Genomic DNA, 144,179 nt, shown 5'->3' on the forward strand with positions numbered 1-144,179 from the left:
CAACGATAGCTGGTTAGTCGATCAACAGGGGTTCATGAACGTACGAAGCTGAGTGATTGTCAATTTTTTATTGTCTTTAACAGGCTGTCCAGCTGAAATGTTCTGCAGAAGAAGAAATTGCATGCAGCAAGGACATTCATTAGGGCGGGGATATTGTAACGAAGTTACCACAATGCCATCACCTTTCGTTTTCGTCGGCGTTCATAGCAATCTTCCACCGACATTATCGACGCGATAAGCTGGTCATGAGCGGTGGACGATAAAAAGAAAAAGGAATAAAATAGCCCGAAAGGACAGATATTTTATACCGGCCCATATACAGCACATTTTCAATCCTTTTAATTGTATTGCGGTGCTTTTCTAGTAAACTAAACGAAATGGTTTTGTATGAGATTCAACATAGGAAGCGTTATTTTTTGTCAAAGGGTTCGCTGAAAGAACCGGGACTTGAAGTGGACGACCAGTAGGCGAACAAAAAAGTCTCAGCTTCGAGGCAACGTTTCAAGAAGGGAAATTGTCATCGTGATAACTTGATAAGGACGAGCGTAAACAAATCATGTTCTTTCTTACGGATCTTTCCAGTATTCACTGCGGCTCATTTTACAAGGCGTACCAAGGCAAGCAACCCCGAAATTTCATCTCGAGGTACGTGAACGGAATTGGGCACTACTGTCACTGCTGTAACAAGTGGGTGCTATAAAATAATAAATTATTTTGTCCTGGGCGCCTGTTGGCACTCAAGTACGTTGGCAAACATGAAAGTCACAAGTTTTAATATATTGTTGCTTTGTTCTATACAGACAACGCATCGAACAGCCTCATTTAGGTGAAAACTGGTGAGGCGAAAGTCGAACACATATCGTCTGGAGAATGGTTTCTCACCTCCATGAAGATCAATCGTTCCCAACTCCGCCTGCTAAAGCATATACGTACGCTTCCATTCTTTTTTTTGTCTGACAGAACCAAATAGATGTTTAGCCAGTTTCATGGTCGCTGTCTGGTGGTGCCACTTGGCCCCCAGTTACGTGCACCAGAGGATGTGCCGAAGCATTCAAGAGAATTTCGTAGCGGGAGTTCTGGAGGATCGCTCAGAAGGGCCGTGAAATATGAGCACCATGTAGCGACTGCAGCTAGGATTGGATAACGTGAGCGCAAGTGGGACAGCGCAGATAGCGGTACATCGTCGAAGAAGTGAGATGAAAGGCAATTGCGTGGCACAAGCTTTAACAAGGAATGAGGACGTCTTTCCGGAAGACATTACTAATGGGCCATGAAGCACCCATTTGTGTTTCGTGGGACATGAAACATCCGTGCGTGTGTTTCATACACATGTGTGAAACACACACACACACGCACACGCACACGCACACACACACACACACACACACACACACACACACACACACACACACACACACACACACACACACACACACACACACACATATACTTCCACAGGAATGCTCAAGAAATGCAGGCGGTATGCCACGCGTTTCGACATCAGAGAGGCATCACCATGCCTACTTCGTGGCGTTGTGGTGCAATGAAGCCGCGTTAAACGCAGTCACGATCTGGCGTTAATCTGCGCCCGCTCGGCTGCCGCGTTTCCCCGCCTGCTCTGTTCAGACTTGGGCAATTTCTAGCATCAAATCGCTGTTCTGCCCATTTCGCCTACTCGCGATGGTTAAGTGCCTGGCCTTCGGCTTCCGCCTCCAATTAGGGCTTACTCTCTTGGCTGCTTGTTGATCTGTGGTTAAGTCCCACTGGCATGTTAATCGAGCTTCCAGACAGCCCAAGAGCCTCCTTAATTTGCCTGCTACGTTAATTCTCCGGCAACGAGCAATGGAGGCTGGTTCTTTTTGTTCTTGTTTTTGTTGTTGCGCTGCAGTCAGCTGTGACGGCAGTGCGCTCAAGCTATAGTTCTAGTTAATTGTTAGCTCAATCGGCACTTCTGTGACCCTCAATCAGCTAACATTTTATATCAGTCCTGGAGCATATTTATGGGTAAAGTAGAGTAGTGAGCAATCAGAAAACATTATGTTCTCTCTCTGTATATATTTTCTTTCTTTTTATGGATAAGTGATGATATATGAGCCTTAAATACATATATAATGATCGCACGCACCGCCGTTGATGGATTGAGTGGCTTTCACTGTATCTTCTTCTCTTGACCGCTATAGGAGCGAATTTAGGAATTAGTTATGTGAACTTGTACATACATTCAACAACATTGTACGGTGAGGACTAATTCAGTCTTTCTTTATTTCCGAATCCATTCCGCATCTTGACGAAGCTCGTCGCATGAGCGCTGCTGTAGCTCGTTGCCTCACAGTGCGTGCAAGATAAAATTGTGATAGTCTTTACTCAAACTCACGCACAGAGAGCTAAGAAAGGAGTGTGAAGAATAAGACGAACGCGAACGGTCCTCTGCTGCACGCACACGAGCGATCTCTGCTCCTCTTCTCGGACGACGCGTACACCCGCGTGGAAGAGATGAAGAGGAGGAGCGTGATAAATCAATCTCACTGCGCTGCCGTTGCTGTTGCTTCTTTTTCTTCCTCGTGATTTTTTATCGGCCAGCGAGGAAGAGCCGCGAGGTGCGTGAAAAGTTTTTGCTCGATTCGGTGAACTGTTGCTCCTTCGCCGCCCGTCTCACTCTAGGATGCTCGTCACGCTCTTGGTCCATTGAGTGCGACGAGCCTGGTAAGTGAGCGCATGTGCATATTTTATGTCGTCGTACACGTGATTCATGGTCCCAGCTTTATGCATGGATAATTCCTTTTCGCCGGTGGCTGCCCTGCGGCGCGGGCTGACCGGGTTTTGCGCTGCCGACGTCTGAGCGAGCGGCTCTTTCAGTTTGATGGACAAGGTGCTCGCATCATGTTTTTTTTTTCTGTTAAACCCATCCATGCTTGGTGTGCATGGGTCTTTGGTAAGTACTAGTAAATAATGATAACGGGAGGCGCTTAAAATCTCATAGTCAGGCTTTCTTACCGCAGCCTCCTCTCCAGGTTAATGCCCCCCGATACGTGAGCCGAGGGTCATGCATTGAGGCGTACAAAAGAGCGATTTGCTCGGATTTTGTAATGTAAACTTAAGGCCACCGACGGTGATGTCATTGTGGGCACAATTTAAAACGCAACAGCTGGATATTACTTCTGCTGTAAGCCGACAGGTGTCACCATGGTTCTTCCTTTCGGAGGTGTATACGGTAGCGCCAATGAAAAGGCGACGTGGTTCTTAATGTTGTCAACTAATGACATCAACTTTTGGGTTGCTCAAGGAAAAAAACGAACGAACGAAGGCATGAATGCAATGTTTGTGCTCCGGCCGTTTAGTCTTTTCCTTCTTCCGCGTGTTTCTTGCGTATACCCCAAAGCATGAATACAAATAGGTACCGATTCACTCAGCTTTCAGTTATCTGCTGCAAATTGAGTAATATGTATACAGATATAGATAGGTGAATATTTAGTGTAAGGATTCCTTTTGCTCGATGATATATCTTCCTGTAATGCACCGCTGATGATCAGCAGCCGCGGTACTCACGTAAGCTGAGGTCGGATTGACCACTTCTGCAGCATGACGCCTCAACAATACGGATTTGTTCCTGCAAAATTTTTATCATAAACTGCCCTATCAGGTGTAGAAGGAAATGACATACACAGAAAGCAATATCCATGATGAACTTAAATAGCAACATAATATATTCAACAGAAATTAAACTACAGCAGTGGTGTTGTGCGTAACTGCGTACGTTAAGCTTCTCATCTTTTGTTGTACCCTGTATGGCTTTATCATGTCTTACCGGCCATCCGAAGTACATGGCTTATCGTACGACAGCTACCTTTCGAATGACCAGAGCAAAACTGCGCAAATGTAGTCAAGAAAAAGCTGCTAACTGCAAGGACTAGTAACACATGCTTCAGTTTTCATCCAAAGTTGCGCATTCCCTTCCCCTCAAGGCAGCTTCACGCGCGGCGCTTCGAGACAACGAGGCGGCTTGAAACAAAGGTGACCCCCTAGAAATGCCCATTTCTGACGTGCCACAGAACTTCTTCGACCAGCGAGTGTCGGGATTGTACAGTCCTGGAGATGCGCCGCAACGAACAAAGCTGAAAGAAACAAATGAAGTCGCGGAGCAGCGGAAGAGAGAATAATCTAGCGCGCGTGTATACGCGTGTGCAGGCGACCTGCAGGGCTTCCACGGCTCAGTCTATGAGCTCGGTGCCATAGCAGACACAGGCAAAACGGAACTCGCCGAGGCTTGCGTCGTGAGTGGCGCGCCAGTGGGTATCTCGAAAACTTTCCACAAATGACCCGCGGGGTGTGTAGGATTGAGGCTCGACTCGCATTGGCCTATGCTCCGTATACTCGGCTGAGCAGATAGTCGCTGCAGGAGGCTTCCATTTAAGACTGCCGTGGAATGAAGCGACTGGGGGCAACAGAACCTTGAATTCTTTTTGGTGAGGATAAAACCTCGGCTCGGTCGGTGCGTTTCTAGTTGGAGTGCGCTGCCAGGTTTCAGCCCCTGGTGCGAGCGAAGCGCTCTGTAGTGCATGGCAGAGTGCTGGTCGAGTGTGTGTATTTTTTTACCAAAATGGGCACGGCGGTGGCTGAGTGCGACGGTTGCCTTCTTTCTTTTTTTTTTTTTTTGCGGTCGCTTTCCGCGCAATCACGCGCGCACGCTCTGTTGTAAAAGCTGGAAGGTTGCCAAAGGAGGTGAGCTTTGCTTCCTGCTTTCCAAAGAAGGCGGATACAAGGCTAACGACAGATAGAACAGCTACAGCAACGCCTATAAACCGCTTGCTGCCAGTGTTACTGATTTGAGGATTCTTTTCGGGTCTACGAGTAATCAGTTCAGGTATGGCCTATTATGATCACGTTGCATATAACTTAAGGTTGCGGGGGGTGGGGGTGGAGGTGAAGGATATTTGATCAGTCTCCTCTACTGTTGCCACTACGGTCTCTTTCTTTGACGATAGGGAAACTAACAAGTAAATTGTTCAATGTACAGATTTGATTTCAATATGAAGTGCATCGCTCGAGTAGAAGGAATGAACCATGTTGGTTTATAAATAATGGCGGCAAAATATGGCTGAGCGCAACGCCGGGAACCTGGGAATGAGTGGACGAGTAATTGTAGTGCTAAGTGGAGAGAGGTTATCGCTACATGGAAGGACCGCCGACACAAGCATGATATTTCGCGTCTATTGGAATACATCTGCATAATAAGGATTGACTTCGCGTGGTCATTTAAATAGACATGAAAATGTATTTGGCAACATGTACACCAGCGAATAAAAGATTTAGAGGAAGTCTCTAAAATTGCCAACCAGTGAAACTGTGCGTTTGTACGAGGTCAGGCGATATACACGTCCGCAGTTAAAAAGAACAAGATTGCCAACGAATGAAAATTTGTGCGTTTGAAGGAGGTCAGACGATGTACACCTCCGAGGTTAAAAAGAACAGTTTCACTGAGGTACGTGATGTTATTTTTTAAGCGATGGGACATTATATGTGTATTGTATTCAAATTCCATTGATAAGTCCATTTTTCCGTTCAGGTTTTCCAGCGCTTATAAACATCCTCTGCTAGCGTTCCTCTTCTTTCCTAATTTTTCTCTTTCTCTCTCTTGATATATCTTTGTTGTTTTACGTCAGTGCTCAGCCCGCTATGCATACGTCATTTTTGTTCGCCGTGTGGTCGTCTCAGCTCACAAGTGCACGCATGTGAGTGCCGCTAGAGTGTACTAGAATCTAGTGCCGCTAAGGGCAACTGAGCGAATCTGGCTGCTCTAGCAGTCGGTCCGCTCGAATGCACCAGGCCTGACTGGTGTGTACGCCTCCGGAAGAACACACTGTTCGCGCCAATGAGCACGTGCGAACAGAATAAGAGAAACTAAAGGCGGTCATCACACGCATTTATTTCGGCAGTATGTAGAAACTCAGCGGTTGAAGGAAAAGCAACATTTGTCGTGTTGCTGTAAGAAAGGCAGGAAGGAAAACAAGAGGTCGTGTTGCTGCAGACTTCTGTAGAATGCTGTAGAATTATTGCCTTGCACTTTCCTTTTGTATTCTGCTGTCTCTAAAAAAAAAAAATCAGCTTTATGATGTCCCGTGAAAATGTTCAAGCACATCGACAAGGAGCTTGTGAATGCATTTTAATTTACACGAACTCTCCATCATTTTCCAATCAAACTTTCGAATGACTCTAAGAGTAGCCGACATCATTGATGACATAGGTGTGGGCTCTGCAAGGCAATGATGAAGGGCAAAACGAATGGAGAATAACAAATGGTCGTTGTCTTATATAGCTACGGAGATCGAAATTACACTCTCCCCCTCTTTACCGCTCCGCTGGTTACGTCACTATTTGCAGCATGTAACAGAGAAAAAGCCACATAAAACCTTCTTCTCTATCTCTCCCTCCATTACTTTCTACTTGTACTCAGAATAAGTCGGCAGGCATCTGCATACTGTAACTATGAAGGAACAAGGCATCCTTGTGTTTCTGTGCTTCTGACAAAATGGTCTCCCTTGCACGACAAAACACCGAATGCAAATGGTTGCGATCTCTCTGGTTGAGCCGGTCACAAAACCCGTCTCAGAGGCGCCACGCGAAGAGTGAAAAGCCATCGTACCGCCATTTGCATATGATTCTAGCTGAATCTACATGTTTAAGCTCCCGGACCTTGTCGCTGTCGCTTGAATATCGCGTGCGTGTGGCTGTTGCTTTAAGGAAGGTATGCGGAGATTCGCCTGTTACATCGTAACCGGGACCGATCGGCACAGTGCAAGCAATGAAAGGCTTGACGTTTGCACTTTCTCTGCTATAATATAGAAATAAGCGTACGGTTACGTACGAAAAGTCTCGAAGGGAGCTATGCAGAAATACCATGGCGGTAACGGATGTGCTATCAAGCCAAATTTATAATATGAGTCAGGAAAAATTTCGCATTCCTCGAACTTCCCCCAAATACGACCGCTGTATTAAGATATTTGCTCCCTCGGCTCTTGTTGCTGGGCTACCTTTGTTGCCCTCACGTTGAGGCAGCTGTGCGCGGTAGGCTGTTTAGTGTGGTTGCAACCGGTATGGGAATTGTATACCTGATTGCGACTGTTAGGTAATAAGTAATAGATTAATCAAAACATAGCACACATGTGGATGGTGATGGGAGAGCTGCGAAATTCTATTTTCTTCACATGCCTACTGTGGTTTTCTGATACATATACTCTCGACGGCAAGCCCTTATGATCTGACGTGCGACCCTTGCAGTGCTAAGCAATTAGATTACTATTAGAAGTTACGTGTCATTTCCCTTTGCTGCAGTTTGTCAGCGCTTGATATGCGCATCGCTTTGTCCGTCGCAACACAAGTTAGACACGATAAACAATGAAAGGAAAGTGAGGAGGGCTTTGATATTGACGGCACCATACGGAGCGTGGAGGCTATTCCCAAACCGTCTTTTCGCAAACGAGCGCCAGCTGTAGTTTCTGCAGCCCTAAAGGATTTTAGACTGATAGAGTATAGCAGACTAGGGATCCCTAGGAAAGCGTTCGTGCAGTGGGAACGGAATGCGCTCCGCAAATCAAAGCAAGCCATCTTGTGCGCAACTCTGTAGCAAAATTTGACTGGTAACTTCAGGGCTTCTTAAAAGACAAGTGTGTGTGCAGAGTCTTTAGGTGCGTTGACGATTTCTTTATACCTTTAGAGCTTTCACCCAATGAATCCTTGTCCATGGTTGCAGATGATGTTTTGAGTACCTTCAAAGCTTTATCACACACTCTCAACTTCACTCACGAACTTACTAGCCACCGTTCCATCATGTTCCTAGAATTCGAACTAACATTCTTTGATGATAGCCATCTAAGCGCTATGTTTTCAATTAGAAGCAAGAAGGCATTGTTGCCTTTAGGCTCCGCATACTCAGAGATAGCAAAAAGAAAAATCACAAAGAACAGATTTCGCAAAGGCACTAGCAAGAATCTGTCACCACGCTAGGAATAGTAGTTGTGACAACCGATTCCAAGGTTTGCGAGCCCCAGGGTTACCTAGAGCCTTTGTGAAAGTGGTGGCTGAATCGCTGCTTTAGAAGCAAAAGAAAAAGGCTGAAAATCCGTTTGATGTGAAAGCAGCAGAAGGAAGAATTATTGAAGTTATACCTTATGTGCACAAGGTGGTCCAGGACATTAAGAAGGTAAAGGTCAAGCAGTGCATAGCCGTTGTTTTCTGCTCCCCGGAAGCTCTCGAGCTTTTGCTTACGTATCTCACGAGGCAGGGTAAGGCAGCCGGGTTGTACGACGCAGTATGAGAACTTTTTCACGCCATTTGCAACAAGCGTGGTATATCAGTTTCCTCTCACATGCGAAATAGTTCACATAGGTCAAAGAGGCCGGTATAGTAATGACCGGCCGCACGAACACCTCACTTCCCTGAGTCCTGGTGATGGAGCATATCTGCCTCGCCATTGCCGTGGATGTAGTTGCTACCCGCTGTTCAACAATGTTGTTATTCTTGACAAAGACAGGGGCAATCAAGAGAGTGACATTTTAGAATCCTAGTACATAGGTTTACGTGGTGATGATTGCATTAGCACAACTTCGGTGCCCTCGATCGAAAAGAATTTTTTTTATTTACATCGGTGCCGATAGATTTGGTGTACCTATATCTCACTTTTATCATCGTCTTGTGATTTGCGCTGGTTTCCCTGCGCAAAGTCTGTTAGCCTTGCTGCGAATTTGCTTTTTTTTTAATGAAACACAGGTGTTAGTACAGTCACTGTGGTGTGAATCCCTTTTGGAAAGCGCGGGGGGCAGGGGCCTCATCGCGAGAGGCCCACTGGTGGACGAAACACACTCACCTTCGTCCGCATTCGTCGAGGTCCTCAGGAAGCGGAGTCGCCGATCTTGTCGTACGTTGCCCTTCCGACGGCGACTTCATCAGCGGCAGCGAACGGAAGAGAAGAACCCGCTTTAGCAATAATGCCGCGGTTTGTTGACAAAGGGCTGAGCACGGGTGCCAAGCTCGTCCCTTGGTCTGCCAACGCCGGTGATGTGGACTGCCGAAGATGGGTCACCGTGAGAGGTCTGATAAAGAGTGGCGCAGTAAAAGGCTAGCAAACATGGAGCCTGTCGCGACCAGCGCAGTGTCTCCCTCTGTACCGTAGAACACGTTTACAGACACCTACCTATCTCTGATAGAGGGGATGTCCCATGTATAACGCGGCGTAGTGAACGGGATGGGAATATTAGCAAGGTGCGCCTCCACGTCGATTGCATGGGGGCTCTGTCCTACGCCCGCACTTATTCCCACATCAAAAACGAAAATAACCTAAGGATGATGTTCTATTGTGGAAATAAATTGAGTGACGCGAAGGCTTTGGTATATTAACACATGGATGTGCGCACCAAGACGGGCCACAACGCCTGTGAACCTCCGCGTGAAGAGATAATGTGCGAAGAAGTATGCTACAAAGTGTTTGTTTTCGTACAGATAAGCTCACAATCAAACATACGCGCCACTTTCGCTCCTCATTCTGGACATAGAAGACAGCAAACATGCAAAGACGAGAAATGTGTCGCGCGCTTTAGACGGGTGGCGGCTGCATAAATCGCCAATGTCTTTGGCGAGTTGGCGAGTTTCAGACAAACGCCTAGCCCACAGCGCGCTCCTGCCGTACCTACTTCCAAATCACGGGGTGGTGGAGTGAACGCGAGTCGCGAATGCAGGAAAAAATATGCGAGGCAGTTGAACTACTTCATGTAAGCGCCCATTTCAACTGAGAAGAGCTCGGTGCTGGCTGCGGGCGAACACCTGTCGCTGGCTGAGGGCCGAAATAGCGAGGGTGTGCGTTAGAGGGAAAACGCTTCAGTCGGTAGCTGACCAGCAAAAGAAAGACGCCCGAGGGACCGAGGTTTAGGGGTTGAAAATGAATTTGTGCTTCGCGCGCACACACACAAGTACGGAAAATAAAGAAGAAGCCTTGGGTTCAAGTAAAAGGTGCCCCTCTTGGCAAGTGGGGAAGAAAAGGTTTCCGTGGACACAGCACTCGCTTGAGGGATGTTGTGGCCGATCCTGCCAATTGTTCTTCATTATCCTTCTTTTTTCCCTTGTCATTTCTCTTTTATTTTCTTTATTGGCTCCTGGCATTCTGCATTTTGCCTAAAGCGCTGAGCGTGCCGGGCCTCCACTACGTGCATTGCTAATCTTTCGAGGTCCGCAGATCTTTTTAAAGTGAAGGCAAAAAGATGGAGTGAAAAAAAGGAGCTCAACATATAAGAGCAGAAAGCCAACGGTCGCCGAAAGGGAAGCTTCGGGCTGGCACCATCTCGGTTTTCTTCCTTGCCGGTTGCCTCTGGCATTTTTCATTGCTTTCGGGACCAGGGGCAACACGGCGGATATCAAAAGGAGTTGTCTGCAGCTGGACTCGCGGGAAGGGTGGGGGGGTGGGGGGTGGGGAGGGGGTGCGGACCCGCAAGCATTCGAGCGTCACTTCTGACAAAGTGAATCGCAAGGCGGTGGCCTCGTGTGTAAGTTTGCTTGGCCTGGCGTCCTCTGAAACGCGGGGTCCAGCGCAAGAGGAAAATTCAACATGTTAGGAGGAATGGTGGCTGCGATGGAAAGAGCAAGGAATCACGAGCTCTCCGAAACGCTGCTTCCTCTTTGTAGACGTGCTGTCTGTTTTTATTCCAGCTTGTATGCCTGCTGATTTTCTCCTATTCTCTAGTCGCATCAATTATCGTGCTATCCAATGCCTGTTTCTTGCCCGTTGTGCGTTTGTTTGTTTCCTCAACTTATTTGTATACACTTTTCTAAGAGAGACCACGTTACAGAATTAAGAGGACCTTTCCGGCCCGGTTCATTTCGAGGATCTCTGTAATCACTCTGTTAGGCGAAGCGCGATTCTTACTTTCCTTCCTCATAAAGCTTTAAACCATAAACACCTCTTTGCGGGACCAATAGAGCATTCCGCATTTCTCCGCAGTAATCGCGACGAATACGTAACAGATATGTAAATGTGGGTGGTGTTATGGGCATTCGATACATTTAGGCTTCCCGGTTCACTGTCATGGCTGAAAACTGGCATGCTACCAAGTTTCGGATAAATTGCTGGTGAAATCATACGAGCACGTATATGCAATTCGGTATTTCTTTTTCGATAATTCCTTCACTGGGTGAGCTATTCATCTACATTGACAATCATTGTCGATGGTTTCTGAAAGCATTTTCGTTTTAAATGTAGAATGCCTGAAAGGAAAATGGGAGTGTACGAATGACAACTTCTGTAATGTGAGGTTGTTGTTGAATTCCAATGGCGGAGTCGGAGCAAGTTTTTCTGCTCGTTTCGGAGCAAGTTTGTTCCAATGACAGAGTAAGGGCGGGAGTAAGGTGTTCCAATGAGAGAGTCGGAGGGGATTCAGAGCGGGAGTCACTCCGTGGAGCAGAAAAAGATGCTCCGCCAAAATCGGCGGAGTGGACCGGAACTCTGCGTGACGTATTTTATTTACCACGTTTGTCTGCTGGGAGGCGCCACCGGTCACGACTCGCGAGGAAGCAAAAGCTGCTGCATGCTTGGCGAGATATCCATTCCGCACTTTTAAAAGAAACAACAGGTGAACGGCGCTGAAGAGACAAGTGACCGGTGCGGCGGTGCTGGGAGCAAACAGCGGAAGGAAATGACAACACGCAAGGTATCCTGGGTAACTCTGTGATAGAACTTCCGTTTCCGCCTTGCTCCGGCGGCGCAGGTTGTGTTCCACTCGCGGATCCGGAGGCGTTGCTCTGCGCCAGAGTCGAGTGCTCGCTCGCGGAGTCCGTCGGCTGCTCCGACTCCGCCATTGGAATTCAACATGTGTGTTCAGCTCTGATAGGCCGCATTTTGTTTTTCTTCCACTTTCATATTTCATTGCCTTTTATTTCCCCGTATATAACACCAGCGTCCCTGTATATAGGTGCTTTCGCGAGCATCTATAAGCGCGAGCTCGCCCTAGTCAGAGTCGTCATGGATAATATGCAAGAACATGCAGTTCGGTGCAAGCGACCTCCAATTGCAGCAGTTTGTGCAGGAGTTTTGTGGAGGACAACTGGTCCCTATGGCATCGGCATTAGGGTTCCCACGTTGCATACTTCCGGGGTCCCCGAACAAAGTTAGACTACACCAGTTAGTATGTCGATGTTTTAGCTTTTCCGTACACCCATCAAAAGATTTGCAGTTTTTTTTAAATAGTCGCGGTGTACCGTATACAGTCTGCTGTAGAAAGACGGCCAGCTTTTCCCCGCTTTCTTCCCTTCCGTACGCAAGATTGAGCCGCAACCGTCGGCTCACCGTCGAACAGTTTCCCTCGCACGCGCAGCTTACGACGCGCGAGGACGATGTCAGAGTGTTTTAGTTGAGCGTGTTTACGCTCCGATAAGCAGCTAAGTGGAGCGGAAGCGCGAACGCGCATGCGCCGTCCGCATAGTCGTAAGCGGGCTAGCGGGGCGATGAACGCGGTCCGCTTAGAAGCTGCCTGAGCGGAGCGTGCCGCGCAGTGCTTTGGCTAGCGTTGGCGTCAGAAGGGATTGGATTGGATGCAGAAAGCAAGCGCGCTGGCTATCACGTGGCGTTGCCCAAGACGGCACTTTATTTTCCATTGGATAAAATGGACCGGTAACGCATTACATTACAATACTTCATGGAGAAATAAGTTATGTATATACATATATATGTTTTACTGTATAAGAGTGATCAATCTGTGTATTTATTTTCTTTAATTTCCCTGAATTTGGCCAGACTGCGCTGCAGCTAGGAAAGGTCCGCTCCGCTACGCTAAACGTATAACTAAAACGTGAAAATCGCCCGCCGCTCTGCTGTGGCTTAGCGGGGCAGCTCGGAGCGGAGCGTACCGTAAAGGCGCTCAACTAAAACACTCGGTTATCCGGAGACGAACCCGCTACCTCTGTATCGTAAACTAAGCGTGTAGCAGCTGCCAGAAGTCAAACCAGCACGCTTCCGCCTACCTTCCTCCTCCACGACGCTTCACCTCGTTTATCCTTCCCCACTTCGCTCAACGTCACCTAGACTTTCCTCTAGGTGGCGTTGCTTTGCCGCGCGCTCAGCTTAGTGGCGCAACCCAACGCCCCGTTCCAAAGGGGACGCTCATAACATCCATCCATCCATCCTCAGCGCTCTCCTTCGTACCTTCACCGGCGCTCGATTCTCTTCACCTCCAGGCGGCTTCCTCTTCCGCGTCCTTCGAGGCTTCGAACGAACATTCGACGATTGCGCTAGCTGGCCAGTTACGCTTGCGCGCAAAACGTAACGCATTTATTTTGTGTTACCTAGGTACGTGTGCTTGAGGAAGAGTTGCGGTGGTTACGCGTGGGATTCCGGCTTCGCGCGAAGTGACGGACGGGCTGCGTAATCGACGCTGGCTGGGGTGGAGTAGGCCAGGAGGACGAGATCAACGGTGTTGTTCCTTTAGCGGCCCACGTGCCTTTGAAGGCACAATGTTTCTGCGAAAGATGCAATATGAGATGCAGATGCACCCCCTGGTTTGTCGGAACTAAACCAGAGTAGGCATTCTGGGAGCCTACCTGAACCGGTTTATTAAACGCACTTTCCGGGTTTGTACAACAATTACGAGCAGCAAACAACTCTAAACAACATGACAAAGAGAGGGACATAGGGAGGGAGAGAGCAGTTTGCACAACAATGTGAGAAATCGAGCAAGCGAGCTTAGATCAATGTCGGCGATGGATAGACGCCGACAAAAACCTCTGGACGAACGTAATACTTGAAGCCTAAATCAATCGTCTTTGTAGTTATTATGAATTACGATAGAGGAGGAAGGTTCGACCCAGTCACGAGCCATGATGATTTAACCTTTGTTAATTTTCCTCCGGAACGAATAAATTTGGAAAGACCCCCGTTTGAGTGCTAATTTCTTCGTTCCGGAGAACAATTAACAAAGGTCCAATCATCTTTGCCTCGTGAATGAAGCGGCATTAAACAAAAACATTTCAACGCTGTATGGACACGCCTGTCCGCTATAGTACATTTCGTGAGGTTGCCAAAATAAACCTGCAAATTTAAATACCCCTTTAGGTAAATTTAAACTATCCTGCAATTTGGAGCGATGGGACGCACAACTCGCCAGCTATGACCCGGAGGTGCAGTTAGCCCTTCTGGGTCGCGTCAGGCCGGCAACAGAAGCCAGCGGAACCCTGGACATGGGGCCCCACCCATCGAGCTCGTAACCCCTTACCCCAAACCCTTTTCAATAAATGTATTCATCCTCCTCATCCTCCTCCTTCTCCTACGGAAAGAAAACTGTCGGATATATTTTCTCGTGTTTACTTTCAATTCTTTATCATTATATGAACGGAGGCTATATCTGCTCACATTATAGTTTGTACGGTTGCACTAACTCTCATACATATACCTGAGACCTAATCAACCGATTCCATTGCTTGCCTTTAATGATATATACTATATCGTCATGCAAATTTAGAAAAAAGGTAAATTAATGTAAAATAAAAAGAGACAGAAGAAGTCCGCAGGAAATGCTGGGTGGTCATAAAAATGATCAATAGCGACGAACCTAACAAACGGAAATTTAATCAGGCGACTTATTATAATTAACCTCTACATATGCTTCTAAATCATTTCGAATAAGAAGGAAAACATGCACTAACATAACTTTACGGAGTGCAGGTGGTAGGGCCACCACTACTCCGGTTCTAAAATATTCCTGGCTTTGCATGCGCTAGAAGTTTCATGTTTTAGTCTTTGTGGGCGCGCATGTGACCGATACAGAAAGGAAGCAATAACAATGATGAACAACAACAAAGTGCTCCATTGAAACACCCCACAGTCGTTAAGTAGGCACACCAGGTTCATGGCAATTGCTGGAAAACGACACATACATTACCTGCTTGCTAAATCACTGATCCGTTAATTCCTCAACCACTGCAGAAGCTTTCCCGTGTTCGGTCGATCCAAAAGCGGCTTTCCCTTTATCCTTACAGCTCGTGCTAGGGAAGGCCTCAAGCTTGCCTACTATATATATTCCAGAAGCGCTGTTAATTCCACACACCTATATATGGCATATTCAACGAGGCCATCAGCAACACACATAAATGCTACTACATCAGGACCCCGACAAACTCGGTCGTCGGCGCTGGATATTGAACGCGGGCTTTACGGACACATACGTACGCGACGATATGTTCGAGCACTCAACGACTTCTCTCCTGTCGACCTTGGGTAGAACTGAAAACATTTATCCATCGGGGCACGAGTGTCCGACTGGAATTATGGCGCGCCGCAGTGGAATGAATCGCCATCCACCATCTCGAAACGAAGTGCATGTCCGAACCTTCCTCTCAAACTTCACTGGCGCACCTTTTTGCTTTCGGGGCCCCTTGTGGCAGCTGCTATTGCTGGGATTATAATACACCATCAGTGTACGAAGGTGCTGCGAGTAGCTATAGTTTATCGAGGAGGCAATAGCGGTTGCGCATGTGCCTTCGCAAGGGCTTGTACCCTGCGGTAGCTGTCGCCTTAGGCGCGGGGCTAATTAATTAATTAATTAATTAATTAGCTAATTAATTAACCGTCGGCTCACCGTCGAACAGTTTCCCTCGCACGCGCAGCTTACGACGCGCGAGGACGATGTCAGAGTGTTTTAGTTGAGCGTGTTTACGCTCCGATAAGCAGCTAAGTGGAGCGGAAGCGCGAACGCGCATGCGCCGTCCGCATAGTCGTAAGCGGGCTAGCGGGGCGATGAACGCGGTCCGCTTAGAAGCTGCCTGAGCGGAGCGTGCCGCGCAGTGCTTTGGCTAGCGTTGGCGTCAGAAGGGATTGGATTGGATGCAGAAAGCAAGCGCGCTGGCTATCACGTGGCGTTGCCCAAGACGGCACTTTATTTTCCATTGGATAAAATGGACCGGTAACGCATTACATTACAATACTTCATGGAGAAATAAGTTATGTATATACATATATATGTTTTACTGTATAAGAGTGATCAATCTGTGTATTTATTTTCTTTAATTTCCCTGAATTTGGCCAGACTGCGCTGCAGCTAGGAAAGGTCCGCTCCGCTACGCTAAACGTATAACTAAAACGTGAAAATCGCCCGCCGCTCTGCTGTGGCTTAGCGGGGCAGCTCGGAGCGGAGCGTACCGTAAAGGCGCTCAACTAAAACACTCGGTTATCCGGAGACGAACCCGCTACCTCTGTATCGTAAACTAAGCGTGTAGCAGCTGCCAGAAGTCAAACCAGCACGCTTCCGCCTACCTTCCTCCTCCACGACGCTTCACCTCGTTTATCCTTCCCCACTTCGCTCAACGTCACCTAGACTTTCCTCTAGGTGGCGTTGCTTTGCCGCGCGCTCAGCTTAGTGGCGCAACCCAACGCCCCGTTCCAAAGGGGACGCTCATAACATCCATCCATCCATCCTCAGCGCTCTCCTTCGTACCTTCACCGGCGCTCGATTCTCTTCACCTCCAGGCGGCTTCCTCTTCCGCGTCCTTCGAGGCTTCGAACGAACATTCGACGATTGCGCTAGCTGGCCAGTTACGCTTGCGCGCAAAACGTAACGCATTTATTTTGTGTTACCTAGGTACGTGTGCTTGAGGAAGAGTTGCGGTGGTTACGCGTGGGATTCCGGCTTCGCGCGAAGTGACGGACGGGCTGCGTAATCGACGCTGGCTGGGGTGGAGTAGGCCAGGAGGACGAGATCAACGGTGTTGTTCCTTTAGCGGCCCACGTGCCTTTGAAGGCACAATGTTTCTGCGAAAGATGCAATATGAGATGCAGATGCACCCCCTGGTTTGTCGGAACTAAACCAGAGTAGGCATTCTGGGAGCCTACCTGAACCGGTTTATTAAACGCACTTTCCGGGTTTGTACAACAATTACGAGCAGCAAACAACTCTAAACAACATGACAAAGAGAGGGACATAGGGAGGGAGAGAGCAGTTTGCACAACAATGTGAGAAATCGAGCAAGCGAGCTTAGATCAATGTCGGCGATGGATAGACGCCGACAAAAACCTCTGGACGAACGTAATACTTGAAGCCTAAATCAATCGTCTTTGTAGTTATTATGAATTACGATAGAGGAGGAAGGTTCGACCCAGTCACGAGCCATGATGATTTAACCTTTGTTAATTTTCCTCCGGAACAAATAAATTTGGAAAGACCCCCGTTTGAGTGCTAATTTCTTCGTTCCGGAGAACAATTAACAAAGGTCCAATCATCTTTGCCTCGTGAATGAAGCGGCATTAAACAAAAACATTTCAACGCTGTATGGACACGCCTGTCCGCTATAGTACATTTCGTGAGGTTGCCAAAATAAACCTGCAAATTTAAATACCCCTTTAGGTAAATTTAAACTATCCCGCAATTTGGAGCGATGGGACGCACAACTCGCCAGCTATGACCCGGAGGTGCAGTTAGCGCTTCTGGGTCGCGTCAGGCCGGCAACAGAAGCCAGGGGAACCCTGGACATGGGGCCCCACCCATCGAGCTCGTAACCCCTTACCCCAAACCCTTTTCAATAAATGTATTCATCATCCTCCTCCTCCTTCTCCTACGGAAAGAAAACTGTCGGATATATTTTCTCGTGTTTACTTTCAATTCTTTGTCATTATATGAACGGAGGCTATATCTGCTAACATTATAGTTTGTACGGTTGCACTAACTCTCATACATATACCTGAGACCTAATCAACCGATTCCATTGCTTGCCTTTAATGATATATAATATATCGTCATGCAAATTTAGAAAGAAGGTAAATTAATGTAAAACAAAAAGAGACAGAAGTCCGGAGGAGATGCTGGGTGGTCAAAAAATGATCGATAGCGACGAACCTAACAAACGGAAATTTAATCAGGCGACTTATTATAATTAAGCTCTACATATTCGTCTAAATCATTTCGAATAACAAGGAAAACATGCACTAACATAACTTTATGGAGTGCAGTTGGCAGGGCACCACTGCTCTGGTTCTAAAATATTCCTGGCTTTGCATGCGCGAGAAGTTTCAAGCTTTAGTCTTTGTGGGCGCGCATGTGACCGATACAGAAAGGAAGCAATAAAAATGACAAACAACAACAAAGTTCTCTATTGAAACACCCCACAGCAGCTAAATAGGCACACCAGATTCATAGCAATTGCTGGAAAATGACACGTACATTACCTGCTTGACAAATCACTGCTCCGTTAATTCTTCAACCACTGCAGAAGTGTTCCCGTTGTTACGTTTCGCCTACGACGCGCGGTTTAGCCGGCGCGACTGCAACAAAGCGGCAGACATTTTGGCCCGTTCGGCGTCGCCGCTACGCCTCCCCGCCAAGCGCGTCCAGGCATGTTCCGATGCCACGTGTCTTCATGTGCGTGTGTGAGTGTATGTGCATATTTGTGCCCGACCGGCGGCGACACGACAGTGTGAGCCACCTGCTCCTCCCCATTGTGCCCGACCGGCGGCGACACGACAGTAGGAGTCACCTTCTCCTCCCCATTGTGCCCGACCGGCGGCGACACGACAGTGTGAGCCACCTGCTCCTCCCCATTGTGCCCGACCGGCGGCGTCACGACAGTATGCGTCACCTTATCCCATTGTACAGTCACGTGCTCGTCTATAGAGGGGTTCCTTCTTGCCCTCAACTGCGAGAGTATAAAAACAGCTGCCCCCGGACGCCAAAAGGAGGGCTCCGATTTCTTCTGTTGAGTAAAGTGCTCTCCCGTCTCTCTACCTCGGTCAACCTGACCGCCAACTCTTTGCGATGTTAGAATAAACAAGTTGTTTTGTTGTTACCAGTCGACTCATGCTTTGCCGGGACCTTCGGATGCTTCCAGTTGTACCCCAGGCCGCCAGGCCAACGCTACCCTTGGGGCTTGCGACCCAGGTGCAACAACGGGCGTCAGCGCTGAGTTCCCAACAAATCGTACCAGCGGTACGACCACAACAACTGCCTGCCAGCGGTGAGATCGCGACAACGGAGGCCAGCAGCGAAGAGATGCAGTTGACTGTATGCTGAGCAGCTCAACAACGATCCGGGAGCAGTGCATCGAGCCCTGTGTGATGACTGGTTGCCTGCAGCGGAACGACTGCGCTGAATTCTTGGCTGCGAGGTTTGGTGAGTGCGGGAATTTCTTCTTCTGAGCTTTGCCAGGCTTTTGTTAGTGTCAGAAACAGAGCTGGTAATTGTGGTTGTCGTTGCTGCCGGGTTAGATTGCGGCAAGACAATAATAGGCAGTAGAGAAAGCAGCATTCAGAGCAGCCATGGATTTGAAGTCGTTGCGCAAACCGAAATTGTTGGAGCTTGCAAGAGAGTTGGGTCTGGATGTCTCGGACAAACTCAGAAAACCAGAACTGCTAAAGGCTATTCTTGAGTTAGAGGCTGAGGATGACGAGCTGTCGGAATGCCTTGAGACTATTGAGGAGAGGTCAAAAAGACAGGAGCGCGAACTTAAAGAGCAAAAAGAGAAACAGGAGCGCGAACTTAAAGAACAGAAAGAGAAAGAAGAGCGTGAACGTAAAGAAGAGAAAGAAAAAGAAGAGCGTCAACACGCTTTGGAAATGAAGCGTCTCGAGATAGAGATGGAACGCGCTCGTAATGGAAGTCAGGCACACGGTGCAGGAGAACGCGTATTGTTCAAAATGACTGACCTGATGCGGCCGTTTAAGCTTGGAGAGGACATTGGTTTGTTCCTGGTTAACTTTGAGCGAACGTGCGAGAAGCAGGGGTTCTCTCGGGAAACGTGGCCACAGCGCTTGCTCACTTTGTTACCCGGCGAGGCGGCCGACGTAGTCGCTCGCTTGGATAGAGAGGAGGCAGAGGATTTCGACAAAGTGAAATCGAGTCTGCTAAAAAAGTACAGGCTGTCAGCAGAGGCGTTCCGTCGGAAGTTTCGGGAAGATGAGAAAGGCAGAAGTGAGTCATACACAGAGTTTGCGTACAGGCTTATGTCAAACATGCAGGAGTGGCTCAAAGAAGAGAAAGCGTTTGGTGACCACGATAAAGTTCTGCAGTGTTTCGGGCTAGAACAGTTTTATAGTCGGTTACCTGACAACGTGCGGTACTGGGTCTTGGATAGGCCAGACGTTTGTACGGTGGCTAAAGCCGCTGAGCTAGCCGAGGAGTTTGTGACGCGTCGGGCTCGCGGAGCTAAGGACGGTCAAAAGGGTGAATTTGGCTCGAAGTTTGAGAGGCCGAAGTTCACACCCATGAGAGCAAAGGGGAACACACGTAGTGAGGATGCGAGTGAAAGCAGTCCGACCAAACGTAAAGAGACGGCGGCAGCCGAAGCCAAACGCAGAAAGCGGTTCAAGAAGAGGCAAGCGCACATTTGTTATACGTGCCAGAAGCCGGGTCACTTTTCGGCGCAGTGTCCGGAAACAAAACCAAAAGTTGTGTTTTTGTCATTATGCAGCACTGACGAGAACATGAAGCTTCTCGAGCCTTACATGCGAGACCTCCTCGTGAACGGGAAAGAGTGCCGAGTGCTTCGCGATTCCGCAGCTACGATGGATGTAGTTCACCCGTCCTACGTAGAACCCGATATGTTCACGGGCGAGTGCGCATGGATCAAGCCAGCCGTGGAAGCTCATAGCGTGTGTCTGCCAGTAGCAAAAGTGCTTATTGAAGGACCTTTCGGAGCGCTTGAGACGGAGGCGGCAGTGTCATCTATGCTGCCCCCCCAGTACCCGTACCTATTTTCAAACAGGTCCGATCACCTCCTGCGCGAGAAGGGGCTTTTGTTTGGTGAGGCTAGCGTTCAGGCCTTAACCAGATCGAAGGTTCGGGAGCTCGCTGCAAAGGCGGTAGTTGCGGGGCCGACGTTATCAAACAATGAGAAAGGGTCAGAGGCGCAGCAAGCCGATATTCAGAGCACGCCCGAACTGAATAAACTTGAGTCTGTAACGTTAAAGGCACCAGATACCGGAGAGGAAAATCCCGATGCGGGAAAGTTAGAAAAGCTATCTGCAGATTTGCTCATCGCGCCTACGTCAGACGGACTTGATAGGTTGCTAAAAGTCAGCCGGTCGGCTTTGATAGCCGAGCAAAAGAAGGATGGCAGCCTAGAAAACATACGCTGCAATGTCAAGGAAGGTGTCGCCAAGAAAAATGCTCGTTTTGTGGAAAGAGGTGGAGTCCTGTACCGGAAGTATCTAGACCGCAGAGGAGTGGAGTTCGATCAGCTGATCGTGCCTCAATGCTATCGTCAGGATCTGTTGCGCTTGTCGCACGGGGGTTCGTGGTCCGGACACCTAGGAGTTAAGAAAACTAAGGACCGTCTCTTGCAAGAGTACTATTGGCCAGGGTGTTTTCGGGACGCAGACCATTTCGTGAGGACATGTGACACCTGTCAGCGGGTGGGCAAACCAGGGGACAAATCGAGGGCGCCGTTGAAGTTGGTACCTATCATTACGGAGCCTTTTAGACGGCTCGTTATTGATACAGTGGGACCTCTGCCGGTAACAGCCACGGGGTACAGACACATTTTGACTGTGATCTGCCCAGCGACAAAGTTCCTGAAGCAGTGCCGCTTAAAGAACTCAGCTCAGTTGAGATAGTCAATGCACTACTGTCCATATTTGCGCGAGTTGGTTTTCCTGCGGAAATCCAATCAGATCAGGGCACAGTGTTTACTAGCGCTTTGACGACAACTTTTCTCGAAAGGTGTGGGGTAAAGCTGCTACACAGCTCAGTGTACCACCCACAGTCGAATTCCGTTGAGAAGCTCCACTCCGTCATGAAGCGCGTGTTGAGAGCATTGTGTTTTGAACATCGAACTGACTGGGAGCTGTGTCTGCCTGGGGTGATGTTTGCATTAAGGACCGCGCCGCATGCAGCTACGGGGTTTTCGCCAGCTGAGCTGGTGTACGGTCGCTCGCTTCGGTCTCCGCTTCGCATGCTTCGAGAATCGTGGGAAGGTAGGGGCGACGACCCAGTCGTGGTGGAGTACGTGCTTAACCTCCTCGAACGCTTAAGAAGGGCACAGGAGTTGTCAGGTGAAGCAATGGCAAAGGCCCAGCAGAGGGCCAAGGTTTATTATGATCGGACACCCAGGGCCCGTCGTTTTGAGGTGCGCGATGAGGTCATGATATTGCGCACATCGCTAAACAACAAACTAGACGTGCAGTGGGAGGGCCCAGCACGAATTGTTCAGAAACTGTCGGACGTTAACTACGTGGTGAGTCTGCCAGGAAAGCGGAAAGCACAGCAAGTTTACCACTGTAATCTGCTCAAACCTTATAAACAAAGGGAAGCAGTGGTGTGCATGATGGTAAACGTTCCTGAAGAGCTTCCGGTCGAGCTTCCGGGACTAGGCTCAGTGACGAACAGGGAAGACACCGGTCAAGTCATTAGTGACTTAGTCAGTGGAGCATCGCTGTCGCGTGAGCAGAAAACCGAACTACACCAGCTCTTACAAGAGTTTCAAGGTCTGTTCTCTGAGAGGCCTGGTAGAACTTCTGTACTTACTCATGATATAGAACTTACCTCCCCAGAGCCACTACGATCCAAGGCGTATCGGGTGTCACCCCCCAGAACGATATTATGGAGGCTGAGGTAAAGAAAATGCTACAGCTCGGTGTTATTGAGGCAGGGGAGAGTGATTATACCTCCCCTTTGATTTTAGTTGAGGTACCGGGCAAGGAACCTCGTCCTTGCGTCGACTACCGCAGGCTTAATTCCATCACTAAGGATCAAATTTATCCGATCCCTAACATCGAGGAGCGCCTTGAGAAAGTTATTAGCGCTCAGTTTATTTCCACCCTAGATCTTGTCAGGGGTTATTGGCAGGTTCCACTTACAGAAGAGGCTAGTAGGTATGCGGCGTTCATTTCACCAATGGGAACATTCCGTCCTAAAGTGTTGAGTTTTGGTTTGAAGAACGCGCGATACTGTTTTTCAAGCCTCATGGATAAAGTGTTGCGGGGACAGCAAGAATTCGCTTTACCGTATCTAGACGACGTAGCGATATTCTCCGCATCCTGGTCTGAGCATATGGCACACTTGCGGGCAGTGCTAACCCGCCTGCGCGAAGCGGGCTTGACAGTAAAGGCTCCTAAGTGCCAGTTAGCACAGGCCGAGGTTGTCTACCTCGGTCACGTGATTGGTCAGGGTCGTCGCCGCCCCTCTGAAATAAAGGTGGCCGCTGTGCGAGACTTCCCGCAACCGCGCACGAAGACCGATATTCGGTCGTTCTTAGGTGTCGCCGGCTACTATCAGAGGTACATCCCCAGGTACTCTGATATCGCGGCTCCCCTGACGGATGCTCTAAGAAAAACAGAGCCTCAAACAGTCGTCTGGGACGAGACAAAGGAAAGAGCTTTTAGCGCCCTAAAGAGTGCCCTAACAAGCCAGCCTGTGCTACGATCGCCAGACTATACAAAAGGGTTCGTTGTTCAGTGCGATGCTAGTGAGCGAGGCATGGGCGTTGTACTGTGCCAACGGGAAAATGGAGAAGTAGAACACCCCGTCCTGTATGCTAGTCGTAAGCTGACCAGTCGTGAGCAGGCGTATAGCGCCACCGAGAAAGAGTGTGCATGTCTCGTGTGGGCCGTTCAGAAATTGTCATGCTATCTAGCCGGCTCGAGGTTTATCATTGAGACGGATCACTGCCCTCTCCAATGGCTGCAGACCATCTCTCCCAAAAATGGCCGCCTCCTGCGCTGGAGCCTCGCTTTGCAACAATATTCCTTTGAGGTGCGTTACAAAAAGGGGAGTCTCAACGGTAACGCCGATGGCTTAAGTCGAAGCCCCTAACGTAGGAATCAGCCTCAAAATTGTTTGTTACTGATGTTTTTCTTCCTGAGGCAGGATTTTTAACATATTGCTTTTGTTTAGTGTTTCAAAGTGATGACATGCTTTCTAGTGCAATTTTCCAATTTGTGGACGCGTTCTAAGTGCTGCTAGACTACTGTAAGGAACTAGGCAGTGGTATAAAAGGGGAAAGAGCCTGGCAGGGCTTAGTGAGGGTTGTGCCGTGCTTGCTGACTGAGCGGTTGAGTTTCAGCGTAGTTCTAACGCTTGCCGGGAACGAGAACAAAAATGTGAACTCTCCCGAAGTCACTTTGCAGTGTCCTGTGCGAACCTGAACGAGAGAACGAGGCCTTCTCTGTGCGCTGCGCTCAAGAAACGTCGAGGGACGCCCGACTTCGGTTATGAGCATCATCGAGCGACATCCCTCCGGACAGCGGATGCAGTCCCCTGTCCATAGGGATCTCCTTCCCCCGGCGGGGCGGTCTGTTACGTTTCGCCTACGACGCGCGGTTTAGCCGGCGCGACTGCAACAAAGCGGCAGACATTTTGGCCCGTTCGGCGTCGCCGCTACGCCTCCCCGCCAAGCGCGTCCAGGCATGTTCCGATGCCACGTGTCTTCATGTGCGTGTGTGAGTGTATGTGCATATTTGTGCCCGACCGGCGGCGACACGACAGTGTGAGCCACCTGCTCCTCCCCATTGTGCCCGACCGGCGGCGACACGACAGTAGGAGTCACCTTCTCCTCCCCATTGTGCCCGACCGGCGGCGACACGACAGTAGGAGTCACCTTCTCCTCCCCATTGTGCCCGACCGGCGGCGACACGACAGTGTGAGCCACCTGCTCCTCCCCATTGTGCCCGACCGGCGGCGTCACGACAGTATGCGTCACCTTATCCCATTGTACAGTCACGTGCTCGTCTACAGAGGGGTTCCTTCTTGCCCTCAACTGCGAGAGTATAAAAACAGCTGCCCCCGGACGCCAAAAGGAGGGCTCCGATTTCTTCTGTTGAGTAAAGTGCTCTCCCGTCTCTCTACCTCGGTCAACCTGACCGCCAACTCTTTGCGATGTTAGAATAAACAAGTTGTTTTGTTGTTACCAGTCGACTCATGCTTTGCCGGGACCTTCGGATGCTTCCAGTTGTACCCCAGGCCGCCAGGCCAACGCTACCCTTGGGGCTTGCGACCCAGGTGCAACAACGGGCGTCAGCGCCGAGTTCCCAACAAATCGTACCAGCGGTACGACCACAACACCGTGCTCGGTCGATCCAAAAGCGGCTTTCCCTTTATCCTTATAGCTCGTGCTAGGAAAGGCCTCAAGCTTGCCTACTATATATATTCCAGAAGCGCTGCTAATTCCACACACCTATATACGGCATATTCAACGAGGCCATCAGCAACACACATAAATGCTACTGCATCGGGACCCCGACAAACTCGGTCTTGGGCGCAGGATATTGAACGCGGGCTTTACGGATACATACGTACGCGACGATATGTTCGAGCACTCAACGACTTCTCTCCTTTCGACCTTGGGTAGACCTGAAAACATTTATCCATCGGGGCACGAGTGTCCGACTGGAATTATGGCGCGCCGCAGTGGAATGAATCGCCATCCACCATCTCGAAACGAAGTGCATGTCCGAACCTTCCTCTCAAACTTGACTGGCGCACCTTTTTGCTTTCGGGGCCCCTTGTGGCAGCTGCTATTGCTGGGATTATAATACACCATCAGTGTACGAAGGTGCTGCGAGTAGCTATAGTTTATCGAGGAGGCAACAGTGGTTGCGCATGTGCCTTCGCAAGGGCTTGTACCCTGCGGTAGCTGTCGCCTTAGGCGCGGGGCTAATTAATTGGGACGTTCAATTAAAGGGTTCGCCACCGCCGATATACTGCGGGATTAATGCGCGGAGAAAGGTCCGCAACAATCTCAATCGTACGATTGTGCTCGTGCGTACCTATGTTTGGGCGTACCTATGTTTGTGCGTACGTATGTGTGTGTGTGTGTGTGTGTGTGTCTGCGTGCGTGCGTGCGTTAATTAAATTATGGGGTTTTGCGTGCCAAAACCACTTTCGTGTTTTCGCATTTCGCCCCCATCGAAATGCGGCCGCCGTGGCCGAGATTTGATCCCGCGACCTCGTGCTCAGCAGCCTAACACCACAGCCACTGAACAAACACGGCGGGGAGCGTGCGTGCGTGTGTCCACCGAAAGAGACACGAATTGAAATTTTCACCTGCGGTGGTTGCTTAGTGGCTAAAGTTCACGAGATAAATTCCTAATTTACGGCCACGGCGGCGGCATTTCTATGGGGCCTAAGTACAGAAATGCTCGTGTACCGTGCTTTGGGTGTAGGTTAAAGAACCCCAGCTGGTCAAAATCAATCTGAAGGCTCCACTACATATCACATTATATCGTAGTTTTGGCACCTAAAACCCCAGAATTAAAGAAAAGAGATCTTTACGCCTTATTACTCCGGGAGATGAATTCAGAAAACGGAAGCCCAGGTGCAAGCTCAAGCTGCAAGATTTTGATGTCTTATTTCTTTTCTGGGTTCATAATATTTTTATTTATGATATGAATACTATCATTATAGATTTTATTATACACGATGACATCTACATAGCAGCAGACCCTGGTTACCAATTTTCTTAAAATTTAGTCCCTTGTTACACAACTACACGAACCATCTATATAACTAATTTTCTGTAAGGCGTCAGTCAGCCTCGATTTACGCAGCACGACGACTGAGGAATCGACTCAGCCGATAGGCATTCTAGCCACCCGACATCCCGTGATAGACATTCAAGACACAACAGCAGCGTCGCTATTGATGCACGCAATCCAGACGCCAAGACGATGGAAACGCCTTCTATGGTGTTAACGCCTAACATTTAACTGCAACATTATTCCACCATAGTTTCTGCGGGGACATCAGATATATGATGTATTCGATGACGATCCAGTGATATTAGACGCAATTTCTAAATGTTGTTAATAAGGTGAACTATAGAAGGTTGCAGTTCGCCTCTCTTTAAATGTAGTACACCTTCACTTGGAATTAAAGTGTTGCTGATGTTCCAGGATGCATATACCTAAGTTAAAGAAATAGAACATGAAGATGAAGATGAGTACGGCATGCTTTCAGTGAGCTCCTTTAGACTGAGAGAGGAAAAGTACTTGAAAACAAGAATAGGGATGTTGTGTGTAAGAACGTGCCAAACCCGCAGTGATTACTGCGCGCTTGGCTCCAGGAACGCGAACGCCTGAAGAAAACAAAATAAACTTTACGGTCCACGCACAGATTGCAACCCCTTGTGTCTCATCGCTGCAGCCAACGACGTGACGTCGTTTGCGAGCGAGACCGTGCAAGCAAAATTGTTTCCAAACGACCCGTATCGAATTAAGCTTCCGGGGTCTCTTACGACTTCCAAGCATAATAAATGGAACAACGGAACAACTTGATATGCGGCTTTCTTTTCTGTTTGTTTATTTTTTTTTCTAAATTCACTGTGGTGGGTTAATATAAGCGGCTTTCCTTGTACGTGCCTGATCTTTACGGCCGGCACATCGGAGGCGCTGACAGATGCAGAAATACGGTTATGCGCGCGTAATCGCCAGTACTGATATAGGGTGGGGCTGGTTGGCCGTATTTTGACCAACAGGATCAGAACAGCGCCGGTTTTCTGGCGGCGAAGTCTATGAGAGTTCACGTATGATGTCGAGTATGGAAGTCCTTCGTTCGCACTGCTGAATAGAGGAGACACGTGGATAAAAATAACAATATCGTCAAGATAGCCGTGCAAATGAACGCTACTAGGTCAGATTTTAGTAGCCTAATGAATCTCGGCAGGCTAAACAAAGGTCGAGGATTGGCTAAGTTTACCGAACTTAATATAAATAACGCAGTAAACGGTTTTAGCACGAATGGGGAGCTAAAAAAGTATTCAGAGCGCTAAAGGAATATTTCACAGCTCTGTTTTGAATTTTTCCGGAGAATCGTTATGAATAAAGAAAATGAAAGCCAGTGACTCATTGGCTAAAGTGCAAACCGACGCATCCCCTGCGCTGATTGTGTTAACGTGACGCCACCGGTCTTGTGAAGTTTCTGCAGATTCAAGTTGGTTTTCATGGTTGAAGTGTTCCCAAAAATGGATGTTCAACATTTGATTCCGACAATCAAGAGCTGAAGGTCAATGATATTTGAAAGGTTATTAGTAACGGCGCTCTAACGACGATATTCCCACAAATCGTTAAGCCACTCTCAGCAGAAGATGACAAGGAAGATAGAAAGATTCCCAATGTTGTAGTAACGTAGAAAGGGATCCAGAGTCTTGATGGTAGTCGTTTCAGGGGACGGCTGAATGCAGTTGCTGAATACATCGTTGTTTACAAGACATCCATAGCTTTTAGAGCAAAATTATTTACGCACCATCGTCTTTCAACCTTTATCTGTCATAATGAGCTATTCTCAGGATATTAGGCGATAAATTATACGAACCTAACAAGTTATGTGAACAAGGCGCGCTTAACAGCAAGGCCAGTCGCCATGACCCATGAACATCCAGCTGCTCTAAAAGGAGAAGGTCACACCGCGAAAGAAAAAATTCGCTGATGGTCGCCCCACTGATAGTGGCCACATTTCCGAGAGTTTTTCAGCGCATTATAAACGCACAAGGCAGGAGACGACAACGTCTAGAGTATAGACGGATTGAAGAGAACCGGCACACCTCGACGCCAGCATGAATGGATGGCTCACCTGCCTTTGACTCCATTATCGCGCAGCACACAGCAGGAAGGTAAAGATGGATTGCCTGATATTTTGCTCACCTCGCCTTGCCGAGCTTTAGTCTACTGCTTTTTGCATTGCCTACTGGGCGACCTTCTCCACGGTATGCGTTTCATCGTACTTCTTTTTTTCCTGTCATGGAAAACTTTTTGTTTGCCCAACTTGAACCTAGTCCTCCAATCGTGCGTGAGGCTGGTTTGGTTAGTTGTTGAGATGACTTGTTGCGGGTGGTTCACATTCAAAGTGCACTGAAAAAAAAAACGAGCTAGCTGTCTGATAAGAGGATAGCGTTTTGGCAGTTCACCTACGATTTTCGCGGTTAAGGCGCATACTTTGCTTCGGCAAATGCTGATCAGAATAAGCACACAATGGTGATGGCAATAGCGGTCCTGTTCATGCTTTCTGGGCAACTTTCACGGTGGATGACACTGAAGAGAGAAATGTTTTCTCCAAAATATAAACTAGGGGAAAGACGGGATGAAACACGGTGGTTTGACTAGGGGAATGACGGTGGGCTGACAGCGTTTCGTTGACACTACGTATGGTTTCATTCAGTTGTGCATACATTGCTCCATACTGTTCTGACCTACAGTTTGGGCACTGCAGCGTCTTGATGCCATTTGCATTATACATTGGCCTCTGTGCAAGATCTTGACACATTTAGCTTTCCATGGTAGACTGCTAGCGTGTGCAGCAAAACGTGTTCCTCAGTATTGTTTTCAGTACCAGTGATCACACTTGCAAAGACGGGACTTGTAGTATCGCTTTTCAGGCGATGCTATCTCGCATGATGCCTTCCGAAAACGCAATCCAGGAAGTCATTGATGCTCAGCTTGCCTCGACCACAGCCTGACGTAACTTTTTTCTGTATTATAGCCTGTGAGAATGACACTTCGGTGATGGAAACCCCGAGGACGTTGCTACCTGACGTGATTGCAGTTTCTGTTGGCTATTACGGTTACTATGTCAGGCGAAGCTGCTTCCTTTAATAATTTTCATCTTCGTGCATGCAACCTATTGTCTTGTCAGCCTTAGTACCCCTGCAGTCGCAATGTTGGGAACAGCTACATTTTTCAACCGGACTTTATCATTTTCTTGTGCGCATGCTTTGACGCAGCCTTGCATACGTGAAGTATAATGGGCCCTGCCATTTGCATGTGCGGCTCGGCTTGGTATACGTACGTACTAAAGAAAACCTGATGGGTGGCCAGAGGCGCAACTGGTAAGAGCAGAGCGGTAACAGTACGCTAAAGGACTCTGCTATTCTACATCACACGTGCCCACTCCTTTTGTGTACACGAAAGGTGCGCCAGGAAGGTGCGCCGACGAGCTTGCTTCCCGTGAACTCCGGCAACACCGCATTCCTCCGCTGCATTGAAACGACTCCGTCAAGAGACTAAGTAGAAAGCGAGCGCATGCACCCCGCTACTGCCTCGCACATATTTCCCTTAAGGGCACTTAATTGCAGACACCTACGTACCTGTCGAGTTGGGAGCAGAATTGACACCGTGGGCGACTATACGTAACGAGGTAACGTCAAGGAAACGTGGAAAGTTACGCTAACGGCGAAGGGCCCGGTTTTAGTGCAGCAGAGATGTATGTATAGGCCACAATACACGCCCAGGAAACGCTAGCGCACGCCTCGTAGAGCAGGGTACATACACCTGTATGCGGGCAGCTTGTCAAAGGCGAGGCAGTGCGGGACAGTAGATAGGCTAGCGACTGGCGCCGAGATCCATCATCTCAATTCTCGTACGGTGATTAGAGCCATCAGAGCACCCGTCACAAGTGGAGCGCGTGTAGACCAGCACTTATCAAAGCCGCCTAGCAAGGTCCTGCAGGAAACCACAATTTGCCGTCGCCCGCTGCGCATGTCTTGCTTCTCTTCGTTCTGGCGCGTGAAAAACACGATAAACAAGAAACACGTGTGCTCGCCTCGACAACCGCGCTTTGAAATGTGGCAGATACTCATTTCTACTTCTGTATACGAAACCAATATATGCGGACCATCTGATCCGATACATGCACAGACCTACGGCAAGGGACGTTCGGACACGATACATCAAATTTCCGTGGACATATGCAGATTATATAGCCTGGGCTGTCTTCTAGGTTGCGTATGCCGCTTCATCATTGGTTTCCCGCTTAGTCCCTCTCCGGAAGCACGGCTATTCTTCATTCTAATTCACCTCATACAGCCCAGCAGCCCTGGCAAGCTGAGCGGGAAAGGTAATGGAAAAGATGGATCCTTGCCTGCTTGGAGTGGTACCTGGAACACTACGTCATGGATCTAAGTTGAACGGCTGGTTTTCGACGAGACCTCCAATAACAGGCAGTGTTGTTGATCTTGGTAGGCATGTCCAGCATCAAAAGTCAAGTAAAGGTTTATATGCAGTTCTGTTCTTAGATATCAAGGGAGCACACAGTAATGCATCTCACGAGGCTATTCTCGATGCTCTTGAGATGGCTGGCCTAGGGGGTCGAGTATTTCAATGGATTTCTAATTACCTATTTATGAGATCGTTCTCTTTATCCGCCGGCGATGGCCAAACCGCACGACGCTACACCTACCGAGGCGTTCCTCAAGAAGGATTGCTAAGCCCCACCCTATTCAGCCTCACAGTCATTGGTCTCGGTGAACATCTGCCAGTAACGAGCAAGATGTTAATGTACGCAAACGACATATGTGTATGGACTTCACGTGTGACACGTCGTGAGATACGTGGAAGACTTCAAAATTCTGCTACTTTGACAACTGTATACCTCCGCAACAAAGGTCTTGAAATCTCGTGAGACAAATGTGTACTGGTGGCATTCACTCGTAAGCCAATGACACCCTACCCCGTCTCAATGAATCGTCAGATCATTTCTTGTCAGAAGACTCACGGATTTCTTGCCATAACCATTCATAGAGATATGTCACAGATCCCCCACTTGACCTACTTGAAAAAGCGCCAGGCCGAATCTCTCGACTTTTGAAGTTTCTGGGCAGAAAGACTTCGAGAATGTCAGTGCATCCAATGTTGGAACTGTGCGAATTCTACGGGGCATATTTTGCGGGCTTTTCGAGATACAGTTTAGCCAGTACTGATGAACATATGCGGGGCAAATCTTTGTTCTCTACAGGCTCCGTATGTTCCATGTGCGAGTGCGCCGGAGAACGCGCTTCAATCTCGCGTGCGCGAGTGAGGTAGGTACGCAGGCCGGAAGCATCCCCTCTCCAGTCGCGCGCGAGGTTGAGGGCTCAGGCGAGAGAGGAGAAAGTTCTTCGGTGGCTTCTAGGGTGCGGCGATGTCCTCCTCGCCCACCACTCCGTCGAGAGTAGAGACATCCGCAGCGTCTGCTACGGCATTGGGCACGCGAATGGCAGACGCCGCAGTAGACGCCCTTGGCGGACGCCGTAGGGATGCGTAGCCGGCGCTCGTGTGTCTTGAGTAGTAGTAGTAGTTGTAGTAGTAGAAAACGTTTAATCATTTGAAAGCGACCTGCGGCGTGTCTTATGTGCGCGCCCACGCGGGCCTCATCTTCAAAGCGATCTGCGATGTTTGCAGAGTGCGCGTTGTGGCAGTAGCTTCGTATGCGCTATGCTTTCGACGTTTCGTTCGCGCTGATGTGAGAGATGCATGAAGGTCAATTCGCTTGCTGAGGCCGCGATTCCTCCCTCCAGCGTTTTGACAGCGAGTTTCCGCGCTCATCGAGCGATATGGGTTCATGTTTACCTGTGCGCGCGTGACACTGTGCTTGCTTATTTAGTCAAAAAACGTTGACGGCCTAGTTGGTTTGAAAGCATGGCAGAATGTGTGAGCGCGACTGAACAAGGACGTGGAAAGAAGCAGACATACAAAGACAGCGCTGTCTCTTTGTGTTTGTTTCTTTCTACGTCCTTGTTCAATCACGCTTACACATTCTATCATTGTTAATTTATTTGCAAAGTGAATATTTACAAGTAGACACGGCCGATGAAGTTACTGTCATTCGGTGGTGGTGTTAGTGTTGCAGCAGGCGGGTTTACCCTGGAATACATAGCTATCTACTAATTTGCTGTCGCAATTGGTGCTTCGCCTTTCGGGCGGAACTGCGACTTTTTAAAATAATTATTATCATCATCATCATTTGCATTATCGGCGTCGTGATGATGATGATCGTGATGATAAATAATGACAATAGTTCAAAGGCTATTCAAAATCTAGTTGACGACGGCAAAACGTTTTCCCTCCAGCGCAGGTCTCACAATAACTGATATGGTTTATACATCCCATCCTGACCTCCAACTCACCGAGGAGGACAACGGTTTTCATCGACTTTTATTGTAGCCCTTGAATCACCTTCCTACTTTTTTAATCGCGCAGAATGACCAGACGCCTTAGTGAGGACAGAGAAGAAGGGAACGGACACATCAAGACTAATTAATAGAGGAAAAATGAGCCATCCACCCCCAAGCGTGTTATTAATAATTACTTCCCTCCAACTTGCGGGTTTTCGCAGAACTATTACATCAAGACTAATTATGCTGACCGCAGAGGCCAGCTTTAAGAACAACGTTCCACACTACAATTAGAGTGTCGCGTGCGTCTCCTGCGTGGTACAGCAAGTACAGAAAGACACGTGTTATTTTAGGCTTGTGCTGATCCCGGACGCTAGTGATGCATGAACACACCTATATTAAGGAAGTCTTCAAATCAGAGTAGCTGTGGGAAGAACAGGGTGTACGTGGCTCGTTCGCTGCCGGAGGGCGTTAAAGACCTTCCTGTGTCCCTGGTTATTTCTGCCCCCAAAGTCCCAAATTCTGCTTTCTCAAACTGAGCGAGAGCGTCCCATCGCCGGCGCGCAAATTGTCTGTGTAGCCTATCTTATGAGTGCCGTAACAGAAATCGATATCATGTAAAGCCGCCATCGTATACATGTCTCTTTTGGCAGCTATTTAGCGCATCCGCAAATTCAACTATGTATTCTGCGCTGTATGAGCTTTTCTACTTGACACAAAGTATTGGCCTCTCCATTTCCTGCAGGGTGCTCCGGTATTGCGTCTGTAGTCCGTTACACCAAATCAATGCAGTGCTGTCAGAGCAGTAATTTGGCTAAGCGACGCACTGGAATCACTACTCTCAAGTGTGAGAATCACAAGAAAGCTCTTTACGGCATCATTATGCACTCTGTGCTCAACGTACTCATCCGTCGGTCTTCCACCCAAGATTGCCTCATACCTTAGGGGATTAGTAGCGGACTTTGGCCGAGCCCTTCCTTCTCGATCCCGATTGGTTGCTGAGATCTCTAGCTTGGACTCCACTGCAGGAATTTCGCGAGACAGAGCAGAGACTTAGTAGATGGTCATGTCTGTGCGCTTCACAAGAAGATTTTCGTGTCGCGTTTCGTCTGCACTTCATGGGACGAGAACGGGACTCTGTTTCCGTTTCCTCGAATTTGCGCAGTTGCCGAGTCTCACTGAAGCGAGGGAGAAACGTGGACAACGTGGCAGCGGTCGCCCCGAAGATCGAGTGACTCGCTCCACGAGCTATGGTCACCCCGCCTTGAGGCAGGTTGCTCGGCTTGTACTACGCACCACGCGTGCCCGTTTACAACCAAGGCTACGTGCGCGTCATTCCGCAGCGCGAGATGGTGGAACGACGCGGGGTTGGGGACCGCCGAGCGGGTGCGGCAGCAGCCCTTTCGCTCCAATAACGCCGGGCTCCATAACTCAGGGTTCTCTCGCTGCGGAAGGGGGCCATCAAGACAGTGCGTACCACGGCTGCCGCGTTTACAACGGAATACCACCAAACCTGCGCTTCTCTCCTGGCGTGTGTATATTAAAGGAGTCTACCACCTACTACTGATTCGACAGAGGAAGGGGAGTCGAGGGCGCTTTCGTGTAGCAAAGGGTTTATGCTCAGGCTGTGTCTGGAACGAACGCAGCCCGTATCTTTGCCAACTGCCGTTTGGGGCTCGTCTGCCTCGGGATCTCCTCTGCCGCGGTGTAATCGGCGTTACGACGTTCACAAAAAAGGCATCAACTCCTGGGGAGTGGGCAACTGATCTCCAACTGCACTCGAGACTTGCCGTGTATGCTACCAGCGAGAGCTCTCATGGCCGTCGCGATAATAGGCATATTTAGGGACGCAAGAGGTTTCGGTGCCATTTGCTTAGGTAAGGCGCGTCCGTCCCAGCAAGACCCAAGCCGGCTTTGGGTCCTTTGGTATGCGAACCAATTGCGTTGCCTGATCAAAAGCTCTTAATGCCCTCCGGAACTTTGTGAGCATGAGTGAGACTCCCTCAGGGGCACTGCAAAAGTTGCAGCACCAGCTTTCACACTCACGTGCAATCGCACAGAATGGAGGATCTCTCTGTCACCAATAAAAAGGTCTAGATAGGTGCGTGGTCATTTGGGCTGATTGATTCACCTTGTCACGCAGCAGATTGTTTTGTCCTGTGCCTCTTTTGTTCATCCTTTGCCGCACGGTTAAAGAGATCTCCTGTGTGTCTACATATTTGCATGCTCGCTCGTATTCGCCCACCGAAATGCCGGATGGTGCCGTTAGCCTTGGCAGCGATGTTGATTCAGTGCCGTTTCCAACGCTATTCCTTTTCCAGATTTGTCAGTGGTCGCAGTGACGAAACACCCGCGTTATCAATGAATAGCACGGGCGTGATCAGCTCGTGAAAGGTTCATGATAATAATGACGTAGAATCTATGCGGAAGGCATCTCTACAAAATCGCGGCCATGTATTCTGGACATTACAGCAACCACTATAGCTTGCCATAACTCAGGGCGGAGGCAAAGGAAGAAAATAATTCGAAAAAACAGTATCGGTGCCGCCATACTTTGTAGTTTCAATAACATGGTGGCTATAAAGTTTAAAAAGCAGGCTATGTTTGACGCAGTGGTAACTTGTCGTGGAAGCCATTTTTGAGAATGAAGCAATATCGAAAAGGCGCTCGATGGCACTCTCGCCGGAAAAAGCAAGGGGTCTCCATGCGAGAAGGAAGTTATTTACTTCTTTTCCGCGCATCTTCGCCGTCTTGAGTAAGGTGCTTAGTTATGAAGCATAATGCTATAATAAACACATCGTACTACTGGTCTTCATCTAAACTTTCAAATGACGCAGCGTGTTCATAGATTTCGTGTATATATATATATATATATATATATATATATATATATTATATATATATATATATATATACAGCCACCCTAGTCCTCCATACAGAAAGGAACACAGTCCCAATAAAGAAAAGCGTCAGGCAGGGAGATACGATCTCTCCAATGCTATTCACAGCGTGTTTACAGAAGGTATTCAGAGACCTGGATTGGGGAGAATTGGGGATAGGAGTTAATGGAGAATACCTTAGTAACTTGCGATTCACTGATGATATTGCCTTGCTTAGTAACTCAGGGGACCAACTGCAAAGCATGCTCACTGACCTGGAGAGGCAAAGCAGAAGGGTGGGTCTAAAAATTAATCTGCAGAAAACTAAACTAATGTTTAACCGTCTCGGAAGTGAACAGCAGTTTACGATAGGTAGCGAGGCACTGGAAGTGGTAAGGGAATACATCTACTTAAGGCAGGTAGGGACGGCGGATCCGGATCATGAGACGGAAATAATCAGAAGAATAAGAATTGGCTGGGGTGCGTTTGGCAGGCATTCTCGGATCATGAACAGCAGATTGCCGTTATCCCTCAAGAGAAAAGAGTATAATAGCTGTGTCTTACCAGTACTCATGTACGGGGCAGAAACCGGGAGGCTTAGAAAAAGGGTTCTACTTAAATTGAGGACGGCGCAACGAGCTATGGAAAGAAAAACGATAGGTGTAACGTTAAGGGATAAGAAAAGAGCAGATTGGGTGAGGGAACAAACGCGAGTTAATGACATCTTAGTTGAAATCGAGAAAAATAAATGGGGCATGGGCAGGACATGTAATGAGGAGGGAAGATAACCGATGGTCATTAAGGGTTACGGACTAGATTCCAAGGGAAGTGAAGCGTAGCAGGGGGCGGCAGGAAGTTAGGTGAGCTGATGAGATTAAGAAGTTTGCAGGGACGAGATGGCTACAATTATTACATGACCGGAGTAGTTGGAGAAGTATGGGAGAGAGATAAAACTTTGTTATGTCCTTGATGGGGCTCAGGGGTGGCGGGGGTCGAGAGACTAACCCCCAATCCCCCCTTCCTCAGACGGCGGCCAGTCCTTGCTTTCTGGCGGCGTCTTCGGCCATCCGGACTGCCCAGAGCTGCTCCTCTGGGTCCAAGCTGAGCATCAATGTCTCCCACTGCTCGGCCGTAGTTATGCGTGTGTTAGTGTGGGAGGTGTTGGTGGGTGAGGCTTTGGGGCATTGCCAGATAATATGATCGAGGTCAGCGCGGGCCTCGCACGCTTTGCAGAGTGGAGAGTATGCATCGGGGTACATGCGGTTGTAAACCACGGGGTTCGGAAAGGTTCGTGTCTGAAGGAGTCGCCAAGTGGTAGATTGAGACTTATTCGGTGTTTTGTGTGCTGGGGGGTAGCGTAACCGCTCCCTGCGGTAGTGCAGGAGAATTTCTCTCAACGTGACCATTCGGTCCCGCGCGTGACCGCGATGCAGAACAGAGGGCTGATCGGGATCGGAAGATGCAGGAGAAGGATGATGCGCCCTGTGTACGAGAGCTGAGGCCTTTGCCCTGCAGTGGGCGTAAGAAAGGCTGATGATGATGATGGTGATGCTGATGTCCCTCGCACAAGTGACACCATCGCTCGTATCATGCGCAGGTTCGACGCCGAAATCGCGCATGTGCCAACTCGCAAGCTAAGACACGCTTGCGCACGTTCGACAATCCGACACGTTCGCGTTGCAAGTTCGCGATGTGTGGTCCCCTTTGCGGGTGGTTCACACGAAAGCTCCCGCTCGCCGCTTAGCGCAGCGGAGAGCACGTCTATTCCATGTTACCTTGGCACACACGTTGCTGCTTCTTTGTACTCTGTATTATCCCCACCTGAAGCGTTGCCAGAAGACGTGAATCGTCATCAGGTCAGAAGATGTGCAGGCGATACCGCACTTTCTGCGATCGACAGGGCTACAGTGTGAATGCTGCTAGCACATCCTTTCACCTTTTTTTGTGTGTTTTTTTTTCTCCCACTCTCCCGTATTACTAACCCTGTTGTCCTCCCATATCGCAACGTCGCAAACCGGAAATGTACATCTGGTTAACGTTCCTGCCAGCCCTATCTCTCCATTACGTTGCTGCTTCGCGTAAGACTCTTTAACTATACAGAATCCAAGGAATCTTGTCATACGAAATAGAGCCATAATCGCGTATCGATCGCAGTATGCCGTATAGCATTCACCCCGTTTCATAGACTTTAGAGTGTTTTAGATTATGCGTACCCAGAATTAACTGGTGCTAGCCACTGGGCGCAGAAAGACATAAAACTGTATTCAAGTGAACGCTAAAGGAGTGATAAAGACAGCAAGAACAGCCATGGGTCCTTCGGTACGCGAAGACAATTGAATGATACATTTATAAAGCTCCTTGCTGTGCATCTGTCCTCCGCCACTACGTTAAGCCATCTCTCTTTCCCCCTCCAAGCCTACACACATACAGTTTTTCTTTATTTAGTGTATATTGGTAGGTTGCCGCTTCCTTTTATTTCACGAAACACTCACGTTCTAGTAATGTCTCAGTGGTTCTGCTGGATGTTAGGGTGAACTCACATTTCCACAAAACACCTTCAGCGAAGCTCGTAATCCATAAGTGGTATAATTTGTGCCTCAATTGTCCGAATGGCTTAGTTCAGGCGAATACGGAAAGCATATGTAGGAGGGTCGGCTCGCAAACACCGCGCAACTTTCAACAAAAGTCGTGCACGTAAGTTCCCGACGCTTATGCCACTGCATGGTATGCACATGTTTCCGACAGCGAATAGCATGATTAGGCGCCATCTCTTACTCATGTTGGAGACCGCACGCCGAGAATGCCCTCTTGCTTGGGTACAATTACATTGTACCGTGTTCAGATCTTTACCTATACGGGCGGTGGACAGCCCGTCATCCAGCCAGTGACATAGGTGGGACCTCGACGTCCTCTTTAACGTTTTCGAGGAAGGCACGGCAGGACAGGAATACAAATCGTTTCCGCGCATCGGCATGGCTTCACGCCCACAGAAATAATTTCGTAGAAGCGAGAAAATTAGCGGGTATGTATAAGGTGATCTGAAGTGAAGGCGCTCAAACGACGGTGGACGAAGAAGGAGCACACACATACACGCAGGGCACGCTTTGTGTGTGTGTGCGTTCCTTCTTCGTCCACCATCGTTTTTGCGCCTTCACTTCAGATCATGCTTAACCAACACGCCCAACTATCAATCCTAAAGGTGCATAAGGTGTTCACCGTGTGCTATTTTTATTTTGATTGCGCGCCATCTGCGTGATCATGCATACTGCTTATCTTTATTACCGCGCATTTACGTAGGACAACGTTATCCAACGAAGGAAGGTGGGGGAGGAGTGGAGTTTACAAAGATGGCTTGGAATGAGAAGGGATCGGGATCCGTTGTGTGTAACTAAGGCACTGACCTGAAAAGGTTGCGCCGTTTCAAGCAGCCTTACAAAGGTTAGTCGTGCTTAGTTGAGTGCTAGTTAAGGTAAACGCTTCAGATTTTAGAGTGCCGCACACCGTGGCAGTGCATGCCCCCTGCAACCACCCTCAAAGACGGAAACTATACTAGCGCCCGTCCCATTCCAGACGGAGCACGCGCAATTTCTTAGCACTTTTCCTGACGTGGCTACAGCCCTTCTTCGCCGGATTCCACGACGACTCTTATCGGCATTATCGTCTTAATAATAAGCCATAATTGCTTATGAGGCGTAAATTGACGTGCGCTGAGCCAAGCAGCTTTATTTTGCCCTAAAGGGACAGCAAGGAGTGGTGCTGTGGCGCAGCTTTATGTATCATTTCGTTTGCTCTTTTTCTCACATTTCATTCATCCTTCATTTCAATGAACAGAAACCCGCTATATGAAAAGCCAGTTCTACATCTCCGGACGGCTTCTCCTTGAGAGCATGGCGTAGTGAACTCCCCACATTCTTGAACTTAGCGCACACGAGAGAGAGAGAGAGAGAGAGACGAAGAAAAGGGAAAAGGCAAAGAGGTTAATTAATCACAACGGGAAACACGGCTTGTAACGTTATGCTCGGAAGTGGGTGAGTGCGAAATAAAACATGAGAAGGAAGTACAGGCAGAGAGTACGGGCAAACAATTAAAGCCGCTCACGATCACCGCGCATTATAAAGCCCAGCGCATGCAGTATCGTTTGCAGTAGAATGAAATACCGAGTCAGGCTAAATTCATTTGTACTACTTGTTGCCCCTAAAGACAGTCGCGGTGCCCTCTTCGCCCTCTGCAGCGTTCGCTTATGAGATCGGAATTCCAAAATGATTTGCTCTTATTATGGTATACGATTAAAAACTATAGGCAGCGCAGGTTTCCGTAAAATAAAGAAGCTCCACGCATGCACACACACAACCACACAAAACGGCACATGTATCGTAGCACCAGCTTACCCGATAAAAGCGCAGGAAAGTAAATGATCACGGGGTGAGGGTTTGAAAATTTGAAACTGAAAGCATAAGAGGTTCACGGCCTCTGAGCAGACGAACGCAAGGCTAGCATACTTCGAACGAGGAAGACTGCGCAACATGGCCTCCGACATCTGGTGGCATGTGGTCGCGCCTCGCGTTCTCGGCCTCGACGTCGCGTGGCACGATGTTCTATGCAAACGATCAGAAGTAGAGAAAAAACTAGAGAACTCGAACGTTATTGTCTGCGGGAGCGGCTAGTACGGCGGTTCAGTCAGCGTGCAAATGATCGGCTCGGCTTTGCCTAAACTTCGTCCTTTTGTCTGCGAACGACTTCGGGACTTCCTGAATTTATTATTACCAACGTATTATGGCACTAATATAAGCAATAATTTCCAGTTATTACACTTATACGCAGAAGCTTATTGCGTTTGAGCATTTAGAAAAAGCTCATTACTCTGATGTTTACAAAAATAAAGAGCATGAAAATTGTGCAGAAACCATAATGGTGGCCAATGTAAGTGAATAGCCCGAACGAACAAACGAGCAAATGAACGAGCTTGGGGCGAGAGAGACACTGAGAGATAGTTCGAGAGAGATGAGAAGCGAATGAACTTTCTTTCTTCTTTTTATTATTAATAATATTATTTTTTCCAGAGTCCGACCATCAACCACGAACCAGGAAAACGGCCGAAAGAGCCAAAGAAGGCTGTCAGGTTTATTAATAACGGCAGAAGAATGTCTCAAGCCACAAGCCCGTATATTAGACAAATCTATCCAATGCTCAACGTTAGCATTATAGCTTAATTATCGCAGTGCCAGATGTTTCTAATGTTTGTAGAAAACTCTGTGGCCGCGTATAGATGTAGTCGGACGGAGGGGAGCGCCCTTTTTTTCTGCTTTCTTGTTTTACGCCTAACGCTGCTCCTCGTGTAGCAACGAAATGCCTTATTGCACGCTGCAATGATTGATTACACCTCAGGTCATCCTCTCAATTATGCAACCATTTCACGTTTTTCTTTTCTTTTGTGGCCGGCGACATGTTCGTTGCCAAAATTGCTAATATACGAGTAAAATAAATTACGAATAAAATGGTTGCAAGAAAACGTAGAGTGCTTGAGGTGAGGGGCAGCGCGGCAAAGCCGATTTCGCCATGGTTCTCCGGCAACCGTCATCCTCCGGGGTCGCCATCCCGACGCTAAACGGCGACGCAGCCGAAGGCACCGCGGTCGAGGTCCCCTCTTCGATGTGGATTCAGCGCGCCCATTCGTCAGCCACTCCGATTCGACGGGCCTCGCAATGATTGTAATCAGCCCGTTTGTGCCCCTGTCTCATTTTCATTTCTCTAATTACACTTGCCGTTCATGCCTGTTTCCCACGCTGCACTATTCATTCCCTGGAACCTTTTTATCGTTCCTCACATACACAATACACTTTAGGCTCCTTTCTTCGAGGATCTCTTTAAGTAGCTCCTCTCTGTTTTTTCTATCCCACGCCCACCCGTTACATGATCTCTCCCAGTGCCCTTCCGCACACGTGGTGGAGCGCTCTCTTTGAAGCCGAAAGGGCAAAAAAGAACTATGCAAAACTGATTTCAGCGTACAAGTAAGGATTTTACAGCGCAATGTTCGAGCACGGGCGCTACAAATATCGCGTTCGTGACTGAGTGTCCCGTACCAAAATGAAAGAGCCGGCATTAGTAAGAGATGTCAAGGACTTTTTCGTACCCAGAAAAAAAAACAAGAGGAAGTAAATCAGTGTAAATATTGTGGTAATGGAAGCCGAAGGTATACGTGGCGCTGAGGCGCTATTTTGGTTTCTGAGAAAGTGATGTTGCGAGCATTCGAAACATACATAACACCGCGCCTTAGAATATTGCACGATGTATGCCACAACACCTCGCAGTCGCTTGATTGCTCTTGGTAGGCTGCTCAAATGCTGCATAAAGTTCACCTGTCAGTAGGGGAAGTTGTGAGAGGAGGTGAAGGCGTGAGTGGTCATTTCATTTCCATTAGTTGCCACGCACCACAATTTTTGTGTCTAAATTGCTCTATTTTATTTAGCGACATTCTTTCGCTAGCAGTGCTGCCAGCTATTCTGAAGATCTCATGCACTGTTCGCTTCACTCCAGATACTGAAACATGCTCGTTACACGGATTTGAAATGTGGCAGGGCATTGGGCTTGATTGCGAACTTTACGCAGGCGATGTTGTGGTGGGGATTGGTGGAATATTAGGATTGTTCGTCCCCTTAAGAGCTTAATTGCTTGAAGCCTCTGCCTTACAGGAGTACGAGCCACTGCTCCTGGCGCTGCCCTGCCGATGGGATCGGCCCACATTCTTGCTAATGGACGCGGACAAGAAAAATGCCGGCCAACTAGAGACTAACGGCTTCGCCTTAAAAGAATGTGCAAAAATTATAGTATGGTCGCTGTTGCTGCTATTACAAATTGCCTTTGGTGGCGGTGAGGGCCCAAAATAAAGGTATCCCCAAGAAGAGGCTGGGCTTTAGGTTTGACACAGAACAGTATAGAGACCGTTCATTTTGCGTGTACGCTACGCGGAAGTAAAATACGTGCAGCGTTAGCAAACTGTCACTTTCCGAGCTATCAATATCAGCGCACGCTCCCTGGCTGGTCACACAAAGCGTCGTGTACTACGTCGCGCGAAAGTGATATAATCGCTGGAAGTGATCGCCTGAGAATACGGTGCCCTCACGGCAGTCACAATGCTGTCGAAATATCTCTGTGAAAGCCGTGCTGATGAGACTTTCAGTGCTTGCAAAGATGCTGCAGCTCATATTTTTTGCACTTATAGCGAACTGTGCGCACCAAATTTCTGGGTCACACCTGCATCCGCACGAGGTTATTCCCGTGCTTTGCCTGTAACTTAGTGTTTCACTAGACGTTTTTCAGCCTGGTCTTTATGCGCAGACTCCCTCCTCTGATTGACCGATGCAGTATCTGAGGCTTCTACAGCACTGCACATTTCTAACGAGGCAACATGTGCGCTCCTGAGAACGACGGGGCGCCGAGCGCCCGCTACATGCTGCCCCGCACACGTTGCGAGGCTACGCGGTGACCGGAAGTTGGCCCTTACTGTCCCTCGTTTTCCGGCGCCATTTTGTTGACTCAGGTCTGAAGAGTCCAAATGGCTTTAAAGAGCACTCTGGCATCGTCACCTATCTCGGCGTTCTCTTTTACTCCTCATAGCTTTACATTTGTCGTAGCGAGGTGCGAGAATAGCTTAAGAAACAGCGAGATAAAATCTTCGTTTTTCTGTAGTTATCCTCTGTGTGAGAGCCAACGTTGCCCCGTCAGAACAATCATATACCCCTGCTGCTGCCGTTGCTTCTATTCCAGGTACAGAGTTCCCTGCTTTAGCTTCAGAAGTCATGAAGCATGGGGCGCTGTTCACCAAGTAACTTTCCGCAGCGAAGACTAAGCGGCGTCCATCGAACCCATCAGCAAGTGACAAAACAAAAGGAGAGTTCGTTGTGAATCACTGCGTTAACGTGGGAGGTATTGTATGCTTTGAAAAGGTGACGCATAAAAACAAAGTCACGCATAAAAAAAAAAGAGAAAGTGGGTCGTGCCATGCGCGCAGTAGCCGAAGTGCACAAGTTCTCAATAAAATACCGTACAGCACTGGATATAATAGAGCTGGCGTTGACCAAAGGGGCCGGACTTGCAATGTCGTTGAGCTCGTAAGACCTGAATGACCGTTGGTAGCCCTTTAAATCGCATGTCTCAATGCTGCTATTGATCAGCGGATTGACTGTGGGAAACGAAACAGCCGCGTGCGGCACCGATTGCAAAACGTCAAGTAGCAGTCGGTAAGCAAAATATGTGAAGCCCTTTTCATTAACGATCATGTCCTCGACGAATCCAAAAGCCAATAATTCTCTGAATAGTGACGTAGCTCTCAAGGACTTAAGGTCTTTGCATTGTAAAGGTGGTCGTCGGAACTACACACGTAGCGCGATCACAGTTATTGTGATGCTGGGTCACAGTCAAGGTACGAAGGTCTTCTTAATATCAAGGTCTTTCTTATTCTCACATAAGCTTAATCATGGTACCCATGCGCTTGAAAAAACCCTTTAGCTTGGGAATTTCAAAGTTATAAAAACAAAAGTTCCACTGAAACGAAACATATGACCTTGAATGACAGGGGTTTATGTAAGCATTCTTCTCCATCACTTCTGTTCATTTTATTATCACCTGTCGCAGCAAGTGGCCGATACTTGAAATAACGAAGGCATGGTATCGTGTTATCCAGGGAGTAATGCCAAAAATAATAAAAATGAAATTAATCTTTGGATGAAACGGTCCCAGGTTTATTTCTTGCGTTACACCCACTTGGGTGAACCGCATTGGCAGCGAAACTACAGGTATACATACTGACCACGCAAGTCTTGCAATCGAGCCAGTGTAATTCGTTTAGAAACTGCCAATTATTGAAACAATTCACAAAGGCACGCACACGCGCACGGACAAGAAAAGACGCATATAAAACGGGGAAGGATAAGCGGTATGGATGAATGCTTTCCGTTTCTTCGCTTCATGCGCGCCTTCATCCGCTGGAGTCCACTATAATTACGCTAAGGCTCTGATCCATTATGGCACACGGCAGCCCACACTGAGAGACTATATGGCAGCTAAAATTGTAACATACCCCGCCATTTATATGGCCAAAATTACCACGTTCCACAGCCAATAAAGACGAGTAAAAAGAAGAAGTAGAAGAATAACCCTAATGTTGAACTTCCGCTTCATGGTTTCGCCAAACGAGTATTTGCTTCGTCAAATGAATTCCACGAAGCTGCTGCTTTTCTGCAAACTTTTCGCTAAGCGGAAATATTTGTCCACTTTCGCGCATGGTTAGTTGACGCCGGCTCATAGCCTCCACGACGCTGTACCGTTTTCACCTGGACTATGCTTGCTGCCCGACGGCGTGTTCGTTAGAGCGGAACGCGATCGTCATACACGCCCAGCTGATGACGGTTCGCAGCGAACGGCCTGACCTTTGTACAGCGGGGAGACAGCTCCGCGCAGCCGGCTTCCTCTCCTCCCGAGCAAGAGTGGGCGGCGGCAGATGGGGAGGGCGTCCTAAGTCTGCTGCCCGAAAACAAAACGCTTCCGTTGTTGTCCATGCCTAGCACTAGCCCAGCCCCTTGGCAAAGGCCCCCTACCAGTCGGGTAGTAACTGTCGCCTGCTGGCCGCTCCCGCAAGGGGGCAAGGTGGCATTACAGGGGGGGAGGGGGGAGTTGGAGGCAGCGCCGCTTCTTTCACTGCCTTCTTGCCGTCCTACGCTGCGAAACCGCTGGTGCTAGCCCAACTCGACCCCGTTGTGCAGGGCACAGTCAGCATACCCGCCGTTTTTACCAGCGCCATAATGATTGGACATTTGTATAAACTGCGCCCGCGGACTGACACTTATGCACCCTTGAGCCCAGCGGCTGTATGGGCGATCAATCGTCGGTCCAGAGTTTTCTTTGCTTTGTTAGGGCCCTCGACACATTCTTCCTACTTCTAAGGGCTTGCGGGTGGGAGGGGGTGCGAGGGATTGTTCTGTAAGTGTCCTGTGGACATGCTCATTTCGTCTGCTGCTAAATTGCTGATCAGCTGCCGGCGCCTGTCTCTTTCTCACGCGTACCGCAGCCAGACCAGTCAGAACATCAGCAGCAGACGAAATAGACATGTCCACTAAGGGGACGCTTACACAATAAACCCCGTGAGGCGTCATTCGTCAGGTAGTCACCTTTATACGTGGGTATTAATTATACACAGCGAATCCACTCTAACCTTAGCTTGAATTTAAAATATGCCAATGCCACGTAGCTGGACAGAACAAACATAAGGCTGTTAGCCGTCGCTTAGAGATGAACTACTCTTTCATTCTACCTAAGCAGATTATTAGCCTTAATTAATTATTCACCTTCTCAACTTTCACAATTAAATGAAAAGTGTCAATGAGAAAATTTTATAGCGACATGAAAAACTCCCGACACAGCTCTCTGTTCCTGAATACGTGCTTCATAAAAGTGTTTTTCCGAGCGTGAAAGAAGCCCGCAAATGCACGCGAAATTGTCGCGTGACTGGCCGCCTGGGGCCCTTTGCGTGTATTTGCTTGTAACACAGCGAAATGACCCTGTTGATATTTTCAGTGCATGTGGTGTAAGCTGTGGTTCTCCAAAAGAAAAATAAGAATGAGGATGATGCCGCATAGTTCAGCGATGAAAGCTAATCGCCTCGTTTTCAGGCTTTGATTGAGGCATCAAAAAGGTCGTGAAAATTGTACGGCACCACCCCAATGACGCCATACGCGTAAACCAATTTCGCCGAAGTGTAGCACGGGAGGTTAATTGACGTAGGCCGTATCTAATATATAGCGCACGTTGGTGTCGTCCCTCGCTACACGAGTTCTTGGTAGAGTCCGCGTAATGATCTGTCCACTAGACACGTGTTTATTTATGATTGTTACGAGCCCGGCCTCCTGCAGCACGTTTCATCGCCGAAGCGACCGTAAAAGTGTTGTGGGGCGAAGTAATCACGTCCAAATGGCTTTCGCGAACGACTACTACGCGCAGAATATGTCATTACAGAACGTGACTGCAACCATGGCTGACTTGTAGCGAGTGCTTTCTTCCGTGTCTATCGCAGCCATTCTCTTTCTTTTAACATGATGTATAGGTATATGCGTATGATCACTCAACTGAATATCACTTGTTTTTTCGGAAAGACACAAATGTCAATTACCAGGGCTTTAAGTGACATTATCTTTCATTTGTTGTCGTTGCATAAATAAACAATTTGGCAGAAAGACACCGTAGATACTCAACAACGCTTTGTTGTAAAGAAGTGTGTAGCTTTAGTTTCCGACATTACCTCAAAATCTCGATTCCTGGCAAAATTACGCCGTCGCGCTTTGTCTCGTAGCAGTTCACTTATGCAATCAAGCAAGTGACTCATTGTGGAATAACGAGAGAGAGAGAGAGAGAGAGAGAGAGAGAGAGAGAGAGAGAGAGAGAGAGCGTAACCTTTATTTTCTAATGAGCAAGATTTGAGTCCGCCGTCTTTTCAGTGGGCCTGCGCACCCGCCGCGGACGCGGTTCCGAGACTTTGTCTCGAAGCGGCTTCGTCGGCTCGCTGGAGGGCCCAGAGTTGTGCTGTCAGGTTCGAGCTGAGCAGTGTGGTCTTCCTGCGCGAGCGGAGGCTGGCGGTGGAAGAGACGTAGGGGTCGGCACTGCCCGACTTGTTAAGTGCCGACATTCCCATAACATGTGATCAAGTGTGGCAACCTCGCCACACGATTTGCATCTGTCTGTAGTGTACATGCCTCGATACGTGGCGTGTATGAGTCTGGGGTTTCTGTAAGAATCCGTTTGTAATCGTCTGAACTGTACTGCTTGCGTCCTGTCTAGCCTAGCGTGAGGACATGGATATGCGCGTCTTTTTAACTGGTAGTATGTCGTGACGTCGTGGAACCTGGTCATACGATCCTCCAACGGTCAGCCACTTCGTTGGAGGTGCTCAATCCAGTGTGTGCCGGGATCCATAGCAAATGCCTTCGGTTATCGAAGTCGGCCTCTCCCTGATGCATGGGATTTCGCTGGAGTATGTGATACGCCTCTTGAGAGATGCGCCCATTTGAAAAATTGCGAATTGCCGTTTGCGAATCGCAGATCACGCATGTCGCTTTGGTTTTGGTGAGTGCCAGTGACATGGCCGCTTCCTCTGCCACTTCGGCATGTGCCGTGTTCACGGTGACACTCGTGAGGTGGTTGCCTCGGTGGCTACTAAATGCCGTCACGAAACTCTTCCTGCCTCGATAACGGGCTGCGTCGGTGAAGACCGCCGCCTTGTTGTTGGAGTAACCTTGGTTCATGTGTTGTGCTCTGGCTTTACGTCTCCCCGTGTGCTGTTGGGGGTGCATGTTGCGAGGCATTGGGGGTACGTATATTTGCTCGCGTATGGTTCTTGTAATTTCCATTTTGATGCCGAGCTTTTCGAGCACGTCTCTGCGCAGGTGGGTCTTGGATAGGCGCTCGATTTGGGACACTTGTTGCGCCTCCACGAGTTCCTCGAGCGTATTGTGCAAGCCTATATGAGTCGTATGACGCTGTTTTCGCGCATGCCTGCGTGTTTGTTGTTGATGCGTCGGATGAGCTGCATCGTGCTGGTGGCCTTTGCCGTTATCTTGCGAAGTGCTTCGCCATGGCCGCCCTTGTGTTCGATCATCATTCCTAATACGCGGATCTTATCTACCATCGGGACGGGTAGGCCGTTTGATGCCGTTATGTGGATCTCTTCCTTTTCCGTGGGTTTGTAGCGTTTAGGTCTGACCGGTCTATATAGCGGCAGTTCGGATTTCTCGGCCGAACGGGCAAGTCCCGTGCCCACGAGCTAGTTTTCCACGCATTGGATGGCCTGCTGTAAACGTTGCTCGATCGCTCCGTCACTGCCCGTTGTCGTCCAGATCGTAATATCACGCAGAATAAACAAAAAAGTTTTATTTTATGGATCATGCTAGACATATGTTTCCGGTAGATTGCTGCCGTTCGCTGTAACACGGACGTGTCGCAAGACACAGCATCCCACGAATGCAGTAGAAGGCCTCGTATAGAAAACAAAAAAAGGAAGAATGATAGATAAAGTGACAAAGCAAAGGCTGCCAGTGCCGGTGAAAGGATAAGGGACGACGTTTTTCAGACGCGTGCCGTGTCCCATTAAGCCTCCAGGGCATGGGGTTCGTTCGATTCACTGTCATCGCCTTCAACTCATGCCTAGCACAAGTAGCGGGGAAGCCGAGGCATCGCCCAACTGCGGCTTCGCTTTGTTCGGCCTCTCGCTCGTTAAAAAAAGTGCCTTTGGCTTTCGGCGGCATTCATTCGGACTATATATGCCAGAGTCGCGCACAGGGTCCCCTTCAGTCCCCTTTGGTACTTCAGAGTTCGTATTGACAAGTACTCGCGCGACTCCACTGCAACGGTGGGAGTCCCTAATTGGGAGTGTCCGTCTGGCGTCTTTGCCTCAATTCAGTGTGCGAGCACCTTGCTGTTGTCGCTGTCTTGTTGTTTGATCTGTGCTTTGCGCACTGAATGCAGCGGTGCAATTCACTTGACGACAGTGCACAGCTTGATGGCACGAAATCCGATCTCTTCTTTCGTTCTTCTGTATTGCGCGCGCCACTCCAACAAAAGGAGAGCCTTCACAAACTGTCCCGAATGTCAATCCCAAAGTACCTCGAGACAGTTTCCTCTCCAAGTGGCAGGGAAGCCGTGAAAGACGTGGGATCCGTGAGTGCGGATTGCTCGCTGCAGCTAACCTCTCTGTTTGCTTGAAAGTCGCTAGCTGAACGAAGGACATTAGCCCTATTTATGATTATAAGTGGAGCAGACATGAAGATTGCTTCGTTGCCGCTGTGCCAGCTTGCATCTCCGCGTTCGCTGCGTGAAAGGGTGGCTTGGTACTTCTAAATTTGCTGGTGCGAAAAGGGTTGCAGCGCCTGGAAGAATAATTAAATGTAGCTCATGCGACGCCAATGCTGCCCGCCCTTTCATCTTCTGTACTCTTTTTGCGCCAAGCTCAGCCTCACTATTCAACAGCCGCGGCATCGGGAAGAAAATGGAGCGTGGCCTGTAGCCATATAAGTACATTTGTACCTTGCCGTGTAATATAATCACGCAATTGGATCTAATAGGTACAGAACTTCTCATTGCCAGCTACAAATGTTACAATTATGAATACCATCTCAAAGCTGCGCTTACGAATCTCTAGTGTGCTCAATGTGCAACAAAGTGAGGGGCTTTTGTTATTTTCTTGATAGAGAGCTGCTCGTTACCAAATTTCCAGTTTCCAAACACGTAGTCTGCCACCGCAAATATATTACCGTTCAAAGCGAAATCATGCCGGTTCCTAACTGAGCGGTGAACGTGGAAGCGCAAACACCCATTGTTATGCACTTTGACTCTAACGCGTTTCAGCTGACGTCCAGAGGGCCATTTGCTGTCCTACTCGTTCGTAACATTATACCGCTACTGCAGGTGTTATCGAAAACGTCAGCAAGCGATGCGTTTCATGAACTTATTCAGGCCACATTTTTCTAGAATGGTAGCAAGCTCTTGTAGATAAACAACCATGATGAAGCTGCACTCAGATAGTCATCATTGCTGTCTTCATTTGCAATTTCAAGGGCTTAGAGATGTTATTCTGTAATAGGGTTCAAAAACCTGTAACAAGTAACATCCATCGTAACTAAATGAAACATTCCGGGTTCACTGAAACGTTACACACAGACCGAGCAAATACGAGACAGAACACTGGCCACGCGAGTCAGCCACCAGTGCGCACTTGAGACAATAATGCGTGATGTCATTAACTTCTCGGCTCCGCTACGGCGTTGCCACTTACTTTGGCATTGTGTGTGCTTCTCTCCTTTCTCAGTCGTCATCTATCATCCTACCTCTCCTCATAGGAAGCGTAGTCAAGCACAACAACCCTTGTTTAATTTCGTGGCTTTTTTTATACAACACTTGTTTAATTTCAGCAGTTAAGCTACCTCTGACTTCCTTTCACTTCGCCGCTATATTAAAACGTGAGGTCTTCTAGAAATCTCTCCTTCTTTTCCTGTCCTTTTCTCTCCCTCTCTCTCTCTTCTAGAAATCTCATATCGCCGCTACCGACGCCTACGAGTAGATCCTCTTCCTAGGCTGCGGGAGAACCTGTTTTCCCAACCGTCAAGTGCGCCTTCACGACTCCCGGTTTTCCGGCTTCCTCCTTGCTGTACATCTGTAAATCACTATGAACTAAACTGAACAGAGAGAAGGAGTAATAAAGATACAACAAAATACGACAGCACTTAAATGTCTCGCACTAACGAATGGAAATACCGTTACATCGAAATAGGCAAATGAAAAGAAGCTTATAATGTCGCGTTTTGGAAGCAGACAGCTTGATCAAAATCCCGTGCTGCTTTCGATATTGCTGGTGAAGGCACATATGGAACCCCAGAAAACTCAAGGGTGCCCTCAGCCATTAGATTATTGCACACCGGCACAGCACAACGTCCCCGCCGTCTTCCGTAGGTCGCCCGAGCTCCTCCTTGGTGCCTAGATATGAAGGGTCAAAAAGGCAGCTCCTGTCACTATAGGAGAGGCGACTTCAATAAAAGCAGAAGTTTCCTCCAGGTCTGCAAAATTCGCCGCAGTAGCACCAATTGCAGATCCCTAACCCCTCCCTCCAAAAAAAGAAAGACAGAAAAAGTTCGAAGGTAAACGCAATAAAAGTACTTGATTTTTCATAGAAGCGTTGTAGGATGTTGGGGTATTCTGCATATATGGCACAACGTCCAAGCTCTCAAGTCAGAAAACCATTCGGAGTTATTACTTTCACTGCCTAAGCCCCTTAAAGTATTTTGCACTACTCCGTCTAGACGTCAGCCGTGTCTTTTCTTCTTTTCAGTACTCGTCCGAAGCAATAGGTGTTGAATAAAGTGCAAGAAGTGTCAAAAGTATCCCAGCCGCCACCATGCGTAAAAAAATTTTAAACTGTGGCATTATTGTCAATAAAGTGGAGAGGAAGCCGCCAGCGGGCGCAAAATTCACCACTTTAAATTACAAAATGCACTCGCTATAGGGCCGACTGCCCCTGGTGCTGAGGCAGACCAACACTGTTCAATACATTACACGAGAATGTTAATTAGCCCTTTGACAAAACACGCCGCAAAGTGAAGCAATGAGATCACAGCTAATCAGCTCATGCCTGGCGGCAAAACAGTTCTTCATAAACCAGGCCAAGCGGGATGCCGAGGGCAGTGGGTCCCTGGACTAGAAGGGCTACGACCATTCCACCAAACTCAGTTGGCCTGTAAAATTTTTATTTCTCTGCCTTCTTCGTAGAGAAGATTTTAATTTTACCTGAAATGGTGATACAGCGGCGAGCGGTGGAGTGCCATGATTTGAAGCTATCCGCAGAAATAGCAGTAAACTGACTTGTTTATATTTTTATTGCCAGCAATGAAATAACAAGTAACAAGTTGAACTGAACAAATGTTTATTCACTTTCCATTCAGACACGGATTGTTCATTCATAGAGGCAACCTTCAACGTAACAAATCACAATGTGTCAACTCATTGCCAGAGCATTGGCTAATATTGGGGAAGTATAGTGGTGGTGCTCGTTAGACTGCATCGACATAGAGGCTGAGTTGGCCTGGTCAGCAAATGATTTCCTTTGTGCAAAATTTGTGATTTTAGTTTGACTGTAGTCTTCTACAGTGTTCATCAAGTGCGACATCAATAAACCCAACTAAGTTATCACCGAGCGTTGGCGTTAATTAAACCCGACCTCATTGTCAGTAGTCGCAGCGACTTCGAATCCAATTACACGTCGTTTCATTAAGTAGCCAAGAGGGTGGCGCAGGATTTCTCCCCTCACCCCTTTGTTTCATGCTGTCCACATTTGAACCCTTATTGCAAATGCAACATCGTTCATCCTTGGAAAGAACGCACAGTTAGTATTTAGCCTTCCATGATATTATTATGAGATATGCCGAAAACTGTGCATACTATACGTTCTGCTTTATCACGTTGTCTTTTTTGGCAGTGCCTATTGTAAAACAAATGGCCGGGCGAGTTGATATGGATGCATAATGCCAAACAGCGATAAACGCAGAAGACGAAGAATAAGATGCACGCACAAATGTCCATTCTTGTGCACTGTCTTATTGTTGGTCCTTTTTTGTTTTGTGTAACTTACAATAAGTGCTATTAAGCGTGCGCCGTATTGTACGTGTTTTATTTCTCGAGTTCGCTTACTCATACCTCTCTTCTGTATTTCTGCAGCGTTCAGTCATCGAGTCGGTGGCGGCTACGCGCGGCGCATCACGGAGCGTGCAGCCGGTGGATCTGGTGGCTCGAAAGCAGGATTTGGTGACGCTCCGGTGCGGCGTCGATGGTTGCCCTCCTCCGATACTCGCGTTGTTCCACGACGGCCGACCAATACGCAACTCAGGCACGCGCGTGTTCTGCCCATCGGACTGCTGTTCTTCCTGCAAGTGCAACACGAAGCCGCAGGGAACAGGACACTGGACTCTGCTCGTGCACGGCCCCCAACGCGTTGAGCACGGTCCGCTCCCAAAATGCTAGCGTCGAGCTCACCGGTGGGTGGCCGTACTATTCTTTCTCGTGGCCAAAAAAAAAAAAAAAGAATAGCGATCTTCGTGTGTGTAAGCCAAGGGTAGATTTCAGGCGTCTGCACTCGAACATGTGGCTGGTCTGCAGTCCTTGAGACTGTGTTTCGTTGCGATTGCGAACAGGGATGACGTGCGGCTTTCGAGACGTCGCTAACTTTTAGTTTCGCCAGTGACTGCAATCTGTTTGACCAGCCTCGCCCACGCGCGTGATATCCCAAATATTTTTGTGGTTGAAGTCATGTGGATAGACACGACTGACTTTTGAATGAAGCACGCAGGCGTGTGCTGTATTTGGGCTCCTAGTCGATAAGTGCGTTGAAAGCGTTGGCGAACGAAGAGTGTAAATTAGATGAAGTGTAAAAAAAAACATTTTATACGTTTTTCAAGCTATATGGCATTCGCTAAACGCGATGCATTCTGTGTTGTTCAAGGTCACTTTCTATATTCTCCACATCCACCACTGTAGTGCCTTCGCCTTATTTATTTATAAGTATTCGAGGAACGGGAGCACAAAGATGGTGGTCTCATGCGGGTACTTTTCGACCACCTTCGCTGTAAAAGCGCTTGCAAGTTACGGTACTAACCTACCCATACTGGTTATTACTAAGGTCAAGGAGTGCGGCCTGTCCCGATTTGCCCTTAAGTCCGATTATTACTGCCCATGCCCATGTAACTTTGACATCGAAGAATCGGCACATGCACATTGGAAACACTCCTTCTGGGACGTCGATCGGGTGCTTGTACATTTTTATTACCTGTTCATGGCAGGAAATGTGAATAACATCTACATCACAAGCTCTTGAACGGAATGTTGCGAATACAAAACACCTTTTCTATAATATTATGCGTACAGAATCCCCCCTGTTTCCTCCCTGCAATGCACGAAAACACATAGCCCGCTTCTTCTGCTATTGTAACCTCTTCACACTAGAAAGAAGTGTCTTATTGTCCTCACTAAACGTACCTCAGGCATCGCACCTTGAACTACGACATGCACTTGGACTGCGGACTAGGGCTATCTGTGCGACCCACCCTACGAAGGCCCCTTTAGCTTTTCTATGACACACTTCTCTTAAGCGCCAGATGCGTTAAGGTTGTGTGCCTTACGTTTTGTGCGTGTAATTTCAATTATAATCGCATTCACTTGGACTCGAATACTAACCAGGCAGTTCATAAGATCTCATCTATGCATTTCTCTATGTCTTTCCTGACGACGGGAAGCCATATACAGGTATTGCTATTTTACTATAGCATCTGCGGCGCACAAATTATGTATAGTTTCAATGCAGTTTCAACGTATTTATTGTTTGCGCTCTTTTTCATTAGATAGTAACTGGTTGAGGGTGTCGGCAGTTTGTGACATCTACGTTTCGAGTATTGGTATATTTTTTTACCATTGCACTTCCTAGCTGCATTGTTTTTTACATCTTACACAACTAGATATTGCTGCCATATGATGCGATGCTGGGATGAATGCGGCGGCCTGAATGAAGACGAGAACAATCTTAGGCTTTTAGGCTGCGCTAGCTGTTGGTCAGCTATTTTGCGTTTGCACCCTTATAAGCCTCTGAATGCGTCGATGATACACTTCCTGCAAGCGTCTTTATTACAATATTTCTTGTCTCAGGGTAGTTGGCAGATTTGACCGAAGTGCATGCGAAGCATTGACACCAGTATTAGGATTTAGCATTGCGCTTGTTCTCCTCGGGCGGTGTTCTACCCATACGCGGGTGAGACATGTTGGCTTGACGCTTGCACGCGAGGCAACTGCTGCTGGACAGAAGAAACAGCGCCCTGGTCACTACCATGCGTCTCAGAACGCTGGCGTGGTGAAGGACGTCGCCAGAGGCGTTAAGGCGTCGATCCTCTATGGAGCTCGAGACGAGACCGACGGGAAACTGTCGACCTTAGTCAGCACCCATTGCAATAATCGATAATGTTAGGATGACATTTATTGGCCGTTCCGCGCAGACCACTGCATACTCAAAACCGCCTAGCAGGAACGCATGCCAGCAGCGCAAGGCAGAATTCTACAATATAACACCAGGCAGTACGTTCACAATCAAAATTTTATTCAGTGTAATATAGAATATGCCACTAGTGTGATCTAATGTTATGCACCGGACCGCTCAAGGAAGAAGCCTCGCTTCGATGGCCTTGCATACATTATATAGCAAGCGCCTGCGCAGTGACGTTTTTGGTGTGTAGAGACCACAAAGAACATGCGATAGTAGCCGCACTTGTTATTGTCGTCAAGAGGATAGAATAAGCGCCACGTGATTCGTGCGTCAAATGAAGGCGTTCATGCGGAAGAACCTTTGTGACGCGAAACTCGAAACTTCTCGCTTCGAAACAGAATATACTTTTCGCTTACGGAAGTGCGAAACCAGTGCAAGTTTACGACAAACGAAAAGAAGAACCAGTTCAAGTCACTTTATTTCTGAACCATGCAGAAAACTAGAGAAAAATATTGGCAAGTATTAGGGCGCCGGCATGGGTGGCGAAAGCGAAAAGCCACACCGCTGGTTAGCCGAACGTAATTACATTTCGATCGTGTAGGCGGTGCAGCAGTAGCATTGCACAAAACACGAAAGATTAAAGACCTTATCAATGACTACGGCGGTAGACAGTGCTGAGAAAAGTAAGCACATTATCTCTGAATGGTTCAAGTAAATATTAAAGCGTGAACCCACCCACCAACGCAAGCAGGTATAGCACGCATGCAAGCATATAAACATATGTGGTGGCAAACAAACGGAGCTAAAGCGTGCGTAGGTTCGCATTTTACTACGTTGTCGTACACGTCGCCACCACAGGGCAACGCCGCGCGTATAATCGACATTCAAAATGCTCGTGTTTTTATTGCGAACAGGGATTGCTGCATAGTCACATTTTTTTGGTATGATACAGCAGAAACGATGAAAAAGAAGAGAACATAGCGTCCCCCAAAGCGGATGGCCGGTCATCGTGCCATTAATGCGCGCCGACTGCTTCGATAAGCGAGCGGTCGTAAAAACAGCTTTGAACTCGGACGCCCTTCTCGTGTTTTTACGCCCTCGTTTCGATTGCTTTTTACGACGCCACCGAAGACGACCTGGCTGACGGCTTGTACCTGCCTACCGCTGCTGTTTTTGCACGCGGTCATCGGTACCACCCAGACGCCCACTCATGGACACACCGCTGTGACAATCTCGTTCGGCATCCTTACCGCGAGATAGTGGCATGCACGTGGCTGGGGATTGCATAAACAGGCCTGGAGTGTGGCCTGATCCCGGTGACCAGAACCGGTAACGAACTCCCTCACCAGAGTAGGATTGGCCACCCTGGTGCAGTACTTGGCCACAACCTCCTAATTAATACATGACCGGGGTAGTTGGAGAAGTATAGGAGATGCCTTTGCCTTGAAGTGGGCGTAACCAGGCTGCCGCCGCCGCTGCTGCTGCTGCTGCTGCTGCTGCTGCTGCTGCTGCTGCTGCTGATGATGATGATGATGATGACGACGACGCAGCTGGGAACATGAATACGCGAGTGTACCGGAACAGCTGGTTCTGGAAAAAAGGTGATTCACACACTGCAGTGCGAACGTCGCGAATGCCGCCAGATTCCTTGCGTATCTTTTATGCGCCAGCAACACGAGGCATCTGCTCCAGAGAGTCGCCGCGCGGGACGACCCGATGAGAAACTAGCCAGCTCGACAGCTTCAGGTAAGTGTCTCAAGAAACGTCGCGATTGTCGATCCTTCTTCCCCTTCTTTTGGAATGGAATGGAAAAACTTTATTTCTCTATATCTCAGAGAGATTGGCGGTGGGCCGGTGTCTTCATGTTTTGAGTCCTGGCCGCTTCACAAGGTCGGCGCCCCTATTCCAGGGCACCGCTGAGTCTTGCTGCCTCGCAGGCGTGCTGCACAATTGCCCGTTGGGCCGCGAGCTCACAGCTGGTGAGCAGACCCTCCCATTGTTCCGCACTTGGGTTATTTACTTTATGGAATGCGAAATTACGCTTGCATTCCCACGTGATGTGGTATAACGTGGGGGTTGTTCCGCACCACGGACATGTATCCCTGTACTGGGTAGGGAACATTTTGTGTAATGTGTGCAGGTTGAAGAACGAACCTGCTTGCAGTCTTCGCCAGCTTGCTGCCTCATGTTGTGTGAGCGATGTGTGGGGTGGGGGGTATTTAAGTCTCCTTCCTCTGTAGTGGCTAAGTATTTCTGCATACGTCGGCTCCACCGTTCAGTCTTCGCCAGCTTGCTGCCTCATGTTGTGTGAGCGATGTGTGGGGTGGGGGGTATTTAAGTCTCCTTCCTCTGTAGTGGCTAAGTATTTCTGCATACGTCGGCTCCACCGTTAAGGGGGCCCCTAGGGTTTCCGACTGCCCTGCTCGGTGCGTGAGTTCGCGAACTAGGTGGTCCACCCTTGAGTTGCCCTCTATCCCGGTGTGTGCCGGTATCCAGAAGATCCTATGTTTTATCTTTTTGTTAGGAGGCTCTGTTTTTAGGAGGATTCTCAGTGCTTCCTTACTAACTCTGCCTTGTGTGTAGTTCCTGCATGTTGCTTTGGAGTCCGTTAGAATTATCAGAGATTTGTTCCCGCGGTAATCTTCAGCCGCCGCTAGAGCTACGGCGACTTCCTCCCCCTCCTTTACCGTGCAGTTTCTCAGGGTCGCGCAGCTAATTGGTTCTCCCGTGTGGTTTACCACTGCTGCCGCGACTCTAAACATTCTAGTGTTGCGGTCCCATGGGTATACGGCCGCGTCTGTGTATACTGTGTTTTCTAGTGCGGCTAGGTTTCGTTCCACGAAATCTGCTCGTGCCTGCCTTCTGGCGGCGTGGAGATTCGGGTCCATGTTTCTTGGTAGGGGGCTAACGTCCAGTGTCTGGCGAACGCTGTCTGGGATGCTAGCAGCCCGATCCTCTATTCCGTCTGTGTTATGCCCTATTCTTTTTAGGAGCTTGCGGCCGGTGGCAGTCTGCTGGAGTCTGGTGATCTGTGCAACGAGCTGCGCTTCCGCGAGTTCTTAGAAAGTGTTGCTTAGGCCCATCTGTAACAGTTTATCGTTGGGCGTGTTTCTACGCAGATGTAGCGCCGTCTTATACGCTTTCCTTAGTAGCGTTTCCGTCTGTTCTTTTTCGTGCTTGGTCATGTTGTGGTACGGGAGCGAGTACGTGACTCTGCTGACCACTAGGCTTCTGACCAGCTTGATTGTGTCTTCTTCTCTCATTCCGCTTCTTCTTTGAGACACCCTCGTTATCATTCGGCTTACTTGTTCTGTCGATTTTTTAGTAATCTGATTGTGTGGCTGCATTTCTTGCTTCCTTGAATCCACATGCCTAGGACGCGTATCATGCTCCTTTCAGGTATGTTTTGTCCCTCTAATTTTACTATTAGTTCTTCCTTGGTGGGGTTTCTTCCCACTCTCAGGATTTCTGATTTTTCGGTGGAGCACGCCAGGCCCCTTTTTCTGACGTATTCTTCCACGCACTCGGCCACTTCCTGCAATTTTTCTTGCTTCTGTCCCAGAGAGCCTCGATTGACCCAGACCGTGATGTCGTCAGCATATATTGCATGCTGGATGCCATCAATCTTGCTGAGTCTTCGAGCCAGTCCGATCATTGCGATGTTGAAGAGTATTGGTGAGATCACGGAGCCCTGCGGCGTGCCTTTGCGTGGGGTGGTAAAGACGTCACTTCACAGATCCCCCAATGCCACCGTTGCCGTGCGTTTGGTCAGAAAGGCCCTCACGTAGTCGTGGATTCTCTTGCCGCAGTTGGCGTTGTTCAGTCCTTCAATGATGGCTTCGTGGCTAACGTTGTCGAAGGCCCCTTTGATATCTAGGGCCATGTTAACGTTTTCGCCTGGTCTGGGTCACGTGTTTATGATTTCTTCTTTTATCTGTAGCAGGACGTCCTGTGTTGACAGGTTCGCCCGGAAGCCAAACATGCTTTGCGGGTATAGCTCCTTGTCCTCCAGGTGGTGTTGGATTCTTCTGGTGACTATCCTTTCGTAGAGTTTACCGAGGCACGAGGTGAGGGAGATGGGCCTCAGGTTTTCAATCTGAAACTTTTTGCCGGGTTTAGGTATCACCACCACGACGGCGTGCTTCCATTCCTTCGGTATCGTGCCCTCTGCCCACAGTGTGTTGAGGTATGCTGTGAGCTGATCTATCGCCTCGTCGCTGAGGTTGCGTATTAGGGAGTTTCTGATCTTGCCGGCGCCCGCGGCTGTGTTTTTGGTTGTCGCTCTAATTGCCGCGTAAGCTTCCTCTCTTGTAATCGGTCGGTCCATGTGGGAGCTCTCTGTCCCCAGATACTCCCTGTCGTAGCCTTTGGGATTGTCTTTGCCGTAACATTTTACACGCACTGCCTCCAATAGTTCCTCGTCAGAGCTTTCGTGCTGGTGGACCAGTTTCTGGATTGCTTTGCCGCTTTCTGTTTTCGTTTTGGTTGGGTTCATGAGGGCTTTTAGTATGCACCACGTCTTGGCTGTGCTGAGCGTGCCGTTCAGTGAGCTGCAGAACTGCTGCCACCCTTGCCTGGCCAGCTGTGTTGCGTACTCTTCTGCCTTCTTTGTGATCTCTGCTATCTTCTTCTTGAGTTTCCTGTTTAGCTTTTGTCTTTTCCAGCGAAAAGATTTAAATCCTGGATGATAGTGCAGAGATGGCGATCCAGTTGATATATGTCATGGGCAGCATCCTCGAGTGGAAAGCTGTTTAAGTAACAAGGCAAAGGTGTATGCTGGATGAAGTGTTCCAAAGTGTATCATACTGGAAGATTACCGAGGGGCAAGCTTGCGCTAGTGTCTAGTTTCATTCTTGGCCAGCATGAGGGCTATAATATTGCGGAATGGGAATCATGCCTAATGCGCACAACTCCATAGCGATAGATAATTCATGAAAAAAACCAGGTGATCCCACCTTGTAATTGAGCAAAGAACAGGCACAATAAGAAGAAAAAAATAGGTTTTGAGAAAACACCAAACTGTATTGCTTTACTGGAGCAGTTGTTTGCGTCTGTTGCTATAACAAATAAACAAACAGACAAACAAACAAAAAAAGACGTGGCGAACACATGCGACACCATGATCAACGCCCGTGCCTCGAGCCGACCGACGTCTTTTGCGCAGTCAGCGCCAGCTGTCAGGAGAGAGCCAGCGTGCGCACTTTTGCCTAATTTATGCGGCGTCCGAGCTCATAGTGCTGCTCCCAGCTCAGAGGTTTTTGCGTTCCTTCGTTTTCATTTGACTGGTTCTTTCTGTCTTTCTTTCTTTCTTTCTTTCTTTTTTCCTTGCGCCTGTGCGTGAAATATGAAGCCAATCAGTGAGCAGCTGCTAGGAAATTTAGCGTGTCCGCTTTCCGCGTGCATAAAGGATGGGGCAAGCACCCAGCAAATAGAAACGGGCCCGCATCTTGTCGCTCGTTTACTCCTGCTGGAATTTAGTTGACTGCTTCACGCGTCGCATATGATACGGCAGTCAGACCGTGCATGCGTTTATGTATACATTGAAGTCTTCTATTTTGCTTGCGCTGCTGATTTAGTTTATTTGGATAATTTTTTTTGTGATGGTCACTGGCAGTATAGCTACCACCATCACGTGTATTTGCTGGATTGCATCAGGAGTGGGCATTAACTGCTCGGCAAAATCCACCAATCTTTCTCGCCCATGGCGCAAATGCGCTTTCGAGGGGCTCCGGGCTCTTGGGACCCACACACAGCTCCTGCGCCTAAGTCAAATACTCATATCCCGCGGCGGCTGTACCATCATACTGTAATGTCAGGCACAAAACGTTTAGTGAGTCCGAACTCCAGTTTAATATCCAGAAGCTTATGCCTCTTGATTAACAGACAACTAATCCCCAATCGTTCTCGCAGTACCTGCAGTGCGCAGCGCTTCGTGTACATATATATATATACTACGTATGACTTGCGGCAAATATTTCCATTAAAAAGCAACAACATTCGTTATAATTTCCATACGCGTATTAACGCGACAGCGTTAAATGCCCCATGTCACAGAAAATCCGCCGTCGGGCGCCGTTTCGGCAATGATAATTTCGAACGAAATTCCGAACCACGGATACCAAACCGCCGTTCTAACACCAAAGTTGCTCATACCTTGTCTTTTATTCTTTACGAAGTCATTCCTCGGAATTTTCAAAAGAAGCGCCCACGAACAAGTGTAATAAAAAAACACCGACAGCTTATATCTTTTATCTCAGCTCTTCTCATACTGAAATATGAAAAGTGGGCAACAATAACAGAAGATCGACCCAAGCAAGAGACCGCTTTCCTACCAAGAAGCTCGCTTTCGTGGATAGCGTTCGCTGCCAGCGTTTGCCGGTTACGGTTACATGAGCCGCAGTTGCAGGGAAGCATGAAAAGCAGTCAGGGATCTTTGAATGCTATCGCATTCCACTCTTAAAGGCGAAGCTTAAGCGTCCTCCAAATTTTGCAATTATAACTGCATAGAAGCCAGGCACAGCTATATTCCTTGACATATTTCGGGAGCACAGACAGACAGACAGACAGACAGACGGACGGACGGACGGACGGACAGACAGACAGACAGACAGACATTCAGACAGACAGACAGACAGACAGACAGACAGACAGACAGACAGACAGATAGACGGACGGACGGACGGACGGACGGACGGACGGACGGACGGACGGACGGACGGACGGACGGACGGACGGACAACTTTACTAATGGTCCTGAGGAACAGCGTTAGGGTACCTCCCTTTTCAGGGAGTCCCCGTAGCCGTCGCGGGCCGCACCCACGTCGGGGTAGGAAGATCGTGGTCCTCCGCCCTGTCGCAGGCCCTCTGGACAGCCGGTAGTTCCTCTGAGAGGTCGCCACTTTTAAGGGCTGCCTTCCAGGCGGTTATAGTGGTTAGCGATGAGCTGCGTAACGCAGGGCATTGCCAGAGCATATGGGATAAGGAACAGTACGCCTCCCCACAGTCTGGACAGTGGGGTTCTACATTAGGCGCAAAGTGACTGAATCGGCCCCAGGAGGGGAACGACACCGTTTAAAAAAAATCGTCGGTATTTCGCGAGCACAAGATATGTTGTGAAGCTGTGTTCACTCGCTTCGGAATGCTGAATAGCGAACGACGATGACGGATCGCCTCTTGACATGCACGGATGAAGGAAGTGCATAAAGAGGATATTGGCCTTCCTTAATTAAATGGGCGATGGCTCAAATGCGAAAAAATATAACTTAGCGAGACACACCAGGAGGAAAGTATGGCGCTTGGAAAGGTGTCGTAAGACTCTCAGAAAGAGAGCGAGAGAGGTGTTGTAGGGAAGAGCACAGTTTAGGATGTCTCTGGCACAGTGAAATATTTCGTTCATTTAATAAGCGGCGGTGCCCTTCGGCCGGTTAAGAAGGATCCAGGGTCCCAGCCTGCAACGGTGTGCTGAATCGCGCGCATACGGCACCAAGGGCGCCGAGGCGACAGCCTGAGATTTACGGCATTAGAGGAGCGGTGGGGGCGAGGAAGGGGACAACGAGCCAAGGGAAAGTAAATCGCGCTCACTGCGGGACACCTAAATGCGAGAGAAAATATAAGAGACAGCTTTGTACCTATCCTTTTGTTCCTGGCTTCCTCCTCTTCTTTCGTCCGTGCTTATGCACTTACATGGTTGTCCAACGGACTGGCGCCCTCAAGCGACCCTAACAGGCTTAGGCGAAGAGACACGCGAGCTAAGGGTGGATAACCTAGCCGAGCTCTTGAACGAAACTGTCCGGATTTCGACGGTGTAATAGAAAATAAAGCAGTTTTTCAACAATATCTTAAACGGGCTTCTGCCGTTTTTTAGCTTTGTGTGTGTGGGGCGGGGGGGGACATGGAGTTGGAGGGTGAGTTTGACTTCACTCTTCCTGAGATTTACTACGAGAACGGCGACATTTCTCGTATGCACGTGCAATTGTACCCGGGTGACCTGTGTCGGGGCCTGGTTAGTGTTTAAATTGAGTTGCATTGAATACTGAAGTTTTACGTGCCAGAACCACGATTTGATTCAGGCACGCCTTAGTGGGGGACTCCTTTATCATTCTGACCACCAGAATACGCACGGGATACGGGCGTTTTTGCAGTTCGACCCAATCGTAATGTAGCCGCCGGGACCGGGATTCGATCATATCACCCCGTGCTTAGCAGCGCAAGACCATAGCCGCTAAGCCATCGCGACGGGTCCAGTACTAGAGCAAACCAACGCACTGGTGCGGACACACTGGTGTAGACGTAGCCGGTGCTATAGAACTGAGTCTAGCATGCATTTCTGAGTGGCCTCATAGTTACAGAACTGTTCGTGATATTTCGCATGCGGTGTAAAGCCCAGCTCTGAAATCAACGAATATTAGCACTTTTGCTGAGAAGAGACCAGAACGTGAATAGAGGTTCCAAGATGAGCTCATGGCCTTCGTGTCAATAAGATATATTTGCTTTCGCCAGGGCCTTTAACAAAGAACCTGGCATTCATCGCTTCGAAAGATACAAAATGTCCTGTCTTCACAGGTTAGGTACCACAGTGACGTTCAATCTAGGTTCGCCCCTCTAGTCTTTACAACTCCAATGATATCCCACTTTTCCTTTGCTCGCCTAGGATGTCATCCTTGTTATTGTACGTAGATGTAACCATGCGTTGTAAGAACTCAAGCTCGTGGAGGCGTTGGCTGATGCCCTTCGGAATTAATAAAGCGCAGCGCGCAGTGGGAGATGCCATGACCCCATGTGAGTGGAATAACCAATGACCTCGTGACACGAGGGCGCGCTTTATCGATTAGCCGCTCGCTGGTGGTGCTTTGTATGTCTACCGTTTTCTATACTGCCCCCGTTACGGATCCACCTATAACCTTTATTACGCCACCAAAAGCAGTTTCGGAGACGCTGAGGTTGTTAGTCTGGCAGAAAAAATGCATGCCTACTGGCCCCCTTATCTGCGCCTGGATAGAAAGCATTTTCGCAAGCTCTTTAGTAAGGTGATTGAAGCCACTGGCAGCGGCGTTTATTGTTTCGTCCATTAAGCAACCCCTATCGCCCTCTCTGTTCAACGTATGCTCAAGTTACTGCAGCCGACTCGTTAGCTGCTTACTAATAGCTTGGCGGTGGTTATGCCCTAACTAGCACAATGTCACTGCATAGAGCACACGGCTCCGTGGTAAACCATTGTTGCGCAGCTTTCGTCAAAACACCAGTGCGAAAAGGAATGTAAGAGGACAAACCTGCGTTTCTATATTTTTTTTTTCGTATTGCGCAGAGCGTTTTCCGAGCATCCAGTAAAAAGCTCGAACACACACAGAGGCCATAGGAAAATGGTGGAATGTGTGAACCCTCTTGAAAGGGCCGATGTATATGAGATGGCCGTCGGTGGCTGGCAATTATTTGCGTCTAACTGGCGCTCGCAAAAAACGTCTGCCCACCCTATTCAGGCGCAGACCAGCCCATATCAGGGCGCAAAGTGGACGAATGATAATCCCTCTTTCTTTCTCTACTTTCTTTTTTTGTTTCATTATTAACCCAGGGAAAAGAAGGACCATGTGTACTGGTATCTGCTTAATCGCAGAGTTAGCTGCATCCACAGCTGCCGCTATGCTTTCCACGCACGTAGAGCACGATGTCCAGGCAAACAAACCGCACGAACAGACTCGAAGCTCCACCCGTGTGTAATTGGCGGGATCACTTCTTGAGCGGAAGAAGGGTGGAGCTGCGGGCCTCGGCACTAGAACACGCAGTCGGCGGCAGCCCCCATTCGGGCCCGCGCGAGAGGCTCACTCACCAAATTTGGACTTCCCAAACGCGAGTGCACAGGAAATTGTGATCGTGTACAAAAGTAGCGGCCGCACCTATCGGCTACAGAAGAGGCTGGGAACTTGATCCGCTCATCTGGTTTCTTCTTTATTTCATTTTTTTTATTGCTATAGCAATTATATGGACACTCCAAGCGAATTTTTTCCGTCGTCGTCACCGGTGTCGCCGTGAGGTTCGGCATATATTTAGGTATATGTACACTGTATGCTATATGGCATGCGATATATGCGTCTTATACTGCCTCACTGATCTTTCACTAAAGTTTCTCATACCAGGTTTCAGATTCTTGACAAAATTATTCCTCCGAATTTCGAGTATGGCAGTCCACAAACTAATGTCGTGAAACGCAACACCGCCAACGTATGACTTTTATGTTATCTCTTCTCAGACCTAAATACTAAATATGCGAAACAATAAGAGAACTTGAACCCGAAATTGATGTCATTTTATTGGCTCGGCTGTGTCCTACCTGCGGGATCGGCCCAGGAAAGAGGTTTTAAACGTACCCTATACGCAAAAGTAGTGGTAAAGTGGCTAAGAAAGACGTTGCCTTAAATTAATATACAAAAATGAAAATGTCCGATGGCAGGATTCATACAGAGTGTCCCTATAGCGTAGCAGGCTATTTTTATTTGGTCAGCTTACACTTACTTCAATTCATGCTGCCACTTTAGAGATACGAGTCTAACACCTTGCGTAATGTTCTAACCTGCTGCTCTCGCATTCATTGCTTCGCCCTTATGGCGATACTGTAAGATATTTTTCCATCTAACAGTTAGTGGCAATATAGGAAAAAGAGGAAGAGGTGCGAAAATTCGAGGCAGTGTTGTAATGGCCGCACGATGTCAGCTGTACGAGGAAGGCGACACTCAGTCTAGGTACCGACTGACTAGCGACGTAGCTTGCGGGCGTGAACACAAGCCTCACTCAATGGACTATCACGCTCATAAGAAAAGACGTGTTCCCGCCCGCGCGAGGCCGACCCCGGGAGTCCATGCTAAGTGCGTAATATGCGCATCGAATCTCCCGTGTGTGTTTTTTTACAGTTAATTTTTTTTCCTTTATACCATGTGCCACAGCTTCTATCTAGTGCGGTAGGTGCAAAAGTCTCGCGCATTCGTAGACGCCATGTCCTGACGTGTACGTAAACAAATACTGCGTTAGTACGAGCGAGGTTAAATCATATACGTGGGTGGCCAAGTGAAAGCTGCACCCGCGTGCTTGGAATGCGAGCCGCGTTTCACGTACGGCAAGCATGCGCGTGTACACCGACGCACACCGCCGCCAAGCACTGATATTCTTCCACCCTTGGTTTTGAGCACCTCCGCTATCCTGTATATCTCTTGAGGCAGAGGGCGCTTCGAGTCTCCTTTAATTAGCGTTCACGTCTTTGCCGATGACTACAAACCTCGGGCGACTGATGAGGCTAAGTATACATCCAAGCTGCGTGGAGCTCAGCGAGAGGCCATTTCCAGTTGAGAATTACAGCGTCGTCGAAAGCTCCAGTTTGTGCAATGCATCGCGTTCCGCATGCCTTGCCTAAAACGCGTTTATAAGAATGCAGATTGCTCTTGCTTTTTTAGCGGGACATTTCTAGCAGCTGGGAGAAATTTAAGGCCTTGTTCTTTATGCGCCAGCTGGAGAGTACCAGCCACTGCAATGTATCAATGGCGCTTGCTGTGTTATGCTTATAAGCGATGTTTTCGGCATATGATTTCAAATAGCTTTACGTGGAGCTGTCCGAGGGTGCTTAGAAGCTGCGGAAACATTTAGCAGTGAGTCGGTCAATGAGCGAAAGTTGTCGCATGTCGTTGCACATTCGTGATCTGGTATGCAGGCATACAGGTACTTTGGAAGTCACCGCATAAGGCAACATTTTCCCGTGTTTACGTCCGGCAGCGTTCAATTCCACTATGCGACGTCTATATGACATTGAATTGTTTATTTCTTACCCTCTACTCGGTTCTTTCTTCAAAACAGTACTTCGGACTTCTACCTCTATAATCTGTGTGTGTGAAGTGATTTGAGAAAAGGAAACGGAAGAGATAAGTGCAGCGCCGTAACTGTCTCTCACAGGAGGACACCTCAACAGCACTGCACGGGGAAGGGGGGAATTGGAAGAAAAAGATGAAGGAGAGAAAGACGGGACGAACGTGGCAAGGGGAAAAAAAAAGTGAGTGCGGGGCTCAGAGCCGCGCTCTCAAGTGCGTCGCATTGCAGTAGTCTAGCAGTGCCGAAAAAGCGTGCTTCACGATGGACGAGTGGGCTGCAGGGAATAGCAGCGCGGTCGCCGTATCGCAAGTCAGTCCCAGTCGCCGATAGACTGTACACAAGTCCGTGCGCTCCACATCGAAGGCAGGGCAGCGAAGTAGCAAGTGGTCGAGCGTCTCCAAATTGGCGCAGTTGCTGCACGCGGGGTCGCCAATTCCCTGCAGCCTGTGTGTTCTAGCAGCCGTCTTGTAGCAACCGACGCGCAGGCGAAGCAGGAAAGAGCGGTCCGCTCGGGCGAAGCCCACGCGGGGGAGGAGTCGAAGTGACGTACCTGCGGCGACGCGCTGGTCCGGGTGTTGCGCACGGAGCGTTCGCAGAATGGTTGTTTTGGCCACGTCGAAGCCGGTGACCGAGGTGGCGAGGGGGAAGCGCAGGGAGTGAGCCTGCTTTGCGAGAGCGTCGGCGGCTTCCTTCCCTTGCAGGCCGATGTGCGCTGGAACCCATTGCAACGCCAAATCGCAGCCCTGGCTGACGAGATGGCGGAGCTTTGAGCCGACGCGCTGCATCAACGGAGGTCCAAGGTAATCCTTCGCCAGCATACACAGTGCCGCGCGCGAGTCCGAAAGGATCGCGGCAGAAACAACACTGCGCTGTTGAAGCAGGAGATCAGCTGCTAGGTCGATCGCAGCAAGCTCGGCCACCGTCGACGACCACACAACACGAAGGCGGCACTGCCGTGCAGCGCAAATATCCGGCGCCGTGCACGCTGCAGCACCGGAATCATCACTCGCCACGGAGCCGTCGGTGTAAACGAGCAGCCGGCCCCCTAGGCGCTCGTGTAGCAGTGCGGCCGTTTCCTGCTGCATAGCACAAACAGCTGTTTGATGCTTCGACTTGACGCCTGGCACTGTGGTGTTTACATCGAGTAGCGCGGAGGCGTGCGGCGATACCGGCAGAGGTAGGAGTTGCGGCGTCGACGCGACGAGTGCGCTGAACTCGGTGGCACGCTGGCCCATGCCCGAGCCCTCGAGGGTGTGGAGGCGACAAACGAGGCGTTGTCCCTGTGGCGAACGTTGAAGGCGCTCGATGTGGTTCATCGCTTGCTTCCGTGCGCGAAGTGAGGGCGGCCAGTCTCCCGCTTCGGCGAGAGTTGCTCCTACTTGCGAGTTGCGAGGAAGCCCGTAAAGTTGGCGAATTACAGTGCGGTGCTCTATAATCTCAGCACCACAGGACAGCTGTTCGCGTATTTGGTATACAGCGACGTTAACCAATCATCCGATATTGCTGCCAAACTAATGCTTTGAAATTGAATACAAAACAAAGCGGTGGCACCTGGTCGCATATCTACACTAGAAAACAAGTGTTTAACCTTGTTTGCCTACTCGCCAAGACGAACACCTGCTAACTGTGATCGCAATAAGTGCCCAAGCGTCCTATGTCCGCCACTGCTACTGCCGAACTCGATGAAATGAGACTTGGTAAGCCATTGCTAAGCCAGGAGAAAATAGGCAGCGGGTAGCCGGCCAGCCACGCCTAACACCAGTTCCTCTTCTTCTCATTCTTCAGCCTCTCGGAACCGTGATCCCTCGGCGAGCTGTCTACTTCCTACCACGCTATACAGGGCATAGAAGGTAGGGCGCCGAATCAAGGAGCGCGTCCAAGGAGCCGCCTGATCTTAGCCGTAATCTGCGTGTACTGATCGCTGAGATCACTCGCGCGAACGTGTGGTTTTCACGTTGCCTGTCAAGCACACTCTCCCAAATCGATATCCAAGAGCTGCATGCCGATTCTGCCTGCCTGCTGCGCATGGCCGCAAGAACTGAAGCCCTCGCCGCATCGTACGCACCGGTAGTCGGGGCCTGCCATCAGCCTCGCCAATATACGCGGGAGATCAATTCCTCCCTGGCACGCGAGGAGCCGGAGAGACACCGCGGCTTCAGCCACTCCCCTTCTGGGGATTTATATCGGCGCCGAATCTTGGGGGTGCTGAGCGACCGGGCTATAAGCAACTTCCTCGGCCTTTCGAGTGTCGCTATTGCCTGAGATATATACCCTGTATCGGCGGCAGATGGTCAGGGTGAACAGGTATAAGGCAGGGCCAGTAGTGGCTCAGCGAGTTGAGCCGTCTCAAAAGTTCTGTCTTCACGGTGCCTGCAGTTAATGGGACTTTCATACCGTAACTTTTGCTTCCTCTTACACAGAGCCCACACAATGATTGCTATAGAAACTGAGAATATGTGCCCACAGATATAGCTGCATCGCCGAAAGTGCTTTTGGAAATGAGGTGAGGTGATAAGAATAAGCCCGCACAGTTTTTGAAGTTAACATAATTTCCAAGGGAGCAGCACCGCATTCATAAGCATAGACGTATGCTGGCGACTTGTGAACATTTGCTGCAGGCAATAACCGTTGATGGTAGTATAGGATGTCGGTCTTGTAAAAGCTTGCAGACATCTGCCGGAATGCCCTTGCAACTCTCGGTTTTTCTTTTTTAGGTGCACTTTTTGTTGCATCTGATTTCTAATAAGGAAGACAAGTCCGCATTTGCATGGAGAGGGATACGTTTCATTGAGCTTGCACGTGGCTATCAATGTGGACACCTTTGAGATGCGCCAACAGTATTGCGGTGTCTTTCGTTTTATCTCATTTATCCGTTGTTCAGTGATGTCAGTTTAGTAAAAATTCACCGACGATTACGATACTTCCTAATGCGCAAGTTGAGTGCCGCTTTATACGTGTTTTCATTTCGCGATATATTGACTGGCATAGATAGTATGTCTCGTGCTGCACGTTGTAAGCGAAGCGATGTGGGGGGTGACTGCCTCGCTAATAGGCCGACCGCGAGATTCAGCGCGCGGGTGACGCTTGGGCGCGATTCACAGCAGCCGCCGCCGATGGAATTCCCAGACGACGCGCGCTACTCTGGTGCCATCTCTTAGCCATCGTCGCCGCACTACGCTTTTCTTCTCACCCTCTCCCCATACCCTCTTCCTACGCCTCAGGGTTCCGCTGCACTCTTCTCCTCCGCTTTTCTCCTCGCGTCTTTCATCCCCCACGGCGCTCCGTGTTCGCTTTCATCTTTCGCTGTGCTCGTTCGCTCGGCTACGTCGACGCCTAATTGTTCAATACGTTTAAACCCGTTTGTTCACGAGAGTAATCAGTGTTATTTCATTTTTAAGGTTGTGAATGGATAAATAGAAATGCTAGTGGCAGTCGCAGCATCTGAGGCTGACGTCACTGGCACCTGGATGACATCGGAACGCGAGCTTATCTCACTGGGACTACTTTTCGTTTGTTGTCGCTCTTTCCAATTTTATTTTTCAAATATTGATATGACGAGGGAATTTGCAGTTTAATTACAGCTTGTTACAAACGTTTCGGAGATTTCTTGATTCTACGAAGATATGTATTACAGGTAAGTTTGGATCATGCGTGAAACAACGAGATGTGGAATGAAAAAAAAAATCAATTTTAATGAATTAAGAAAGCAGGTATCTTACATAGCCGCATGTGTTTTTTCTGAGCTTAGTACAACTCATCTTCGAGAAAACTTGTTTTCGTTTGCAGGTCAATTTTCGCATTGTGTTCTTTAAAACACCGTGGCCGCTATAGTGAAGAAAGCGGATTAAGTGCTGCTTTCGAAGTAAGCAAGCGATAGTACGGCGTAAGCTCTGGTTTACAATCTGTCTTTATTTACCAGCCACCTAAAACTCCCATGTTTTGCAATAAATATGAAGACTCAAAAATCTATTGTCACGCCCTCGTAATAGTGACCAGCGTGTACATGCAATAACGCAGCGCTGAATACCGAAGGTTTTTTTTTTTTTTTTGTCATTCGCCGCCTCATATCAAACACCCGATCGTAGCTAAGCATCACTTCAGGGATATAGCGGCCAGCTGACGCCCACCTCACTTCTCACGTAATCTCTACTGCCATCTTCAGTATACGTAAAACCGGCCAGGGCGCTGCGCGCAGACATACCTCCCACGACGAAATGAATGAGACTGGCACTAGCACGAGCTCATTCCCAATCGATCAACCGGTGTCAGAATCGGCAGCTGCTGGTTCATTTTCAGAGCGTGTGCCTACTGTGTGTGATGTCACGACTTGTGCGCTACGAAGCAGCCATGGTGCACAAGCTACTTCTCAGTGCTACTACCCATTAAACCAGCAAAGATGAATGCGAGTGCCGTTCCGACAGCGCGAAGCGCTTTGTAGCATTTTCTGTTGAGCTTTAGTTTCTTTCTTCCCCAATTTCAATGCGGGCGTCGTTAACAAAAAAAAAAGTGCATGACGAATGAGCAGCAACACGGTTCGTGATACAACGTGATAGAACGGGTGACCAGTTAGCGATGTGGTCCAGTTTTTTCGTTATATCCGTGCCCAAAACTCGCAGGAGCGCATACCTGACAGGGTGTGAGCCGCCGTGGTGAGTGCGACAATCTGCAGCAAAAATAATCACACTGTTTTATTTATGCATGCCGGTGTCTGCAAGAATCGACTACAGGGCTCACCGGCGCATGTATCATCTAGGGAATGAATGCGCGAAGTTGGGCGTATTCTCTGCTTGGCGTCCGTCAACGTCCACCTGCTTTCACGCCATGGCTTGCATTCCTTACATCGCGCTCTTCAGCCTGGAATACGCGGGGAGTGGCAACCATGCCGAACGTACTTACGAGTAATCTTGCTTTGGCGTCGCGCGGCGTCGGTTTCTACTTGTTCTGTTGCGTCATTACAGTACTGAAGTCCTGACAAATATGCCCAGCATGAAGAGTACTGCGCATGTCAGCAACAGCATGAAACACATTTTAGGAAGGATGTAAGTGCAGCCACAGGGTAACGTTAGGTAGACGCGTTGACGCCGTGCGGCACCAGAACGAAAAAGTGTCGGAAATACATTCCGCGTGCTTTTTACGCCCTCCTTCCTCAGTGCAGCAAAGCTTCTAAGGCGGATTCTTGTGCGTTTCTTTCCTGATTCCTTGCTTTCCTCAAGACTGCTCCGACCCGAAGCAAATATTTGCTGGCACGAAGCTTTGGCGAACACTGGCGAGTAAGGTGAGGTGAGGTATACAATACAGCACTGGCCGTCGCTATGCTGTAGGATCGATATCATGCTCTACTGTGGCCATACCATACAGTTCCTCGGCTTCTGCTTACCGACCAGGCTTCTTCCTTTGGCCATATTCTTTCATTGCACTGGAGTTCGAAATGTGATTATATTTCGTCAAATATTTGCTTGTGTAAATGTGTTTGTTATCAAGGAAAAGTAAATGTGATTCGATGGGCAGCCGTGAAATTGAGGGTTCATATACACCTTTCATACGAAAGCTCAAACTCGCGAGTCAAGGTGAATGTATAGGTCTTTCTCGTCTTTTCTGTAATTTCTCAGAAAGAGACAGACAGAGAGGAGAGGGTAAAGGTTATTTACAAATAAGTCTCCGGATTTCTACCCTGCACTTTGATTAGTTAAAAGGGTGTTAGACACAAGGTTGGAGGAGAGAGAGGTATCCCTTCTCAGGATTTATGGGTAATAACAAGGTGTTCGTGGCTTAATTCCCCGGCTTCCGACACAGCTGCCTTTAGCACGGAAACCGGCCTTCTGGCTTGTTTTATATTCCGTTATTCCCGTCTTGGCGACACTTCAGTCGCCTTCCCCGTCTGTTTCCGCAATACTTCTTTCCGACGCTGCATCCCGAAGATTTCATCACCTTCCTGTACTACTACCAGTCGCCTGAGGCATCGAAGATTTTGTGGCTTTTCAAAGACTTTTTTCTTGAATGGCACAGATCGTAGACGGATACCCAAATATGTGTACAAATGGCACCGAGAGAAAAGCGCTTCGCCGTTCCACGGCAGGTTATAGCATTGGGAGGCAATTCGTCTCAAATTTCACAATTTTCCCGTTACAGCCAGGTCCGGTTTCTTGCTGTTTAGGCTCACTTGGCAGCGGTTGGTCGGGTCTATCCGTATTCGTGCTCTCGCGCTATCCACCGACGACGCTCCCGCGATACGAAACCAGCGCTCACGGTCTGGGCGCGACATGGCTGTCGAGGCTAGTCCCCGGCACATCGCTTGTCCACGCAGCTTTAACTGCAATTGAAGTTGGAGGAGCTAGCTGAGTGTGTTTTGCTTCGATGTTCATTCCCGCCATGCTGGATCACGTGGCTCAATGTGCGCGACCCTGAATTGATGTTTCAGTTGAACTGTTGTTTACGTGCTAGAGGAAACTGTAAAAACAGAAAAAAAAAGTTTGAGACGAAGACGAGAGACAGACAGAACTACTTTGTGCGGCCGTCTCGCTTTCACATCTTTGCCCCCGGGGGTTCCTGCATGCGGCGTGCTGCTCCCGATGCTGGGCGAGGCACACCGCACATTGCGACCGTAATCGGCAATAAATGAAGCAGCGCGTACACGCGAGCCGGCGTGGAACAGGAAGCCGCCGCCTCCCGCTGGCACAAGAAAAAAAAAAACAAGTAGATTTGAGGCGTGTGTTGGGTATAGAGCTATCGCGCAGCAGGTGCATTGTCGTGGTGCCTCCTCTGAGGCGACAGCGGCAACCGAAGGCCGCGGGAAGCCCCCACCGCACCGCTGTCGGCTCTGCAGCTAGACACTATCGATCTCGGCCGCACCGCGATTTTCGGCAACTAGGGCGGCGGTAGAAATATGAAGGCGGCCCACGGGCGCTTGCGCCCTCGCCATCGCCAGCATGCGGCGGTAGCTACGAGTGAGCCAGGACCCTGCTTTAGCCAAGCTGTTAAATGAAGAAAAACGAAAGATTTAAAAACATGGTTCAAGATAGAATTATAAAGCTTACGATTATTGGGCGTCAGTGGTGTGATAACAGAACACTTAAGATCGTCTTAAATTCCTATTGCGCAAGGTGTTTCTTAATTTTTTTCGCTGAACAGCTTTGCTACCGTTAGCTTGAACACCCTGTATAGGAGGTACCCGCAGCAGGTAAAAAAAACAATGGAGCTGTGTCAACGGCCTTTGCGTTAACGTGGTTTTACCGCTTGTCAGACAATGTTGGTATTCGAGTGGAAAACTGTCGCCTACGTGGAGGCAGCTTTTATTTTAACGACGTTTGTGCCAAAAAAACAGCTTGCTGGTGCTGTCTTGCAAAGAGATGATAATTTTGACGTACGCAGGCAGCATAAATTTTTATAACACTTTTATTTTTGCTTGCTCTTCCGCCAGGTAACACAGATATAGGCATCCAGGTAGAAAAATCGGAAAACTTTAGTGATAATCAGTTTTTAGGAAGAAGCACACCGCAGGCGAGCCCGATGAATTGTTTAATGAAAATTACCTAAAAAAAAAGAATAATTTGTGGTAGCAAGTTCAGGCCTGTTTTATGCATAGTGAATTCAGTAAATTTGACTAAAACGAAGAATTATACTGTTTAATTAGCATGACAATGCCACCATTTCAAGCGCGAGAGTTCTCGGAAGGCACCGGAAGTAAAAATATAGATTCGCGAAGGTCCCTTACATTGCTATTCTCATATAAGCAAGGTGTCTCAGTGTATAAAGGAGGGCTTTGGTGTGCCACAAGATGGTTGCAACGGTGAATATCCAACAGCAGCATGACCTTCACTTTTCCAAGAGAAATAAGTGTCTATGGTGTCACAGATTATAGACACATATACTCAACGGGGCCACCTCTACGCTGTCTGGTGGAGTCACTTCAGAAGAAACCCTCAAATCTTAAAATTCAGCGCACGTACTCACCAAAATCTCTTACGCTAGCATTCTTTGTAAGATATTTCAGCCAATCGTGCTGCTGGAAAAGAAAGAGATGAAGGTATAATCAGAGGGAAAGCGCATAGATCGGCCGGAAGAGCCTGTCTCTGACATAGGGTAAAGGGAAGGGCAAAGAACATAATACTAGCGAAGTTGACTTCTTAATGCAAAAGAATACTTACGAACGAAAGGTTTTGTGAATATGGCCTGTGGGCTTTCCTGTACGCAAAACGAAAAGAGCGAAGAAACGTCCGGAAGCAATGCTTCTGCGGGGGTAGACTCGACGAGACTCAGAAACTATTTAAGTATGCTCAGAGGTGCTAGAAGTCTGGAAGGTCTATCCACCAAAGTCGATTAGGCACTATAGTTCAATGGCGTGGACAACGACGCCGATGACAGCAACAACTGTACAATAACGTCTCCCAGTGCTTTTCTCCACCGTCGCTTAGCCTTTGAGATTCGAATCCGAGCGCCACGGCGGTTGAGCCTCTCGCACAGCTAGCCATCATAGCAAAGCAAACTTCAATAGCGAGCGTTCGATGCCACTAGCGTTGTACCGGCGTTACGCTGTTGCCATAAATATCTGTGACATAACTATAGGCACGTTGCCGACGGCTAAAGCGCGCCTCAGCCAGTCACTCCTCCCGCAACAACTCCCGCCATCGCCTGCCCAAATACCTGCTTGCCAGACGACTCCCGTCCTCCGCATGCCTCAGGGTGGGGATGCAGAAGTAGAGGACACAAAGCGTTATCTGCATTGCCGAACTCCCCATAACTACCTCAACTTTCCCTCCACCTTCATCTTCCCTGTGTCTTTATCTTTCTTCGATTCCTCTTCTTTTCTTTGGTGTTTTTAACGTTGTTACACTGACCGCAGTGAGTGCAGTTATTGCTCTCAGCCGTTCTTTTCTTCTTTCTTTTTTTTTTCTAAAGTGGAATGCTCTCGTTTATTTCGGTCTCCACCGCCATGTCCTTCTCTCCACCAGAGACGAGTTCATGCACTTCTTCCTCATTTAATACAGTGCCGGAAATAATTGACGAAATTGGTATCGCGGTTCGGGATCGATAACATCGATTTACTCCTAACAACGCTGTCCTGTCCTGGCGGAATGTGTATATTTATTGCCACAGCAACATGCTATTATTTCAAGCAGAAAAGAGGCAATATACACATAGAAAGAGAGAGAGAAAAAAATGCAGACAACGAAGAAAAGGTTGACAGCAATGAGCAGCCAGCGCATAAAAATGACCTTGCTGGTGATGACCACGATGATGAATAAACTTTATTTGCGCTTGTTTACTTTGGCACACAAGGGAAATCTATGAAGATGGTAGAATAATGGGTAAACGTAGTGTGTCTGAGGTGACATGTTGCATGGTGTATGTATAGGCGAGCATACGGCATGCGCTGAGGAAGCAGGTTTTGTCGATTTGTGGTTTAGTGCACTTGTACGCCGACACTGACATTCTGGGTTTGTCATGAAAAGTTCCCCACCATGTTCCGATCGACATTGCGGCAGTCTAAATGCATGCCGCAGAAGCATATTCTACCCATTAATGGCGACGGGGAAAAATAAATGCTCGAACACTCTCACCTGTACCGAGTACCTATCTTCGTCCTCACGCTCAGCGTATCCTCAATACCAATATATATATTAGTTTTTGTCTATTTAGTGCTTCTAGCGTACTTCAATGCGGCAACCTTGACGCTTATTACGTGGGTGACTCAGAAAGACGAGTACCTTATATATTGCGCAACGTAGAGGACACTCTGGGCCAAGCTGCAACAAGTTCATGCAATTAGAAAAGTGTCGGTAATCTTTCCAAACAGGCAATTTGGTACACAAGCGCGCATTTATTCAAATGCTTCCCCAGCGAACGCAGGAATTGATTTTTCGTGGTGGTGTTCCTTCTAATAATGAGAAAAAGAAACCTCAAGAACTGAATCTACTGGTCATACCATGGTCGTTGCAGCAGCCAGGTCATTTCGCAGCTTTTCTATTGAACATTTTTTTTTATTTAGGGCACCTCAAAAACCCTTGTTACTGAAAAGGATGACCAAAACCTGAAGCTGAAGGAAGTGATAGACTCCCTGCGGTGAGGTGCGGCGATTGCCATCTTTCCATGGCAATCGGATGGCACCACCTAGACACGCTAATATAAGTAAAAATAACCACCGATAACACGCTGCCTTTTCGTGTCACTTGCACTTTATCTTGGCGTGCTAAAACGCAATTTGCCTTTTCCAACGCACATTTTCGATCCGATCGTAGCGCATGACTCACAAACCAGCCTCGACGCTGCATGCAAAACCAGATATACCGCCGTGTTTTCTCAGCTATGAAACGCATCAATATGCACGGCTGCTGTACACGGAGTGAACCAGAAACATAAACCGGCCGCAAGCCTTAGAGGACCCCTTCGTCCACGCTATCCTTCATGGGAACGTCGGCTACCATGGAATCGAATACCTGCCCCGTACACCCTGTCTCTGCTGGCGTAGAGCTTTTCCTTTGCCCAGGATGATGTCATCACCATGCGAACATCACAACGGCGCTGTGAGGAGAAAGCCTTCGTCTAGAGAAGGCTTTGGTGCGGTTGCTGCAAGCAGCGTTTGGGCAGAACGGAATCTCGAATTTCGGAGAAAAGCTCTTGAACGGTGCATACCGATCGCGTGACCCCTCTTTCTCAAACCCGCCAATCGGTGGCTCTCTGAGCACTGTCTGTGTAGAAAGCTTGTGGAACATGACGTCACGAAGACGTGGCGGTGCCTCAGCAGAGATTATGCTTGTGCACAAATGAGATCGTCGATACCATCGTGGGACGGCTACAGTAATGTTTATTACCGCACTTCATGTAATTTATCTTCGTATGTCAGGTACATAGGGAAGAATGAAGGCATTTAGCGGAATTTCGACTTAGTGTGTTGCATAGCAGTTTAGTGTCATGTCACGTTTACTGAATTGAAACTGGCTGTATAATTGCGCTGTAACGGCCTCTGACTTGACAGTCCAACATGGAAAGCAGCGCGAAGAGTAAGGAAAAAATTAGGGTGAAAAGACACAATGCCAAAACACTGTACTCATTTTTATTAATGATGAAATAATTTATTTAAGGCTTATTATTCAAGATTGATTTAATATTTACTCATTTATAAATTGATTCATTCATTTGGGATACTCTGAGGGGTCGAAGCATTACATAGCGGAGTGTTACACAAAAGTACAGGACCAGAAAAAGAACCAATCTTGGACATTTTAAAAACAAAATTGATACGACTGTTGAATAAAGAAAAGAGGCAGGAATAAATGTAAATCCTATTTGTACAATGTTAGCTAGATCATTCTAAGAAAACAAGATAAACACGAGTGAACTATTCGAAAAATAGAAGCAATGCACAAGTGTATTCTATTCACACAATGTTGCCAGGGCATATTTAAAGTAGTTATAGTTTTGAAAGAAAAAACATGAGTGCTTATATCTTTCTATCTTGGAATCGCCCATTAGAGCAGTGAAGGAGAGCAACGTTTGTGGTGCACAATGTCTCCTCTGTGGCGTAATTGCAGCTTTTGAAGTGCATTGCCCTCAGTGAAAGTTTAGTCTCGTGCATTGTGCTGCGTGTATGCAATGCTTACTTTCTCCAGTCTATTTTCCTTTCTGTTCTCCCTTCACGTTACCTCCAGTGTAGGGTATCAAAACGGAAAGAGGGGATAAACATCTTTATTACAGAAATGAAACTTCGAAGAGGAGACGTCATTCCAGAATGCCTTGAGTTCAGGCCGCGTCCTGGGCCCTCGCAATTAGTCGTTGCTGATCCTCGAGGTCGGAGCTGGCCAATAATAATAATAATATTTGGGGTTTTACGTGCCAAAACCACTTTCTGATTATGAGGCACGCCGTAGTGGAGGGCTCCGGAAATTTTGCCCACCTGGGGTTCTTTAACGTGCACCTAAATCTAAGCACACGGGTGTTTTCGCATTTTGCCCCCATCGAAATGCTGCCGCCGTGGCCGGGATTCGATCCCGCGACCTCGTGCTCAGCGGCCCAACACCATAGCCACTGAGCAACCATGGCGGGTGGAGCTGGCCAAGGCTCTCTCCCAAAGCTCGTTGGTTTGATAAAGGTTCGAATGATGCAATGGTGCCTGTCTCCAACCCGCTACTATGGGCCTGAGAGACCCGGTTTCTGCTCAGAAGCGGCATTGCGGAGAGAATTATGTTCGGGCTATGAGGTGATTTCTTGTTGGGTAGGGGAATGTATTAACTTGTAGAGCTCCAAGGAATCGCTCCTGCTCCCTAGGTAGTGACTTATGTGTCGGCGCGTATTTTCTGTCGCTTAGCTTAGAATGTTATGTGATGTCCTGGTATGAGAGTACATGCTCTCGGGTTCGGACACTCGCATTGGGATTGACTCCTCTACCTTTGCCTCCCTTGCTTTTTCTCTCTGTTCCCTTTGCCTGTAGTGCGACTTGCTGCGCTGTGCCTCTGTCTCCTGCTTTCTTTCTTTCTTTCTTTCTTTCTTTCTTTCTTTCTTTCTTTCTTTCTTTCTTTCTTTCTTTCTTTCTTTCTTTCTTTCTTTCTTTTTCCTTCTGTGTTTATGAAACATCTCAGAATAAGCGAGTATTACCGAATTCGGTCCTTAGCGCCATGCATGCGCTTCTTTCAAAGTATACAACTGTAATTACTCGCTGCACATAATGCCGTGCGACAGCGATGTATGCTTTTTCCAGAAACTGCGAGCTCGCTTTCTCTTTATTACCTCACTGTACGTTCGTGGGTATAGCCGATATTTTTGTTGACATTTAAGAGAAAAAAATGGAGCTGCAGGCAGGCCATGTGTACTGGGTAGGGTAGACAACGGGTGGGTCATTGGAGTCGCACAAGGTGTGCCAAGGGAAGGGAAGCGCAGTCGAAGGCGGTAGAAAATTAGGTGTGGTGAGGTCAACTAATGCTATACAAGGGTAAGTGGATATCGACGGGAGAGGCCGTCGTGCTACAGTGGGCACAAAAATAGGCTGCTGCTGGTGCCGCTGTTGTTGTTTTTGATGATGATGATGACGACGACGACGATGATGATGATGATAATGATGATGATGATGATGATGACATTCACCATACAGCTGGCTGGGAATTTACCACCCGAAACGGTGGCAGATGTCAGGTGAGACAGCTTTGACTTCTAGGAGCGCGCGCGCGTGTGTGTTTGAAAGACAGAGAGTGTGTGTGAATTAGAGAGTGAATGCCTACGTACGTGTGCCCTCATGCAGAGGTCCATGCGCGGTTGCCAAACTCAATGCCCCTACTAGAATTTTTCCTAACGTGACAATACACCATTCCAGAGCGCTTTCCTTACTTTGGCGTTTAGGTAGCGTGGGTTAAAGCCAGAAAAAAAAATGGCAACAGTGTAGTGGCCTCGCTTAAATCACCTTCTAGGACTGGCAAACAGGTACTTTTACAGCGTAAGCTGTTATGGGCTCATTTCAATAGCCGTTTCGGCTGACGATGTCCAACGCCACCGCTGGTGTCCAACGCAGTTATCACCAGGCATGACAGAAAAAAAGACTATCAAACAAGAAAACAGTTCCCGCCCGGATCGAGTCCGGGCACTCTGCACGGGAGTCAGCTACTCTACCACTGCGCCACGCCCGTGCTTGCTAGCTGCCGCAAAAACATGCTTTATACACGCGTCCTAGCGCGCGAGGAGGCGATAAGAGATGCGCGCCGCGTAGCGTCTGTATGTGCACACTTGGCATTGCAGTTGCATATTATTGCCCCACGTGGCACGCCATGTATCAGTTGCATAGGCAGCTCTGCAAGGTCGAGATGTTTTTAGGAGAAAAACGACTAAGCATGTATATATATATATATATATATATATATATATATATATATATATATATATATATATATATATATATATATATATATATATATATATATATATATATATATATATATATATATAAATGCCCTAATGAAAATAAAGATGTGTAGTATACCTCATTAAATCAAGAATGCTAGGCGACTATTTATCGCCGCCCCCATTTAAAAGGGATGCGAATAAATCATCGTTACCCTCAGCAGCAGCAGCAGCAGCAGCAGCGCTTGCTAGCTGCTGCAGAAACATGCCTCGTAAACGCGTCTTAGCATGTGAGGATTCGCGTGATGTGAGATGCACGCCTCGTAGCGTCGATACGGGGACACTTTGCATTGCAGTTGCATATTATTATGCGATGTGGGCCGCTATGTAACAGTTGCAGAGGTTGGGGTACAATGTAGATAGAGACGTTTTGAAGAAGAAGATTCAGATTAAGAAGATTTATCCAAAAATTATGAAATGAAAAACATGTAAAGCATGCATCATTAAATCAAGTCGGCTAGGTTTCAAAGGGGATGCCAGTAAATAATGACTATCATCATCAGCAGCAGCAGCAGCTGCATCGTATTGTGCCACTTTTCCCGCGATGTGAGATGCGCGCCGCGTAGCATCAATACGTGCAAACTTCGCATTCCAGTTCCGTTATATTCCACGAGGTGTCCCGCCATGTAGCAGTTGCATATAGCAGTCGCATGCTGCGTGTAGCTGGACCTAGTTAACTCAAGCAGGCTAGGTGACTATTTGTTAATGCCCCGTTTGGCAGGGGATGCAAATAAATCATCGTTATAATCATAGTCCTTAAAGGCAACGTATCGTGACCCGTGTCGAGAGATGGGACATGTGCGCCGCGTATAGTCTCGATCAAGGTGTTAACTCTTCGGTACACGTTATGGCGCCTCCTCACGAGGTACGAGCTCCTTCTGAAGAGGCGAATCGTAGGGCTACGCGCACGGCTGCAGCCAAGCAACGTCGGGCTCAGTAGAGCGCCGCGTAGAGAGCAACAAATCCCGCAGCTCGCCGTCGACGGTGAGCGGACAGTCCAGTTCGTTCTTGTGAAAAAACACGCAAAATGACTTCGCCGCGAAGAGCCCCTAGTGCGTGCTGCGGAAAATTGAGTTCCTATGGAGCCGGTCGACCAGCTTACGCTGTGACTGTGCTGCGTGTGCCACGCAGGCCTGTGAGTTTTTGGCTTTATACTTTATTTATTTTCTTTAGAAGATTACCAGCAATCGTTTCGGCGTTCGCTGAATTCTGCATTCGTGCTAAGTCACAAACGCAACACTGCTGAATATCTTTCTCGTGTTTGTAGCTCAAAAACTCCGAACCGTAGCTACACGTCCCCAGACAATCCGCATACCTGCCGGTTCTGCTGTTTCACGCTTTAAAAGTATCAGTCACGTTATCAAGGTAGAAGCAACTTTTTCAAGGTACCAGTCATGCTTTCAAGGTAGCAGTGACGCTTTCAAAGCACTGTACTTGCACGCATCTCACAGATAGCGACCGACTCTTCTAGACTATCAGGTATCAAGCTTTTATGTGCCTTTTTGAATATTCACCCCGCTAGTTTTCCTGTTCTTTGCCCTCTTCCCCTTTGAAAACAAGCTGTGCCTACTATATATTGAATACAATACGCTGCAACTTGGCGCATTCTGAATGCTGAATCTTCGAGCAGTCACGCGCACTGCAAAACTGTAAACCGCAGATTCGTTGCCAGAGGTGCGTATACAGCCCTATGGGAGAACTGTCGAGTTCGAAACAGTGCGCTACAGCTTGCTACAGTACCATCAGAATTAGTCGCGGACGTTTATAGACTGTCCTCCAAAATCGCCGACACGCACGCGCCACGCGCACGTCACAGCCGATATATAGGCGCCTAATGGGGGCACGGCGACTGCGGCTCATTGTGGCGAGACGTAAGCGAAATCGGGCATTCTCAGCTTCGAGTGTGCCCCGCACGTGGAACCGTCGCTGCGTGCATGCATGCAGTGCTCATTCACACGAGCGCAGCGCAGCTTTTTTGCGCGGTATGAAATCTGACATCTCCGGGAGAGGAGCGTTTTCCGTACTGTAGCGTTCTGTGTAACCGTAGTTCGGCTGACGGCTGGAATACGTGTTCCATTACTCTTCGGCGTCACCACGGGAAACGCAGTTCGTTGGGGCTATGGGCGTCCGGCAAACAGCAGGCAGGCGCCGTTCCCTACGGGGGCGACTAAAAAGCCCAGCGTGGTTCCGCCGCTCCAGCCACTTTAGCTGCCAGGGCGCGACTCATCCGCGGGCCACCACGAATTAAATGGTCGCGCGCGTTTCACGCGAAGTGCCGTTAGCTTAGCTGTGCGCGGGCCGCGATGCAGCCGGACATGCACTCGCGTAGTGTACGCGCCGCGCTTACTGCACCGCTGCTGTTCTCCCGGAAACGTGGCCGCCGGTGGCCCTCCCCTATGTGCCCTCCAGTGTAAGCCGCGGAGTGACCCGCCACAATCTACCCACCCTGTGGTTCTCACGGCCCTGTCTGCCTCCTATCATATTTACGGCGCGTTGCGGGCCTCCTGCTGGATTAACTAGGCTTAGCCGCGAGCAGGCGTCGTACGACTAGGAGGGCATTCCCTTTGCAGCTGTCGTTAAACTAAAATAATCAGCAGGAATTTTATCTGCATGGGCCCAATTTGAAGGGCAGCTTCGTACGAATGTCTGTCGAGCATGTATCGACACACGACATCAAACACGGCTTTATTACGGGGTGATGGACGAATCTTTCGAGCTGTGTTGTCCACCTTTCTCACCCTGCTTGTTAAGATGACAGGGAACTAAAGTGAATTAATTCGATTTTGAGCCATGTTTGCTTTGGAACAAAATTAGACAGTGTTGTGCTTTTTTTTTGCGTCCAGATTTGTTCGTAATTCGCTTGAACTGGCATTTCTTCCTTCTACAGCGCCGGCCAAGGCACATATGAACGTTAAAGTGTCACTGAAAACAATGGCTAAATTAGGTTGAATTGCCAAATTTAACTTCGGGAATTCGAAACGCAGTAATAAGTCTTATCGGGAACCGCATCGTGATAATCACGAAGAGACACCGCGAACTAAGGGGATTTGCAATCCCTGTGCCAGCTTTTCGTGACGTTATTAGATATGGACAGCATCTTTTATGAATTAGATCATAGTTTATTGACAGACGAGGGTAAAATTGCATACTAAACAAACAAACTGGACGTAACCCCTCCGTAGAACTTTCTCGCAATAAGAACATCCCAAACACGAGAAGGTACTTTGAAATCTGTGACGCGTCGGCCTTCTCGCATCACTTAAAACGTCAACACGTGCAGTTCACATGCTAATTACGACGTGTTTCTCATCAGCCGCTATTAAAGTTGGGACTATATTGTAATGGGCGAAGAGCTATAAAGTCTTGAACCGCAGAGCGTGCCAAATGAAATCGCATCCAGATCAACGCCTATATCAGTCTGCCATATAATCTGATGCGTGTGTTGTGTTTTTGCTTTCGTTGCGCGATAGCTAGTGGAACATGAGGAATATCGCATACCTGACGACAAGAAATGTACAACACATACACTGACTGTTAACCACTCAGGTTACTCTCATTGAACGGAATATGTGACAATATGAAGCAACAAAACGCCAAGCTGGGCCAGTTGGTTCGTGACCGAAGTGCATCATTGGCGTGTACATCGTGTCTTTCGCCTATTTTTAATCTTCACTCATGTTACAATGTATCACAAATTTACCAGTTCCACATTCTAGCCCATTGGAGTTATTGCGCCTGCTTGTGTTGGTGCGTTTGTGTTTTTCGGCTCGAAAACTTCTTTACAGAGCATGAAGTCAATTCTTCGACATGGACTTTACGAACAGCTGGCCTACGAACTCGTCAAACTTCACCAAGACTTAAAACAACAAGGCTACGAAATTTATTTCCAGTGGTTACCTGGTCATTGCGGAATCAGTGGTTATGATTACGCAAACAAAGCTGCTCGAGCGTCACACCTAAAAGGCCACACTGTTCCCATTCCACTTTCCAGAACAGACGCTGCAGGGCAACTTCGCCACCGGACACGCATGTTCTTCTAAGCAAAGTGAAACACCCCAAATACAAGGCGCACCAGACTACACGAGCTGGACCCCTCGCTTCAGCTCCGACCTCAACCTACAGTTCATCGGCCTCAGCCATAGCTTGTCTGTCACTTGTGTTGGGCAGTTGCCTTCATGAAGTCTTACATCACGCTAATAGGAATGACTGACAGTGCTGCATGCGATATCTGCAGCAGCGAGGAGTGATTATTGGTTTTATTGTGCCGCTATCCTTGATTTCAGTCACAGACAAGCGCTGTCCAATGCATCGCGATGACTGGACGATCGGCCGTTGACCGTTTAGACACAACTCGTACACCGTCCTATCGCTAGTCGGCCCAGAAGGCTGTGAAACCACTAACCTGTTTCTTGAGGGCTACTGGTACGTGTGTGCACCTTTGACTTAGCGGTGCTCTCCGCACGCATGGACGATTTCATCATCTGTTTCTCTGTCTCTGTCTCTCGTGTTCCTATTCGCCTTGTTTTTTTCGTTCCCCTAGCGCAGGGTAGCCAGCGAGACGCTTATCTGGCCAATTCTCTGCCTTCTCCCTTTATTTTCTCTATCTATTTGTTGTGCTCTTCAAGTGCCAATAACCGTAATAGGCGTAATGTTACAGTGCTGCGCACGATTGTTTTAATATGTTCAACCTCAAAGGTAAAAAGTGTTTTATAACACTTAAAAGTTTCAGATTACACTTTCAAAAGCAAACTGCACTAAACAATATCATAGAACGGCACAAAGCTGAGCTAGTTAGTAAGGATTCATTATGGAAAAAAGGTGAGGCGTGCAGACAGGACACAACAGAAGAGAAGTGAGTGGATTTCGGAGGTCGTGTTGTCCACTTCTCATCTCTTGTGTCCTGTCCGCACGGCTCACTTTTTTGCATAATGAAACAGAATCATTTTATCTCTTGAGCATGCTATGCGCAGGAACGTCTTTCATCTTCGCAAGACGCCTAATTCGCGGTCTTCTCGCTACTCACTTAGAAGCCTTGTAATCAACTGAATGCCGATAAGATTAAGTGCTTCTTTTAATACTCAGTTCCTTTCCGGCCTCTTCGCAAAGCGCTTCTTGGGTGCTTGGTGACACTGAATCACCTAAACTACCGTGGAGCCATGAGGTCACGAAACGTATGACGCGTAAACGTGCGAAATCTCCACTCGCGAGCTAACAGCCCTGTGCGCAGGCTGGGTACCGGCCAAAACATCGTTTCACATTCCTCCAGCAGGCACACATACAGCCGTTCCCTACGGTGTCACAGCGTGCTTTCTGCGAACGCAAGACGCTAAAATAAGGCGGCCTGTGTGGATATGATGTAAAACCTGTGCATGCTTTCGCCAGTATTTACGGAGCTTCTCGGAGCGATGCGCTTTGCGGTGTTATTCTGGGTGCAACTCGCCCCAACCACAAGGGACGCGAGTGGTAGGGCACGGTTTGACAGCTGACGACGCTGGTTCATGGAAGTTGTTATTTGACGGGTTCCTCAACCTTTTTCCTTTCCCTCTGTTGGTCTAGGGGCGCGAGAAGGGGGGGGGGGGTGTTGTATGGGCCTTTTCTTCCTAGTAATTCAGAGTTGCTAGTTCTCGGATACATATTTCTGTCCGAGCAAGCTAATAGAGATGAAGAAGCCAAGAAAGGTCGAAGGCTCCGGCCCCTGAGGTCCTGTTCACTTCTGCACAACGTCCCAAATTTGGAGTGCGAAAAATAACTCCTACACATACACACGTGCACGCTCTAAGGAACATAACACACTGCGATTGGCTCCTTGAGCAGGCTTCACGTACGCACGCACGACGCAGACACACACACATACGCACAAAAAGAGAAACAAATGTTAATAAGAACCGCAACAACCGAGAGCCACATTTGGCACACTTGGAAATCACGCGATTTTGATAACGACGATCTGAAGTTACGAAAGAAATACGCACACTCACGTAAAAAGCACGACGAAGGCGATTCACGCATGTTTCTGAGCAGTACGTACAGTCAAGAAAAATAAATAAAATCAACAACCTTTTGGGCAAGCCGAACGCAATGACAATAAAATTATTTCGGGCATTGTTAGACATTCTAGGGAGTGGTAATTCTTCTGCGCCGTTGTCCCGAGCTAACACAGAATCGCCGGTGTTCATTAAACGAACAAAACAGCTGAGAAAGAGCCGGACTCCTGCCCGCCAAGCTAAAGATGCCTTCATGAGCAATTCAGCGCGAGTTAGTCGCCATATAAGTTTGCTTCCTCGCGACATACTCTTCTTGCTTGAACACACTAAGATAGGACATATTTGCCTCACTGACGGCTTGTTTTCATGTTGTTTTTTTTTGCATCTGCGTAAACAAAACGAGGAGTACCTGGAGATGGAGGATGTGCGTTTTTTACTGACCTAAGGCGAGTACAGGGCCGGGGCGGAGTTCACTTTCGTGTGTGGACTGAAGGTGCGTATAGCCTGAAGGCACCATTGGAGAGAAACTTGGAGCGGTGTAAATACTGCCCAGTCGTGCAACGTCGGGAGAGAAGTTTGTGAAGAGAAATTCGCCGCAGCCATTTCTTTCTGTTTCGATCGAACCATGAGCTATGAAAATGACCACATCGCAGTTTAAAATGTGCAGTTGCAGACTTTATAGCAGATATAAAAAAGCTGAAAGAAAGCAAACAAAGGAAAGGAAAACTAGAAAACACATGGCCGATCGACGATTTCTCCGGCTCTTACAGCGAGCAGCAAGGAAACTTCGACTCTGTACCGATGTAGGCGTTCCTCCCTGCCCGAAAAGTATATAAGATTCACATGTATGTCAGTAGCTGCGCCTTTCTTATCTGTCGCTGTGGCTCTTGCGCCGGAGACGACGTGATGGAAGTTCGCAGTTCCACTGAACCTGTACCAGCGCATGCGTTCCAGCAGTTTCAGTTTTCAATGTTCCACTTACAGTACCTTGGTACATGTGTAGTGACCACCCCTTTTTCATTAATCGAAGTCACCGGGTGAAGCGACATGTTATCCATATATGCCATCAAATCATTGCTGCTAGTGCAGGAATCAACCTGCAGCAGACTGCGGCCATACATGATGCTATTACTCCCTGGAAAGAAATGTGCCTTGAACGAATATGCGAAATTGATTACTTTGTGTACAGACAATCTGCTCTATATTTCTGTTGATTTCGACTGTGCCTTTGCCATACGGCAACACGATGATGGTCCATGTGACGCCTCATCGTGATAATTATATAGAAGGATGAATTAACGATTAGTCAAGTTCTACGTGTAACATTGCTGCAACATTAAAAAAAGGTGCTTTCTCTGACAATGGGCTGCTCTATTACGCGATGACTAAGGAAGAACAATATCAACGATGATGACGGCAAAAATGTTACAGCGTAAAACGCGGCCGAGTGTAACACAATTTTGCCGGATCAACGGTCTGGCCTATCGATTCGCCTTTAAGTGGCAATGCGACAGCGGTATATGAAAGAATACGCGCCATGCAGTTCCTGGCACCTGTCCGGTGCTCGACGTGGTGTGCAAGCCTCGAATCGTGTGACGTTTCTTTCCTGTGAGCTCCGGAAAGTACACAGTGGTTTTAAGATGAACAAAAATTTGCACGAGTTCGTCACCACTCCCGAAAGAGAATACATATTTTTTTTCTTTCTCTCGCACTTTCCGAACGCTTCCTTTCAGACGGCGTGATCAGCCGACAGACAATAAAGTGAACTTGGCTCAAAACATCTATTTATGAAATTTCTCTCCCTGATGCCTAACGTTCTTCTGCTGACTTCTCTCTCCTTCTAGAGCATCCTTCATTCATCGTACACAAAGATGCATTTGAAAAAGAAATGAGTAAGATTGTGCTCTTTGAAGTTCAGTTGCATGTCGTGACTGCGGCATATATTCGTGCGCTCTCACATTAGAGCTGTGCAGTGGTGTGAAAACCGTCACGTTCTGTCCCCGTGTGGTTACGAGCTAACATGATAAGGCAGAGGGAGGCAGACAGAAGCGGAGAAGTATTTCGATGTGGCTAGCGCTCTACATATTTTGAGTGCTCAGAGCACGCGCTTCCTGCGCGGCGCGCTCAATTGTGAAAAACTTGGAGGGCGCTTAGGCTTCGCTTTTAAGAGTAGAACGCAATAGCATACAAAGATTCCTGACTGCTTCTCTCGCTTGCCGGCAACTGGAGCTGATGTATCCGTAATGTTTGCCGTGAAACGCTGGCGGCTGCCTGGTAGAAACGCGGCCTCATGCGCGGGCCGATCGCGGAGGTTGTGCGCAGCTGCGCCAAGAAAAATTACATCGTGTTCAGGTTTCTGTTACTATTTCGTAATTTTCATATAGAAGTCCGAGCAGATTTAGGATAAAAGGCATGCGCTGTCGTTGTTTTGATGCATGACGTTTGTTTGTGGACGTTCATTCTCAAAATTCCGAGGAATATATTGTCAGGAAAGTAAGAGAACGTATATATGAGCAACTTTGGAGATAGAATGGTGTGGCTGTGTGACCTGCATATACCGCATGTCACATGGCGGCGCGTGGCAGGTACATAAACCTAAACATAGACGGAAATGTTCGCTCACGGACAACTCTATCGATGCTGGATTTTCTGCAGCACGGGGCGCCCAACGCGATATTAGAAGCCTCGTTCGTCACATAACTCAAGAGTTCAAAGCTGTAGAGCAAGTGAACCCGCGTGCATTCGGGGTCGCTATTTTGACCTATGTGTACATCATACTAGCGGATACTTTCGAGCGCTTCCTTTTTTGAATCAATTGCTAGATGTGGGGAATTTAGACACCGGAACAGCCGGATATTCCAAATCTTAGCTAAGAAAAACACAACAAAGGACTCTGCATTACACATCTGCTATTCCTTGTAGCACATTCACTCAGCAAGGCACGTTATTTTCTCGGCGCGTGTCTTCCATATACGCTTGCGGGCCATTTGTGACTGCAAACGATGTGGGTAGAAAGAAAGTGCACTACGTCTTGCAGGAACCGAATTTTTGGCAAGCGTGAACTCTAGTTTCGGGAGTGCTGCACGTCTCTCATAAAGACACCATTAGACGTCCCTCCTTCCCCATTTCCTAGCAATTTTCGTTGGTCCAGCGCATGCATCAGGCCACGTCAACGCTGACGGCGCGTGCATGCTAGGTACCTCGCTCTCAGGCTGCCCCTTCATACGCGACGCACCGCGCACCTTTACCACGCATGCGCGATGCCATCAGCATCTCCTCGCGCAGTTGCGATCGGCAGGAATAAATGGCTTGGGAGGCAGGCGACCTTATGGATGCTGTCTAAAATGCTCTCAGAGATTCCGTTTTTCTGCTGTCTACTCTTGGAAGATGCACAGCATTTGCCGACATCTGCTGCTGATCTTAGAAAGCGCCAACTGTCATACTCCATAGGGTTGGCTACGATGCTCATGTCTATTCGTGGCAGTTTTCCATCAGGAGTTTCATTCCCCTTCTGCAGACGAAAGCCTACTAATGTATCTTGGTGATGTATGAAACAAAGCGGCAACACCGTGAGAATGTGGCTTTACTGCTTACACATATAGATGCGAGTGGTGTGTTTAATATGGGACGTGTGATGGTCGACAGCCCTATTCTAATTGACACCTTTAGTTAGGTTCGATACAAAGCTAGTTGATGCATGTAAATTGGCTTCATCAGCGTGACCAGAGAAATGAGCAAAATATTTTACTAGGCACTCATATTTCAGCGAAAAAGGCTGCAATAGAAATGCAGGAAAACAACCCTCTGTACTGATTGATAGGAACAGACACTTATTTAAGTACGTCTTGTTGCACTGACAGGGTGCGGAAAATCCCTACACGGTGCACACCATGGTTTGACGGAGAAGTATTTACTGCTGTTGTTGAGCTTACTTTTTCTCTAGAAATCTCTAGAAATGACCCTATGCGAGTCACCTAACCTGGCTTGATACACCCGTATTTGACTCTACATTGCAGGTTACGTATGCGACCAGAACAAAAGTGCAGCGAATGCGTTTCATGTGTCGAATTCATCTCCCTCCCGCCCTCTCGTGCACACCGTGCTTCGCGACGAGTGCTTCGCGGCTCAACAGCCTCCATGTGGCGTCGGGCGAGTCCGCAATGCTGGAGTGCGTTTCTTTCAGAGGTCACCCCGAGCCCACGGTCACCTGGTTCAAGGGCGGCATCCAGGGGCAGCCGGGCCCGGGGCGCGGCCGCCTACTGGCCCAGGGCGCGCTCCAGATCATCGACGTGTGCCCCTTTGAGAAGGGGCGCTACGTTGCCGTGCGGCCAACATGCTTGGCACCAGGGACTCGCCGTCCGCGTTGCTCTCCGTGCAAAGCAAGTTTAGACGATTCCTTAATCTCCACCGATAAGCCTGCACGTGTGCAAGCTGCATATATTCGATGGGACGACCGTGGCGTGAGTTCTTCGTGTATTATCTATAGCTTCTTGGAATGTTTAATTTCTTTCCTAGAAGTTATATCATAAGAACCCAACGAACCCTGGCACCAAGGAGAACATAGAGGAAATTGCTTGTGCTTAATATAACAAATAAACAAATGATAAATTAAAGGGAATGAAAGTGGAGGAAAAAACAACTTGCTGCAGATGGGGAACGATCCCACAACCTTCGCATAACGAGGTTCTCGAATCCGGCAACATAGACGCTTTCAGGTAGCATGTGTGGGTTTACTGACCGGCTGCCTTCACAAAAAAAAAAAAGAAATATCGCGTTCTCGTGAACGCCTGCGGCAGAAAGGATGTTCCACATCTGCCACCAAGGTATGTGAGTGGAGGCGCTGGCTAACACTCCCAGGGTTCTACTAGGAAACATAAATACCGAAGAAAGTGGATGGGGAAACGGCGACGCGGTAGCTCAATGGGTAGAGCATCGCACGCGAAATGTGAAGGTTGTGGGATGGTTCCCCACCTGCAGCAAGTTATTTTTTCATCCACTTTCATTTCCAATAATTTATCATTTATTTATTTCATTTATTATGCACAATTAATTTCCCCTATGCTGTCCTTGGTGTCAGTGTTTGTTGGCTTCTTATGATAAAACTTCGAGGAAGGAATGAAATTAAAAATTCCAAGAAGCTATAGATAACACACGAAGAACTCATATCACAGTGGAGAAGATGCACTGGAGAAGATTCAAACACAATGCATTGAAAGAGAAAACACCATAGGAGCGAAGCGAGTTCCAGTTCATATTAATCTGGAATGGTTGTGCAGAAAGTATAATTTGCTTAGAGCTCGCATGCTGCCTATGTGCGTGCATATAAGATATAAAAGCAGGCCGTTAGTACGCTGGGCCAGTCCTCACAAGAGACATTGCAAAGGGCATTTACTACAGCTGAAATGTTCTTTTGATAAAATTAGAGGCATTTTAACACAAGTTTTAAAGTACTCCTTGTTTTCAAATCTGCATTAGCAGAAAAAAAAAGAAACCTGCGCGAGAACAATTTCGCTGTAGAATAGATAGATATCTTAGTATTGTTCAGAGAAGTTACCAGCACACAACACTGCTATGGCTGCCTATTCAAAGCTTATTCGAGCTAGCTGTCGTAGGTGTGCGGTTAAATTAAACAAGTGAGTGCCCTGCGCGTGCGTATGGCCGCATAGAATCACGGAGAACTATTACATGAAGACTTCGTAAACAGTTGTTCAATTGTAAGCCTGCTGTTGCGATAATACCACTGATGTGAAGGTATTGCCTGAACATTAGCGCTGGTCTGAAGCTTGCGTCTGTCCAGAGTGCTGGCTTATAAGTGGTTGGGTAGGGAGGTTGGCATATAAATTGTCTCGCTTGACGTCTTCATGCCCGTCATCCTAGGGTAGTAGCACGTCGAAAAGCTGCATAACCAATAAATGTGAAAGCACGGCAGGCACGTCTTGCACCGAGTGACAAATTCATAACAGCGATAATCCTGGGAAAACGATCGCAATCAAAAAGCCAAACGATTACGCGTGATTATATGGTGCACTGATTTCATCGTGCCTACCACGACTGCATACTAGAAGGCGAAAACCTGCGTCCCCGAGGTCGCGTGGAAGCTAACTATTGCTTTTTCTTTGTACTAACAGTGCCATCAATGTAGAAGATGCATATTTGTTTTTAATTTTATTTCATAACTTTCCGTGAATTCTCGCACTGTATTGTTTTTTTTATTTCAGTGGCCATTTGTGCAATGGGTCTGCATGAAGAGTGAGCTTTCCTCAAAGAAAAAAAAAAGCATTCTCCTCTGACGTCGACGCATAGCGACGGCCCTCAATCAGGACCGCTGATCAAGATCTTGTCACGTACGGAGGCAAACACAAGAAGTCTGTGGAACTAGCTGCTCAGCAAACGCCTATGCGACTTCCCAACCAAGTTTCTACTATTGCTGTCAAAGAAGCAGCTTACGTCATGGGACAAGTCCGTCAAAACATGGACAACAATGTGACACGTGCCAAATAGGGAATGCCATATGCATAAATAAGAAAAATCAAGAGACGCGCCTGGCAACAAGACGACCCCTCGTGTACCACGGGACGCTGGTGTGCGTTTTTTCGTGTGCGTGCGTGCTTGTCTGTACGTGTGAACTTAGCAAGAAATGAAACAAAAAAAACTGTATACATATGCAAGTTTTTTTTTTCATATATGCAAGCGTCAACACGACCGCAGACTTTTCTTACTATTGACTTCAAGCTTGTACAGTGGATGACATCGTTAGCACATGGCTCAATCTTACTCGTGCTGCCATTTCAGAAATTTATCACGGGACTGAGCTCTGCATATTGCGATTGTTGAGAGGGCGCTGCGGAACACCCTTCTTACATAGGGTAGCTTTTGCCGATGCCTTCAGTGGTTACCGATTCGTGTACAAATAACTGCATGCTTTCGTATAGGCAGTGTACTCGGTTTTCCTTTTATTTATGGTTGAAGACATTACTTAATTTTGCTTAAGAGGCAAGAAGGCAGAAGAAAGTCACAGAAATAAAAGTCGCAATAGCTTACTAGCTAAAATTCGGACAAGTGTGTGTTTCTCAACAGCAAAAATAGTCCTTTCTATTTCATTATTTATGTGGTGCGTCTGTAAGCCACCAGCACTACAACGCTTCTGTGGTCTACACATTTTGTGTTCTAATAACGTGATTTTATGTGTGCTATGCGCCGCGTGTCATTGCATTTTTGCGCTTTTTCACGTATCTTTGCTTTTCTACAACAACGCATTGACCTGTTACTGCTCTCTATGCATTGGCGTAAGTACTGTGGTTGTTCATATTATTATTCTACACATCATACTTTCTTATTATTCTTGGCAAATTCTTTATTGCACTTTAATAATTTGCTGGGATAGTTTTTTCTGCCGCATTTCACTTGTACTTTCCTACCAAACAATCAAGTAAGTGAAATGAAGGAAAAAATAGATATAAAAGTGCATAGGCGGCTAATACTATGTCGATGTTCAATGATCACAGGGATTTCTCTGCATATATCGTGTCTATGTTGGATGGCATATTGCGGTGCGCAACGTTGGACTAGAACCGGGCACAGCCACTGGATGGGATCCCATGGCGCGCCCTGCGACGTGGATGCTTTATTGCAACCCATAGCTTCTTTCAATTACTCTGGTTCGTTGGTTTATGAAATTAGTGCGCGTCTAACTTTATCCTAATATCAGCTTCTTTCGTGTCCTCACTGAAGCCACTGCTTCAAGCCCCAGCAAGTGGTACAGCAGAGCTTTTCCAGACTGGGAGGGGCTGAAGAAGCGTATTCTTGAAGCATAATAATACTCTTCCATCTGCGTCTTTGGAATCCTTGTTACATTAACATGAAGGGTTGCGACAAAGCTCACAAATAAATATAAAGCATTTATGCGCTCGCAGAAGCTTTCGAAGCTTCAAAAAATTTGCAGTTCTGCCTGAAAGGCGAAGCACCGATTGCGATAGCAAATTAGTAGATAGCTGTACGAAGTAAGGATAGTAGTTTTATCGGCCCTATAAAATTGTAAACATTCTCTTACTAACTGCATTAACAATGATAAAGTGTGTAAACTTTGCTTAACGAGGACGTAGAAAGGAACCGACCGATGAAGACAGTGCTGTCTTTGTGTGTGTATGCTTCTTTCCAAGTCTTTGTACAGTCGCGCTTACACAAGCTCTCATGGATTCAAAACAACCAGTGCGTCAACGTGTTTTAACTTAATTAACCAGTACCGTATCACGCACGCACAGCTAAACATGAACGCACGTCGCTCAATGACAGCAGAAACTGTCTGTGAAAACGCTGGAGTTAGGAATTGCAGCAGCAGCCACCAGCCGTGCATCTGTCGCTTCAACGCATACGAAACTGCGAAAGCACTCCGCATGCAAAGCTATCGGCTCTACGCGCAGTCTGCAAAAATCGCAGATCGCTTTGAAGATGAGACCCCCACGGGCGCACACTTTAGCCACGTCGCAACCCGCTTTCAAGACACACAAGCGCCAGAGGAACCAAATACCAGACATTCCACATAGAGTCCGAAATTTGGAAAGCCCTCACAGTTACACCGATATCTAAGAACATGCACCCACAACGCGATCAGGAACGACGCCAGCACAGAGCCAAACACTTGGCAACAAAGCTAAGCAAAATGCCACCCGAGACATTTGCCTGCACTGACGCCGCCCTTGGCGGAGACGGAAGCTCCGTCTCAGTGGTTGTCGACGGGTGCGGAGTAGAACAGGGCGCGATATATACAAGCGGAGTAGACGCCACGGCAGCGGAAGGACCGGCGATCGCCTTAGCGTGCGTTAGCACGGACACGAGGGTGATCGATAGCGACAGCAAATCGGTAGTAATAAGTTTCTGCAAAGGCAAAGTATCAGACTACGCGTGCAGCATAATATCAAAAGGCAACATAGACAGAGGGATCACCCTAACCTGGTGCCCCGCTCACTCCAACAAACCAGGAAACGAAGCCGCCAACGCCCTCGCAGGAGCGCTCATTATCAGGGGGGGGGGGGGGCGGGGAGAACGGCTTCAACCTAACTATAAGGTCGAGGCGCTCACGACCTACCACGAGGTAATAGAGCACTACAGATTAGGTCACCGGAAATATCCACTCCCGGATAGGTCCCTCACGTCCACAGAGGCAGACACATGGCGCCACCTGCAAGCCAAGAACTACATGTCTCCCAGATGGCGATACCTTACGCAAACGGGAAATCCGGAGGACCAATTCCGTAGATTCTGCGATAAAATAGGAACTCTAAGACATATCCTATGGGAGTGCAGTTTTTCCCCGGGATATAATTTATTCAAGGACGAAGAAGCATGGGAGACCGCGTTTTACAGCGAAGACCCGGCGGCACAGGCCAATATTGTCCGTCTGGCAGCCGAAGCGGCAAACCGCTTCGTCTACAAATACCTGCACCTTAGGGTGACATCGGGTTCCCTGGACGCCTACGAGCGATACTGGAGCTCCGGTGTCACCCCTTACGGACAATAAAAGTTATTACACACACACATGCCAGCAACGCGTCCCTACGGCGTCCGCGATTCGCATGGCCAACGCCGTAGTAGACGCCGCGGTTCTCTCCACTCTGTATGGAGCGGCGGGCGAGGAGGACATCAAGGCACCGTAGCAGCCGCCGAATGCCCCTCCTTCCTCGCCTCACCCCCTTGTCTAGCATGGCATAGGAGAGGTCACGCATCAAGACCTGGTTCCTCGCTCACGCCCGTGAGATCGAAGCGTGTTCGCCGGCTCACCCTCACAAGCTTTCACTCATACGGAACCTCACGGCGACTGACGCAGATGGAGACAGCAGAAATGCGCCTAGAGTGTCCATATGATTGCTATCGCAATACAACTGGCCAAATATTTTTGTGGCTCTCCACGTAGTGAGTTTGGCAAAGTGGCAGAGGTTAATCAGCTTAATTTCCTGCATTTGCAGATCTTTTCCATTTGCAGATCATTTCCTGTAAGAGCAAGATGTAATTATCGGCTTCTTTCATTCTCAACACTAAGAGAATAAGAAAATTATATTGGTTTCTGTGCAAAAAACAAAGCCCAAGTTTCTAAAAGTTCAACATGAAAGAAAACTAAACGAGAAGTATGCAGAACCTAATATGTTGCTCAGTTTTCCTGCGCTTTTCCGTAAAAAAATTTCCTGAGAGTACATAAACAGTACCTTTTCACCTTCAATGGTCGGAGCCCAGCGTCGTGCTGCAGCAATGACGTGCTCAATCCACGCACAAACGCACAGCTTACTTTCACTTGTACGGAGTAGTGAAGACAAAGAAAAAAGAAGCGCAGTAATTAATGGCGAGGATATTCAATGTAAGCCAATGCACGAACACTTCTAGGAAACTATTCGTCGTACTAAATGAATTATTAAATGAAGTTTGAAGGCGTACATTTTTTGCAGTGAGGATGATCAAGTAGCATTTGTTGTATGATTCCGTATTCCCTTGAGGAGCACAGTCCTTAACCACCACATCTTTAACTGTAGTATAGGTGGCTGTACGTACGAACCGATTCTTCACGCACCTATGTGTTGCCTACAAGGGCGTGTGCACCAGCTTGGAAGGCGACTGCCATCCTAATTTCATGCAGCCGTCACAGGAGGACAAAGTGGTTGACGAGAAGGCAGGCTGCTTTTGACGAGCGCTCCACCACCATATCTAACCCTAGAGAGGCTAAAAAATTTAAATATATTTTATTCTGCGTGCCAAAACCACGGTGTCATCATAGGGCCCACCGTAAGGGAGGGGCAGTGGAACGCAATATAATTTGGACCACCTAGGGTTCTTTAACCTGCAACCAGTGCACCAGCAAGGAACGCATCTGCTGGGGCCAGGATTCAACCCTGAACCTCGAGCTAAGGAGTGCAACTCCACAGCCACTGGGCTACAGCAGCGGGTAAAATCTTCATACGTGCCGAAGCTCTCGCGCGAGACAACGTGCGTCTCAAAAGAGATGCATGGTGATCGGCGACTAATGCGCCCCGAAACTCGGTTGAGTGAGAGCGCGCGCTCTATAGCGCCTTATAATCGACGGTGCAAGTCAGACCATTAAGAAAACGAAATAAAGAACTATTTACTTCAATATAAAGGAATCCAGACTTCACCGGTGCCTTAGCTCTATTACTGCTACTGGCAGTTATAAGCCCTATATTCTTTGACATGTTTACAGACTCCGACATAATATTTCAAGAACCTTGTGGCATATGGTGGAAACTACAGATGTATACACATAACATACGTAGACCATTTACGCGAACATAGACCATATAACATAGACCATTTTACGCGAACTTTCTGAGCACTTTTCAGTTCGTTTGCTGAGTAACTGTTGCAGTAGTCTAGGAGCACTTTCTAGCACGTACGCCATCATCACTTCACACCATTATGCAGAATATGGACCATAATTGTGGTAAATCTAGAGATTTTTTGAGACGTGAGAATGATTGTAACATTCAAGTAAATATTACCTCTTACATTAGGAGAAACACGTGATCATGATGCTAATAAAGCTTGGCTGGAAGCCTCGTTCTTGTTGGGTCGATATCACGCACCCTTTCTCGGATACCACACTTATGTTGCGTCGTGATGTGGCTCATCCAGAAAGTGCGAACAACAAACATGGTGGACACACCGCCTATCTCACAACTGTTGTTCTCAGTAAATGTGCGAATACCTTAGTATACGTCAGTACCACTCGCTGATAACAAAAAACAGTCATAAGTGACATCATTGCAGAATGCATTGCACAACAACGCTTTCTCAAAAGAGGCACTGATCGGCTTGACGGAAAGTTCGGCGTGTTGCAAAGTATTAGCGTTGCAAACAGGCGTTCGTAGTTACATCTACAATGACCTCTAAGGCAGTTCTACTTGTATTGAGCACATTATTTGTTTTCATAAAAGAGTCACTTCTGAGCACAGTGTATAAATTCCGCTGTTTCTTGTAATTATGATGGCTCCCTTTAGGTGGCTTAAAGCTTATTTGCTACAGTCCAGAACTCCTTTTCTTAATGAAGTCTACACCGTGTTTCCTCAAAACATAATACTAGAAAATATTGAGTAACGTCGTAATTCGTGCGAGAAGGATGTAAAGAGAAAGGGACATGTATACCAAAAAAATTGCGAAATGGGGGGGTGGGGGTGGGGGAGACAGAGCGAGGGCCTGAAACCTGTCGTATATATTTAAATGAATATATCTTAGGCGTCGTTAAAATTAGATCGAAGCAAAGGCGAACACCATTAATGATCCGAATTGTTTCTGACCAACAGAGAAGAAATAAAAGACCAGTAAAATTGAGTTCGAGTTCTAATTACGAACCTGACACTCATGCAATCAATAAGTACTCGTGACGTGAACGGAAAAGATGCACTGACAGCTAGTTGCAATAACATACTGTCTGGGCCTCCTCTGCTTTGCTTCGTGAGTAGTACTGATTGAATGAAGCACTACAACCAGCGGAAAAATTTGAACGAGCAACGAATAGGCGCGGAAGGGCTTTTTTTTCAAGAAAATCATGTTGAGACGCAGGTGTGTTGAATTATTACTCCTAAGCAACGCGAACGAACTATACGTGGGTCAAATTTTGAAAAATATGGGATCAACCTTTAGGAAAAGCCATGTAACGTAGGAAGATCAAACTCTTCTGTATTGCTCACAATTCAGTTGCGCCCTTTGAAGTATTTTTTGTATTCTGAACAATGACTTCGATAATTATTCGTAATACGAAAGGAAAAGAACATGTACAAGAACCAGGGTGAAAAACCGAAGTTTTGCCTCCATCAGCTGATGACTCAAACTCTAGAAACATCAGCGCAAAAGTTTTTAGAAACTTATAGACTGACACTGAATAATTCCATTCAATAGCTCGTATCGGACCTCTTTCACGTAGTGTTTTTTCCTGGTTATTTTCAAACGCTCGACAGGGAAGATTCAGCTTTTCAGACTGTTGGTTTCTGCACCGTGCCTGAATTGAGTAAATGCGATTCGCCGCATGCGGCGGCAGCCACATCTCACATCTAGATAAGGCAGGGCTTGAGCGCCCGTAACGGTGACGTCAGCCCGTAAGCCACATCACGCGACCGTGTGGCGCCGGCGCAGAAGACGTGCTTTGAGACCTGGCCGCTGGTTCAGCCGAGCGCAGATTGCAGAGCGGCTTTGTTTTCAAGCTGTTCTCGTAGCAGGTGTGTGTGGCACCACGAAACCATTTGGTGGACGAGCGTGTGCTGCGCTTTACCGCGTACGACGAAGGCTAATGTGCCGCGTTAGCCTTGTGCGCCACGGTGGTCCGTGAATGTTCTTCATAAGCGCCTGCACTGAAACAACGAAAAGCCATGTTGCTCGCCTTAGATGTTCTGAACCAAAGCAGCGTTCTGGACAGCCATCGCTCATCGCCCGTGACCTTAACCTCGTCGTATTATTTGTTTTGTGTTATGCGCGAACTACACTCCAAATCCGGTCGTTCAAGGGTGAGTAATGCTGTTGCCAACATGTATTGTTACGCTACAAGATTCTGCTCCTAGCGTTATTAAAAAGAAATGTCGTTGCTGCTGTTTGGGCACTTTCGTGCGTAACAAATGTGAATGCAACTTCCTAGGCGTAAAGCATGCTTCCAGGATTTCCATAACGTATGCTCACATAGTCCTTTAATGTTATATTGTTATGGTGGTGCTCAAGTGTTATCATTAGTTTCATTTGGAGGAGTTGTATTTGACTACATAAGCGTTCATTGGCTCGACGTGACTTTTGCTTGTTAACAGGTAAATGCGCCTATTAGTTTTCATGTATTGAGCTGATATACGATGTATCAGGGTCCTCCACTACAAAGTGTTGAACATCCTGCAGCTTTCCTCGTTCGAAGTATATTATGTACATAATAGTTCATGACAACAGCTTACATACACAATTAAAGGACAAAAAGAGTATGATCCAAAACAAAGAAAGTTGCTGTGCATTTGCCTCATGCTCTATGTCGCTCTCACGAAAAACGAAACGACTGAAAAAAGTCGCAGTTTCGCGCGAAAGGCGTAGCTTCGGTTGCGATAGCAGATTAGCAGACAGCCAAACGAAGCAAGGATAGTATGTACGTTTATTTGTTTATTGCCCGTATAAACCTGTAAACATTCGCTTGCTAACTTAATTAACAAGCATGGTGTTAGCGGGCACAGCAAACTTGAACACATCCCACACGCTGACCGCGGATACTCGGACCTTCGTGCTGTCCATCGCTTCAACATAAACTGAGCGCCGATAACACAACGCATGTGCAAAGATACGAGCCGCCCACGCACCTAGACTCTGCCCCCATCGCAGATCGTTCTCAAGATACGGCCGTGCGACCGCGCGCAGCCGCCCCATGCGCAGTTGTCGCCGGTGTAGAACGCCGCCCCACCCGCCATAGTGGCTTAGCGGCTTTGGTGTCGAGCTGCTAAACACGAGATCGCGGGATCGAATTCCGGCCGCTGCCTTTGCATTTCGAAGGGGCGAAATGCAAAAACGAACGTGTTCCGTGCATCGGGAGCTGGTTAAAAATCCCGGGTTGGCGGAAATTGGTGGAGTCCTCCACTACGGCGTGCCTCATAATCATATCGTGGTTTTCGGACGTAGAACCCCAGAATTTAGTTTCATTTACAACCCCAGAATTTAGTTTCATTTACAACCCCCGAATTTAGTTTAACCCCCCCTCCTGGTGCCTGGCGCGCGATGGAAGACGGCGAGCTTGCTCCCCATTTTATTCTTTTTACCACATTTTGCGCGGTCCGGCGTACGAAGCGCGGCGACTGTGTTATCGCCCTTACGGCGACGGCAGGAATGCGCCTGAAGAGTCATTATAGATGCTATCAAAATAAGAGAAGTGTACAGCAGCGCATGTTTCGCGCCCTTACTTTTCTGCCGTTTCGTGTTTCGTGAGCGCTGCGCGTGTCCAAAGATGAACATCCGCCGTGCTGGCGTAGTGGCTTTGGTGTTGGGCTGCAGAGCTCGAGGGCACGGGATAGAATATCACCCGCGGCGTCCGCATTTCAATGGGGGCGAAATAAAAAAAAAACGTGTACCACATGCTTTGGATGTACGTTGAAGAAACCCAGTGGACAAAATTAATCCTGAGTCCCCAATACGGCGTGGCTCCCAATCACAACTTGACTTTATCACGTAAAAAGTAAGAATTCATTTTCCTAGTTTGCTTTAATTAACAAGATCAGGATGAAAAAAAAAAACTAAGACGTTCTCGTTGATTTGATGTTTCGTTGATTCAATTAGTTTATACATTAGGATAGTAAAGAGTGATTGCATAGTTGTTCTTATGTGACCAAGCCATTGTTTTGCAATCTGGCGCATGTGTTCATCTCCATTTGCATAATATATCTATGTCACCCGACACCTCAAGCCCTATAAAGCGACATTCAAATTGTGGCTTGTCTGCTAATATACTTACATTTCCCAGCCAATTAAGTGTGTTGTCCCTTACTGTAACTCCATCTTCAGCATTTGATGTACACGTGTTTCCGGAAGAGCAGCACATGTCGTGTGTGCGTGTGTGGTAGTATGTGTGTGTGTGTGTGTGTGTGTGTGCTTGACACAATGATTTTTATTTACGAGGAGTACAATGGCGCAGAGAAAGATAATTATATTATTGATGTTGCTTACACACAATAAATAATAAAAGTTAGGATGAAATCATCTACTAAACTGCTTGCATATTTAACATTAGTCCGCTTGAAAATAGAATATGCCGCCCGTATTATGGAACCCTAATAAACCATACACCATTAACAAATTTAAGGGCATCCAAAGTAAAGGCCGGAACGCCTTTACTTTGGATGCCCTTAAATTTGTTAATGGTGTATGGTTTATTACGGTTCCATAATACGGGCGGCATATTCTATTTTCAAGCGGACTAATGTTAAATATGCAAGCAGTTTAGTAGATGATTTCATCCTAACTTTTATTATTTATGGTGTGTAAGCAACATCAATAATATAATTATCTTTCTCTGCGCCATTGTACTCCTCGTAAATAAAAATCATTGTGTCAAGCACACACACACACACACACACACACACACACACACTACCACACACGCACACACGACATGTGCTGCTCTTCCGGAAACACGTGTACATCAAATGCTGAAGATGGAGTTACAGTAAGGGACAACACACTTAATTGGCTGGGAAATGTAAGTATATTAGCAGACAAGCCACAACAAGCCAGAAGAAGTAAAGAAAGTCTTAGGAGCTATGCAAAGGGGGAAGGCAGCTGGGGAGGATCAGGTAACAGCAGATTTGTTGAAGGATGGTGGTCAGATTGTTCTAGAGAAACTGGCCACCCTGTATACGCAATGCCTCATAACCTCGAGCGTACCGGAATCTTGGAAGAACGCTAACATAATCCTAATCCATAAGAAAGGGGACGCCAAAGACCTGAAAAATTATAGACCGATCAGCTTACTGTCCGTTGCCTACAAAGTATTTACTAAGGTAATCGCAAATAGAATCAGGAACACCTTAGACTTCTGTCAACCAAAGGACCAGGCAGGATTCCGTAAAGGCTACTCAACAATAGACCATATTCACACTATCAATCGAGTGATAGAGAAATGTGCAGAATATAACCAACCGTTATATATAGCTTTCATTGATTACGAGAAAGCGTTTGATTCAGTCGAAACCTCAGCAGTCATGGAGGCATTACGGAATCAGGGTGTAGATGAGCCATATGTAAAGATACTGGAAGATATCTATAGCGGCTCCACAGCCACCGTAGTCCTCCACAAAGAAAGCAACAAAATCCCTATAAAGAAAGGCGTCAGACAGGGAGATACGATATCTCCAATGCTATTCACAGCATGTTTACAGGAGGTATTCAGAGGCCTGGAGTGGGAAGAATTGGGGATAAAAGTTGATGGAGAATACCTTAGCAACTCGCGATTCGCTGATGATATTGCCTTGCTTAGTAACTCAGGACACCAATTGCAATGCATGCTCACTGACCTGGAGAGGCAAAGCAGAAGGGTGGGTCTGAAAATTAATCTGCAGAAAACTAAAGTAATGTTTAACAGGCTCGGAAGAGAACAGCAGTTTACGATAGGTAGCGAAGCACTGGAAGGGGTAAGGGACTACATCTACTTAGGGCAGGTAGTGACCACGGATCCGGATCATGAGACTGAAATAACCAGAAGAATAAGAATGGGCTGGGGTGCGTTTGGCAGGCATTCTCAAATCATGAACAGCAGGATCCCACTATCCCTCAAAAGGAAAGTGTATAACAGCTGTGTGTTACCAGTACTCACATATGGGGCAGAAACCTGGAGACTTACGAAAAGGGTTCTGCTGAAATTGAGGACGACGCAACGAGCTATGGAAAGAAGAATGATGGGTGTGACATTAAGGGATAAGAAAAGAGCAGATTGGGTGAGGCAACAAACGCGGGTAAACGACTTCTTAGTTGAAATCAAGAAAAAGAAATGGGCATGGGCCGGACATGTAATGAGGAGGGAAGATAACCCATGGTCACTAAGGGTTACGGACTGGATTCCAAGGGAAGGGATGCGTAGCAGGGGGCGGCAGAAAGTTAGGTGGGCGGATGACATTAAGACGTTTGCAGGGACAACATGGCCACAATTAGTACATGACCGGGGTAGTTGAAGTATGGGAGAGGCCTTTGCCCTGCAGTGGGCGTAACTAGGCTGATGATGATGATGATGATGAAAGTAAAGGATCCCGTTTTATCACGGGAAAGTATTCACGCTTGCATAGCGTGGCAGCTGTCGAAGCTTTATTGAAGATACCCCCACTAAAAAAAGTGAAGGTTTATCGTGCTACTCTCTCACTTCCACTGACTTTATTTCAGTGATTCATCGTCTTTCAATTCGCAGATGAGACCAGCTCGTCTCCTTTTTCCACGCTCGGATCACGCATATAAAATACAGCCCATGTTTGCGCGCAGTAACATGCTTTGTAACTCACCACGGTTTCGTGCACATTATCATTGGAATAAACTGCCAAGCAATCTTGTAACTGCGTGATAACAACTAATTTGTTAATAGATTGAAGCATCAGCTCAACGTTGAGATGTAATGATTTTACTTTCCTTGTTCCAACTTTTATAAGGGTTGAATAATTTTGTCTTGTTTTTATAACGTCTATAATGTCATGTCACATCATGTCCTTGTAACACTTGTACTAACCTACACATTGTATTTTGTATTACCTTACATTATATTCTATTTTCATGTTCATGCTGCATGCTAACTTTTGTTTTTATTTTCTAGTTTGTGAACGTAACGCCACTGTATTGTAATTACTCTCCCCCCCCCCCTTTCTATGCAACGCTCGCAAGGGTCCCTGGGTATATGAATGAAAAAGAACAGTGTGTGTCGCCTTGGGAGATTGCGTGTTCTTCTAGTTATCGAGAGGATAGGCACGTAAGTACGCATAAGTTCCATATTTCAATCAAGACTCGCACATAGTTTTTTTTAAGCAAGATTACTGTCGCTTTACTTGTGTTGCTGCAAATTAAATCACTATTTTTATATCAACTTTTAATTTCGCCTGTAGATCTGGACCTTCCGGAAATGTGCTGCCCCTATAGGTGCAGTTAGTTTTTTGTTAAGCAAGATTACTGTTGCTGCAAATTAAATCACTATTTTTATATCAACTTTTAATTTGACGTGTAGACCTGAATCTTCGGGAAGTGTGCTGTCCCTATAAGTGCTTTCTGAATACCTCCGTATAGCCCTCCTTGCATGGAAAAAAAAAGAAAAAAAAACAATGGCAGGAATAATCGAGTTACTCATCAAAGTGTGCACACTTGCGGCAAACTATTTGCCAACTTCTGGCATCTTTCTGTCACGTGCTGTCCATTTACGAACATCAACATCTAGGCGTGGAAGTTTCCAAGGACCCTACATGCAGGAGCCATTTTCGTCTTGTGAGGAATTTTCTTCAATGCACCACTTGCATTTGTTTAGCTGAAACTTATGTATTCGTTATTGAAGGAGAAGAACATCGTTTTCTTTCTTGAGTTTCGCGGCAGAGTCGAAGTACAATTGTGTTAGTATGACGTGACAAATTTCAATGTATTTTTTTTTCATTTTCCTGTGTTAAAGGAAGTATAAAACGCACGCTTCGCGGTATCTTTGTCTGTTTTATAGTGCAATGTATACTGTCGTGGTACGCCGATAAATTATTACATAGCCCCGCGCACATGCTGTCCGAATTTCATGATGTCACGAGGAAATACCGCAGGAACTTCCATCCCTTCTTTTTGTTTTTTCGCGTCTTCTCTTACTTGCCAAGGCTCCACTGAGGTTACCCGCCGCGGTGGCTTAGCGGCTATTGTGTAGCGTAAGCACAAGCGGAATCAAATCCCGGCCGTGGCAGCCGCATTTTGACGGGCGGCGCCATGCTAAAATGCCCGTGTCCGATGCATCGGACGTGCATTAAAGATCCCCTCGTGGTCAAAATTAATCAGGATTACCCCACTGCGGCATGGCGCATTATCAAATAGTAGCCTGGTCACGTTAAACCTGATTACCCACTGAGGTTATCATGGAATCAGTGGTATTACAGAAGCGTATAATTTACAAACTAGGCTTAACTTTACGCTCCTGTTTGGTATTCCTGTCGGCTATGGCACTCTGCTGCTGCGCACGAGGCCCCGGGTTCGTCTCCCGGCCGTGGTGGCCGTCCTTCGACGAGGGCTAATGGCCAATACGTTCCTGTGCTGAGGTTTATGTACCCATTAAAGACACTCAGGTGGGCCAGAAATTAAGCGGGAGTCCTTGCCACTGTACTCGTCTCTCTCAATCCACTCTGAAGTTTCGGGCCGTCAAGTTGCACAATTTGCTGTCCCTTTTGCAAAATTGTGAAACGAACGTCGTGTAACCGCAGTTGGCGAATTTACAGCTTCAGTGAGGCGCACACTTATTTATGGAGGCTCTTTGGAGAACCGGACGAGTGAGGCTGTAGAAGGGGTAAGTTCGATCTGACGGGCTTGCGACTGCGCACTTGGTTGACAGCCGATTATGCATGTCCCCGGTTCTCAGCTCAGCGATGGAAGAGGGCGCCGAAGGGGTGCATCCTAATTTCATGCTCCAGTGGCCATATTCACCGGGTGGTGGCCGAAGAGGGAGAGCCTCTCTCTTTAAAAGAACAGTTCGGGGCTGTCCCGACATTCAGCCTGCGCCCGCGAGCTCTGTACTCACAGTGAGAGCTCGCAGGCTGCAAGCGCGGCTGCAAGCGCGGCTGCAATATTTGCACGGGCACCGAACGAGAAAGTGGATGGAAGAATGGATGCACTGATTCAGAAAATACGGAGTCTTTGTCATCAGTGTGAAGCTGGCTGGCCTCCTTCTTGCTAGCGCTTCTAATGGCCCGCGTGCTTGATTGGTGCCTGCGTTTCGACCTGGACACTTGCATTCGTCGGGCCCAGACGTCGCTCAAAGAATACAGATCTTGTATATTTAGTAAGAAATTGCTGCACGAAACTTCACCTTCTTAAAACTTTACTATCACTTCTTTTTGTTTCGGTTTTTGGGCTAAATTTGGTAGAAACGCTCGTTAGGTTTCTGTTGCTTGTAATCAATTCGTGAGTTTTACATTAATGTCACCATTTACTTGCATTCTTAAAATCATCTTTAGGAATAGGAAACAGGTCCCTAAAGCCTCACCGATCAGTTGCGGCTTTCGTATTGTGAGGAACCAGATTTCTGCTGAACTCGCTCAATAAGATGCTCGAAATGGATGCGTGACTTGAAGGGACCCCCAAGGCAAAGCACCATGACTCGCTACAGCAAGATTCTGCAGGAGCGTATATTTTATCACAAATATATCACTAGCCGACTAAGAAATGAGCGTCAGGCCATACCGGAATTGCTGGGAATGAGTATGTTCTTTGAACAGAAATATCGGTTCGGCATTCATCGCGCGCCGCACGCACTTTCGAGGAGGCGGAAACTGAAATCGTTGCTCGTACGCTCTTTTAAAATCAACCTATTTGCTGCTTAATTGTCCGTGCCTGTCGTTATAATTGGTTATTATTTCCTTGAATAAGATTGCAAATAAGTTCCTTCAAGGCACTTTCGCAATTTGACAGTTCTACCCGGGTGGTATCCTTCGCGGTCACTTAGTGACTATGGCGTTGCGCTGCTGAGCTCGAGGCCACGGGTTCAATCCCAGACGCGATGGCTACACCCATATGATGGCAAATTGCAAAAAAGCGCTTGTGTTCTTCTATTCAGAGAACGTTAAAGACACTCAGGTGGTCGAAATTGTTCCTTAGTCCCAACTACGACGTGCCTTGAGGCAGATCGCGGTTGTGGCACGCCCCCCCCCCCTCCTCCCAGATTTTACTGATCCCTATTTTGCGCAAATATTGCAGGCAACGAAGAAACAAAACGCAACGCTGCAAAGAGAAAACATAATCACGAGGAATTTAAAACAAACAGTAAAAAATGAAAAATGCTGTATTCTTTGGTAACACAATCGTTTACCTTCGCATGGAAGTAGCTGTTTTGTTTTCCCAAGTAGACTATCTACCAACGTCTCGGGAGCATGTGTTTTACACGTAGGCCTTTTGTGTTGTATTTAGTTTCGCGCGTTTATTTTTGGTGTGAAAATTCATCAGGTCTTGTTTGTGAACAGAAAGTCTGTGAATCTATGCCGGAAGAAATTTTGAAGATGATGAAATGATGATTTTGACTGCACTTTTTTTATTTGTAGACTCTACAATCGTTGTTTTGTTTGTTTTGCCCTTCTAAGCTTGCGTATGTTTTTGTGATAGTGCACACAGAAACACACACACACACACATGCGCAGAGGCCGACAGAAAGAGGAGTAGAGAAACAGCCGTGTTCGCGAAACGCTGTTCTTTCGTGACACCGTTTGCCTTATTTCTCCCACATTTTTTATTGTCGCTAATATTTAGTATCATTTCCCATAATTCTGTCATCTACACTGAACAATACAGCTTGGTACAGCTGTATTGCACAAGAAGAAAATAGGAAGAGTCCGTAGGATGCCGAGATATCTCCTCGCAAGAATGCTTCTGAGCACACCCCATGCTCTCCTCTAAAGTCATTCAAAATTTTCCGAATGCGAGCTCGGCAGGAAATATTCATGAGGTGCGATTGGTAGTGCGGCGGTATGACATATTAGATTGCGCAGCGGATTGAACGGATTAAATATGCGTTCCGTCTTCCCCTTCCCGGACTGTTGCCGGGGAGGTCTGGGAAAACAAAAAGGAGAGACTTCAACAAGATGTGGGAAAAGAAATGTGCGAAAGGATTAATGCATCGCGCCAGCTGTGTGGCGCTGGCAGAGAGAAAGTGCACTCTACCAATCATTGAGAAGAAGCGCGTCTCTTCGTATTCAAAATTTGGCTCAATATTTCATGCTCACGCGCCGTCTATGCATTTCCCCTACGTGCAGAGAAATTATCTCTCTCTCTCTCTCTGCCTGTGTCAGTGTTTTCATACTGCAATTTGCTTTGCTTGTCATTTTAGCACCCAAAAAAGAGATAAATGTTCAGCGGCATTTTTTAGATGAATCGCAATGGGCCTTACGTTGGCTTATCATAAGCTCCCGTGCAAGGTTGCGGTCGCTTGCACAACCTGATTGTCTTTAGAATTGTAGTTACCACGATATATCCCGTGATGTCATGGAACACTGTTGAGTCTGCTACGAATCGAGTATACTTCACTAATTGCGTTGCTGTCATTTCTTGAAAGTAGGAGTTCTGTGCTGATGTCAATTACCTCTCCACTTTCATTTTCCATGCTTTGACGCCCAACAACCCGGTCCTGTGCACCTCAATTAGACTGAACAATCGGCCTTTTTCTTTGCGATGCTAAGACTGAGAGAGTGACCTGCACGCTCATCGGCGTAGAAAGGTAAACTAATGCTTCATCACAACATTATGGCAACAGGCCTAAATGCTAGCTGCACCGCACAGCGGGTTGTCTAGTTCAGCTGACTGATCTCAACTTTGGTCTTCCGCCTCTCTCATTTGCTCCCCCGTCCCTCCCTTCACAACGATGGCACAGCGGAAACGCATGACGACTTCCGATAGAATGGTGAAAATAAAACAACGGCATGACGAAGGCGCAATGATGATGGCATGAAGAAGAATGACTGAACACGATGAAATGATGACCGCACAGCGACAGTGGGATGGTGACGCTGAAATTAGATGATAGTATGGCAACGAAGGCGTGACACTAACGAGATGGCGACAGTGGCATGATCTCAGAAGCCCTTGACGCGTTTTTCATCTTCATTTACCATTCTTTTTAAACTTTTCGTAGGTAATAGCCCCTCGCTTTATTGTGGTGACATCAGCAAGCGACTCCGAAGCTCGTCCAACGTGCACGCTGGAAAAGAGGGGCGGTGTTGCAACGTACGAACACCTCGCCCATAAGGTTGCGCCTACTCATTGCCAGGATTCTCTCACTTGGGGCCTCTAAGAAGCGCACGCTGCATTGTTTCTGGGCTGTGGAGAAAGTGCTGCCGATGAGCGAATGAAAAGCTGGAAGAATAGCCCGTAGGTGATTTCCTGGCATCAACTTTCGAAGTGGCCATCGCTGTCTAACTATACTGGTGCCGGCTCAATCCGCCAGCCAACAACTGGTGGAGCGTTAAGATGACGCAACAATGTACGCCTAGGTTTGCCTCACTAAACGAAAAATCCGCGAGGCTGCTGTGTGGCACGATCGCGGGTGTCCTACTATAGTTCTGGACAAATTGAACTTCTCAAACCTGCATCATCTGTTGCAGCTTATATCGTGAGTACAGGAACAGGTTCCATATAATTGCTACTGGAAAAGTTCATAGGAGTGTATGTTACGACTAAAAACTAATTATTCATTTACAAGATTAAGAAAAAGAATTGATTTGATGTAGAGAAGTAATTGCACGTAACAACGTTACTACATTAACTACATTGTTACGTTAACTACGCGATAATTGAGGAGCGAAAATTTATAGGAAAGTCGTACCGCCAGCTACTCTCGATAGATTGAAACACTCAGTAAGACTGCCGATTGCTGCAAGAACAAGCTTGTGAGGAGTTGCAAACTCAACGTAGCTATTTACCAGCTTAATTTGATGCTTTAGGCATCATTTTAAGCAGCTCTGTTAATTCAAAGAAGTGCCTCGCTGCCAGTAGCTTCTCCCTTCTGCAGGTTTGAAGGTTCGATCCACGCGTCTTCGTATCGTAGTAATGTTTGCGGAAAGGTCCTGGGACGTCTTAATAGACGAGGCGCTAGTAAACGAGGTCACCACGATTCCTTTATTTTGTCGTCGCATATGGACTGAGAAAACACCTTCATAACTGCTCGAAAAAACAACTCCAACGTACGTCACACCTGCCATGAAAATGACTAAACTGTTTACAACAACGCTGGGGAACGTAACTCCAATGCTTCCAAAATGTGTCCACAAGGGATGCTAACCTTCATGAAATTGTACGCGGTTGACGACTTAATAACGCCCAATATGGAGACTTTGAAGAGAGATGAAAGTGCTACGCCCTCGGCGCCTTGCTAGAGGCAGCATGGAAATGTGTGGAAACGCGCAAAAAAGTGTCATGGTTACATCAGGAGTACAGGGAGAGTAGAACTAAAATCAACGAAAATATAAGGCAGTGGTTACAACGTGTGGCACATTTGCTAAATGAGAGATATTAAGGGCGCCCTTATCCACTCCTTGGGCTTGGCGAAAAGACATAGTCCCCAGATGGCATACGGTGCTCTGAATACTTCAGCCAAGTTTTGTAGTCGGGCGCGTCGCGTGGAGGTCGCAAGCGGAGAGCGAAGTAACCTTTTTTTCTCAAACGTTCTCATTTCAACACAAACCTGCTTCCCGCTCTCTTCTATACTATTTATTTCGTCATATATATAGCGAATTCCCATACGCGGCTGGTATTGGCCAATAGCTGACGTCAATTAAATATGTTGCGCGCTTGTTTCTGCTGTTACTGTCTATATTTTATTGAAGTTCAATAAGCAGGCTGAAGCAACCGAAACTGTGCTTTCATATTTCGATAATACCAACGTAATTACGTACTTTCGGAAGAAGCCGACCATGTCTGCTCACGGTTACGTATGCTGGTTGCTCACGTCTTCCCGCGTAGGAAATAAATGTTGGCCACCCTGCTTCTCGGTGCTGTATCCATTGGATCTTTCCTATTTGGACTAGTTTTGATCGCTCAACTAGCCTCGATCCACGCGAAACTTTCAGTCAGACCATACTCACGTTTGCCAGCGCGCGTTCACTCGTGACCGCTCCAGCTGGACGCTTTGGTAGACTAAATGATAGCGCTTGAAAAATGCGCTAGTTGGATGTGGCTACTATGCGTCGATCAAGCTGGGGAAGGACGAAGCCGGCCCACACCCCGTAGCATGGTCAGACTGCTGCGTGCGAGGGCGAACACGCACTCATGCCTTGTCGCGCGCAAAGCAAACGCTGCGCATGCGCGCTACGGTTGCATGTCGCTACGGTCTGCTAAGTAGCGTAGGTACCGCAGCCATCGCGGGGTGCCGCGACGAGTCCACTGGCTAAGCGCACTCCGGCTCGCTGGGGACAACCGCATTTGGCTTACGTTTGGTGCGTCGTAGGTGACCAAATCGCAAGTGGGGTCGTCATTAACATCCGAAATCAAATTTGAACTGTGCGCCACGGTAACAGTTAGAACGAAGAGCCCTTTGTTCACACCCCGCTCTGGTGTAGCCTTCGCAGTGCAACTGATTGGAGGAGTAGAAGCACAGTTGAGGCCGTGTTTGATTGCAATTAACTCCCCTTCCGCAGAACACATTGAAGTACTTTTTGCGGCAATGTATTTCTGAAATAGCCTATTTTTCACTTCAAATGCCTTGTGTGCTTCGGTAAAGAAGTGGTCCAGGGCGCCTTTGAGTTTCTGTGGTAGATGTGGCTATAAAGGAGCTGAGGAAGAAAACAGTACAAACTTGTGCCTCCGCTGTAAGAGTAAGAGCAGTGACAACGGTCGACAGTCGTCCGCGGAATATTAATGATATGGTGAGCCCTTAAAACAGCAGTTGCATTTAGTTTAGTGGTCATGTCTCGAAGTGGAGTAGCGAGGCGCAGTGAGGTGGCGAAATGTAGGCGCTAACGTTTTTAGGATGAATATGTAGTATGCTTGCTTTATCCACCAATGTGCTTTGATCGGGTTCTTTTTTGTTTACATTAGAATCGATTTTCTCGCTTCTATTCAGGGCAGAATTATTTTTTTTCATTATCACTGCTAGATTCGTTTGAACTTCCCGCCGTGATTTATTGGTTTATAACTTCTGCTTCTGAGCACGAAGACGATGCTCGATTAGCGGCAAAGGGGGCCGCATTTGAAGCAGCCTGAATGCGGTAGGGCTTGAGCACTCTTTCTTTTAAGCATGATAATGTCTGGTGGTCTACGTTATTGCAGAGAGTCTCACACTAGTGCCAAGCGTAGCCCACGCGTTTTACCTACTTATCCCCATATGACGAGACCTTCACACACGATCTATGTGTCCGCCCAATGTTTATCACGGACAAGCAAGTGCTGCGCAACATGCTTTGCTGACTGCTAAAAGTCATCCGTGGGTATGCGGACACTAAATCATTCTCTACTTTGTCATTTGTGTTGCCCTCTTCCCCACATGTAGGGTAGCCAACAGGCTGCATTCATGGGTAACCTCCCGGCCTTACTTTTATGTCGGTCTTGACTGAAAAAATAAAGGCTGGGAGGTTGTTTCGCTCTTGTCTTGGTGTATCTACGGAAAGCCGCCATGGTTTGCGGTACGGATGGAAGTTGACGTCCCAGCGCCTCTGCCGGGGCTAGGAACTTAAGCGGCGGCTGCGTCTAGGAAGCGGACAGGCCTCCAGAGGGACACCGACGGCAACGAAGATATCAGTGTCTACTCGCTCAGCACAGAGGACTTCTGCGATGGTGACTTTAAACTTATGTGAAGCCGCAAGGCGCCTTGAAGCACGCCCCTTGCATGACCACGTCTGGATGCCGCCGTCAGTACGATTTTCTTTTTGTACCAGGGCTCGTTACCGACAACCTTAGGCGACAAAACAGACAATCTGTCTCGATGGCTCTTAAAATGGTGACGCCAAATCAAGCTACGGACGTAGGAGTCAACACTCAATATGTCTTGGCTATTTGTATTGCACACGAGGCTCTCCTGAGCACTTTGAGCAAACTTATGTAACCTGGTGCCATAAAAGTCCGCTCCTATATTCCTCTGTACAGTGGCTCCACTACTGGTGTCATCCACGACGTGGAGGTTTCCATCTCAAGCCGTGACTTGCTGATTCTAATGAAGCCAGCTGTTGATGGAGTCGCAATAAGTCATGTTTCTCGACAAGGCACATCCCGCTGCGTGAATATAATTTTAAACTGTGAGTCTCTCCAATCACGCATCACGGTTGGCAACTGTATAGACCCCGTGCGACCACTTATCACAAGGCCACTACAGCGCCACAAGTGGATAAGGCTGCGATGTTTGAGTACCATGGGTTGGAACACGAGAGTTTGCTCATTCTTCCCCGAGCGCCAAGTTGCACGCACTTGCGCAGCCACGATTCTCAAATGCACCAATCATCTTGGGTCCTATGAGGCGTCCTCGAATGACTGGCCCAAAATGAAAAAGAAAGGGCCCGTGTTGAAGCGATGGCAAGAGACAGCCTCATCGGGAAGCTGTTGCAGACGTTAGAAAGCGGCACTCTCAAAGCTCTCGGACTTCAAAGAACGCCGATGAATTTGAGACGAGTGCGCCCCATTTGACGTCTCCTCTTCCTCTGGCCCCTATAGGCCTGTCGTAGTCGACTCCAACTCTGAGAACAAGGTGGTGCTGAAGAATATCAGTACTGCCTTTTGGTCAGCGCTGCCGAAGCGACAGCCACAGCCGATGCCACAGTCAATGCCACAGTCAATGCGACAGCCGGAGCCAGATATACATTAAAGGATACAGCCCACCATGGCAGTAGCAGCGCCGCCTCCGGACAAATTGCCCTAAGGATGCGGGCAAGCGCTTGTGATACTTCGGGTACTCTTCAGCAAGCTGCATACTCAGGGCAAGTGCTGGATGCTCTTAATCCAGTGCTCGTAAGTCTTGAGCAAGCTCGATGGTTCAACCAGAGCCTGCTATTCGCATAAGGACCACTGGCTCCTGGTCATTCCAGATGACTTCGAAGCTCGTCACCAACTATGGAATTTCACTTTGTTGTCACGGCGCGTCGCTGCACGCAGTGGAACGTGCCTACATAGTGCTCACTTTCTCCCACATTCTGTTCTTCCTCTTCCTTACTCTGTGCAGAGTAGCAAGCCGGAAGCTCGTCCGGTTGACCTCCCTGCCTTTTCTATCGTTTATTTCTCTCTCTTCCTTGACTGAGTAGAAAGTTGATGAACAGGAAGAAGATGCTCTCGAAAAGATGCTAGTACAATGTTTCCGAACCCCGCAGGGGCGTCTGCGTAAGCAGGCGTTTGGTGTGTTGCGACACCACGGACCCAAGCACACGAGGGTTGGACCCTCCCGCGTGTAGCCGTGCGCGGTTTAGCCGTGTCCGGGGAAAGGGGGATCCTGGAGGTTGAGCCGATGCCGGGTGTTCGGACCTTTAAGGCCCCTCGGCGGAGGCAACACACCTCTTTGGCCTCTGCTTCACGTAGACGGCACCCCCGGACTGACCCACCCGGGGGAAATCGGCAGTCGCCTTTTCCTGTCCTCCTCTCCAATCTTCCTCTTTCTCTCTCGTCTTTTTCATCTTTCCTGTCTTCTCATCACTTCTCCTCACTTCCTAGTTTCCCGGCGGCAAGGGTTAACCTTTTGTAGCTGGCCAGCCTTGGTTATGCTGTATTTGGTTATAGCAGCGATGTACGGCTGGCGTTGGCAGGGTTTCTATAGCAGGAGCTCCTGTCACGTCCCCCTGTTGGGCTCCATGGTGGGTGGTCGGCATCGCGGCTGAAAACCCAACTGTACTTATGGAAAACGCTTTTCCTAAAATCCCTGATCGCCCTCAGAAACGAGGGCGCACCGAAGAGGTCTTTCAATTTTTCTGACCCAAAGTCCACAATTTTCCTCGTTTTCATGTCATCCACGCATAAAAACCAGCTAAACAAGTACGAACAAGCTCCCCGTTCCTTGTGTCTAAGTCTCGTACCGAAGTTTTTGGCCCAGGATATAAGGTGTCAGGATGGCTAGCGGTGACCTCCTCTTGGAGCTCCGCGACCTGAAACAATTTGAGAAACTGCCTAAACTAGTACCATTTGGGGAGCCCCAAGTAGTAGTAACCCCGCACCGCACGATGAATACCTCCCGCGGCGTTGTCTCCGACGATGATTTGCTGGAGCTCACTGAGGCTGAACTGTTGGAGGGCTTCAGTGAACAAAATGTCATAAATGTCAAAAGAATCAAGATGAGGCGATACGGTAAAGAAATTGCGACCAAACACATAATACTCACCTTCAATTCAAGTGTCCTGTCCGAGTCAATCAAGGCCGGGTACATCAAGCTTCGTGTAAAACCGTATGTGCCAAATCCCTTGAGATGTTTCAAATGCCAGCGTTGCGACCACAGCTCGCAGAGCTGCCGAGGCCGCCAAATATGTGCGAAATGTAGTGCCCTTGAACACGCCACAGAAGCATGTAATAACTCTCTCCACTGTGTAAACTGTGACGGGGATCACGCCGTGTACTCGCGGTCGTGCCCCTCCTGGAAGGAGGAAAAAGAAATAGTAACTATAAAAGTAAAACAGAATGTGTCGTTCAAAGAGACACGAAGGCGGGTAGCATACCTGCCGAAGAAAACCTTTGCCGATGTGGCGCGTCAGGGGGCAGCGTCACAACGGCCTCCGGCGGCTGTCCGACCCACAAGCAGTGAGTCGGCAGTTACGCCATCTGCCCCCGCGGCGGTTGCAGCTAGCGCTGCTCCGTCAACCGAGGACAAGGGACCGTCGACCCCGAAGGTGGGCGCAGCCGAGGCTGCCTCAACCTCCCAGGTCCCTTCCAGCGCTGGCAACGGCCGGCGCAGCCAAATCCCCCAGGGAGCCCCATCGACCTCCGGGCTGGTGGGCGCAGGGGTCTTGCCCTCCAAGGCGGGATCCTCTCGGGAAACTTCTCGCTCGCAAGTGCACGTGTCCGGTGCCTCACAAGAGGCAACGGACACTACACCTATCCTCAAGGCGCACCAGGCGCCTAAGGAGCGGCGAGGTTCCCTCGAACGCTTCAAAAAGAGCAAAACCCCGGTTACAGGGCCTCGAAAGGGCTCCGCAATCTAAGACATCCCTTCCGTTTCCGTCAACACAGCACCAATTTAATTTAATATATGGATACATAAATCATTCAATGGAATGTCAGAGGTCAACTTAGGAATCTTGATGATGTTCAAGAACTCATCCATAAACACAATCCAAAAGTGCTGTGTTTACAGGAAACACACTTGAAATCAAAATACGCAAACTTTCTTCGACAGTATGTTACTTTTCGCAAAGATCGCGATGATGCTGTCGCATCATCGGGCGGTGTTGCAATTATAATTCAAAAAAGCATAGCCTGTCAACGTGTACAGCTACGAACGGCCCTCGAGGCAGTGGCGGTTCGAGTTATTCTGCTAAACAAACTTATCACTATTTTCTCGCTTTATATTACCCCACATTATAAACTAAGCAAACATGAATTTCAGACCTTTATTGATGAATTGCCAGAACCCTATGTTGTTCTTGGCGGCTTCAATGCACATAACTCCCTGTGGGGCGACCCTCGTATAGATGCGCGAGGACGTCTTCTCGAACAGTTCCTTTTTTCTTCTGGTGCGTGTCTGTTGAATAAGAAGCAACACACATATTATTCTCTTGCAAACAGAACCTATTCTTCCATAGATCTTAGTATAGTCCCCCCGTCTGTACTGCCTGAACTTGAATGGGAAGTTACCGACAACCCTTACGGCAGCGACCACTTCCCTATACTGCTAAGATCACCTAAAGACAACGAATATCCACCACACGCTCCTAGGTGGAAGATTGAGACAGCTGATTGGGAGAAATTTCGATCTCTTACTAGTATCTCCTGGGCTGACCTGTCTTCGTTAGGAATTGATGCTGCAGTCGAGTTCCTTACAGCCTTCATAATAGATGTCGCATATAAATGCATATCAGAAGTAAAAGGCTCGGCCTGCAAACGGCGTGTCCCGTGGTGGAACGACGATTGTAGGATCGCTCGTAAAAAACAGAACAGGGCGTGGGGGCTGCTACGCGCTTCTCCCACTGCGGAGAATCTTAGCAACTTTAAAAAAGCAAAATCCGAAGGCAGGCGAAACCGCCGACAGGCCAGACGAGAAAGTTGGCAGAAGTTTCTATCGAGTATTAACTCGTTCAGAGATGAGGCCATAGCCTGGAACAGGGTCAATAGGATAAGAGGGCGACAAGCATATGCACTCCCTTTGGTAAACACAGAAGGCGATACCCTACAAGCTCAGGCGGACTCACTTGGGGAGCACTTTGAGAGCGTGTCAAGTGCCAGCCATTACCCGCAATCCTTTCTGAAATATAAACAAATAGAAGAATGTAAGCCACTCATGAGAAAATGTCAGCAGAATGAACCCTACAACTGTCCTTTTAGCATTGCCGAGCTGAGAGCTGCCTTGAGCGCATGCAAGAGCTCTGCACCGGGATCTGACAGAATCATGTATGAAATGATCAAAAACTTACATAAAGACACCCAAGTTACACTAGTCACAATTTTCAACACCATTTGGGCTGCGGGATACCTCCTGACTGCATGGAAAGAAGCCATTGTGATCCCGGTTTTGAAACAAGGCAAAGATCCTTCCTCAGTGGCAAGTTATCGCCCGATAGCCCTGACAAGTTGCCTTTGTAAGGTATTTGAAAAAATGATCAATCGCCGTCTCGTGCATCTCCTAGAGTCCAGTAAAATGCTTGACCCATTTGAATGTGGTTTTCGGGAAGGGCGATCTACAACTGACCATCTTGTGCGCATCGAAGCGAGCATTCGCGATGCCTTCATGCACAAGCAATCTTTCTTATCTGTATTTCTGGATATGGAAAAAGCGTACGACACAACCTGGCGGTACGGAATCCTGCGCGATCTTTCCGCGCTAGGTATCCGTGGCAATATGTTAAATACTATAGAGAGCTACCTAGAGAACCGTACATTTCGAGTGAAAATAGGTCCTGCACTGTCGCGTACATTAATACAGGAAACTGGGGTACCCCAGGGTGGCGTACTCAGCTGCATGCTTTTTTTCGTAAAGATGAACACGCTTCGTGCATCTTTACCACCAGCTATATTCTATTCCGTCTACGTAGACGATATACAAATAGGTTTCAAATCCTGCAACCTCACAGTCTGCGAGAGACAGGTACAGCATGGTTTGAACAAGGTGTCACAGTGGGCAGAGAAAAATGGCTTTAAAATCAATCCTCACAAGGGTTCTTGTGTTCTCTTTACAAGAAAGAGGCCTGGTTCCGGATCCTTGGCTAGAACTGTGTGGATAAGATACCTGTAAACAAAGAACACAAATTTCTAGGTGTTATACTTGACGATAGACTCACTTTCATCCCACACATTAAACATCTTAAAGAAAGATGTCTGAAAACAATGAACCTAATTAAACTTCTATCGCAGACTACGTGGGGTAGTGACAGGACGTGCTTAATGAATCTCTATACGAGCCTGATTCGGTCACGACTAGATTATGGTGCCGTGATCTATCATTCTGCCACCCCGAGTGCGCTAAAGATGCTAGATCCGGTCCACCATCTAGGAATCCGCTTAGCCACGGGCGCTTTCAGAACAAGTCCCATTGAAAGTTTATACGTAGAATCAAATGAGTGGTCACTTCATCTGCAGAGAACATACATCAGCCAAACATATTTTCTGAAAGTGCACTCTAATCCCTAACATCCGTGTTTTAATACCGCTAATGATATGACAAATTCTACACTCTTTCGGAATCGTCCCTCCGTAAGACAACCTTTCTCGATGCGTGTGAGGGAGCTTAGTGTTGAAATGGATGTCCCAATCCTCCAACATCGCCTAATGCCTCCAGCTAAGCTGCTACCTCCTTGGGAGTGGCAGATGATACAATGCGATATATCTTTCATGCAAGTTACAAAACACGCTCCAGAGATTGAAATACAAATGCATTTCCGGGAACTCCAATACAAACACTCCTGCACGGAGTTCTACACAGACGCATCAAAGTCACGCGAGGGGGTGTCCTATGCAGCCGTCGGCCCATCCTTCTCGGAATCCAATGTACTGCATCCGGAAACAAGCATCTTTACGGCTGAGGCCTACGCACTGTTGTCGACTGTAAAGTATATAAAGAAATCAAAACTCGAGAAATCAGTTATATATACGGACTCCCTAAGTGTTGTGAAGGCCTTGATGTCATTCTGTAACCACAAAAATCCGGTAATTAATGAACTCTATTCCGTCCTATGTAAAACGTATATATGTAACCAGCATATCATCATATGTTGGGTGCCGGGTCATAGGGGCATCGAAGGCAATGTTCTGGCGGACCAGATGGCCGCATCACTTGCATCGTATTCTGTAAATCCTACCGCAGCAGTCCCTGTCACAGATCTGAGGTCCTACTTGGGCAGAAAACTGCGAAACTACTGGGAACGCTCGTGGGACATGGAAACAAATAATAAATTCCACATAATAAAGCCACAATTAGGGTTCTGGCCTTCTGCAACAAAATCACGCCGAACAGATGTCCTATTGTGCCGTCTAAGAATAGGAAACACATTTGGCACCCACAATTTTTTACTCACTGGAAATGAGCCCCCAACCTGTGGGAGATGCGGGGAGAGGCTGACCGTCCTCCATATCCTCCTGGAGTGTCGGAAAGCCGAATCTGACAGAAAGAAACATTTTCCGTTAGCATACCGGCAGCACATTCCCCTTCATTCTGTAATGTTACTCGGCCCAGAACCGCTCTTTGACACTAACTCAGTTCTAGACTTCCTGAAAGATGTTGTGTTACATGTAATTAGCCCTATACGTTCATAGCGTCCCCTCTCTCCAGAGGATGCCGCTGTGAAAGCTATTTCGCATAGCACATGCCTCTCGGCCCTTGCGTTTCAAGGGCTCTGGCGAGGCTGTAGTGCTCTTAGACAATTTTAGCATCTCGCATATTTTATATAATGCAGCATTCTTTTTAATGCATTTCAGTGATCATAGTACATGTCATTAATCATTGCCATAATTTTACTACCTGTAATTTTTATGCTATTTACACACTCTTTTAGGCCCCTTTACAGCCAGGTCACATTAAATTCACAGAGCCCATCACACCACGACATATTCATTACCACAAGCATGGCGCTCTTTGGCCATACCTGGCCTTTGCGCCATTAAACCTCAAACATCATCATCATCATCAATGTTTCGGAAGGGAGTCTTCCCAGAAATATGTCTAAGCTGTTCCCGTTTCTAGTGTCTAGAGTCCTACATAATAGACTATGTGAATATTGTGGGCTCACCCTATGTTGGGTGTCGGCTTTCAGTTTTTGTAGTTTTCCTTCTGATCCTACCCTCTACCCTCTTCTCCCTTGCTGGATAGCCAACCAGAACCAGATCTGGTTAGCCTCCCCACCTCTTTGTATATCTTTTATCTCCCTGTTCTTAACCTATATAATTTGGTTCATAGTAAATGTAACTTTGATAAAGATAACCCGACGTTCTGCTGGAGTGCGGCCACATCAAAAAGTCCGCCTCCCTTCCACCCTGTGAAAGTCTCTGTACAGCGCAGCTAGTGCGGACCCTAGACATGTACCACCACCACAAGCGACGTACGTCACACTAGCATGCACGCGTGAGGAAGGGCACCATACATCTTCATTTTTCTTGGCCGTCCGCCAAGCGCAAATGCCTTATTGATGCGAAAGAATTATATTACTCACGATGCGAAAAATCTGGCATGGTTGTCGGCGTTGGCATCACCACACGATTGTCTAAAATGGCTAGGAACCCTCGACTTGTTCGAAACCACGATTTTTGGCGCTTATTAAGGCGATGTTATTCAAGGTATTTAATTAAAATATAGATAATTATGGTGCTCGAAGCAGCGACCTTGAGTGGGAGTGTAACCCATGACGTATCGTGTTTATTAAGGCGCAGTTAATTAAGGTTGGCTTTATTATGGTACTCGAACCCACCACCTTTGGTGTTAATTAAGGCAAAGCCAATCAACGTACCGTTAACTCAGGCCCTAGAACCCTCGACCTTTGGCTCTAGTCGAACGCCCGACCTTTGGTATTAAGGCGAATTTATTTAAGGCACAGTTAGTTCAGCTATCGTTAAGGCACTCGAACCCACGACCTTTGATGAGAGTCGAACCCTCCACATTTGGGGTAAATTAGCGCGTAGTTAGCGTACAGTTAATGAAGGTACTCGAACCCACGGCCTTTGTAGGGGATTCAAACCCTCGACCTTTGGTGGCAGTCGAACACACGACCTTGCGTATACGCATCATCTGATGAACACCGTTGGTCACGTGACGTCACTGCGCTTCTGCTGACGTGGCCGCAATGCTTATGCATTCTTTCACGTAGGATAACTAAGTGGCCTTTGAATTTTTTATGAAATTGATGTCGAAAATTGCGTCAGGGAAGACGCAAATTAAGACTTACGCACAAGCTGCAGGCGTGAGAGCTTGGGATTGTTATTCGAATATACGAGAACACATAAATTTGTTATGTGGAAACAGAAAGACAAAGCCCTTTTACAGGTGTGGTTTGAGGTCTGCTTGAGTGGCCGCGGCCGCTAGGCAGCGGTACCGTTAGCACAACGTTCATTCCCATTCTTCTGTCCCTCCACCTAGCGCAAATTTGTTATTCAACAAAATGCTCTTTCCTTCTGTACTTCCTGTCTTCCATTTCTGCAGTGCTGTCACCTCCCTCTCTGAAGAGTAGGCAGGCGTTGTGCCCCTTCCGGTGGCAGTTACCAGCCTGCTCCTCGTTTTCCCTTTCGCGTTAAATGTATATATGTTTTGAAACTAAATAAATAATGATAAATAATAAGCAAAATATGCCAAGAAATTCGTAAAGTATGGCTTACACCCAAACTGCAGATGTGATAGCATCGGAATGTATGTGGAATATAGGACAAACTATTATTCTTTTGCGCAAGGACTCAAACCATCTTTTCCAGCTGCCGTTTTTTGGATGAGCACGCCATGAGTAATTCCGACCAACTAGAGGCTAACATCTTCGCCGTAAGGTACCACTCGTCTCAATACAGAATGAACTAGAGGGTCGCCTCAACGTTAGGTTCCTCGAACTAGTATATGCGGCCCAGCCGAAAGCACAGAAAATGGCGTTCAGAGGAACGAAGTCCTCTACGTGCTCGAAGTCATTCTGGAACGTGATGCCCTGATTGGCGAAGGTTGGGTACGGTGATGGATGGCCCCGGGGTTCGTGATGAAGGGGCCACCTGACTGACGACCCTGGCGGTCCCAGTGTATGGTAAGCCGATTGCGCTGCACTGGCCTGTAGCGGAAGTGGGGGATCGATCGATAGCAGCGCACGGTAGAGCTTCAGGGAAAGCCTTCAGATAGTATGCAACCTGTATCATTGCACGTTTGGGACATATTTGCGAAGCTTCGTTTGGGTGAAACGTGCTAGGGGTGCGAGCTGTCATGCATTGGACACCTTGGAGAGAACGCGAGGATTAGAAGGAAGTAATGAAGGTTTACACAGGGCTGTTGGCTTCTTTTTTTTATATTTTCTTGAAGGAATGGGACTGTCAGTTTCATCACAAAACCAAGGTGGCCGGTTTAGCGTCGAATTTATACGTAAATTGATTTTTCACTTTGATCGTGTCTCCCTCTTTTGCACGCATGAAATCTAAGCATTTAAACTAACGTGCTGAAATTTAACATTGCGTTCTAGTGATGCATACAATTTCGTTACCCTCTAGAAAATGGCGAAACTGTTACTGCACCTATGCAATCTATGCACCCTCCGGTAATGCTAATGCCTCAAGCAATAATGCAAACACTATGTGCCCTCCAGGTAGCTTCCAACGCAACAAGTTTTATAGCACAATAGCGGAACAAGTGCTCAAATGCAAACTAACACACTAGATGAAGCTGTGTTAACAAGGCTTCTCTTTCATATGCACTTGTCATATGTGGCCGTCGTTCAACGGCACAATGCATTTTAACGAACGGAGGCTGTCGTTAGGAGCAAACTCTGTTGCGGGAAACTGCGAATATTGGCTAGCTAGAAAGAATCCTGTTAGCAACAACTACATGGTACTGAATAGCAACCTATACGAGGGAACAGGGGGGAACAACAATGAACTATATTAAGGGAAAAAAATTGAGGGGCTATTCTACTCTGTGAAGGTGTATGACCAGCGAAGATGTAGCACACCATGCAGGGTTAGACAAGGGTAAAATTACTTAATTTCATCATTTGCTAATGGCACTGACTGTAGCTTTGCGATTACTGTGATATACACTGTTTGGTTCCGCTACAAGCATAGACAGAATCTTGGTTAAAGTTAAATTTATACACGACCGTTGTTAAGTAGTTGAGAGACGGGTTTGTATGGCACTTCAAACCAAATTTTCCTAGAACAAACTGAGTGAACCATGTCTTGCCTGGTTTTGAAATGTCCACATTAGGATTACTGACATCACGGCTAATCCATGCAAATTGCGGGGTCATCAACTTCTCTTTATCACGCTTGGGTGTACCTGAAGATGAATGCACTGTGGATATCACAATTCCATCTTTCGTTTGTACGGCACAGACATCGATCCGCAAAGTCATCCATTCGCACATTCGCTGGCATTGTCCTCTTGTGAGTCAGGAGGACATATGTACATACATTTTGCATGTTGTGTATAGGGCACACGGATTCATGACGCCTACTGCTCATGAGTCCATGTGTTGTTCACAAACGACTTGAACCTTTCAGCGTTATAAGCCATTGCATTTTTTCCTTGCTTCCGGGGTTATGAGCCATTTCGTCCGGGGTTATGAGCTATTTCTTCCGGGGTTATGAGCCATTGATAATGAGTTTTTCACCTGCTGTTCTGTATTTTGTATGTGTGATTTGAAAGAACGTAAGCACTGTCCGCTTCACTTTGCTGAGTGCTTGTGCATCCTCTCCTTAGTGGGATACGAGCCATTGCAATTTATTGCTTGCTTACAGGGGTGTGAGCAAGTTAGGAATATAGTTTCTTTTGACGCACACGAAAAATGCACGGAATCCTAGCCCTATACAGCTTCCCTGTAATACACAGCACTGACAACACATGTGCAGAATACCTGGGAAGAGGAAATGCCTTACTAAATATCGCTCGGTCCTGCAATATTCCGGAGGAGTTGACAGAGTATGCTCCTTTGGAATACTGATGTTATTTTGGAATACATCCGGAATACGACGTCATGGTTTCCACCACGTCAGTCTGTGTGTGTATGTTTGTGTATACGTGTTTGTGTGTGCACGCTTTTCAACACGAATATTATTATTTGCCCGTCGTCACTAAGGCATAGCGCGCAAACGGCCGCGCTGTCATTGCGTAGATCGAGATGCATCAAACTATCATCCATCATCCATCACCGGTTTTGGCACATCTGGCCTCAAACAGAGCTGGGACACGTACGTTGATATGATTTTGCCTTATGCTTAAGCTATTTTAGCTGTATAGACGCTGGCATCGTTTCTGCCTGCGCATATCGCGAAGCGCCGGAAACTAGCCTCAGACAGCTCCGCGGTAAAATCTAAGCGATAAATTATTCTTTATTGACAGAATACTGCCATCATTGTAAACCCATTGGTGCCATGAGCATCTCTTGAAGTGCAAAGGCAAGCAGTTAGCGCCTTGGAAGAAGCGCTTGAAGAAATAATTGCTCAGAATTGCTAGCTCTTCATGGACAAGTGTTGTCTATACAGGTAATAAGCCAGAAAATTATTTATTTCTTGTGTAGTTTGTGTTTTGAGAGCGCAGGTGTCCAAATGTCTTATGCCAACAGTAAATAGCAAACATCAAAGGTTATTTCCTTGGTTAAAGCTGGAACAGAAGACTAGGAATAGGTTTGACGCATGACTCGCTTTTTTTAGGCTTACCATATTGAAACGGAATCAACAATGTCAGCAGGCATGGTCAGAAGCAGGAATGGAAATCACCGGCTGCAGTGGTACCAGACGGGTAACCTAGAGCAATTGCAAATTTGGATATAGGAGGCTATGAATGTAGCCTTCTGCTTCACATCTGAAGTGAACTGTCTGTACAAGTTCCGCACGAAGCCATTATTGGCTTGGCTAAACTTAACTTCCAGTGTTCCGCCCGCTATAATAAATAGCCCACCTATTGCTGAAATAGATACTGTAATACACCTTTCCTTTTCGTTAAGTATTATTGTCGGTGTATATTGCAGATTTAATTGAAAAATTAACAAATATTTCGGGTACTTTTATCTGTTGTTACTATACGGGGCGAGTACGATGTACGTTTTGCATGAATTGTTTCTACGCAAATGATTCTGTACTATAACAAAGCTTGAAGAGAACTCTGAATGCAACTGCAGTGCACATAGATGAAGTTGACTTGCAGAATTCACTTGCCAAGTTAACTGCAATTGCATACCATCTTACACGACGAGCTCGTGGAATCATGAGGCGACTGCACCTTGGCGAGACACAAATTCACTGGTTAACAATACACCAATATGTGGGCGTTAATATTGATGACCGCCTCTCCTGGCGCCCTGCTTTGATGGCCCAACTGGAACGTGACCGCCTGGTTTCCTTCCGACTGATGTTCGGTTTACCTCTAGAGGCACGATTAGTTCCATTACTTACTGAAGCACATCTGTTGCCCCTGAAGCTGCAAGCAGATCAAGCATCTGAACCGCGCATCGGATGGCCCAGTCGTTCTGAATCCGCTCATTTAGCACCATTGTTCTCGTTTGGTGAAAATGGCAGTATTGTTTAAAACCAATGCTCGCAGTTCGGAAGGTACCACTTCAGTTATAGCCCCGGAAGGTCTCACCAAGTCCATATTCTCCCTTCATCTTGCAATTTCAGAGAGAAAGAGAGAAAAAAGGAAGGAGGCAGCGTTGTCATCTAGTCAAGAGTACGGTTGGCCATCCTAAGCGGCTGGAAGGGAGAAGGGGATTATAAAGAAGGGAGATTTCAGATACAGAAAAAGTCTGCATTGCATATTCCAGAGCTATACGCATTGGCACAGACAAACTCGAAAGATTTGTAGATTACGGTAAATTATTCACGGACGCACCTGTACGCACTGATGGCCAAGGGACCTTTGTACCCTCCTTTTGCCTTTCAACTGACATCCGACGGGTGTTTCTCACACCCTATCCAGCATCATCAACAGCTGCGGAGCTAGCAGTAATTAGTGCTGCTCTGAAGTGCAAGAAGGGTTAAGGACAGTGAACGTCTTCGACCTTACGGACTCCCGCACTGCCCTCAGGATACTACAGAGTATTGACAGTGATTGCCCAATTGTATGTAACATTACTGCGTATGCCAGCAAAATTGCATCTCGTGAAGTATCCTTCGTTGGCCAGTAGATACCTTCTCATGTAGATATCGCCGAAAACTATGAGGCTGGTCGACTGGCTCCCTCTTGAACACACAACGAATACAGAAAAAATCGGCATTGCATATTCCAGCGCTATACAAATTGGCACAGACAAACTCGAAAGATTTGTAGATTACGGTAAATTATTCACGGACGCACCTGTACGCACTGATGGCCAAGGGACCTTTGTACCCTCCTTTTGCCTTTCAACTGGCATCCGACGGGTGCTTCCCACCCCCTATCCAGCATCATCAACAGCTGCGGAGCTAACAGTGATTAGTGCTGCTCTGAAGTGCAAGAAGGGTTAAGGACAGTGAAGGTCTTCGACCTTACGGACTCCCGCACTGCCCTCAGCATACTACAGAGTATTGACAGTGATTGCCCAATTGTATGTAACATTACTGTGTATGCCAGCAAAATTGCATCTCGTGAAGTACCCTTCGTTGGCCAGTGCATACCTTCTCATGTAGATATCGCCGAAATCTATGAGGCTGGTCGACTGGCTCCCTCTTGAACACAACGAATGTGACTACTGGAAGTTGTGTAGGCTGGACGATACTCGTCAATATAGCAGCCCCCAGACTGGCGTGTTACAAAACGATCCTTTCCCCCCCGCATTCATGGTCGAGGCTTGCCTGGTTGTGCCAGAGCTCTATTGCTCGAAATAAGGGCTGGCCATTTCCTAGTGTCTGAACGTTTATACCAGCAAGGAGGTGTAGACAGTCCGTCGTGAGCCGCTTGCGGTTCCTGTGAGACACTGGAGCACCTTATATTAGAGTGTCCAACAATCGTTTTGTAGTGCACTTTCCTACTAAGGGACTAGAGCCTTCTTGGCATGCAGTTTACGACCCTTGATCACTGTCTGTATCCGGGTGGCTGTGCTTCTCGATGGAACAAGGCTCATTGCACGCCGCTTACTTTTCTAGAAGAAGCTCACTTGGCTTGCAATTTGTGAGAGAGTCTGCGAGGGACAAAATAATTTTTGCTAAGTTTGTCGTTGTACGTCCTGTAATTGGCGCGACCTGCATGTTTTTTTATTCTGTTCCTATGTGTATCTTCTTGCTTTACTTTCGTCTTTGAGGCCTGTCGTCGTGCTCTTTCTTCTTTATTTACTTCAATTCTCCTTAACTTCAACTTCCTTTGCTACCCCCTCCTTCCCAAAGAGTAGGCAGGCTTACTGCCCCTCTCGGTGGCAGTTGCCAGTCTGCTCCTTCGTTATTTCCCTTTCTGTGTTTCATATCGAATAATAATAATAATAATAATAATAATAATAATAATAATAATAATAATAATAATAATAATAATAATAATAATAATAATAATAATAATAATAATAATAATAGTAGAAGAAGTAGTAACAGGCAGAGCGATTACAGTACTCCAATTAAAAATGAATTGACTGTGACCATGACTAAGATTCGACTTCCTTTCTAATTCCAATTACATCTAATCTCACAAGCGAAATAAAAGTGCGTATTTTGCTAACGTACACAACGTGATATTGTCACGTGGTGGTGACGTTGAAGAACACAGTAGCAATACTGTGAACGACAAAACTAACTTTTATTGGGCGAACATGTGCCCACAAAACAGGCTACACTTATAGCACAACGATAGCGGCGAACACAGTCGGCGATCGTCGAAAATCTGATCAGCGGGTCAAGCGCGTCCCCTTTTATACAGCAGTCGTCGAATGTTCCAGACTAATCGTTGGGACCCGCGTGCCTTCCACAAAGTTCTACACCATTCGCGTCAGGCGATGAAATCAGATAACACATGGTTCGGCGACAACAGACCGCGGATAGAAACATCGATTACTTTCCAGAAACTTCGGGTACATGCAGGCGCGTCCCGCGCTGTCCGATAACATTTGTTAGGCAGCGAAATGTGGTCGCCCGATAAAGTACACATGTCAATATGCACAAGTAAATGTACATTTTTAAGGGAAGCTTCTATATTTAAAAGCTACCATAGCTTGCTCGGCTATGTATGTATGTTGTGATGTGCAGTATGCGTACTTCATCTTTCTGTGGACAATGAATTTTTGCGATCCGACATTTATTTACATGCTTTGTTGTTCTTTTTCGTTTTTTGGTTTGGCCGGACTAATTTAGATGTGTACTACATGACTAAACGAAAAAAAGTAGTGAAGATCACGCATGAACACAAACTCTCCTATAGACACATACAAGAGCAGAAAAGGCAAAGCTTCTCAGTCCTCCCGTGTTCTTACATACTTCAAGGTCAAGCAATAAATGTATACAGCGACGGTTTCTTTCATCTGGTCAAACAAACACAGAGTGGCATAATATTCATCAATCGGATATACCGACTTTAGCATATTTATGGAACTTACAAGAGACCAGCGTGGGCCTCTTCTAGTTCAAATCCAATCTTTTAAAAGCACTTCCTCTAACCCAACACGATGAAGCAGCGCATACACCAAGCAGAAATATGGGTGGGAAAATGGCGGTTTCTCCAAAATACAAATTTTGCTTTAGATAATAAGAAATAAGAAAAAGCAGCTAGAAATATGTGACTGGCGAACGCCTCATTAGCAACAACCGATGGTACTCGCATCTAAATGCAAATTCTATAAATGGGCATTCCTTTCGCCCCATCTGCTTTGATAGGACGAGAGTTCCCTAAACGGTGCTGCCCCTGCCTGCCTTACGCAGCCGGTCTTTAGTCGTCTCGTCTTGCGCGCGGCTCGGGAGGAGCCCCTTGTGCGTTGGCTTCTCCCGTGCCCACCACATTGATCCAGGGGATAATTAACTTTCTTGGGGAGGTGGAGGGAAGCAGAAGGAAAGCTTTGGCTCAACAGTGGCGTAAAGGTCAACAACCCCCATCTTGTTTACGAAAGTGGCGCCTTGCCAGCGGGAGCAGTCCCCTGCGTAATGTAAAACGGGAAAAATTCACCGTGCAAATCGGGCACGGTATTTTTGACGAAGCATGCGTGTCTTTGCATGTGGCTTTTCGCTTGTCATTGTGCATAGCAGGTGGCAGCAAAAACAGCAGAAATATTTCTGAATGACTAGGTTGTTTTTATTTTATCATTTTCCAGGCAGTGTGAAAAGCAAGCAGTAAAGTATCCATTGCAATGGGAGTGACATTTCGGAAGTTTGAGATATTGTCCGGGCAAACTTACCCTTTAGATCCTTCCGATATTTTACTGCGGCCGCTTTCCTCTCTGCTTGCATCGTTTCAATGCCGCCTTATTTCCTCCGTTTTGCTTACTTCCCCCTTTTCCTTCCGTTAACGATCACGCCACTTCTTTTCTCTCGATCGCTCAGTGTTAGGACTTTCAAAAAGGAAGAGTGTTAGAGTGGTGCAAGACCAAATACTCTTTCTTTTCAGAGCCCTGCACTGAAACTGCGTGGCAATAACTGCTTGTCTATACCACGTCTCACGTCAGATAAAAGCAAATTATCTTGCAGAAATTTCCTGCCAGAAATTAAATGCTTCCATTATTTGAGCTTCAGTTAAATTAGCATGCCAACAATGTTCATAGAATTTTCATTGAGAAACCATGCCACTCGTTAAACAGCATACGCCAAAGCAGCATACAGTATTCTCAAACTCAACATTCTCAACAACGACGTGACCCAGACTCCATGCTCCGTTAATAATGCACACACATACAATAAACCACGACAACTTGCAGAGTGTCGCTCCTTTTCGATACACGCATATTGCAATGTTGTCGTAATAAAATTTGGTAGAAAGTGCAAATGACGAAAAGCAGGCTACATCCGTTCTTGCTTTTTTTCTTCGCCGTTTTCGTCGCATGACGAATTGAAGTTCGTTTAGCAGATCAGCATAGTGAAGATGCGCGTAAACCCTAAAGCGAACAAAGCTCTAAAAGCGAAACCTGGCCGGCCGCACTAGCTCGCAGCCTGGCTCCACTATCCTACACCCTTTTATAACTCGACAGTGTTAAAGGACCTATGTCGCAGGAAAATGTGTTTAGAAAAAGTTTATTTCAAAAAGGGAGGATGCGACCACTGAGCCACAATCACGGCACAATTCCACAAGGACGATTACATGGACAAAGTAAGAGGCGTTGTATATACGGCACGTTTTCAAAGTAGTATCTGAGTGCTCACTAATATATAGCCACATGGACACGCAGAAACCCACAGTTGCACATAAATTAATTCGTCCATATATAAAATGGCGTTAAATATATACAGTGTACACAATGGTTATGTACGATGATGATGTGACAGAGACGCTTCATAGACAATTTTGTAGTGATGCTTTGAAATGTGCATATATAAAAATTATCATGTATACGAAAGCACGCACACATGGAAATCACGCTCAGCTACATTACATGCACATTCAATTAATGCTTTTGATGGCCTCACTGCAAGAACTGGGACGGTCGAAAATTAAGCCATACGCGTCCATCAGCCACCGACAGGAAACAGCATGACCACTGTCGAAGGAACTGCTCTTGCGCAAGGAAGAACAACTCCTCTGACAGAAACGACAGTAGCTCAGAGCAGAGCCTCTTCAGATATGGAAACAGAGCATGGCGACGATGGCCCGCAGCTACTGCCCCGCACCTGTTACGACATCGACAAAAGGGACCCGCAGCAATTAAAAGTGTGGCGAAGCGGCCGCGTGAGCAGCGACCAGATGCTATAAAGTAGTTAACTCCAAGACCACGGAAACCAGCATGCACGGCCGTCTAAAATACCGTTGCAACAACGCATTGCAGCAGCACATGTTTATTGAATTTTTGAAGGGGGCAATTAGGACAGAGTGAAGATGGGACTATGCACCATGGCTCTAGCCTGTCACGCGTTGGGAGCACTTGCCACCCTAGGCGCCATATGTAGTCACATAGGTGGCCAGGCAGAAATGACGCCGTTATCGCACCTCACGACGCATTATTGGAATATGCGTGGTGCGCTTGGGAAACTAGAAGAATTATAACAGCTGACATTGCATCTACAACAAGGTTTTCGAGAACGTCCACATCAGGGAATACCTGTTGTATGTGACGAAAAAAAATGCAGGTGCATTTAGCACTTGTGCTTCACGATTTGAGCGCACGCCCGCTAACATATGACAGATTTTCAGCAGGCAGCGGATAGACACGGAGGGGAAAGCGAACCCAGCGTGAGGGCGTGGTTGCTCAAGCGCCACGGTGTTGCCCGCAACAAAAAATCATCCCGAACCAGAACCACGTAGGCACTCCTCGTAATGCCCAGGCGTTACTGAACTAATTGAATTTCTAAAAGTAAAATGCGTCAGAAAATTCGTAAAGATTGACTGACACAGTGCCTACTCACATGATAGCGTTAGATTTTTATTTGAATGTACAAGAAAATAATTTTAATATACTTAAGACTGAATATTGTTACGCGGAAACTCGAATACAGACCCATTTTGCCTTGCTTACGGAGGCATGAGCTCCCGTAAGGCAGAGGCTACGAGCAGTGACTCAATGGGCCAGTCTCCCACACTCAATCGAGTGTGGGAGACTGGCCCATTGAGTCACTGCTCGTAGCCTCTGCCTTACAGGAGTATGAGCCGTTGCTCTGCCCTGCACTGCCCCCGGGATCAGCCCACCATTCTTCCTGTCGGGCACCGTGTCGTAGAATATCTGGTGTCGGGGTCGGCGTCAACGGGACCCGACAACGCTATCGCGTTCCAATCTTAAAGGCGGAGCGTAAGCGTCCTCCATTTTTTTTGAAGCCCTGAATTATTTACCATATTTGCGCCCAATGCACACATCATAGAGTTGGAGCGCCGCTGCAAGCTCTGAAGCAAGCAACCTTGGAATACCTTTATAGCGTGCTCAGTCTGGAAACAGGTCTACACTGATGGTTCCGGGAAACTCAGCAGCTCTGTGGCTGCAGTAATCCTTTCCACAAGATCTGTAAAAAATTGGAATGAAAACACCGTGTACGACAGCGCAGGTATGTGCAGAGTTTGCTACACTCTGTGATGCACTTATTTCTTTAATTAGGAGGAAACGTAACAATGAACACTTTTCAGCGATACCAAGGTAATCGTCTAAAGCATACAACAATCCTTGCGCACGCACCCAATGGACAGTTGGCTCGAGAAATTTGACAGACCTATCACCGCAGCTTTTACAACGAACATTACATAATTTTTCAATGGCTTCCAGAACACTTCCCTATAAGCACGAATGACATCGCCCATGAAGCCGCCCAATCTGCACATAAAAGCAGTCAACGTGCTGTCCGCTTTCGAGAACTGACGCACGACTGGGCTTTTCTCGATGTCCCGTGAATGTACAGGCGCCGACAAGAGGGAAAGCTTTCTTTTTGAAGAAATTCAGACGTACTTGAAATGCGAGCGTAGACTAATTCTGGCAGGAGACTTCAACTGTGCCTGTGCGGAATGTGACAAAACCAGTGGGAAACACAATGATGCAAGTACTGTTGTTTTGAAAGATACGATTGCAGAATTTCATCTAGAAGACGTGGGTGAATGTCTTTGCGGCGGAAAAGCGGTCACCTTTACTCACTTTCAGGGTGCGAGCCATGCTAGACTTGACAGAGTGTACATGTCGGTTGAACTAATTCATTCAGTCGTGTCGAGATTATCGAGTCACACCTGTTGCGTTTAGTGATCATTGTTTGGTTTCTTCCCGTGTTGGAAAAGAAAAAAGAAATAACAACAAAATTTCCTGGGATCTCTGGAAATTTAATGCAAACTCGCTGAAAGACGACGAGTTTTGTAAGCAGTTTCTCTAGGCTATAGATAAAACAACTGAAAACTTAGATAGTTGGGGACATAAATGGGAAGTTTGTAAGCAAACAATTAAATTGAAAGCACTTGAAAGGGCCAGTGTTTTAAATCATGCGAAAAAGGAACTCGAGTCCCGTCTTAGATGGAATCTGAAGCAATTATTGGAAGCGGAAAGTATACAACCCGGTTATTTCTTAGAAGACATAAAAAGCATAAAGCAAAAACTTGAGCTGATAGATCAAGAGCGATACAATGGAGCATTGATTCGAGCCAGAGCTGAAAAATGGTGCACAGGAGAAATACCAACAAAACGTGCCTTGGGAGTCGAAAAGAAATATGCTTCCCAAAATGCAATAACAGAAATAGAACATAATGGGTCACTGTCTACCAACAAAGAAACAATAGCAAGTTCTTTTTTGGAATATTACAAAGTATTGTTTTCTCGTAGCCAAGTTGACACTGATAGATTTAAAAAAAAAAGACTTCATGTCATTGATGCCAACATTAGATGATGAAACTAAGGAAATATTAGAAGTGCCCATAACAGTGGAGGAAGTTAAGAATGCGATTGACCACTTAAATAACGGCAAATCACCGGGACCGGATGGCTTAGGCGCTGCATTGTACGAGGCGTTTAAGTGTGTTATCGCGTCTGTTTTGACTAAAGTATACAACGAGGCTTACACGAACAAACATCTACCGCCGTCCTTTTTGTCAGCCCACATGGTCCTAATACCAAAAACTGAAGACCCAATCAAATTACGTAATGCCACATCGTATAGACCGATTAGTATGACAAACATAGACTGTAAAATATTAATGAAAGTATTGGCTAGCAGGTTGCAGACTGTAATGAAAGATTCAGTCGGTCGACATCAAACGTGTGAAATAAAAGGAAGGACAATTATGACAAACATACACATAGCACGATCAATCCTTGAATGCTGTGACGCAATGCAACTCAGTGTCGCTATGCTGCAAGTTGACCTTGATAAGGCATTCGACCGCGTGCCGCACGATCTGCTTCTATCTATACTTGAATATGTGAATGTAGGCAATGTCATCAGCGAAGGTGTGCGGATGGCTTACGCCAGATGTATGACGAGATTGATACTAAACAAACCAGTAGGTGAATACATACCAGTACAGCGCTCAGTCAGACAAGGGTGCCCGTTATCACTGCTACTTTTTTGCATATATATTGAGCCCTTTTGTCTAAGCGTAATTGGGAAGAACGCGATACGAGTATTTTAATTACATCAAGCCAAGGTAAGCCTTCTTGCTTACGCTGATGACATTGCAGTTTTCTGTGTTGATCATGAAAGTATAATGCATACTGTCAATGCTGAAATAAGTTTCTGTCAAGCAAGTGGTAGTGCAGTAAACTGGGACAAGTGCCTTGCGTTTTGGCATGGCGAATTGGACGTCGCACCAAGGATGTTTTTGAACATTATATGGCAAGAAACACCGACAACATACTTAGGAGTGCCCCTGCAGTACTACTCTGACAACGAGCCTTATTGGAAAAAACAGAGGTGTTACGTGAAAATGCACGAAAGTGGAAAGGATGGGAGAAGTCGATTTTCGCACGGGCTACGACGTGCAACCTATTTCTCATGAGCAAGCTATAGTATGGAATGCAAGTTTTGCATTGCAGCAGGTTAAATGTCCAGAAAATGCACAGAGTGTTCGCGGTCTTTATCTGGAGCTCTCTATGGGAAAAAAAAAGAGCCGAACAAATCTGTTTAAGAGAGGGAGTGATGGTGGGCTTGGTTTAGTGCATTTGTATGTGAGAAAACTAGTCAGTCGATCTGTTTTTCTCAGAGATGTAGATGATACCTTTCTCAGAACTATGATTCAACTGAGGCTGGGTAAAGTCCTACCGGAGTTTGTTGTGTCTTTGGTGTGTCAGCAAGGACTAGTACGGGGATATCTAAAAGAAGTGGTGTCATCCTTCCGCTTCTTATCCGTGCGTTTTTCTTTGCAATATTTGACTGATATGTCACGTAAGAAACTGTACAAAGATCTTGTGGATGTGGTATTTCCTGTGCCATTGTACCGTGAGTTATAGTGTGCAGGCAAAGGAAAAGTTGTTTTGAAACACGTTAAGAAAATGCTAGTTGCGCCAGGGGTTAAAACCTTTTTTTTAAGCTGCCAACAGGAGCCTTACCCGTTAGAAGAAAAGGAAACATGGTTAGAAGAAAAGGGTTTATTTGTTCTGTGGGGTACTCATTGTTTGTTATGCAAAAAACCATAAAGCATTGAGCATGTGTTTTTAGATTGCTGGGGTGGAGTGTTCTTCAGGGACATCTTACACAGAACCTTGAAAAAGGAGTTGCCATTAAGTCCGCATGGAATCCGTTATCTCACGGTCGAAAACGACGATGGTGTGCCTTTCGATCTCCTTATGCACCTGGGCTTGCACAGTATATGGCGAACTCGGACTGCTGTACGCAATGCAGATATCGACGCTAGACCAGTTCACGAATATTTTTGCGAATCGGTGTCCCATTTTGTCGAAGTGCAGAAGGTGCAGTTGTATGTACCGGAGTGGGTTCCATGATTAGGAATGTTGTTGCAGATGACGAAATACTGATGACTTGTAGTAAGCAAACAGCTGACGGTTCTCGGTGCTATGATCTTGTTAATGTGTTCTACTGATCTCGTAAACTCTGTGTCAAGCGAGGCAGTAAAGAAAAAAAAGACTTGTGGCTGAGTGGTACCGTCTCCGTCTCACACTCCGGAGACCCTGGTTCGATTCCCACCCAGCCCATCTTGCAAGTTGTTTTTTTATTTAGAAAGGCCTCCCGGGATTTAGCGCTCACGGCCAATGCCGCCGACACCGACGCCGACGACACCGGCTTTTCTGCGACACGAGCTCCTTGACGCTGTCTCGTTACAATGGGGGTGAGCGAAGCTTGTCCTGCGTGCACCTGACCTTCGTCACGGTTATGTAACCCACAGGCAAAAGCGCCGGATTGCTTCGGCCTCCCGCTCCCTCATCTCACCTCGAGCGTTGTTAGACGCCGGGGGCGTCGGAGCGCCTTGGTCGCGTGCGGTGCGTTGAACAACTGCGTCGAACCATCAGTCGAATTATAGACGCTGTTGTTCTCGCCAACGGGACGCAATGTGTGCACGCGTTCACGCTACGTTGGACTATATTTAGGCTTTCGCGGGTAGGTCTGCAAACCGAGGCCGAGCCATTTCACGGGCGAGCTCTCGCCGCCGCTTGCCGAACTCTGCTACTTATTTGGGGGAGCACGCAACACGCGGCCATCTCATATGTTTTCTGAGAATAAACTGAATAGAAACGAAGCCGAAGCAGCGCGCGTGAAACCGTTATCTGCTATTTTCTACCCTTGCGAATGCGAAACGGCTTTGATTGGTTGCGCGCGTGGTGTGAGCCCACCCTTTCCCGCAGGTGCTATGCGTTGGGAGCAATTGGGTTTTTTGGTGAACGCCACAAAATGGGAACCAAAAAATCGCCTTCGTGCATGGCGCTGGCGGCCAGCATTTCCAAGATAACATTATGATTACATAAGCTGCAGTTGCCGGGAAGCGGGAGAAACAGTTAGGCACCTTCCAATGCTATCGGCGTTCGGCTCTTTATAAAGACGAAGCTTCAGCGTCCTCCCAAACTTTCTAAAAGTTGTAAGAGTTGGGGTCAGGCATGTAAAGAGGGGTGGCTGGCGCATGCCATTCTCCAACTTCCACGCTAAGAACGCGCACTGCAAAATAATTAACGCCCTAAAAAGGGAAAAAGGGTGTAAATGTGTCTATAACTCACAGCCTTAGGGTGTCCGTTATATAGATAACACCCTAAGGGTGTGATTTATAGACACATTTACACCCTTTTCCGCTTTTTAGGGTGTAAATTATTTTGCAGTGTGGCTGAAGGAAGGACCTTTTCCTCATCTAGGAGTAAGGGATTTACTTACAATATCTACATGAAGACTGGAGAACGTTGCGCTTCATCAGACTAGCATGACTGAAACGAAGCGCATCGATTAGTGGAAATCGGCTGCTTAAAACCGCCTCTCCACCAAGCCGTCCAACCTTCGTCCAGCCGAAGTGTTCACTTTTGAAGTCGAGGGTTCACATACTCGCTTCCGCACTTTAGTTTTACTGGACACACCGAGCGGAGAGGGGCCTCTTAGAAAGGGGTTGCTACGCTTGAAACATAAACCCCATGCAAGCGATCTTGCGCGCGACAGCGACAAGCGACGCGATGGAGATGGGTGTCGCGTTCGCTCGTCGCCTACAAGTTGTACCCCATGCCGGTGACGACTTCGAGCGACAACGACGTCTCCTCGGAGTTGCCTGTATGAGGGCAGCAAATACGCGTCGTAACTGGCGTGATGCGTGCTTTATTAATTTATGTTTTGATGTGTTTTACGGTAAAAGGCAGCATAAAATATTTCTGATGGTCTTGCAGTAGGTTCTTATCGTTGCACGTATAAAAATTGAATCATTTGCTCGTTCCGTGCGACAATCGGAAGTACTTCAGATATCTACATCCAGTTCCGGCTTTGCGCTATTGGCTAGTCGCTCATAGCACATCCGGGCGACGAGCGACAAATTCTAGATTTGCAGAACCGAGTGATCTAGCGACAACACCGAGTGATCGGATCAAGCGACGGCCCGATCCGTCGCTCGAAGCCGTCGCTGTCACGCACAAAATCCGTCTCATGGAGTTTAGCCTCGACTCAAGCTGCCGCATTTTAATTCCTAAAATGACCCCACAGTTACTGTTCATGTCTGTCAAACGAATGTGATGATTACTGGGGCCCTGCGTAACCGCCGCAGAACACCCTTTTCTAGAAGTTCTCTTGCTCCAATTAGAGCGTGAAGGCGACAGCGAGCCATTCAACAATACTCGGTCCGCCAAACACGGCTAGCCTTGCTAGCATCCTGGAGCTGTCCGAAGGATGCGCATTAAGCGATTAGTCGCAACGGGCAGGGGAGGTTCGAAGGTCACTAACCCGCAGGCTGATTGTGACAGATCAAGCCGCTGAGGAATCGAACCGCCGCAGAACACCCTTTTCTAGAAGTTATCTTGCTCCAATTAGACCATGAAGGCGACAGCGAACCAATCAACAATACTCGGTCCGCCAAACGTGGCTAGCCTTGCTAGCACCCTGGGCTGTTCGAAGGAGGCGCATTAAGCGATTCGTCGCAACGGGCAGGGGAGGTTCGAAGGTCACAAACACGCAGGCAGATTGGGACAGAGGAAGCACCAGCGATATCGTTTCTGGAGCCAAAGATCTATGCGTGCTACTAATGAACGTTATCTTTTAAAACCTCCAAGTATGCTCAGGTTAGCTGGTGCGTTTCTTCTGTGTATGGAATAAGGATTAGCGGTCACGTTAAAAAGCAATCAAATTTTGGAATTTTAATATATTCTGTTAGATTCTTTAAATCTAACCTCTCAATACAAAGTCAATGTGCTCTTAAGCTTCGTTATTTAGTTCTCTGTTAAATGCTAGCAAAGACAAAATGAAGGTTGCGTGATGAGGTTCGAAGTTTGAATGATGCATGGAGCAAGGCTTGGAGAGCCGCGTCTATTATATTGACACGTGTGCTTATCTTTATCGGGCGACCACGTTTCGCCGCTTAACAACTGTAATCGCACAGTGACGGACGCGCCTGCATGTATCCGACGTTTCTGGAAAGTTATCGATGCTTCTACCCGGCTGTCTGTTGTCGCCGAACCTTGTGTTATCTGATTTCATCGCGTAACGCGAATGGTGTAGAACTTTGTGGAAGGCACGCGGGTCCAAACGATTAGTCTGGAACATTCGACGACTGCTCTATAAAAGCCGACGCGCTTGACCCGCTGATCAGATTTACGACGATCGCCGACTGTGTTCGCCGCTCTCGTTGTGCTTTAAGTGTAGCCTGATTTGTGGGCACAGGTTCGCCCAATAAAAGCTAGTTTTTGCCTTTCACAGTATTGCTACTGTGTTCTTTGACGTCACGACCACGTGACATCTGGTGGAGGTGCTTTTGGTTCATGTACCGGACGCCCCCGACAAGCCGAGATCCAAGCCCGGAACGCAAGGACAACACCAACGTAGTCCCGGACCATCGAGCAAGCCGCCGTCTTCAACAACTGCCCCCGGAGCAGGGACTTTTGCCTGAGACGACCAGGAAGATCGCCACCAAGTCCACCCCAATGGCAGCCCCAGCATGCCCAATCGTGCTGCAGCAGCCCAGGGAGCCTCCGACGTTCCGTGGTTCAACGTTCGAGGACCCGGAAAGCTGGCTTGAGACATACGAGAGGGTCGCTGCTTTTAACAACTGGAACAGCGACGACAAACTGCGACATGTCTTCTTCGCATTGGAAGACGCTGCCAGGACGTGGTTCGAGAACCGAGAAGCCACCTTAACGACCTGGGAGCTGTTCCGAAGCGGCTTCCTGCAGGCATTCGCAAGCGTCGTACGCCGAGAGCGAGCCCAAGCGCTATTAGAAACCCGGGTGCAACTACCAAATGAGACCACAGCGATTTTTACCGAAGAAATGAGCCGCCTATTCCGCCACGCCGACCCGGAAATGTCCGAGGAGAAGAAAGTCCGCCTACTGATGCGTGGTGTAAAGGAGGAACTTTTCGCGGGAATGGTACGGAGCCCACCGCAGACCGTCGAGGAGTTTCTTCGCGAAGCCACCAGCATCGAGAAGACACTAGAAATGCGGAACCGGCAATTCAACCGCCGCTCTAACTCGACAAACTACGCCGGAGTTCAGTCACTGGCCACCGACGACCTGCGCGAGACTATCCGAGCGGTCGTGCCGGAGGAGCTGCAAAAGCTGTTCCCGTCATCACAGCCTCAAGTGGCGTCGATTGCCAACGCCGTACGTGAGGAGGTCCAACAACGACTCGGAGTCGCCCCTGAATTGCCGCAACCTCAGCCGCAAGCGATGACATACGCCGCTGTAGCCCGCCGTCACGTACCCCCTCCGCGACCGCGCCAGGGCCCTCTAACGCCGCAATTCCGTCGACCACCGACGCCGCCGCCGCCAGCACACCCACCCGTCGCCCAGCGCAGCTACCCGAGGAAGACCGACGTTTGGCGCGCTCCAGACCACCGCCCGCTCTGCTATCACTGCGGGGAAGCGGGTCACGTCTATCGACGATGTCCATATCGGGAAATGGGACTGCGAGGTTTCGCCGTCAACGCTCCGCGCCCGCAGCAAGGTGAACACCCTCGTGATATCGCTGACTACCTCGCGGCTACTCAGTGGAGCTCTCGACGACCGTCGCGTTCGCCATCACCAGGCCGCTACCTGTCACCGCAGCGCCGACCATACACTGGCCCAGCCCGGGGCCGGTCAGCGAGCCCATATCCGGAAAACTAAAAGCAGCAACCGACGGAGGTGCGGTTGCTGTCCGTCGAACTGACGAAGATCCTCCGCCGCCGACGAAGACGCCGAAGAAACTACCTCGACGACATAACGACACGCCGCCGTCCCGACGAAGTCTGGAAGGAAAGAATGCGACGACGAAAGACGACCTGACGACGTCACATACCAGCCACAGGTCAACGCGACGCAGTCGTGATCCGACGCCAAGACCGAACTGTAATGCAAGACAAAGAACCACCGACCTCGACGTGCTTCTCGACGGCCACGCAGTCACCGCCTTAGTCGGCGCAGGGGCTGATTACTCCGTCATGAGTGGACACATCGCCGCACAGTTGAAGAAAGTTAAAACTGCATGGGAAGGCCCTCAAATTCGAACCGCTGGAGGACACCTCATTACGTCGACCGGAGTCTGCACGGCAAGAATTACCGTTCATGACCGGACTTACCCTGCCTCCTTCGTTATCCTCCAACAGTGTTCACGAGACGTCATTCTCGGCATGGACTTCCTGAACCAACGCGGCGCAATCATCGACCTGAAGTCGAAGTCAATAACGCTGTCGGAAGATCAAGCGATACCGCCGGAGAGCCCTCGTAGTCACCACGCCTTGAGGTTGCTCGAAGATCAAGTGAGCATCCCGCCTCGCTCCAGCATTGTGATTTCGGTCGGCACCGAAACACCCGCTGACGTAGAAGGCGTCATCGAAGGCGACCAACGTCTACTGCTCGACCGTGAAATTTGCGTCGCAAGAGGGATCGCTCGACTGCACGGAGGAAACACGAAGGTGTTGCTGACAAACTTCAGCCAGGAGTTCAAGCACATCAACAAGGGTACGACGATCGCATACATCGAGGAAATTCAGGAAACGAGCGATGCGTTTGTCCTCTCGGATTCTGTCGCATCTACCCCGACGACCGTAGTTCCCGAGCCAGACTTCGACATAAATCCAAGTCTCCCCGTGATTAAGAAGCAACAGCTCAGAAGTCTGCTTCGACGATACAAAGACTGCTTTTTGACGTCATCGAGGATTCGACAAACCCCAGTCGCAAAGCATCGCATAATAACCGAAGAGTGCGCTCGACCACTCCGCCAGAGCCCTTACAGAGTTTCGTCGCGAGAACGCGAAGCTATAAGACACCAAGTCGACGAAATGCTGCGTGACGACATCATCCAGCCGTCGAAAAGCCCGTGGGCCTCTCCAGTAGTTTTAGTTAAGAAAAAGGACGGAACCCTACGTTTCTGCGTCGATTATCGTCGATTGAACAAAATCACGAAGAAAGACGTATACCCCCTCCCACGGATAGACGACGCATTGGATCGGCTCTGAAATGCTAAATACTTCTCATCGATGGACCTCAAGTCTGGCTACTGGCAAATAGAAGTCGACCAAAGGGATCGCGAAAAGACCGCTTTCATCACGCCAGACGGCCTCTACGAGTTCAAGGTTATGCCATTCGGACTGTGCTCGGCGCCTGCAACGTTCCAGTGCGTCATGGACACGGTATTAGCAGGATTGAAGTGGCAGACCTGTCTCGTTTACTTGGATGACGTCGTCGTCTTCGCCGGAAATTTCGACGATCACCTCAAGCGGCTTGCGACAGTACTAGAAGCCATCAAGTCATCAGGGCTTACTCTGAAGCCGGAAAAGTGCCGCTTTGCTTACGATGAGCTTCTGTTCCTAGGCCACGTAATCAGCAAATCGGGTGTCCGCCCAGACCCGCAAAAGACAGCTGCCATCCCACAGTTCCCGCAACCCACCGACAAGAAGGCAGTGCGTAGATTCCTTGGCATGTGTGCCTACTACAGGCGCTTTGTCAAGGATTTTTCACGCATCGCTGAGCCGTTGACACGTCTAACTAAATGTGATGTTGAGTTCAAGTGGGAAACGCCGCAGTCCGACGCATTTGAAGAACTCAAACGACGCATGCAGTCGCCTCCGGTACTTGCGCACTTCGACGAGTACGCCGATACCGAAATCCATACTGACGCCAGTAGCCTAGGCCTCGGTGCCGTTCTAGTCCAGAGGAGAAACAGAGTCGAACAGGTGACAGCTTACGCTAGCCGGTCGCTGTCAAAAGAGGAAGGCAACTATTCTACGACCGAAAAGGAATGCCTCGCCATCGTTTGGGCTACAGCTAAATTTCGCCCTTATCTTTATGGCAGGCCATTCATAGTCGTCAGTGACCATCACGCGTTGTGTTGGCTAGCGAATATAAAGGATCCTTCAGGACGACTAGCGCGGTGGAGTCTCAGACTACAAGAATACGACATCACTGTCACCTACAAGTCCGGACGAAAACACTCCGATGCCGATTGCTTATCACGCGCCCCCATTGAACCGCCGCCGCAAGACGACGAGAATGACGACACCTTCCTTGGAATGATAAGCGCGGAAGACTTCGCTGCACAGCAACGGGCAGATGCGGAGCTAAAAGGCCTCGTCGAATATTTGGAAGGGCACACCGACGTTGTCCCCAGGGCATTTAAGCTGGGATTATCTTCCTTCACGCT

Source organism: Dermacentor variabilis, chromosome 5 (genome assembly GCF_050947875.1).
Source record: "Dermacentor variabilis isolate Ectoservices chromosome 5, ASM5094787v1, whole genome shotgun sequence".
Taxonomy (NCBI): domain Eukaryota; kingdom Metazoa; phylum Arthropoda; class Arachnida; order Ixodida; family Ixodidae; genus Dermacentor; species Dermacentor variabilis.